The sequence below is a fragment of the Mesoplodon mirus genome (genome assembly GCF_964341445.2).
Source record: "Mesoplodon mirus genome assembly, chromosome: 5".
In the NCBI taxonomy this organism is placed as follows: domain Eukaryota; kingdom Metazoa; phylum Chordata; class Mammalia; order Artiodactyla; family Ziphiidae; genus Mesoplodon; species Mesoplodon mirus.
Window position 1 is genome coordinate 34,058,858 of NC_138980.1, and position 136,684 is coordinate 34,195,541.

Sequence of the window (136,684 nt, forward strand, 5' to 3'; positions counted from 1 at the left end):
CATGCCGCGGAGCGGCTGGGCCCGTGAGCCATGGCCGCTGAGCCTGCGCGTCCGAGCCTGTACTTCGCAACGGGAGAGGCCGCAACAGTGAGAGGCCCGCGTACCACCAAAAAAAAAAAAAAGAGAAATGTCCAAGGTGAAGAAAGTAAACAGTAATAAGAATGGGAAAATGAAACAGACCATAAGGGATGTGGGACACAAAGGGCCTGACGTCTGTCAGTGGAGTCCCAGAGGAGGGGAAGAGGAAGAATGAAGAAGACTCCATTCGGTGAAGACCCAATGCAGCCAAAAATAAATAAAAATTTCTTTAAAAAAATAATCATTTAAAAAAAAAGACTCCGCACTCCCAATGCAGTGGGCCCTTGCTCAATCCCCGGTCAGGGAACTAGATCCTGCATGCCACAACTAAAGATCCCATGTGCTGCAACTAAGACCCGGTGCAGCTAAATGAATGAATGAATGAATGAATGAATGAATGAATGAATGAATAAATAAATAAATATTTAAAAAAATATATTAAAAACAAGAACTGAGAGGACAAAATTGAAAAATAGGCAAATCTATATTCATAGTTGGAGATGGACACCATCGCACAGCTCTCTATAAATGACAGAAGAAATCAGGAAGGATCATTAAGATCGGAACAACATGAACAGCAGACTTGCCTAGTGGACATACACAGAACACTACTCCCAGCAACTGCAGAACACAGGTTCTTCTCAAGTGCACAGGAAACGATGACCACAGTAGGTAATACTATGTACCCTAATGCAGGTTTAAGAATAATTTATCTCCTGCAGAGCATGTTCTCTGGCTAAAGTGGAATCAAACTAGGATCAATCACAGGATAACAACAAGAAATCCCCCAATGTTTGGTAATTAACTCCTTGACATAAACATAGGCTAAAATAGAAACCATATGGAAATTAAGAACTACTTTGAACTGAATGATGGTGATTATAATACACCAAAATTTGAAGATCCTGCTAAAGCAGGATTGAGGGGAACACTTATGCTTTATGCATAGGTTGGAAAAGAAGAAAGGTTTATTTTACTTATTTATTATCATTAATTTTTTGGCTGCACCACACAGCTTGCAGGATCTTAGTTCCCTGACCAGGGATTTAACCCGGGCCCCGAAGTGAAAGTGCCATGTCCTAACCACTGCACCGCCAGGGTATTCCCAAGAAGAGAGGTTTAAAATCCATGGTCTCAGGTTTCATCTTAAGACACTAGAGAATTAACAGCAAGTTCAACCCAAAACAGGAGAAATAACAAAATAAGGAGGCCAAAAATGAAGCAGAACACGAATGAAATACAAACCAACCTTTGGTCCTTTGATAAAACAACAGCAAACGTTTCTGTCTGTTTGTTTTTAAAGAGAAAACACATGACTAACACCAAACGTGAGAAGCGGGGGCTTCCCTGGTGGCGCAGTGGTTAAGAATCCACCTGCCACTGCAGGGGACACGGGTTTGAGCCCTGGTCCGGGAAGATCCCACGTGCTGCAGAGCAACTAAGCCCGTGCGCCACAACTACTGAGCCCTCGTGCCACAACTACTGAAGCCTGCGCGCCCTACAGCCCGTGGTCCACAACGAGAAGCCACCGCATTGAGAATCCCACATACCACAATGAAGAGCAGCCCCCGCTCGCTGCAACTAAAGAAAGCCCGCACGCAGCAATGAAGACCCAACGCAGCCATAAATAAATAAATATATAAATAAATAAATATATAAATAAAAATAAAGTTCCCTTTAGAAAAAAAACGAGAAGGGGGACACCAGTATAGATCCTACAGACATGAAAGAGATAATAAAAGGGGTTCAAGGGCCTCCCTGGTGGCGCAGTGGTTGAGAGTCCGCCTGCCGATGCAGGGGATACGGGTTCGTGCCCCGGTCTGGGAGGATCCCATATGCCGCGGAGCGGCTGGGCCCGTGAGCCATGGCCGCTGGGCCTGTGCGTCCGGAGCCTGTGCTCCGCAACGGGAGAGGCCACGGCAGTGAGAGGCCCGCGTACAGCAAAAAAAAAATAAAAATAAAAAATAAAAGGGGTTCAATTTCTGGTTACGACATAGACTGTTGTGGAAGACCATAACTTTAGACAGTTAAAAATAAAACTAGAAAAAGACAGATTCACTACAGAAACCATATATAGATACAGCCACAATGGAAAACAGCATGACGGTTCCTCAAACAATTCAAAATAGAATTCCCATATGATTCAGCACTCCCACTTCTGGGTATATATCCAAAGGAAATGAAATCAGGTTATCTTGAAGAGATATATGCACCCCCCATGTTCACTGCAGCATTATTCACAATAGCCAAGACATGGAAACAACCTAAGTGTCCCTTGATGGATGAATAGACAAAGAAAATATGATATATACATTTTTTCTGGTATATTATAATCACATTATCATTCAGTTCAGGATTGTTCCTAATCTGCATACGGTACAAATACATATATATCTTTTTATATACATATACATATATATGTATAGATACATACATCGCAAATCAAAACTACAATGAGGAATCACCTCACACCAGTCAGAATGGCCATCATTAAAAAGTCTACAAATAATAAATGCTGGAGAGGGTGTGGAGAAAAGGGAACCCTCCTACACTGTTAGTGGGAATGGAAATTGGTGCAGCCACTATGGTGTACCATATGGAGGTTCCTCAGAAAACTAAAAATAGAACTACCATACGATCCAGCAATCCCACTACTGGGAATAAACTCAGACAAAACTCTAATGTGAAAAGACTCATGCACCCCAGTATTCACAGCAGTACTATTTACAATAGCCAAGACACGGAAGCAACCTAAATGTCCATCGACATAGGAATGGATAAAGAAGAGGTGGTACATCTATACATGGAATACTACTCAGCCATAAAAAAGAATGAAATAATGCCATTTGCAGCAACCTGGTTGGACGTAGAGATTATCATACTAAGTAAGTCAGACAAAGACAAATACCATGTGATATCACTTATATGTGGAATACAAAAAATAATACAAATGAACATATTTACAAAACAGAAACTGACTCACGGACACAGAAAACAAAGTTACAGTTACCAAAGAGGATGGGAGGAAGGGATAAATGAAGAGGATGGGAGGAAGGGATAAATGAGGAGTTTGGGATTAACAGAAACACACTACTATAAATATAATAAACAACAGGAACCTACTGTATAGCCCTGAAACCATATTCAATATCTTGTAACAAACTGTAATGGAAAACAACCTGAAAAAGGACACACACACATATATATATATACATATATATATATAATCTGATCACTTTGCTATATACCCGAAACTAACACAACACTGTATATCAACTGTACTTTAAACAAACAAACAAAAACACCCATCAGAGTCAAATGACTTCAAAATATAAAAAGCAGGGCTTCCCTGGTGGCACAGTGGTTAAGAATCCGCCTGCCAATGCAGGGAACACTGGTTTGAGCCCTGGTCCGGGAAGATCCCACATGACGCGGAGCAACTGAGCCTGTGAGCCACAACTACTGAGCCCACACACCACAACTATTGAAACCCGTGCATCTAGAGCCCGTGTTCCGCAACAAGAGAAGCCACTGCAACGAGAAGCCCGCACACCGCAACAGAGTAGCCCCCGCTCGCCACAAGTAGAGAAAACCCGCACACAGCAACAAAGACCCAACGCAGCCAAAAATAAATTTTTTTTAAAAAGCAGCCGGGGGCTTCTCTGGCGGCGCAGTGGTTCAGAGTCTGCCTGCCGATGCAGGGGACACGGGTTCGTGACCAGGACCAGACCAGGAGGATCCCACGTGCCGCGGAGCGGCTGGGTCCGTGGGCCATGGCCGCTGGGCCTGCGCGTCTGGAGCCTGTGCTCCGCGGCGGGAGAGGCCGCGACAGTGAGAGGCCTGTGTACCGCAAAAAGAAAAAAAAAAAAAGCAGCCGGACAAAAAAAGACACATTCCTTTGAAGGGGTTAACAGTGCCAGCTCACCTCTCATCCGGAACAACGGAATAGCATCTCTAAAATGCTGAGGCAAGAAAGCCAAACCCAAACCACCTGCCAACGCAGAATCCCATTCCCACTAAAAATACCTTCTGCTAGTGTAGGCGAAATAAAGATATTTTTAGGCCACTAAAAGCTGGGAGAATTTGTTGCCAGTAAACCCGCACCACAAGACGTATTAAAGGGAGCTCTTCAGGCCGAAAGGATAGGATCTCAGATGGAACCTCTGGTGGGTCAGCAGATGAAACAAAGAGCAGTGGGAAGCGTGACCACGTGGGTAAACATACAAAACTCTTTTTAAAAATGTATTTGAGGGGCTTCCCTGGTGGCGCAGTGGTTAAGAATCCACCTGCCAATGCAGGGGACACGGGTTCGAACCCTGGTTGGGGAAGACCCCACATGCCACGGAGCAACTAAGCCCGTGTGCCACAGCTACTGAGCCTGCGTGCCGCAACTACTGAGCCCACATGCCACAACTACTGAAGCCCAAGAGCCTAGAGCCCATGCTCCACAACAAGAGAAGCCACATCAATGAGAAGCCCGTGCACGGCAACGAAGAGTAGCCCCCGCTCATGGCAACTAGAGAAAGCCCGCGTGCAGCAACAAAGACCCAACGCAGCCAAAAATCAATAAATTAGTGGTTAAGAACCCGCCTGCCAACACAGGGGACACGGGTTCGAGCCCTGGTCCGGGAAGATCCCACATGCCACGGAGCAACTAAGCCCGTGCGCCACAACTACTGAGCCTGCGCTCTAGGGCTCGCGAGCCACAACTAGAGAAAGCCCGTGCACAGCAACGAAGACCCAACGCAGCCAAAAATAAAATAAATAAAAGAAATTTATTTTAAAATGTATTTGAAACGCTGACCGTATATAACGATGGAATTGCCGGCTTATAACATATGTCAGAAGTAAAATAAATGGCAAAAATAGCACAAGTGGGGGTAAGTGGGAATAGGCCAACATCACACAGGCGCCCCTCTCTTCTGCGTTCCTTCCCTGTTTATAACGAAAACCGCCGCATGAGCTGACGCCTCTGGTTCCGTCACTGCCAGAGGGCTGGCCTGGCCTCCTCTCCGCCTTCTCTCCCAGCTGCGCCATTTCCACTTCCCCACAACACAGAGGTGGCCTCTACCCCTCCATCCCGGGCTGGGCAGCACTGGCCTTCCGAGGCCTCGGTGCTGGAGGGATACCCTGGCAGCACGTGGAAGCCTCAGCTCAGGCTCGTTCCACCAGGTTCTGAAAAGGCTGAGCTGCCGAGTTCTCAGGCCTCGGTGCATGATTCTACCTCTCTGCCTGCAGGCCCCAATCATGGCCGTCCCCGTGCACGTCCTCGTAAGGTCGTCCCACATCCTTGCGAGGATGTGCCTTGTGGGTGATTGTCTCTAATTCATGGTGGAGATTCCGGGCTCTACCTGGAAAGTTCCCTTCAGCAGCAGCTTTATTTTTTATTTTTTGGCTGCACTGCATGGCTGGCAGGATCTCAGTTCCCCAGCCAGGGATTGAACTCTGGCCACAGCAGTGAAAGCATGGAGTCCTAACCACTAGACCACCAGGGAACTCCCAGCAACCGCTTTAAATACCCACTCTGATCTCCTTCAGACTCCGAGACCGACACTCACTCAGCCACCATCTCCTGCGTCAGCAACTGCGTCAACTCTTCACCGTCTTGTTCTGCTTCCCAGGCCTTTTCTCAGATCTTCCCTGGAGCCTCGGGCACCTTACAGTTTATCCTTCGTTTCTAAAATCATTTGTTCTTTCATTTCCTTCCAGAATTGGATCAGCCATTTCCAAGTCTGGTTTTTGTCCTCATCCGTCCCTTGTTTTTGAATTTCTGATCCAAGATGGTTTCGTATCTTCTGACGCTGTTGGGACAGTCTTGCCCTTCTCCGACCCTCATGCTCTCTCCTGGGGAAGCTGGGGTTCCTGGCTGAGGCAAGGGACATGTTCAGGTTGTGCTGTGAACCTCTGCCTTTTGGCTTCTGCCCACCTTGCTGGCTGCCCCCTGCCAATGCTCCCACAAGGCCCAGCAGAGAGGAAGGGGTGGGCGGGAGGCCAGGCTCCCACGGGGGACTTGGCAGTGTTACTTACTTTGGAAATGTGGGCAGGACGTTGCACACAGCAGGCATTCCTCCCAGTGGTTCTGTGTTGTTTGGGACAGATGGTGGGTTATCATCGTTTTCAACTACCTGGAATCCTTGTGAAACTGTTTCAAGAACTGCTGCTGTTGTGCTTTCTTAGCTGATACTGCCGTAACAGAACAACACAGGCTGAAACCACAGATGGTATCTCTCACTCTCCTGGAGTCCGAGATCGGTGTAGCCGGTTCCTGGTGAGGGCCCGCATCCCGGCCTGCAGACAGCTACCTTCCCGCTGTATCCTCACCCTGCACAGAGAACTCTGGTCTCTCTTCCTCTCCTTACAAGGACCCTAGTCCCATCATGAAGGCCCCATGCCTCCTAACACTGTCCCCCACTGTGGGTCTGGCAGCACCATCTGAATGTTGGGGGACATAAACAATCAGTCCACAGCCACCAAAGTCATTTCTCCTCAGCCGCATCCACAGTGACTGTGATGCCGTCACAAGGCTTCCCACTTTGTGCTGTTGGGTTCACTCAAGACCTAACCATTCACATACAGCTGGCACCTTTTTGCTCCTGGAAGGGAAGCCTTAGGGTTAGGGTTTTAGATGGATTTGTGCAGACAAGGGCAAGGAGCCCGTCCTTCAGCTCCCGTGTTTGCTGTTCTCACTGTGATTTACTTCAATGGCTCTTTTTTCCACCAGCCCCAAGTAGACCAAACCTAGTTCTTTTTTTTTTGGCTGCGTTGGGTCTTCGTTGCGGTGCGCGGGCTTCTCACTGCGGTGGCTTCTCTTGTTGCAGGGCACGGGCTCCAGATGCACAGGCTCAGTAGTTGTGGCACATGGGCTCAGTAGTTGTGGCTCGCAGCCTCTAGAGCGCAGGCTCAGTAGCTGTGACGCCCGGGCTTAGTTGCTCCGTGGCATGTGGGATCTTCCGGGACCAGGGCTCAAACCTGTGTCCCCCCTGCACTGACAAGTGGATTCTTAACCACTGCGCCACCAGGGAAGTCCTAAACCTGGTTCTTACATCCGCTTCAGTTCTGTTCCCTTGTTTCCGACTGTTCATTTCTCCTGAGCAAGGGGGCTGCCACTCCCCGGCTCCTTCCCCAAGTTGTCCTGCCTCCTAGCCTGTCCCTTCCCAGGGACTTGGCTATCTGAGCTGCTGCTCAGCCAAGACCCTTGGAAAGACTGGACACCACGCTCAGAATTGGTTTCATTTTCCTTTATTTTTTTAAAAAAGCCCCTAAGTTCTATGGCTTCCAGGAAGCATCAGAGAAACGGAAGTGCCATTTCTGTACACTTTTTGTAAAGCAAGACCTAGACGCACACGCGGGGCGCCCCCAGTTGCTCTGCCCTCAGCACGTGGGCCCCAGGGGGCCACGGGGGCCGCACCGACGGGCTGCCCGCTCCGCACACACCTGCGGAGCTCGGATGGGCTTTAAGGCGCTTGTCTCCAAGGCTCGGCCGGCAGCGCAGAGCGACACAAGGAGCCTGCGGGCACGCGCCACCCACGGGCCACGCGGTGGCCACCCCGAGTTCCAGGCCGACGGCTCCACGAGCAGGTATGCAGGACCCCCGTGGGCCGCGCCCACCGGCCCAGGCTTTGGTGCAGCATTTTAGTTGGGGGCCGGTCCCATCCCGCCTTCCCCTTTGGTCTGGGGAGGCCCAGGGCGGGCTCACCCCTGGCAGCAACGCCCCGCAGCGCCCCCTCGAGAAAACGGCCTTTGGATCGAGGGAGACAAGCTGCACTTTATGACACTAACGGGCGAGCGGCGGGCTGGACGGAGGCGGCCGCGCTACTCACTCAGCAGACGCGCGGGGGCACAAGGCAGGGCGGCCGCTGTGGTTTTCTCTCTTCCTTGTTTTAAATAGTTAATGCTCTCGGAGGGGAGGACTAGACACAGGTGTAGAAATCGCGGCCAAAGTCTTACGTGAACGAAGTCACCCCACGCGGGGGCTGGCAGCTCTGCCGGGCCTGCACTCTGCGTCCAGCGGTGGCCACGCGGCCGTGGACAAGCGGGCCCCGAGGGGCTGCAGCGGGAGGCTTCAGAGGCCACTGCCCCGGGGTCACTTGTGTCGCTGCAGAGATTTTCTCTTCCTCCTCTTGAAGAAACAGCAGCACCTGGAAGGGGCGGGCACAGGCTAGGAGGCGGCACAGACTGCAAAAGGGGGCGCAGGCTGGAGAAGAGGGGGATGAGGGAATGGGCACGAGGGGGTGGGCCCAGGGAGTCCCAGCCTCCAGCGACCGCAGGGGCCTTACTTGGTGTCGTCGGCCACCTCCACCTCTGCGGGGGCCGTGATGGGGGCGTTGGAGTGGCCAGCGGTGGGGTCATCGGCATTCAGCTCCCCATTGGTGGAGTTCAGTGCCTGTGAGGCAAGAGGGGCAGGGGAGTCCTGTAGGCCCTGCTTTGCCCCCCCCCACGCTGCTGGGGTCCTCGGCCGGCCCCTCACCTGGTTTTTGCTGTATAGCAGGGCTTTTTCCCGAACCTGAGGCTGCGAGGGCAGGTCGGTGTGGACCGTGCCGATGGGCGTGGGCTGCAAGGGGGCAGGATGCGGCTGAGGCCCGGCAGCCACCCCCCGCCCCACATCACGTGCCAGCCACCCCCGCCCCCGAGCACAGGGGCTTCAGGGTCCTTGCCAGCTGCCCCCACACGCCAGGGGCCCCTCCAGCACCAGCCTCCCCTCCCCACACATACCAGGGGCTTCCCGGCCCAGTCGTACTCGTAGTCGAACACGAAGCCACTGCGGTCAAAGAGGTCGGTGAAGAGCTTGCGCAGGTAGTCGTAGTCCGGCTTCTCGAAGAAGTCCAGGCGCCGCACGTAGCGCAGGTACGTGGCCATCTCCTCTGCGGACAGCGACAGGGCTGGGGGGCGTGGAGGAGCGGGGGCGGGCGGCACTGGGCAGGGGGTCTGCGGGGAGTGCGGGGGACAGGGGGCAGACCCTTACCTGGGAAGCTCTCACAGAGCACCTCGATGGGCGTGGCCCGCTTGGTGTCCCCGATCTTCTGGTAGCGCTCCTTGAGCGTGTCGGCCTGCGGGGAGAGCGTGGTTGGCACCGAGGCACTGCCCGCGGGAGACCCCCATCCCCACCCCGGCCCCGGCGCGCCCACCTTGAGTCCCTGCCAGGGCAGGCTGCCACGCAGGAAATACATGAACATGTGGCCCAGCGCCTCCAGGTCATCACGGCGGCTCTGCTCTGTGGGGGGGGACGGCAGGTCAGCGCAGCCCTCGCGCCCCCCCGCCCGCCCCACGCGCCGCTCACCCTTGCCCAGGTGCGTGTTGATGCTCATGTAGCGCGCTGTGCCCGTCAGGCTCTTGTGCTCGCGGTACGGGATGTGCTTCTTGGTCTCGGGGTCGATGTATTCCTTGGCCAGGCCGAAGTCGATGATGTGGATGGCGTGCTGCCGCTTGGTGCCCGGTCGCCCCACCAGGAAGTTCTCGGGCTTCACGTCACGGTAGATGAGGCTCTTGGTGTGCACGTACTCCATGCGCGTGATCTGCGGGCAGGCAGGCCTCAGCGGGCTCCCTCCGCCCCGCCCACCTTCCCTCTGCCGCCCCACAGCGTCCGGCCCCCTCGCCCTCCCGCGGCCCGCACCAGCTGGATGGCGATCATGAGCACTGTCTTGAGCGTGAACGTGCGGTCACACAAGTCGAACAGGTCCTCCAGGCTGGGTCCCAGCAGCTCCAGCACCATGGCGTTGTACTTCCCGCACGGGCCGAAGTAATAGACCTGAGGGACGCCCTCTGCAGGTGGAGGACACACAGGCTCACGCCGCGCCCGGGCGGGCTCCCCCTGCGCTCCCACACCCGGCCCCAGGGTACCTGCGGCACTGAGCTGCTTGTAGAAGCGGTACTCCAGGTGCAGCTGCGGCGCCCGGGACTTGATGGGCTCCTGGGAGGGACGAGGGGACACGTGGATGTCACGCAGGGCACTGTCCTGCCCTCCTCCCGGCCCGAGGGGACAGCCTCTGCTGGGGGGCCGGAGAGGGGCCAGCCCGGGCTGGGGACTGGGGGAAGGGGGCAGGGCCCGGACTCACCAATTTGATAGCTACGTATTCATTTGTATAGAGATTCTTTCCTGTGGGAGGAGAGGCACGTCAGGTCGGCTGGACTCCCAGCACACAGGAGACCGCTCACGACCCACCACTCCAAGGGGCACCTCCTGTTCTGCGGCAGCCCTCCTGAAGCGTGGCCCATCCCTCCCGGACCTGGAAGGGAAAAAGATGGGCCCATCCCTCCCGGGCCTGCAAGGTACTCCCACCGGCCGTGGGAACCCACATCTGCCCCCCACGCCCTCATCTCCTGGGCCCCCTCCCTGCCGTCCTGCCCTCTCCTCCAGCACCGCCCCCCAGGCCAACCCTGCCTCCGCCCACTCGGGGCTGCTCCCAAGTCCTCTGCGGGATCCTTCCCGCCAGCACGCCAACGCGCTCCAACTTCTCCCATCTAAAAAAGTGAAAACACAACAAAGAGTCCTGGTGACCCCAAGGCCTTTCTTCAGCTCCAGCCGCAGGGAACCTGGAGGAGACATCACACCCCTCCCACACACTCTCCCCGCACCGTCCCCAGATGCTCTGTGAGGCCCCCTTGCCGCCTGACCTGCGCTCACTGCTCCAGCCTCTAGGGACCCCCGAAGGCACCCCCCCATTCCGCAACGCCAGGAACTCCGGCCTTGAGCTGTACACGTCCAGTGGACAAGCCCCGCCCCCTCACTGTGGAGCAGGGGCCCCGGCCAGGAGCCCGTGAGGAGGGAGTGTAACCTGCGACCTCAGCTTAGACAGACGTGCCTGGGGCAGGATGTCTCCCGCGGCCCATCGCTGGCCCACCTGGACCTCCAGGTGCCCACGGAGAACAAGCCACGGCGCTCAACCTCACGAAACTGCAAAATCACGAGCTGTTCACCTGCTACAGTTCCTACCAGTGGTTGAGCCCCAGACGGTGTGGGCCAGCCCCCGGGTGGCTGTCTGCATGCACGGTGAGCGCTGCGCACACGCTCCACCCTCTGCCCCTCCCGGTGCTGCCGTCCCACCTTTCCAGGTCCTGAGCTCCGACTCAGCCCCACAGCGCGCTGCTCCTCCAGGCGACCTCACGCCCAAAGTGCCGTACTGCTGCGTCTTATTTCTGAGAGGATCCAGTGTGGGAAGAGGCCTCAGCTTCCTCTCCATCCCACTGCAGTGGGACAATCTGGGAGACAGCTGCACCAGGCCGTTCTGCCCCACCCATGGGTGGCCAAGACACTGGTGTGTGTGACCCCACAGGCCCAAGTCAGGGGCCCGCATGCCTGTCAGTCGGTCCCCCGGGTCCCTGCCCATCCCGGCTGTCTCATCACTGTGGCCTGGCCTGGAGTCTTCCGCTCAGCCTCAGCTTCTCCAGGGCCTTGGTGTCCATCCCTGTCTATAGAGTCAGCTGGTCCCCAGACACCTGCAGGGGTGGCCCCGAGTCTGCGGAGAACCATGCCGTCCACGTCTCCAGAGTTAACTTCTCTCAGCGATGTTTTTAGTGCTCAGCGTAGAGAGTGTGTGCGGCCTTTGTGAGATTTATTCTGGAGGCACCTGATGGGTTTTGGTGCTCTTACACGATCGGGACTATTCTTAAATATTTATTTTCCATTCGCTGCTCCAACAGAGAAATACAGTTGATCTGTGTTGGTATATGCAGCAGCCTTACTAAACTCATTCCTAATTGTTTACTGAAAGACTACTCTGGCCTCCGCACGTGGACAATCAGGCCATCCGAGACAGGTCACAGCTGTATTTCTTCCTCTCCCAGCTTTCTAGCTCTGCTCCGTTCACTGCCACCGTGCGAAGGGGATGCCCGCAGGGGCCCCTCCTGCAGATTGCACTTCCTCAGTTACTACGAGTAAAAGGCACCCAGTGGCAGAGAAAGAAAGCGCCCATCTAGTCCTCATTCTCATTTTCATTAAATAACAGGCATGCCTCTTGTGTTTCCCCTCAACATTTTATTATGAAAGTTTCACACATTCAGAAAAGCGGGAAGAGCTGTGCGCAGGGAGCTCCACACCCTGGCTGCCTGGGTCACACAATTCGTGACTGCTCTGTTCTGTTGCACGGCTGCACAGCTATCACCTGTTCATCTCATTTTCAGATGCATCTGGAAGTTGCAGACCTCAGTACCCTGCCCCCTAAACACTGCAGCCTGCAGATCAACTTCAATTTGTACTTAGTGCTTGTTTTTCCCTTGGGAGGAGGCATTTACCTGGGAAACGCACAGCATTTGATGAGCTTTGGCAAATGCGTGCTCCTGTGCCACCCCGATCCCATGAGGACAGACAGCGTCACCACCACCTCACCTCCTAAGAGGTGGAACACCACCCCACATGCTCCCTGCTCCTTGGGGTTCCCTGCACACGCATGACACGGCTCGCTCTGGCTTCCTGCCCGGGCGCGTCCGTCACATGACGGACACACCTGGCCTGTCTCCAGTGTCCGTTACTGAATGCTGCGCACGGGCCTTCCTGCAGGGGTCGGGTCACTTCTCGGGCAGGTTTGCTGGCTTGTGCTGCGCACGGAGCAGAAGTCCTGTCCGGGGCCAACAAGGTGAGGCGCCCTCCACACCCCCCAGCCGCTTGTCCATCTGCTTCTGGGTGGTGTCTGTTCAGATCTCTTGCCCAGTTTTAATCGCAGCACCTGTTTTTTTATTACTGACCAAGCTGTTGTCTTCTCCTGCGTCCTGGGTACCAGCGCTTTGTCCAATGGTGCTCAGCAAATAGCACCTCCCAGTCTGTGGCTCGCCTACTCGTGCTTTTTTTTAAATTTAATTTTACTTATTTTTGGCTGCTTTGGGTCTTTGTTGCTGTGCACGGGCTTTCTCTAGCTGTGGCGAGCGGGGGCTACTCTTCGTTGCGGTGCCCGGGCTTCTCATTGCAGTGGCTTCTCTTGTTGCGGAGCTCGGGTTCTAGACACACGGGCTTCAGTAGTTGTGGCTCACAGGCTCACTAGTTGTGGCGCACGGGCTTAGCTGCTCCGCGGCATGTGGGATCTTCCCAGACCAGGGATCGAACCGTGTGCCCTGCATTGGCAGGCAGATTCTTCACCACTGCGCCACCAGGGAAGTCCCCCTACTCGTGCTCTTAACAACATTTTTGGATATTTAAACTTTGATGATGCCTAACTGATCTTTTCTGGTAACTGGTCATCTTATTCTGTGTCTTGGTCAAGAAACCTCCTGTTTTGACCGTGCACGTGGGGAAGCCAAAGTCCTGGAGTCCAGCTGAGTTTAAGGCGAGAGTGTCTGTGCGCGCACGTGCATGCGGGCATCTGAAGTCTGGATTTACAGTTTCCCGGGGACCTCGGGTGCTCCAGGCTCTGAGTCTCACCAACAGCCAGCTCAGCTGTAGGTGTGAAAAGTGGGAGAGTCTGCAAGGCCTGACAGAGAATGCCTCCGGGAGGCCATGAGCAGAAGGGAGATGCTGGGGCTGCACAGGGCAGGAAGACGCTGGAGCCTCCACCATCCAGAGCACGGAGGCTGCCCTGAACTCCCCGGACATTTGGCTGAGAACCCGGAAAGCCCACACCCCGGGAGGGGGTGACTCCAGCCCTTGAGTAATGCCTGCTCGCCACCCACCCTATCAAAGCTGAAAAATAGTCCCTGATGGGGTCACGATGAGTCACCAGGATGAAGCACGATCCAGACCTCACGTGTGGCGCCCACATTGTCCAACATACAATAAAACATCACTAGACATGTGAAAAAGGAACAGCACTGCAAGAAGGAAAAACAGCGTCAGAGGCACCACAGACACTGCATTTAAAATAGCTACTGCAAAAGGGAACGCTCTTACACTGTTGGTGGGAATGTAAATTGGTGCAGCCACTGTGGAAAACAGTATGGAGGCTCCTCAGAAAACTAAAAAGAGAATTACCATATGATCCATCAATCCCACTCCTGGGCATATAGCCAGACAAATCTCTAATCCAAAAAGATACATGAACCCCTGTATTCATTAGCAGCGTTATTTACAACAGTCAAGACATGGAAACGACCTAAATGTCCATCAACAAAGGAATGGAGAAAAAAGATGTGGTGTACACGTACACACACACACACACACACACACACACAGTGGAATACTACTCAGTCATTAAAAAATAATAATACCATTTGTGGCAACATGGATTGACCTAGAGATTATCATATTAAGTGAAGCAAGTCAGAAAGACAAAGACAAACACCATATGATATCACTTATATGTGGAGTCTATGAAACAGAATCACAGACATACAGGACAGACTAGTGGTTGCCAAGGAGGAGGGGTTGGGGGAGGGATGGAGTGGGGAGTTGGGGTTAGCAGATGTTAGCTAAAATGTCAGCAGATACAACAAGGTCCTACTATATCACACAGAGAACTATATTCCGCATCCTATGATAAACCAATATGAAAAAGAATATTTAAAAAAGAATATATGTATAACTGAATCACTTTGCTGTACAGCAGAAATTAATACAACATTGTAAATCAACTATACCTCAATTTTAAAAAAGCTGGGACTTCCTTAGTGGTCTAGTGGTTAAGAATCTGCCTTCCAGTGCAGGGGATGCGGGTTTGATCCCTGGTCGGGGAACTAAGATCCCACACGCCGCGAGGCAACTAATCCCACACGCCTCAACTAGAGAGCCCATGCACCACAACTACAGAGCCCATGTGCTCTGGAGCCCGCACGCCCCAACTAGAGAGAAGCCCAGGTGCCACAACTAGAGAGAAGCTCGCGCACTGCGACAAAGATCCCGCGCACCGCAACTAAGACCCAACACAGTCAAAAATAAATAAGTAAAATAAATATATATTTTTAAAAAGCTATTGCAAGTATGTTCGAGGATTTTAAGGAAAAGATGGGCAAAATGAACAAGCAGATGGGAAATCTCAACAGAAAAATAAGGGAATCAGGGCTTTCCTGGTGGCGCAGTGGTTGAACGTCCGCCTGCCGACGCAGGGGACGTGGGTTCGTGCCCTGGTCCGGGAGGATCCCACATGCCGCAGAGCGGCTGGTCCCGTGGGCCATGGCCGCTGAGCCTGCGCGTCCGGAGCCTGTGCTCCGCAACGGGAGAGGCCACAACAGTGAGAGGCCCGCGTACCACAAAAAAAAAAAAATTAAAAAAAAAAAATAAGGGAATCAAATGGAAGTGAAAAATACCGTGTATCAAATGAAAAATTCAGTGGATGTATCAAATAATATATTGGACGCTGCAGAAAAAAAAGAAGGGTGAACTTACAATAAGGCAATAAAAACTATCCAGGTTGAAGAAAGAAAAAAGACGAAAAATAAACTGAGAGGAACCTGAGGGACCTGTGGGACAGCGTCAAACACTCCGAATGTGTGACTGGAGTATGAGAACGAGAGGAGACTAAACAGAGGCAGAAAGAACATTTGAGGTAATGATGGCCAAGTGTTTCCAAATTTAATAAAAGAGTGCTAACATACATATCCTAGAAGTGCAATGAACCCAAAACAGGATAAACAGAAAAAAAACCCACACCTAAATTAAGGCCGAATCAAAATCCGAACCCAGAGATGAAAAGAAAATCTCTGAAACAGGCACAAGACAAGACATACTATATACAGGAGAACAGTGGTCAACAGGAGTCATCAAGGAAATGCAAATAAAGTCCACAGTGAGGCACCACTTCACACCCGCTAGCACGCTCCAAATGGAAAAGCCTGACAACTCCAAGTGTTGATGAGGATGTGGGATACTGAGAACCTTCACACGCTGCCCGTGGGAGTTTAAAGTGGTACGACTGCTTTGGAAACCAGCCTGGCGGTTTCTCATAAGCACACGTGACCCAGCACTTTGATGAAAACACTCGTACACGAGACTTGAAGAAGGGTGCTCAGGGCAATTTTATTCACAACACCCCAAATCTGGGCACAGCCAAATGTCCCTCAGCAGGAGAACGCACGAACGAAATGGGGTGCAGTCATACAAATGGACAGAGTAACAAACAGCGACTAACTGCAGGCCCAGAAAACCAGAGGCACTGAGTCGGAGGAGCCTGGCAGGAAAGAACACAGTTGCCCCTCAGCCTCCAGGGGAATGCTTCCAGGAGCCCCAGAGGATACCGAAATCTGCAGCTGCTCCAGCCCCTGACACAAAACTGCACAGCACAACCAACAGAGTCAGCTCCCTGTACCGCGGGTTTCGCATACTGAGGTATGGAGCAACAACCAAACCTTGATTCTTAAAAAGCATTTTAAGCCAAAAGTTGCTACCCCCATAGTCCCCAACACACGCTCCACCATCTGTTTACCCAGACCTGTGCTGTTTAGGCTGCAGCTCCCAATGCCAAGGCCAGAACCCAGGACAGCCATCTGGGTCCCCAAAGCCACAAGGGGCACCCCCAGGCTGTAGGACAGGACTGGGCCGGGGGACATGAGTGTGCGTGTGCACACACATACGTGCACACGCCAACGGGGCAGCAGGGTTGGGTCACGGGAGCCCCGTCAGGGGAAGCTGAAGAGTCGGCTACCGTGCAGCGCAGGTCGGGCTGGGCACGCGGGGCCCCGCACTCGGGGGAGGGGGCCTGTCTCTCCCACGCCTCCACCCTTCCCATGAGCAGTTTGGGCCCCCACTGCTGACAGTCCACTGGCTCAGAAACCCAGAGCCCAGGGCAGTGAGGACCCGCTGCTGAGCCCCATCCCAGCACCTCTGGCATGGCCAAAGTTCAGGCTCAGGACGGGCCTCTCCTCCCGGCCTCGCAGGCCACTGGGCGTGTCAGACACCAGCAACACCAGCCGACAGACAGACACGGACCACTAGACGGGGGCTGGGGGTCACCCACCACTAAGCTCCAACCACTAAGTGCTGTGCAAGAGATGCCCCTGGACCCCCAGCTCTGCGTTGCCAGCCTCCTGAGCTCTGTGGGCCTGGGGCCCCGGCACAACCGCCCCACAGCTGTCGAGGTCCAGGCCTCTGCAGAGCCTCCTCCCGGGGCAGGGGACAGAAACCCACACGCGCTTACCTGCGTTCCCAGCCCTTATGACCACCCCCGCCCCCGCGTCCCCGGAATTGAACGAGTGGGGCTCACCTAGCCGGAGCTCCCCGAAGTTGCCACAGCCTATCTTCTTCCCGACCCGGAAGTTGGGGCCCACCATCAGGACCCCCGAGCTGGTCCCCGAGCTCCGGATGCCGTGGCTGCTCCGGCCGGCGGCCTTGGACATTCTCCGGCCCTCCTCCGACTCCCCTTTCCCTCCTTTCTTGTCAAAATCCATAAGTTTGTGGTACCCTGGCCTCTCCACGGTGACTCTGCTGCTGTGCAAATCCCGGCTCCACGGAGACCTGCGGTCGCGGTGGCTCTTCGGGGCTAGCACCCCATGGCGCCTGGCGGGCTCCTGCTAGTGAGACGCGGGCGCTCGCAAGGGCCCGGCCGCAGCGCTCATCTTGGTGGCCTCCGGGTCACGCATGGGGGGAGGACACATGCTGCTGACGGGTCCCGGGGGCTCAAATCTCGTGGCTCTCGGCTGCAGAAGAAACAGAGGCGCTGGTTAGAAGGCCGCGATGCGCGCGCCCGCCCGCCACGCACCCTGGGGCCCAGAGCACAGCCTGGCTGGGGACCCAGGACTGGGCGTTAAGTGGTGGCGGGACCACGTTCTGGAAAGATCTCTGACATGCAGGTGCGACCTGTGACCTTCTGGGGGCAGAGAGGAGGGAGGCTCGGGCCTGCGAGAATTCCACATGCCGCCTGCCGGTCCACCGCAGACTAGAGAATGGCTGTGCTGGGAGAGGAGACGCCTAGTTAGCAACAGAGGCCCCAGCACTGCTCCTCGGAAGAGGACAGGTGCAGAGCAGAAAGTGCCCGAGGCTAGGAGACAGGCCCCTGCCACAGACCTGGGGGGCCTCCGAGCTGCCTCTCCCCCACCCCAACCCTGCCCAATATCCAGGTGACATCAACGTCCCTGGGCCTCGTTACAGGAGCCCGTGACCCTGTGGTCAGGAGAGTGACCGGCTGCTGCTGTGGGAGAGTGAGAGGGCAGGAGGGGCTGCAAGGGCCCCGAGTGCAGGCAGATGGGCTGTGAGCCTGACGGCACTGGCTGGACACGTGCGCCCAAGGCGAGTCTGGCCTGGCCTCTCCAGCAGAAAGCTGGGGCTGTAGAGGGAACGGCGGGCACCCGGATAGCCCTCCAGGTTACAGGGAGGGGCTGGCCACCGAGCTGGGGGTGGGGATACACCCCTAAGGTCTGTCTGTGGTGCTGGCTTCTCCCTCCTCCCACCCCCATGTGGACCAGTCACCCTGCAGCTCAGACGGACGGGGCTCTCCCCTGCCAGCTGGCCTAGCCTCCCAAACCACCCCCTCCTCTCAGCGAGGGTCACAGGCCCTCGCCTCCTCCTGTCTCCTCTGGCCAATTCTCACGCCAAAGCCACAGGAATCGCTTTAGAAAGAAAACACTAACCTGCTCCTATAACGCCTCCCCATGCTCTCTGCCTGCCCACGCTCCCCTCGGGCCCAGAACGGCCACTGCGAGGCTCACACCTGTGCTCCCCTCCCCACCAAGCACTCAAGGGCTGACACCTGGTGGAGGCCACGCCCCCTGAACGTCTGCAGGGGTCAGGGGGAGGTGAGGCCAGGTGAAGGCCCTGCCCACGTCGGCGGCTCTTCACGCCAGGTAGGCGGCCCAGCTGCAGCTCATCCACAGCCCATGAAGGCACCCGGGGGGCCCCCGGCGGGCTGTTGCAGGACCAGCACTGAGGCCCGGTGCCGTGGGGGGGCGATGAGGGGGTCGCCTCCCACCCCCATGGGTGCCCGAGCCCCCAACTGGCTGCCCACATGGCCCCCAGCGCCCCCACCTACCACCGAGGGCCTGATGGACGGAAGGGCCAGCCAGCAACCGTGCGTCACCGACGGCACAGATGCCAAGATCGCAGGCCGAGGACAGGCCTGAATGAGGGGACCTCTGGCCATGCGCCCAGAGGCAGGCCCACAGCCGGCAGGACGGGGTTTGCGGACGCTCACACACGCCAGTCCGTGCTCGGCACCCATGCAGGTCATTGCTGCCCGGGGGGCGTGCAGGGCCGGAGTGGCCAGAGCCCGGGAGCCCAGGAGATGCCCAGACAGGCAGGGGCCCAGGCTTCAGGACAAACCTCACCGTTTAAGTCCGGCAGCTTCCCAACCACATGGACGGTGTGTGTGGACAATCCGACCCCAACAAGAAACGCACGCCCAGCTCCACCGCTGCCTGGGGTTCCCACCAGCCGACACCCCGGCACCACAGCCGCGCCACCCGAGCAAGGGGCCGGCCCGGGGCCGCGCGCGCACAGCTCCTACCGCCAGCAGCGCGCCCCCGCCCGAGACCAGCGCTGTCCGCGCCTGTGGACGACACACTGGTCGCTGGCCAAGCACTGCCCCTGCTCGGGCGGCCACCCGTCTGTCTCCACCTTCACCAGCTGCGCTCGCAGGAGAAGGACCTGAGCCGAGAGGACGCTACGGGAGCACTGCAGGCCCAAAGGTGGGCAGGGAGGGGCGTGGCCAAGAAGCCGGGCCTACACCCTCGGCGTCTCAGGGCTTCCAACGCCACAGGCCAGGCCGCTCCCCACCTGTAAGCAGTTAGTTCCCTGTTGGGGGGCGGGCGGGGGGGACAGCTGTTCACCATCAGGAATTTGGGAGTCGATGGGAACAGCTGTTACAAACTTACAAGGAAATTACTACATTAACAACAAAGGAAAGAGTGGGACCTCCCGGCTGGTCCAGTGGCTAAGACTCCACGCTCCCTAATGCAGCGGCTCCGGGTTCGATCCCTGGTCAGGGAACTAGATCCCACATGCCGCGCGTCAAGGCCAAAATAAATAAATAAAGTGGACAGTTCAACGGTTCTTACTGAACCACAGTTGCAGAGTTGTGCTACAATCACCTCAAATTCCAGCACATTCCATCACCCCAACAAGAAGCCCCGTCCCCATCAGCAGTCACCTCCTCCCCCTTTCCCCAGCCCCTGACAACCAGGAACCCACTCTCTGTGTCTGTGGATCTGCCTGTTCTGGACGTTTCCCATCAGTGGAATCACACACTGTGGGTCCTTCTGTGTCTGGCTTCTCTCACTGAGCATTGTGTTCTCAGGGTCCGTCCACGAGTGTCAGGGCTTCTGTCCTTCTCGTGGCGGAGTGATGCTGCTATGTGTGGGGGGCACGCTCATCCACGGGAGGACACCTGGGCTGTGCCCACCTTTGGGCTGCGGTGAACCGTGCGGCCAGGGCGTTTGTGTGCAGCCCCCAGGAGGCAAGTGCTGTCTCCTGGCTCGGACCTAGGCTGCAACTGCTGGGTCAGGTGGAGGCTCTATTTTAATTGCCGGAGGAGCTGCCCCCCTTCCCGTGCCCGCCCATGCCCTCTGCATCCCCCGGCATTGCTGCTGCCCAGCTTTGGGACAGCCGCCCGGGGTGTGGGGGTCCTGCTTCACCTCTGGGCACACGTTGCCCCCAGAGCCCAATCCAGCGCCGGACACACGCTCATCTCAGGGGTGCCTGTGGGAAAGGCACCCAGCAGTGGGGGAGGCGTGCACGGGGACCAGGTGGAGCCAGGCTCAGAGCGGCCGGACACCTGACCACATGGGAGTCTGTGCACACGACTCACTTTTGGAGCCACCGAGAGGCCAGATGGAGCAGGACCGGGCAGGAAGCAAACACTCCCTGAGATGGGAACCAGCCGGCGTGGGATTCCTGCAGAAAACTGAAGCCACCGCCCCTGGTGCCCAGCCCCCTGCGTCTGCTGTTTCGAGACCTGCACACACACAGCGAGCCCATGTTCTGTATGCCCTGGGCACCTTGTTCCCGGACCACACGCCTGGACACTCTACCCCCATTCCTCTGAAATCCTCCCGGAGTCCATAGAGAGGGAACACCAAAATCTACAGGCCACCCTGCTGATGGATACTTAAGGGTGGTTTCCAGCCGGATTTTCTTTCCTGTCAGAAAGAAATTAAAAACACATGCCTGGGGACTTCCCTCGTAGCGCAGTGGTTAAGAATCCGCTTGCCAATGCAGGGGACACGGGTTCGAGCCCTGGTCCGGGAAGATCCCACATGCCGTGGAACAACTAAGCCCGTGCACCACAACTACTGAGCCTGTGCTCTGGAGCCCGCCACGACTACTGAGCCTGCGTGCCACAACTACTGAAGCCTGTGCGCCTAGAGCCCGTGCTCCGCAACAAGAGAAGCCACCGCAGTGAGAAGCCTGCACACCGCAGTGAAGAGTAGCCCCCGCTTGCTGCAGCTAGAGAAAGCCCAATGCAGCCAAAAATGAATTTTTTTAAAACCCCAAAAAAACACCACACGCCTGTGCACACACACGCAGGCACACCAGAGGTGGATGCAAAACCCACGGGAATTTCAAAGATTCAAAGCTGAGCCCTGCGTTCTCCCAGCTCCTCGGCTCCACTCCCCGAGGATGCCCCAGGCACTCCTGCCAGGCACTCCCGCCTGCAAGCGGCAGGCCACCATGGGGCCGTGAGCTCAGGGGGACGCACACACAAGCGGGAGGGGACGAGCGCGGAGGTTCTTAAGGAGCCTCTGAGGGTGGTCTCCACGCAGACGAGGCCAGGAGGGCTGGGCGTGTCTGCGCCAGTGCAGGGCGGGCGCCTCGCCGTCCTGCGTCCCGCCGCCGTGACCCACGCACCGCTGCGGGCAGGGATTCAGGTCTGGGTCCCGCTTTGTGCAAGCAGCTTTTATGGGGCGGGGGACCCCGACACCGCCCAGCCCCACAGCACACACAAGGAACCCCTCCCAGGGCCCCACTCCTCTGTACTCCAAGCCCACCCGCCTGGGAGCCCCTGCCCGGCCGCCGGCACCTGGCTCCCTAGCAGGCCTCCTTTCCGGGCCGCAACCCCCGCTTCCAGGCCAGGCGGGACATGCTCTCAGCCCCAGCCCGAGATCCACAGAGGCACGGCCTTCACCTCCGCCTGGCCTCACGTCCCCGGGTGCAAACCCTTCCGAGCCCACGGAACCTCTGACGGCCACAAAGACACGAGACACGCCCCCTCGGGCTTGTTCAGAAGCACCCCTACCCCCAGGTGCTCACTCCCAGGCCCTGGCTCCCAGCCCCTGCAGGACGCAAGACTCGGGGTCCGGCGACACTCCCCTCGGCAGACCCTTCTCCTCTGCTGCCTCCCAGGATGGCTGGTGTTAGGTGAGCGCTTACTCCGCGCCCAGGGCTCCGGCAGCAGTGGGCTCCCGGCCACAACCCCCAGCAGCAGGCCTGTTCTCTCAGTTACACGGTTAAGCAGGGGGCCCTCCAGCCAGCGCGGAGAGGCACGTTCCCAAGCACACCTGCGGCAGCCGGTGGGCCGAGGGTCCAGGAGGCGCCGTGCAGAGACGGGCGTGACCAGGCACAGCAAGGAAGGAGCCCTGTGTGAGCCGAGAGCCAGGGCACAGCCCGCGTCGACAGGGGCTGCGGTGCTAGGTGCACCATGTTGGCCCCCACGCCCCGATGTCCACAGGGCTCCCGGCAGGCAGCCAGGGGCAAAACCAGAGACTTTGGCGTGTGTACTCCCCACCCTGGCCTGCAGCCCACACGCAACACCAGAGGCCCCACCGCAGCTCACCCGGCCAGGCCCACAGCAGCAGGGCAGGCCTACGCCCCCGCATCCGCCTCCTGACAACAGGCAGGCGTGTGGCCACCGCGGGGAGGCGGAGGAGGAGTCCTAGACCCTGAGCCTCCCAGGGACAGGACGCCAGCCCTGCTCACCCCGCGGACGAGAGCAGCCACTCCCAGCGTGCACGGAGGGGTCGCCCCACCATCCACAGGACGGTTATCCTGGGTCCCCTCCTGGGAGCTGAGGGGGGATGGCAAGAGCGAGTCCCCTGCTGACCCGGGGGGAGCAGGGGTAACAGAGAGTGGACACGGGGCTAAAACCAGAGCCAAATGTTGCCAGGAGCCTGGGAGTCTGCAGGTGCCCCCCGGCACACCTGGGGGACCGGGAGGCAGGTGTGTGTGATGCCAGCCCCGGTGCAAGCGCCGAAGCTAAAACTCATCATGGGTGGGGTACCCAGTCCTTGACCCGACCCTAAAACAAAGCCAGTCTCGATCCAACCAACATGGCCCTTAGGTCCTCCCAGGGGCACTTGGACTCTTCCCACACACAGGGAAGGCCCTCCAGGGGTGTGGGCTCTGCTCAGGCCCCCATGGCCAACTTAAATTCCACAGGCCCCGCTGAGCCCCGACGACCCCCCTCGCCGCCCCAGGCCAGTCCCCAGGCGGCCCCTGGCCTGCCTTCCAGCTCAGGTGAGTTACCTGCCGTGTTCTTTGGGGGGTCCTCCATCTCGTCAGGGCCCGGGCCAGGTCCCCCTTGCAGAGGCCCCAGGAGCCCCCTTGTCTGAGCGCCTCCACCCAGTGATGTCACAGTCCCTGGCCGACATCACAGGCACAGCCCTGGCCCAGAGGCAGGGCCAGTCTGGGGCAGAGGTGGGCAGCCTCCCTCCTGGGGGCGGCCCCTCGGAGGCTGCCTGGCTCCACCGCACACGGCAGGCCCTGGTGGGTGCTGCCTGGGAAGTGCCGGGACTCTGGTGGGATCACGGCTGTGGCCCCCTTGAGGCATCTCCGGACACGCGTGTCCCTCCATCAGGCTGAGCCCATTTCCGTCCCACAGGGCCCTGGTGACACATGTAGGGAGGGCCTCCTCCCCAGGGTCACCAGAGCCGGGGTTGGCACCCCAGCAGCCATGAGCACCCCGAGCGTCAGGTCTTGGTGCCTATGCACCGCTCCCCAAGAGGGACCTGGGCCCTGGAGACGTGCCAGCCCTGGGGCCGCAGCCTAGAAGCTTGAGGTCACTGCAACGTGGAGTTACAGCACAGAGCTAGGAAGTGGCCCTAGAACAGTGACCACCCCCGGGACGAGGTCGACACCTACAAATGAATTAGGCAGAAATGGGTCACAACACACTGATTTACAGACAATGGAACACAACCCTGAGTAGACGGGAGAGGAAGGGGCACCCCACCTGGCAGAGGCTGCAGGTAACCACCACCAGCAACGCTGGAGCACGCCGAGGCCGCGGCCCGGCGTCACCTTCTTAGCGACCAAGAGGAAAAGTCCGTGTGTGGCACAGGCCAGCCCGCGGCCCCGAGAGGATGCGCAGGGCTGCTGCCCAGACCCTGCGCCCCCTGGAGAAAGGTGTGGAAGGCGGCCAGACTTCACGCTCGGGGGCAGCCGCAGGCTCGGGGTCATGAAGAACAGGTGTGGGCAGAGATGCACAGGTGCAGCCAAGTTACAGGCGAGCCCAGGAGGACTGGGGAACTGACAGCGCTTTCCTTCAAACCTCTCCACAGACTTGAAACATTCTCACGAGACCCCACAGCCTCAGCCCAGAAGTCACCGGGCGCTTCTGCACAGGGGCGACTCAAGAACCTACCGGAGGAGTGCTCGGCAGTGACCCCCAGACACAGCACCTGGGACGAGCTGAGGTGCTGCGTCGTCCGCAATGCTGGGAACGGGTGGGCCCGGGCCACAGGGCCACGGGCTCACTGGACTGTTCTCCCTACACCTGGGCACGTTTAAAAGTCTCCCGACAGAGAGCTAAAAGGAGAACAGGAGGGGGTCCGGGGGGGCGGGGAGGGACACAGAAGGAGTCAGATCACGGGGACGGCGGGCGTCCAAACCCCACATGATGCCAGGTGGAACACAAGACAACTGGAGGCGCAGAGACAGGGCCGGACCGGCCGCACGGGCACAACTGACTGTACTGCCCCAGCACACGGGCCACCCATTAACAGAAGGCAAACACACAGAAGCGCGCTCAGTGGCACCGGGCACATGCCAGGAGCTCAGCATCGCCGGGGCTGCCACACACTGCCCTGGACGAGCAGGTCTGGAATCTTCCATCACCGCGGAGGCTGGCCTCTCCCTGGAGCCCCTCCGCCGAGGCCTTGTCCACACCTTCGCAGTAAGCTAGCCGCCCATGGAGGGGGCAGCAGCATCCCAGCCCACATGACGGGCCCTGCGTGACCCCTCGTCCTGGGCGCTCAGGTCAGTTGTGCCTGCACTGCAGCCCCGCATCGGTCCCAGGAGGGGGCTGAGCTGTGTCCCCGAAAGACACGTCCCACCCGTGGAGTCTGGGACTGTGACCTTATTTGCAAATGAGGGTGGGCCTGAAGCTGTGACAGGTGCCCTGTGAGGAGAGGAGATAGAGACAGGGAGACGGCCATGCCCCCCACCCCAGGAGAGCGGGCGACACGGGCACAGCCTGGGGGCCTGGGGCAGAGAGGACGTGGGGCAGAGAGGATGGGGGGCAGCATGGACTCTGGCTGAGGACGACGTACAAACACAGGCCCATCAGCTGGGACGCGGGCGGTGCCAAGGGGCTGGTCGTGGGCACACGGGGACCCTCTGAACTGATTCACAGCCTCTCTGTAAATCTAAAACTGTTCTAAAACAAAGTCTATCTAGGGACGTCCCTGGTGGTCCAGTGGGTAAGAGTCCGCCTTCCGATGCAGGGGACACGGGTTCGATCCCTGGTTGGGGAACTAAGATCCCACATGCCGCGGGGCAACTAAGCCTGCCCACCACAACTACTGAGCCCACACGCTCTGGAGCCCATGTGCCACAACTAAGAGAGAAGCCCGCGCCACAAGGAAAGATCCCGCATGCCACAACTAAGGCCCAACGCAGCCAAAATAAATAAATAAATAACTTTAAAAAAATAAAGTCTATTTAAAAAACAACCTCCACCTCCTCTAGCAGCTCCCCCAGTACCCACTCCAGTCCTCACTCCAATGTCACCGCCCCCCCGGCCCCTCGAAGAGCATCACGGCGCTCACCGCCATCGACAGCAGCCCGTCCACCCAACGTGCTCGCCAGGGACACAGCAGGTCCCAGGGGGGAACATGGCGGCTACTCGCTGAAAGGGGTCCGAGAGCACAAGGGGCAGAGCAGGGAGGAAACGCGAAGGCCTCTGCGGGCCAGAGCGTGGGGTGGGGACACATGCGCCGATGGAAACGATGGAAACCTGGGCGTCAGGGCCTGCAGAAGCGGCCTCCGCACTCCCACGGCAAGGAAGCCAGACTGCAGCCCAGGGGCTCCTCTGTGCCTTCCCTGCCCCAGCCAGCACGTGCAAACTTTCCTGAGCTCAGGAGCAGGGGGGCAAGGGGTGGGGAAGAGGGTTCTCAGCACAGAGCCTCACGCGGAGCCCCGGCTGGGAGCGGAAGCAGGGTTGCGGGGGGTGGGGGGGAACACGCAGACGCAGGGGCCGGAGAGACACACGAGGGAGGACATTAAGGGGCCCCCAGAGCACCTGCAAACTCGCCAGAAAACCACACCCACAAGCCCACCCGGCCAGCCCCCCACCGGGTGAGGCATCAGGGACAAAGACCCGGCCCCTCCCCTCAGGGCCGGGGGCATCACGAGGCAGCTGCCTCTGGGAAGGAGGCCCAGCGCCTGCCCAATGGGCCGGGCTCCTGCATCCAGGCTGGAGCCTCCGCGGTCCTCCCTCCCCACCGCCCCCACCCGGACCGGGTGCACCGGGAGCTTGCCTGAGGCCCACAGGGCTTCGTTTCTCGTGGCGCAGCCTGAGACGGTCTCTCTCCCCCACACGAAGGAAACCCGCAGCCAATCCCGAGGGGGGTCGTCCACAGCGTGTGGCTGGCCCCGCTTGCAAACACGCCCGTGTTGCTCAGCGGTCTGGAAGGATCTCACCGACGCGTGGCTGGTGCCCACCTCCTAGATCCTGAGCGAGTTCTCAAGACATCCCCACGCTTCGTCCCAACGGCCATTCTCCTCAACGTGCGTGTGGCTTTTGCTACTGAAAACACCAACGAGAGGACAGTGGTTTTGTGGTATCACAACTGGGGGGGCCACCTGGCCCTGTGGGGCCTGCCGGTCACTCCAGGCACCAGACAAGCCTGCTCAGAGGAGAGCAGCTGAGGGCGCCAGGACCGAGGTCCACGGGCCAGCCCGCTGTCTGTGATGTCAAAGGGCAGGACCAGCCACAGCGCCCACATGCTCCAAAGGGCTGGCATTCTGGAAAGTGCAGGGCAGTGGGAGCACGGTCTTCCAAAAACCGGCCAGGGTTCCCAGGCTCTGAGGAGACAGACACCACCACAAAGGACAGACCCCAACCCAGGACAGGAGAGATGCTGGGAGAGGCCAGGACACAGAACCTGGAGAGGAAGTTGGTGGGGACGTGGACAAACGGGACCCTCACCCACGGCGGGTGGGGCAGAAGGTGGTGCAGCCGCCATGGAAAACAAGCAGCGGTTTCTCAAAAGTTAAACATGCAGTCACCACTCAACCTACTCCGTGTCCACCTGGGGCAACTGAGAACACGTCCACGCAGACCTGTGTCCACACATCCACAGCAGCATGACTCATGATGGCCAAGAGGTACACACGACCCACATGTCCATCAACTGAGGAGTGAATAAATAATGTGGTCCCTCCACACACGGGAATGTCACTCAGCCATGAAAAGGGGTGAAGCCCTGACACTCGCTACCACGTGGATGGACCCTGAGAACACGATGCTCAGTGAGAGAAGCCAGACACAGAAGGCCACACAGGGTGTGATTCCACTGATGGGAAACGTCCAGAACAGGCAGATCCACAGACACAGAGAGTGGTGAGTGGTTGTCACGGGCTGGGGAGTGACTGCTCATGGGGACATGGTTCTTTTGGGGGTGATGGAATGTTCTGGAAATGATTTTAGTGACGGCTGCACAACTTGTGAATACACTAAAACCACCGAGGTGTACTCGCCAGCGAACTTCATGGTCTGGGGAGTCGTACCTCACCTAAAACCAGGGGCGTGTGTGGCATCTCCACAAAGCCGTCTGGAGGGGCACAGGGCGTGGGGCTTGGCAGGCAGCCCAGAGAACAGGGCTTGTCCAGTGCAGATCAAAGTCCGACGCACCTGCAGCTGCCAGAGCCACGCCTCCCACTCCCACCAGTTGAAGCAGCTTCTATGACAGACACGCAATAAATCCTTCAGAGGAATCAAGGGGTTCATGCCCACAGGAAGTAAGAGACGCAGACACCAGCGAGAAGGTGGGGAGAGGAGGACGGGCTGACTCACAGCCTCGGTGCTTCCCAGCAGCCCTGGACAAGGCCCCAGGGGCGCAGAGGTGTCCCCACGATGGCCCAGGACGGGCTCACGCTCACCCCGGCACCCTCGGGAGCTCCCTTCTCACCCCAGAACTGCCCCGCTGGCCTCTGGCCCCGCTCAGCGAGCAAGCAGCACCCTGACTTTGGTCCCCCAGATCGGCCGCGAGCTGGAGCAGCCTCCACTGCCCAGAGGCTGCATCAGAGTCACGAGATGCCCAGCCCACCCCCAGATGCGGAGGCCGGGGCGGGGCCTGCAGCCGCCTGGGAGCACCACCGCCTCATCGCGAAGGTTCCCCTCCACACCTCGCAGGCCAGCCACAGGCCCCAACCCACTGAGGCCAACACAGCCCTGAGCCCCAGATGGTAGGCTGCCACCAGCCCGGGGTGGCCAGACGTAGATAAAAACACAAGGCACCCAGCCGACACGGAAACTTAGATGAGCAACTAATAAGTCCTACTACAAGTATGTCCAACGCGCTATTTGAGGCCTATTTATACTAAGCAATTTTCGGTGGTTTGTCTGAAACTAAAATTTCACTGGGCGCCCCGCACTTTTATCAGCTACATGTGGCCATGCCGGACAGCAGCGCGGACAGCCTCCGGCAGGACTCACATTCCCAAAGGCACTGAGGTTTTCTACTCAAGTCCGTGTATTTGTTAAAATCAAGTGTTTCCGATGAAAACTTAGCTTCCAAATGGTGATGAGCCACGAGTATGGATATATACCCAAATAGGAAGGACATAAACCGCCTCAACGGGTAACTTCTCGTACCAATTAACGTTTCAATGATCATACCTCAGAAAACGAAATTAAACGACATAAACAGAGCGCCACCTGTTGCTTTCTACTTTTCAACCAGGTACCGGCACACTGTCCACCATCCACACGGCTTACATCCTGTCTGTGTTGCAGACCGGGGCTGGGGACCCTGATAGATACCTGGGCCTCCAAAATACTCCGCACCGCCTGCAAGCTGGGTACTGTCATGACCATTTCAGACGGCGAAGCCTAGGCTGGGGTGTGAGAGGCGCCGGGCACGCCCTGCAGCCTGCCTGGGCGAGGGGCACTACCCAGGGGTGCGCAGGGACTGGCCAGGCTGGAGCCCCAGCTTTGGAGGGAAGGCACCCCCTCCAGGGGAGACGGTCTCCTGATTGGCTCTGCCCCCTTCATCTGGCCACAGAGGAAGCCCCAACTCCCCGGGCAGCAGCCTGGAGGCAGGGGGTGAAACCAGGAGGGAGCATGAGGGTCACCCTCGGACGAGCAGCAGGGCGGCCCGAGGTGAGGGGGCAGACACTGCCCCATGGGGGGACCTTGGCCGGCCACCACATCCAGTCCGCATGAGCCGCATCCCTCCGGGCCTCCCCTCTGCTGGTCCCCTCCCCACCTGCTTCCACAGACTTCCAGCTCCTGGGGGCAACGGTGGGCCTGTGGAGGCCCAGAGACGCACTCAGGGAGCACCTGAAACGGGCACCCACCGGGCCCTCAGAGGCAGCTCACCGCAGGCTGCGGGGTGCAGGAAATACCCAGCTGGGGCGCTCGCCGGGCTGATCCTGCCGCCCTAACACCAGGCAGCGCCTGGGATGTTTGCAGCTGTCACGATGGGGCTGCCCTAGAGAATGACCCGGCCCCGACGCCCACAGTGCTGAGAGGAAAGACCTGGTTCTAGAAAGAGTCCCTCACGCAGGTTCCCACTAGACCCACGGCCGCAGCTTCAGGAAACAAGCAGCTCATGACTGAGGGCCGGCAGTCCGAGGGAGGGCCCAGGCCAGGGCGGGAGCTCCCCAAACTGCCCCCGTGCAGGCGTGAGAGCAAAGGTGAAGGTGGGGCTCTGGTGGGGCGACAAGCGCACAGGGTGGCACGGGGGGTCCTGGGAGCTATCGGCACTGACCTGGGCCCTCCCGGCCCGCTCGGGTTAAGCTACACGAGCGGCTGGCTTCAAGGCCAGCCCGTCCATGTGGGTGATCCCCGAGACGGTGCGGCCTGGCACACAGCACGGTCAAGTTTCTGTAAAGACACCAGTCTCCCAGCGTGGCCCCCTGAAATGACACCCAAGGCCTGTTCTAGAAGCAACGAGGAAGGGAGTCTGCACCTGTCCCCAGGCACCTCCCCCAACCTCAGCCCTCGTCACCCCACCGTCCCCCCACGAAAGTCCCTGGTCTTTCTGGAATTCTCTGCCTGGGATTCTTAATCTCAGCCTACTCCCCAGCCAGCTGCCCCACAGTCCTGGCTGGGTCACCCACTGGGCGCCCAGCAGAGCTCTGCCACGTGCCCACCAGCCAAGCCCGGGAACCACAGTGAGCAGAGCCCCCCATGACGGGCGCGGCCACGAGGGAGCACCGCAAACACTCACCAAGGCCCCACAGTGAGCGACGTTGCCCTACAACCCTACGTCCTGCAGGGGGCTGGCTGGGGAGCGGCCTGGCCCCAACACCAGGCAGGGCTGTCCCCTGATTCAAGAGGGCAGAGGGCCTTCCCTGGTAGCGCAGTGGTTGAGAGTCCGCCTGCTGATGTAGGGGACACGGGTTCGTGCCCGGGTCCGGGAGGATCCCACATGCCGCGGAGCAGCTGGGCCCGTGAGCCGTGGCCGCTGAGCCTGTGCGTCCAGAGCCTGTGCTCCGCAACGGGAGAGGCCACAGCAATGAGAGGCCCGCATACCGCAAAAAAAAAAAAAAAAGAGGGCGGAAGTTCCACTTTTGGCTGCCTTAGCTCTTCGTTGCAGTGCACGGGCTTCTCGCTGCGGTGGCTTCTCTTTGTTGCAGAGCACGGGCTCTAGGCTCGCGGGCTTCAGTAGTTGTGGTGCACGCGCTTCAGTAGTTGTGGCACGCAGGCTCTAGAGCGCGGGCTCAGTAGTTGTGGCACATGGGCTCAGTTGCTCTGCGGCATGTGGGATCTTCCCGGACCGGGGCTCGAACCCGTGTCCCCTGCATTGGCAGGTGGATTCTTAACCACTGCACCACCAGGGAAGTCCCCAAGAACAACTTTTTAAGACTGAGGTGCATCACGGACCGACGTAAAATTGTAACACATACCGTATATCTATTTCTACCTTTAAATAGCAATCCTACCATGAGCCAGGATGACCCAGGACCAGATCCAGCACCTGGGTGCCCCTGCCCGCCACCGGCAGGAGAGGCTCCGAGCAGCGGGAGGATGGTGGGCAGCTCTCCGTTCTCCAAAGGGCGAGCTGCTGGCGGGGGCACTGGGGGAGAGCAGTCCCGCACCAGGGGTGCTCAGGCACCGCGACACTTGCACTTGCTGGGACCTCCTGGCGCCCCGCACGCACTCTGCACAGGCTCTGCAGGCTGGGTCTCCACAGTGAGGGGAGGGGCTCGCCCTCTGGAATTTAAGCACAGTAGTCTGTCCCCAGCAACCTGGCTTCTGCCACTCACTGAAAGGGGCTTATAGGAAGGGCTGCGTGACAGCAGGGCGGGCCCACATCCGTGGACCGTGCCGGGTACCAGGGGATGCACGGGGTTCGGAGAAGGAGGTGCTGCTACCAGCCACTCTCCCGGAGAGTCCCACCAACCCTCTGCATGGAGCCCTGCACTACAAAGGTGGGCGTGGGCTCGGCCTGGACAGGAGGGAGGGGCTGAGGCCAGGAGAGGAGATGGGTACTCGCAGCCCCTGTGGGCCAGAGGAGCCCAGGGAGCCGGTCCTCCTGCCACCAGCCTCCTGCGCAGGCCACAGCCAGCGGGCACAGAGGTTCCCAAGGAGCACAGGTCTTCCTACTGGAGCTCACTCAGGCCTCACCTCCTCATCTGCAGGACGGGCACTTGGGCCATCGCCCAGCACAGGCCCCCCAAAGCTCCCAAATGGGGACGGGCAGACACGGAGCTGCCCGAGGTAGGGCCTTCCGCGACCCCAAGCAGCATGCACCACCCATGCTGACCCACCCAACGCCCCTGGCCATGACACCACGCTGCCAGCTCCCTCCCCAGCCTGCAGTCTGGTAAGGCCTCCCAGTAAGGCCTCTGCGGGGAGGTGGGAGGGCAGCAACCCAAACCCACAACAACCATGAGGAGAAACCCTGCTGCTCTGAGGTGGCCGGGGCAGCACTGGAACAAGGAGTTCCTGGTGCCCCAGGATGTCCAGGGGACGTGCTACTTCCCCAGGTACAACCTTGCGGGGACTGGGCCCACACTGAGTGCTCACTCAGACCCACCAGGACACAGGTTGCCCCTGCAGCTGTCCAGAACGCCTCTTGGCTGGCTGGCTTCCCCAGAGCTGGGACGAACAGATAGAAAGCTTTCAGTGTTTAAAAAAAAAAAAAAAAAAAAAAAAAAAAAACCTCACCTACTTCCTCTTGCAATCCAGAGGTAATTACTATGTAGCTTAAAGGAGGAGGTTAAGATGGAACCAGCAGCAGCAGTTCAGAGGAGTCTGTGTACACAGGGCTCTGCTGTCACATCTCTGAGCCAGGGAATGAGACGCCTGTCCCCAACCCGCTTCAGAAAAATTAGAGGAACCCGAAATCAGACCAGAAGACCCAACTGGCAACTGCACACAGAAAAACCAGAGCCAGGCTGGACGACCACTGCAGACCCCGGGGTTTGGCCCACCCCTAGGGTGGGGGTCCAGCCAGCTCCTTCCCGACCTCCCTCCCTCCACAGCCAAATGCAGCAGACACAACTGGCCCCCCAGCCTGGGAGCTGCCCCCCACCAGCTGGACCCCCGGCCCACACCCACCACCCCCAAGTGGCCCTCCCATTCCACTCCTCAGAGGCAGGGCCATAGACACCACCGCAGCAGGGGAACTGAACACCTGGGGCCCTGGAGACAGTGAGGCGGGCCTCACAGTCCAGGCCTGTGTGCGCTCCTGGGGGTGCTACAGTCAACCCCCCAACCCACCTGGCCACGTGCCTGTAGAGCCACAACTTGGTGAAGACGCAGCAGATAAAAACAAACTCCTGGCGAGGACCACAAACTTCCCCCTTTCAAACCAGCGGCCCAGCTCAGCCTGTTCTCAAGGGCAGCCTCCGCCCCCTCCAATCAGAGCCATCCCCCAGCCCCTGGTCTTGCCCCCAGATCAGAGCCTTTGTGCTCTCCCACTGATCTCTCACATCCCTGAGCCACAGGAACCCGTGGGGGCCCGGAAACGCCAACTGAGCCTGTCCGTGTCCCCTGGGGCAGGGACGGGGGCGGCCCCAGAAGCCCCTCGGGGATAGATGTGTGAACAAGCCTGGAGTCCCAGATGCTGGCCGGGCCAGGGTCCCCCTGTGGAAGGGGCTGGGGAGAGAATGCTAGGCTCCACCTACGTGCACAGAGCTCTCCAGGCCGTTTCCTGAAAACAATGCCATCCGGAGGCCAAGGGACTACCCCAGCTGCCCAAAGCCTGCCCAGGACGACGCCTCGGACGTCACAGCAGGGCTCTCAGGCCCCCAGCCCGATAGTGAACACTTCCCCTGAGAAAACTAGGGCAGAGAAAACAGGGGAAGCACAGGGCAGGGAGGGGATGAGTGTGGCTGCTGGGCACGCAGACACCGCACCCCCCTCCCTGATCTGAAGTGTTTCCGGAAAACAAAGCCGGTGGCGAGGGCGGAAGGGGGAGGCGCAGCCAGGCGAGAGCCGGGAGTTCCTGAGCAGCCCACAACAGGTCCCCCAGACCAGACCCCTACTGCTGCTCCCCTTCCCTGCTCCCAGCTCCCCGCTAAAACCTGCAGGGCCACAGAGGGGCGAGTGTATGCGCCAGCGTGGGGAGGAGCGATGGGCCCAGTAGAGAGAGCTGGAGGGGTGGGAGGACGCGGGGAGCGGACCGTGGGCTTGAGCGCTGGGGGGTGGTGAAGGGGGGAGGTGAGGTGGGGCTGAGGGACAGTGGGGGACACTGAGGTCTGGAGTCAGGGAACAGTAGGGTCTGGAGTGAGGAATCGGGAGGGACAATGAGGTCTGCAGTATGGGGATTAGTGGGGGTGAGAGGTGACAGGGCCTGAGTTCGGGGGTCGCTGGCAGCAGCAAGATCAGGGGTGCAGGGGAGAAGTGCTGAGCGGTTGGGGTCTAGAGTGTGGGGGTCAGTGAGCTGGAGAGGCAGGGGGGTCGCAGTGCAGGGGTCAGTGGGGAAGCAGAGTCGGGAGTGCAGCGGTCCACAAGAAAGGGTCAGGACTGTGGGGTCCGCGGGGTGCGGGACACGGGGTGCAGGGGTCTGCGGGAGTCCGAAGTGCGGGTGTAGGGGCTGCGGGGTGCCGGATCTGGGAGGTCCTCGGGATATAAGGGCGGCGGGGTCCGGGGGTCCGCGGGGGTGGGGCCGCAGGGCCGGGGCGCGTGGCCGCGGCCGCCGACAAGGGCGTCCGCGTCGTTACCTGACGGCCTCCGCCGTGGCCGTGGCCGTGGCCCCGCGGCCGGACGGCCGGGCTGGGCGGCTCGGGCTCCCTCAGCAGCGCGGCGCGGGCCCCCGCTCCGGACCCCGTTCGCGCTCTGGCTCCGGTTCCGGCGCCCGCTCGGGTCCCCGCTCCCGCGCCGCTGCCGCCGCCGGCCTCCGCATGTTGGGCGCGGGCTGTACCCGCCGCGCGGGCGCCCGGCTCGCCCCTGTCTTTCAGCGTCGCTCGCGGCCCGCGTTTACGCCGCCAGCGTCGCGGGGGAGGGCCCGGCGCCCACTGCGCAGCGGCCGGCGGCCATGGGCGCGCGCGTGACGTCACCGCGCGGGGCGGGGCCCGGCCGGCGCGCCCGCCGCTTCGCGGCAGCGGGTGGAGCCGCGCGACGACCGCCGCGCTTTGCGGCCGCTCCAGCGCGGCCGGGCCGCAGCCCGCGGGACCACTGGAGGCGCGCGGCCGCGAGGGCGCGCACGGGCGGGGGGAAGGAACCGGGCCCCACCCACCCTCCCGGGAGGTGGGGCTCCCGCCGCCGGCCCTGGCCCGCCCTGCCGTTGCCATGGCGACGCGTGGCCGGTCGCCCGGACACCGCCCAACCGCGCTTCTGTGACGTCAACGTCTCGCCACTTGGCGTCACGGCGGGGCGCTGCCGCGGGGCGTGGTCACCGCGGGGCAGGCCGACTTCCGGAGCGGGCGGCGGGAGTCGGCTAGGTGGGGCCGGGAGGGGCGAGGCCTTTAGGTCGACGGGCAAGCGGCTTGGCGGCACTTCTCCGCGTCTTAAGAAACAGTGACGTAAGCGAGGAGCCAAGGAGGGGGTCACCCAAGGCAGTGGTCCAGCTGGGCCTCCCGGCCGAGTACGGGCCCTGGCACGCAGCTGGCGCTCAACAAGTGTCGTCTGCAGAGTGCTGGCTCACGCACTGTCAGTCCACCCCGGACCGAGAGGAAGCTTGGGGAGGGGGCGACTGGCAAGGGCCCTGCAGTGAGGCTCTGCTCCCCCCGGGACAGGGCCTCCTCCGGCGGGGCATTTTTACCGTTGGAGGAGACTCACTCATTCTCGTCTTTATTAAGTGCCTGCCAGCGGCTCTGAAAATAGAATGGTGAGCTAGGCTCTTGGCATGGATTCCCAGCGAGTTCTAAGTCCTGAGCCGGGGGATGGACAGGACGGTGAATAAATGGACACGACGGTTTCAGTTGGTGTTACAAGGTGACTCGGGGCAGAGTGACCAAGGGCCAGGCCCTAAAGGCTAAGAGCTAGATGTAGCAGACGGGAAGAAGATTTCCATGGTCTCGGCAGCCAAAAACGGGGGAGAGAATTAAACTGGAGGGGGGCGGCGGAATGACAACGGTTTAGGGTTTGTCCTGCCCCAGTCCTCCTCCTTCAGCCCCACTTGCAGTGTCACCGCCTCCGGGAAGCCCAAGACACGTTCCCCTGTTGTCCTTTCTCACTGCATCCTCACTCTCCGACCTAAGCCTTAACTTTGTTTCAAATCAAAGGCTTCCACCAGCCGTACAAGAACAGGGACTGAATCTGTTTTGCTCAATGCTGTGCCTGTATTCAGTAGGCACTTACTCTTGACGTTCAAAAACAATCTGCTCCCAGGGGAGCAGGAGGCATGGTGGCCTCTCCTCCAGATGTATTTGAGCCTTAAACCCGAGCTCCAGCCTTGTCCCTGTAAAAGGCAGGGGGGCTTGTGCAAAGGAAAGAATGCAGAAAGGCCACGGGACTGGGGCTTGCCGGCCAAAGGCTCTGTGACTATGAGTAGGTCACTAACCCCCTCGGGTCCTCTGCATCTTCGTTTGTAAGTTGTAACTAACGATAGCCCCCTCGGGTACATCATGAGAATCCATGAATTAGTGAATAAAGAACTGCCAGCATAGGACCTTCTGCCTCAAATGGACATATTCCTCTCTAATCACTTGGGATCTTTGAAAAAGCAAACAGCCTTTCATGCTCCCTCTTTTTTAACCCACTTCAAAGGTGCTCCACATGTTCCTGCTTCCTTTTGGCTTTGATCATGGGGACACCATTTGGGGAAGCTGGGTTAGGAAACAGCCCATTTGGGGCTCGATAAAATAATAAGAACATTGCAAAGAGGATGAGCTAGTCTCCACATTGCCCCCTCCCCCCACCCCTACCCATCCACCAGGGAAAGTCAAACAACATCCCAGCCTCCCAATAAATCCCAAACAGCTGTAGATTTCAGGGAAGAGACAAGCAGGAAGCACCCCCTTCTGTTCCTTTACCCTTGTAAGAGGCAGGTGCATGGAGAGACCCCAGGACAGAATCAGGGCTGCGTCCTGGTGTCCAGCACCAGCCCACAGACACAAGCGGGTGCCCCAGTTAGCTTTTGTTGAATTGAACGGAATTAGCCCTCCGTGCAGCCAGGCCTCTGCCCCAGTGGGGCAGGAACTTGGACACCTACATCTCCATTTTCGAGCTGTGGAAACTGAGGATTACAGAGGCCAAGTGACATGCCCAGTGTCTACCAGCTTCAAACCTCCAACGCTGCTGCCTTCCACCAGTGGGTAGAAGGTGGGCCCAGCACACACACACACCCCGCCTCAATCCCAGTGGCTGCAGGCGAGGCCTGGCACCATGAGCTCACCAGTGATCGGGACAAGTCAAATTTCTCTTTGGTCATTGTGAGCTATGGAGGGAAAACAGGCCAGAAGACACATACAGGGCAGTGAGGGGCGGCCATGAAGAAACCAAGGCCTTGAGGATGCAGAAGCTCCCCAGGGCAAACTGTTCACCCCAGGGGCCTCCCCATCCTCTGAGAACAGCCCCCAGCAACCAGGTCTGTACCATGTGATTTCCCAGCCATCTCTGATTGGCCCAGCATGAGCCAATCAGATCCTCCTCTAGGACTGCTCAGCGGATGGAGGACAAGGTACATGACTTGTGTGAGATGTGACCCAGATGGTGGCCTGCCATTGTGTGGTTTCTCTAGCATCCACCACCCCCCATTGTTGAGACACAGTGTAGGGTGACCAAGCACCACAATATACCCAGGTCTCCTGGGACCCGGACCTTTCATTGCTAAAATCCCGAAAATCCCACCAAACCAGGAAGGCTTAGTCACCCGAGCATGGGGCATATAATGTCCTACCTGTCCCCAAGGAGCCTCCACGAGGAGCTCCTTCACCCCACTCCTGGGGGCCAAGGCCTGGGCAAGGTAGAGGGTTGGATAGCATCCGCCCAAATTCACATCCACCTGGAACCTCAGAATGTGACCCTTCTTGGAAATAGGGTGTTTGCTGATGTAATTAGTTAAGATGAGGTAGTGCTAAATTAGGGTGGCCCTAAATCCAATGCCTTGCGTCCTTATAAGAAGAGGGACACATAGAGAAAACAGCCACATGAAAATGGAGGCAGAGACTGGAGGGATATGTCCACAAACCAAGGATACCTGGAGCCCCCAGAAGCTGGAAGAGGCAGGAAGGACCCTCAGAGGATAAATAGCTGATTTGAGCCACCCAGTTTGTGGTACTTTGTTACGGCCACCCCAGGAAACGCATACAGATGTGCACCCAGATTTAGCCACTGTTATGAATTGTGGTCCCCAAAAGGTATGTTGAAGTCCTGAGCCCTGGGACCTGGGATGCAATCTTATTTGGAAATTGGGTCTTTGCAGTCGTGATCAAGTTAAGATGAGATCACACTGGATTAGGGCGGCCTTGATGCAATGGCTGGTGTCCTTGTAAGAAGAGGGACATTTGGACACAGACACACAGGGAGAGGCCACATAACCACAGAGGCAAAGATTGGAGTGATGTGTCTACAAGCCAAGGAATGACAAGGATTTCTGGAGCCACTAGAAGCCGAGAAAGACATGGAAAAGATTTTCCCTGGTGGCTTCAGAAGAAACCAGCCCAGCTGACACCCTGATTTCAGACTTCCAGCCTCTAGAAACAGGAGGGAATATATTTCTGCTCTTTTCTTTTTTCTTTTTTTTTTTTTAGGCCGCACCACATGACTTGCAGGATCTTAGTTCCCCAACCAGGGATCAAACCCAGGCCCCCAGCAGTGGAAGAACAGAGTCCTAACCACTGGACTGCCAGGGAATTCCCAAATTTCTGCTCTTTTAAAAAAAAAAGTTTATTTATGTGGTTGCACTGGGTCTTAGCTGTGGCAGGCAGGCTCCTTAGTTGCAGCACATGGGCTCCTTAGTTGCAGCACACGGGCTCAGTTGCTACATGGCACATGGGATCTTCGCGGACCAGGGATCAAACCCATGTCCCCTGCATTGTCAGGCAGATTCTTTATCCACTGTGCCACCAGGGAAGTCCAGATCTGCTCTTTTAAACCACGGTGTTTGTGTTAATTTGTTACAGCAGCCCCAGGAGACTAAAACAGCCACTGAACAGTCCTGTTCGGGATTTGGAGCCTGGAGCCAGCTCCCACCAGCTCACTCCAGGGGCAAGGCCGTGGTCCTATCCTCTCACCACGCAGGATGCTTTAAAAGATGATGTTCTATTAGCATCTCTTGGTCCTCACAGCCACCTTCGCTCCTGGTCCGGGGTCTGATTCAGGGTCCCCAGCCACCCAACAATTCCGTGGGCATCTGCTAAGTTCCTATAAATCAATTTATTCTGAAAAATCAATTCCAGTGAATTCCTGGGCCGTCTCGAGACAGCCGGAGTTGGTTTCTGATGCTTGAGGCGAGATGCCCGGCTTACCCGATGGGTGAACAGAAGCCACGAGGCAGTGGGGAGACATTCTGGGTTGTGGGTGAAGGACCTGGTTGGTGACAGCTGGGGTCACAGGAGCAGAGATGAAGACTGGCCAGGCGACAGGACAACCCATCTGTGTGTGTGTCTGGGGATGGCTGTAACAAAGCACCCAGACTGGGCGGCTTCAACAACAGAGATTTATTTTCTCCTGGTTCTGGAGACTGTAAGTCCAAGGTTGAGGTGTCCCTCCGAAGGGGAGAGGGGAGGCCCTTCTCTGAGCTTCTGGTGGTTCCTTGGCTGTGACAGCGTCACTTCAACCACCCCCGGTGTTCTCTCTGCCTGCGTGTCTTGTCTGTGTCCAAACTCCCCCTTGGATAAGGACACCAGCCATGCTGCGTTGGGACCACCCCATTCCACTATAGTCTCATTTTAACTAATCCCACATGCAATGACCCTATTTCCAAATATGCTCCCAGTGAGGTCCTAGGGTTTAGGACTTAAACATACAAATTTGGGGGGGGGGTGACGGAGAGAAACAATTCAACTCATAACAAGACACAAACACATTCCCCACAAACACACACGCACGTGCACACACACAGACGCAGGCACACAGACCAGCACTCTCCACCTAAGGGCAGAGTCAAGTCCCCCCGGTCCCCAGCCCAGGTGTGTGAGGTGGAGGATGAATGCCCCCAGCACCCCACCCCCATGGGCAGACAACCTGAGGCAGGGTCCTCGAGGGACTGAGCCCTCCTGACTGCCCACAGATGTGACCTGCTCATTTATGCCTTCCGCCTCCCGGGTAAACCTTTCACCCTCAATCTGTGTCTTGGGTCCAAAACATCCTGCTGCAAAGGAGCCCACGGGAGAATCCAGCTCCTCCTCTCTGAAGCCACAAGTCAGAGATTTGAAAAATGAAAGCAATGTCACTCATCCTTTTATTTTTATTTTTATTTTTGGAAAATGTGGTTTTTAAAAACGTTAAAATGCAGGCATAGAAAACAAACTTATGGTTACCAAAGGGGGAAGGGGGCTTAAATTAGGAATTTGGGATTAACATATACACACTACAGTATATAAAATAAACAAGGACTTACTGTATAGCACAGGAAACTATATTCAATACCTTTTAATAACTTATAATGGAACACACCACTGTAAAGCAATTATACTCCAATAAAGATGTTAAAAAAATCTATAATGGAAAAGAATCTGAAAAAGAACATATATATATGTATGTATACCTGAATCACTTTGCTGTACACCTGAAACTAACATAACATTGTAAATCAACTCTACTTCAAAAAAAAAGTTCAAATGTAACGAGTTTATTTTTTAAATGACATTAAAAATGTTTCAAAATTTTCTGTCTTCAATCCTAATATAGTAAATAACAGTACCGAGCTGGGAGAGGCAGGAAGGGCCCCCCCAAAGGTCTCAGAGGGAGCAGGGCCCTGTGACACCTCAGCCTTGCGCTCAGGCCTCCAGAACGTGGGCGTCAATTCCTGCCGTGTTAAGCCACCCAGTCTGTGGTCGTCTGTTATATGGACCTTTCCACCTGCCCCCTGGCCCCGGGGTCTTTGTTGATGAAGGCACAGCATCTAAGCCCAGATTCCCCGCCCCCAAACTGATGAGCTTTCTCTGAGAGGAGGTTCAGAGTAAACTCTACGAATCAAATGTAATCCTGATCAATCATTCATTTTCTCCATAGCAAAGTTAAATCGCTTCCAGTTACCGTTTTTTTGTTTTTTTTTTTTGGCCATGCCATGCAGCATGTGGGATCTAGTTCCCTGACCAGGGATCAAACCTGGGCCCCCCGCATTGGGAGTGCGGCGTCTCAACCACTGGACGCCCAGGCAAGTCCCCTTTTAAAAACTTTCTCGTTTTTTTTGTTTCATGTTCTTACTCCTGGAAGTGACTTCCATCATCATCGATGCTTTGTGATGAAACTGAGGGTACTTGATCCCTCAATCAGATTAAAAAAAAAAAAACTTCATCAAGTTTTCTTGTTCAGTTGCTGCTCTTGACCTCCACTGAGAACAGATTTGCCAGGTCAGATCTTGCAGCTAAAGCAGGGATCTCACCCGGGTGGTCCTGCCCCAGGGGCCATGGGGCCATGTCTGGGGACGTCTGTGGTCATCACGACTGGGGGACTACTGGCATCAAGGGGGTGGGGCCAGCAAGGCTGCTCCACACCCCGCAGCACCCCGGACGGTCCTCAGAAGATGCTCCAACCCCAGTGCTCACAGTGCCCAGGGGACCCCGAGCTGGAGGACAGCTGGTGAGAAGCTGTCAGCTATCAACTACTCACAATTTGCAGGACCTGCCTGGTCCGCCGGCCTCCGGCCTCCCATCACCAGAGATGACCTGTCCCTGCTTCTGACCAAGGTCAGCCCCTCCCCTCGGATCCCACTGAGGATGCTCTGAGCCCAGCCTCCCCTGCAGGAAGGCTCCCACAGGCGTCTGCAGGTGCCCTGCCCTCACCCTCACCTGCGCCCCTTCCCCCGTGAAAGATGCTCTCGTCCATCCCAGGGACCCATCCCCACAGCCAAGCCCCTCGGTGCAGCCTCGGTTCTCTTTCCCTGGACGGGCTGAGCGGTGGCCCGGAACCCGTGACCTTACTTGGAAACAGGGTCTTTTCAGATGTATTAAAGGTAAGTATCCAGCTGAGATCATGCCGGATGTGGGGTGGGCCCCAAATCCAAGGATGGTTTCCTCGTAAGAGACAGAAGAGAAGGCTGTGAGGACAGAGGCAGAGCCTGGAGCGCCCTGAGGGTGGGAGAGGCAGGAAGGACCCTCCCTTGGAGTCTGGAGGGAGTGCTGTCCAGCCACACCTGGATCCAGAACCGGGAGGGATAAATCCTTCGTTTAGGTCCCAGGTCAGTGGTCCCGTCACAGCCGCCCCAGCAGACGGTCCCCTTCTCGACCTGTCCTGGGTCGCCCACATCACCTCTGAGCCGAGGACGCAGATGCCCTTCCCCAGACCCGTGTCCCCCACACCGACAGGCGAGCCCTACACCGCCCGCGACCCAGCACCGCAGACTGCGCAGCTCACACACGTGTATCCCCTCAGCTCGGCAGGGCAGAGCCCAAGATCCGGGGTCCCAGGCTGGCTCCTGCCCAGGGACCACCTGCCACCCTCCGCCCCCACTCTCCCTTGGCTTCCGGGGGTCCCCACAACCCTGGGCTCGGAGCGGCCTCACCCCGTCTCTGCCTCTGCCTTCACACGGCCCCTCCCCGTGTGTGTCCAAATGGCCCCCTCTTAAGGACACCAGTCCTGCTGCGTTAGGACCACCTGCTTCTGTGTGACCTCCCCTTAACTAACTACTCCCGCAAAGACCCCGTTCCCACACAGGCCCCACTCTGAGGTGCTGGGTCAGGACTTCAAGTGAACTTGGGTGGACGCGAGGAAACCCACGCCACTTGCTCTGGGTTCTGTCTGCCTCCTCTCTGCGGACTTCGTTTCCTTCCCCTGGTGTCTGTGGGGTAACAGACCCGCCGCCGCTCTCCCGTGTCCACGCGGGGTGTCCACTCCACCACCAGGGCCCCCCGGCAGCCGGCCTGGGGCCTCTGCAGACCCACACTGCTCCTATCCCAGCCACTTCAGCCCCCGTGTCGCCTTCACGGCAAGGGGAGCTGGTGTCTCGCTTCCTGCAAATTTTCTTTTTCGGTTGAAAGCTGTTGAGCATGAAGAAAATGTGACTGAAAGCAAGAACACGAAGGGACATGGCTTGCGGGCGAGGCTCCGCGGTGGGTGGGGCAGGGTCCCTGGCAGGGGCGGCCGGCAGCGTGGACGGGACTTGGCCCAGCGCACAGCCTGGTCCTGGTTTATCCTGCCGGAGGCCGTGGACGCTGGGATCCAGGGGATGAAGGCCCCGGAGGTGATACCATGTGGCGCCAAAAACAGCCCCCGCGGAGGCTCCTCTGATGCAGAAAGGATGTCTTTATTTCTTGGATATTCTCACGTAACAAAAACCACAATGCACAGCGAGGAGTGGGGTGGGGGTGGGTTCCGTGGGCGATCCCGGGCTGGCTGATGCCTGCTCATCGCCCGTCACTGGTGGCACCCCGCTCACGCACGACTCGGCCCCACGGGGAGCGTGGCGCACGCCTCCGTCACGGGAGGTGGCCTTGGGGACGCGACGGGACCCGGGTTTCCCATCTCAGGGGCCCATTAGGGTCCCAGACCCAGGTGCTTTCTCGCGGCCGCCTTCGGGCACCGCGGGGTGGTCAGCACGAGTAGCCAAGCAAGCAGGCGGGGGCGTGGGGGGCGGCCCAGCTGGTGCGACAGGAAGGGCGTCCTGCCCCGAGGGCTGGGTGACTAGGAGCCGAGGGGCAGCGTCTGGGGCGCCCGGGAGCCTGGACGGGGGCCCATCCACTCACACAGGTGCACGCTGCTTGTCTGGGAAGGAGCTGGAAGGACCGGAGGGCAGAGCGAAGGGGCAGGTTCAGATTCCTAATAAGGCACAGACTTGTCACTCTCCTCTGTCCCCTCAGAGACTCCAACTCCTGGTCCCGCGGCCCCAGGAGGGTTGAGTGGATGGCAGCCCACGAGCCTCGGGCCCAGCGCTCGGCCTGGGGCGCGCGCTCTGCGGAGATGCGTCTGGTTTCCCGTCTGCTTCCATCTGGGACAGACCGCCGGCTCCCCTTCCCCGCAGAGCGAGTTGGTCCCAGGTTTCGGATCTGACGAGGTCCTACCTGACGGTCCCAGCTCTAAGACCCCTCCGGGGGGGATGAGAGCATCTCGGAATGAGCATGGCCACAGGCAGGGGGACTGGAGGCAAGCTGCCAATGGACAGATGGACTGCCAGCCAGCCAGCCAGACGGGGTGAAGCTCAGATCGTGGCAGTGAGGCGGCAAGTCCACAAGAGGGCAAACACATGGAAGATCCAGCTACCGTCAAGCCCCTCCGTCTCCCACCAGGGACCAGAACCTGGTGCTGGGAAGGCCTCCCTCTTTCCCTCTTACTGGAAGCTGGGCCGAGGGCAACCACCCAGATGGAAGCCGGGAAGGGTGCACGCAAGGCCGGGAAGGGTGGACGCGGGGCCGGGGCCCTTCTCTGCGTCAGCAGCTCTGGAAAGGGGGCAGTCGGTCCACCTCTGACCTGCAAGGCCCGGGTTAGCCCCCCGAGACCCCGAGGGGAGAGGGTGTGGCTGCAGCACAGTGGACGTCACGGTGACTAAACACATTCAGGACCACAGGGGGTGTCCTTCTGCTGGACAGCGGCGGCCGGACAGCTTCTGGGCAGAGCTTGCAGGGAGCCCTGCTCTCGGGAGTGAGGTGAATGCAGGGGCGGGTCCCCAAGAGCCCCCGGGTCTGCCGTCCCGGCTGGCGGAGGGGCCTCATCAAACCCAGGGCGGCGGGAGTGGATGGTGAGGGGCAGGTGGGCCGGTGGAGGACAGGCAGTGGGGCCGCCGGGCTCCTGCTAAGGCCACTGGCTGCCGCTGGCCGGGTAGCTGGGCACGGTGGGGTACTCTGGCAGGCTGTTCCCTGAGAAGTTGTTGTACTGGGCCTCCCGGGACGGCGGATTCCGCCAGGCGCCTGTGCTCCACTCCGTCTGCGCCTTCTGGAAGCTCCCGCCAGCCCCGCGGTAGATGCTGTGCACCTGCGGGGGTGGAAAAAAGGACAGTGCAGAGACCCACTTGGGTTCGAGGCGGGGCTTTTCTTAAATGGATGACAAACTGCAGGAACTTTAGAAAAAGTGCAGAAGCTGAGACGGGGGCTCTGAAGGCCACGCCTGCGCTGTGACCACTGCCTGCCCGTCCGAGGGTCTCCACCGCCCCAGCAGAAAGGGGCTCGTCCAGGACAGGTCTGCTGCCTGGCGACCACCCGGTGACTCACCCCCCGGGGCACATCAGGCCCCAGGCCCCCGTGTTGCCGAGGGCATCTCTGCAATGACTTCCTCAGCAGAGACCTCTGGGGACGGACCACTGCCTCCTCCCCACCGTCCAGGAAGGCTGGGCCCCTCAGACACGGGGCTGGGCTATTTCTGGAAATCCCAGCAAATCCACTAACTGAAAAGATGGCATTTGTTTTAACTTGAGGCTCTTGAGCAGTGAAGCTGACACTTTTGTCCTTTATCTTTCTCCTGTGCAATGGCCTCCCGGCGAACCCCCAAACCAGGGCGGTGCTGGGGACCCCGATGGGGCAGCTCTGCTCTGGAGGACTCGCTCAGCTCGGAACCCCTCCCGTCTGCTGCTGAGATGTTCCTGGTGGAACCACAGCTGTCCCTGTGTGGCCTTCGTCCCAGCATCTCCCCAAGCCTCCCGGGGTCTGCTTTCTGCTGGTTCCTCCTGCCCCTTTCGGGTCATCCATAGAGCCAGGGGACTTCAGGGGCAAACACAGAGGAGCAGGCACCCCTCTGTCCTTCCAGATGACCCAGGGCTCCGATGGAACAGTGCAGGCCTCAAAACCTGACAAAACAGCTGAGATCCCACGGCACGGAGGCTGGAAGGGACTCAAAACCCAGCTTTCAGGGACTTCCCCAGCAGTCCAGTGCTCAGGACTCTGCATTTTCACTGCCAAGGGTGCCGGTTCGATCCCTGGTCAGGGAGCTAAGATCCCACAAGCCCCACAGCATGGGGGAAAAAAAAAAAAAGTCGTGGGAAGGGCTGGCTTCCCTGAGCAGCGGTACTGGGCACACAGGAGGGGCACGGCCGAGAGGGTCACCTCCGGGAAGGCCAGGTGGACGCACCGTCAGCCTCGTCACCCGTCGGTTTCCACGTGGCCCCAGGACAACCCTCATGCAGCCGATGCCCCCAGACTATAGGGCTCATGTTCCAGCTGGAAGCCTCCAAACGCCTGGAGTGGGGCTGTCCAGGGAGAGCCCGTGACGGTGGAGCTGGTCGACGCCAGCCCCTCACGGCCTGAGCGCTCGGGAGGAGGTGGGTGCGATGGACACAAGGAATTTTTAGTTTTAGTTAACTTTACTCAATTTGGATTTAACTGTAAACAGTGATTAGTGGCCGGTGGTGGCTGAATTGGCAGTGTGGACCACCGTCTGGGATACGCGTGCTAGGGGCTCTGGCAGGCAGTGGTCACCATCAGCCACAGGGCGCTGTCTCCCTGAGTCCCTCCTCCTTGGAAGGCCATGTGGGCGGGAAAGCAGTGCCCTGGCCTGAGAGGTCGAGGGTCTGGACCACGGAGGGTGTGCCCTGCTGACAGCGCTCACTTCACTTCCTGATGCTCGGTCTCCTGCTACCGAAACAGGGTAAGACGAGCCCCCGGGGCTGCGAGGTCAGGACACAGGATGCGAGAGAGGAAGCGGGATGTCTCGGGACCTAGAGGAGTTACCTTCATGATCGTGATGGCCATCATGGCGGCCGACATGGAGAACATGATGGCCGGAAGCAGCATGACCACGGCGGCCCCGACACTGGTCTGGAAGAACCCAATCGCAGCCAGCCAACCACTGCAAGGGACGAGAGAGTGTGTGGGAGCCAGCATGACCACCAGACAAGGGCCCACCATCCCTCATGTGTAAAGAGCTCCAATAAATCAACAAGAAAAAGGTAAATGACCGGCAGAGAAAATGGGCAATTCACAAGGAGCAACGAACTTTGGAAGTGATGCTCGAACCCACCAACAAAGATGTGCAAGTTAGAAAAAGTCTCGTTCTGACACCATCGTCCCGGCAAACATAGTGAGGGAATGGAGAAACAAACACTACATTGTCAGTGTGGGGTGCACCCTTCCTGGAGGGCAATGGGGTGTGACCCAGAACAAGACTTAAGCGCTCATTCCATTTTTTTTTTTTTTTTGTGGTACACGGGCCTCTCACTGTTGTGGCCTCTCCTGTTGCGGAGCACAGGCTCTAGACACGCAGGCTCAGTGGCCATGGGTCACGGGCCCAGCCACTCCGCAGCATGTGGGATCTTCCCAGACCAGGGCACGAACCCGTGTCCCCTGCATTGGCAGGCGGACTCTCAACCACTGCGCCACCAGGGAAGCCCCAGTGCTCATTCCTTTTCCCCCAACTATTTCACTTGTAAAAATTTACGCCACGGCCATTGCTGTAAGAAGGAAAAGCTGAGGGTAACCTGTAAATGCCCACTGGCTGGGAATGACTGGAACATCAGTTTATTAAGGAGACAGCAAAACAAGAGAAAGCTGGTGGTCACTGGGTGCGTCCCTAGTCCACATGCGGAAGAACACCCATCTGGTCTCTGGGAGGGAGAGGCAGGAAATAGGGTGTTTTTGAGAATGTTTCTTCTTAGCAAGTAATGACACCGCACGGTTCAAGATTCAGGAAATTAAAAAAAAATACACAATAGACAGTCTCTCTCCTGCCGACCCCCTCCCCAGCCCAGAGGGAACTGGTGTAGCTCATCTACTATGTATCCTTCCTGAGAGAGTTTATAAGATGTATGCAACCTGCTGCAGGCACACACGAACAGGCCTCGCCCCTCTGTGAAACCAGGAGAGACGTCCTTGTGTACAAACAAGGACAACAGAACACACTGCTTTACACTTTGAGGGGTATGAGCACAGCTGGGCGGCTGGGGGGCTCAGGTGGGTAGACAGGCAGCTGGGGCTGGGCCAGTGGGGGGCTGGATGCTGTCCTGTGGGCTACTGGGAGGGGAAGAGGGACTGGCTCTGCTGGGGGAGGGGCCACTCTGGGGACCAATGATCTCGCATCGGATCTGGGGCCATGGATCCTGGCCACTGGGGAGGGTGGGGCTGTAGGATGGGGACCTGCTCCACTGCCCAGCCTCCCAGAGGGACCAGCAGCCGGAGCTTCCAGAGAACGATCTCACCAACAGCCCAGGGTGACCCACTCAGGACAGTGGGTGATAAACCGGCCTTGACCAGCTACGGACAGACGTGCAGAGCCTGCTGCACCCACCAGGCGGGTCAGCCAAGGCAAGTGGCAGTGGGGGGAGGGCAGGGAGGATGACAGGCCTGGAGACAAAGCGGCAGGGACACGAGGGTGCCAGGTGCTCCCCCAAGGCCACTCGGCCAGGAGCTTGAGGGGACAGAGCCAGGGATATGGGGACAGAAGGTGCAAAAGGACAGCACAGGGGTGCAGCCTGCAAAAGCTATGGGAGGGCATGGCAGCTCCTCAGACGGCTAAATAGTTACTGTGTCGCCCAGCAATTCCACAACCAGGTGGAAGAGAAACGAGAACACACGTTCACACGGATACCTGTAGAAACTGCACAACAGAACGACTCGCAATAACAGACAGGCACACACAACCCAAGCGTCCACCCATGTGTCTGTAAATGGATACACATACCGTGTCCCTCCACACACGGGAACATCACTCAGCCATGAAAAGGAGAGAAACCCCGACACTCGCTACCACGTGGATGGACCCTGAGAACACGACGCTCAGTGAGAGAAGCCAGACACAGAAGGACACACAGTGTGTGATTCCATTGATGGGAAACGTCCAGAACAAGCAAGTCCACAGACACAGAGAGGGGATGCGTGGTTGTCAGGGGCTGGGGAGGGGGTGGGGGTGACTGATGATGTGGACGGGCTTCTTTTTGGGGTGACGGAATGTTCTGGAATTGGATAGAGGTGATGAACCTCTATCCTTGTAAATACACTGAAAACCACTGAATCGTGCGCTTAAGAGGCTGCCTTCCTGGCTGTGAAGACACCTAGATAAAGCCCCTACCATGGAGACTACAGACGGTCGAGCTCCCGGATCAGAGAGGCGTGCACACCTCACCTGGAGTCTGATGTGAACCAACCACGAAGACCAGACGTTAACAACCCACAGGGATCCCCGAGGGGAAAGACTTGTCATGGAAACACTGTGGAAACCCAAGACACCTGCAGGTGGGTAAGAGCACTGCACCCACCATGTGTGGTCGAGGCGAGGACGTGGGCGGGGGAGTTGGCTGAGTGGTGAGCAGCGGGCTCTGCCCCGGGTCCGTGAACCTCTAAGGGGCCCCACGTGAGAAGGTCACGAGAGGGCGGGAAGGACACATGTGAGCATCTGAGGTGCTGGGGTCACTGTTGGCTTCCTGGTGCAAAGCAGCATCGCGGCCTTTTACGTATAAGACGTGTCAGAGGTTTTAAAAGTCCACCTCCTGCATGGACTCACAGGGAAGCGTCTGGGGTGAGCGGGGAGGGACAGACCTGCGGGCCCGGGACTGGCTGGGAGCCGGTGCCCCCGGAAGGTATCCCCGAGGCTCCACACGCTGACCCCAGGGTGGTCCACTCGCTCCCTGGAGGTGACCTGCAGGACTGCGGCCACCTGGGCAGGAGGGTGAGACCCTGGGAACAGGGAGACCCCAGCCAGCCAGGAGGAGACCCCCGGAGTGAGCAGACCCCGGGAGGGGAGGCTCAGCAGCGGGGCAGACCCCAGGCGGGGGAAGCCCAGGCTGGCCCGTCAGGGTGAACGCAGACGGGCAGAGCTGCAGCTCCTCAGCCCCAGCCCCAGCACTGAGCCCCAAGGCGGCCCCCGGGCCAGGCACCATCTACTCCCCCACGTCTGTGGAGCCTGGGGGTCCCCGTACGGGACCAGAGCCAGGACAGCTGCCCACACTGGCAGGAAGGGGAGGGCCTTGGGTACCAGGTACGGAGCCTAACCCTCACCCTAACCCCTGCCCCCATCCACGCCCATCCCCCTGTCTGCAGACTAGGAAGTCAGGAGACCCCTTCAAGGGGAGCAAATGAGCCAGCCCTCGGGAGGTGCCCAAGCCCCCCTGCACACCCAGGAGCACTGTCACCATCACTGTCACCGTTGTTATTACTATCCCCCTCCCCCTCCCCACGACTTCCCAGACAAGGGGAACATCTCGGGGCAGCCCCTGCGCGAGGTGAGGTCACCAGCTGGGGAGGCCCCCACGGGAGGTGGGAAGGTCGGCTCCGATGTTCCCTTTCTGCAGGCTGGGCCCCAAGGAAGGTGTGTGCACCCTGCCCGTCCGTGCAGAAACCACGGCAATGGGGGGCCAAGCAGAAGGCAGCTGGGTGCCGGCGTGAGGCTGGGTGCCGGCGTGAGGCTGCGTCTGGAACCAGACCTCGGGGGCTCCCCGTCCCAACACCATCTATGCAAACGTGGAGTCCACCCGGGCACCCACTCTCCCGCTGGATCTGGGGTCTCGGCCGTGCCTGGGGGTCGCCCAGTGAATCCCTGCACCTGGGGTGGTCCTGGGGATCCCAGACCCGCATCTGGGAAGGCATCGGCCAAGAGGAGGCCCAGCATTCAGGGTCTGCTCACCATGCAGGGAGGGAGTGATGTCAGGAACCCAGAGAGACGCACCCTGGAGATGACCCTGGGTGACCCTGGGTGACGATCCTGGGGAGGGGTGAAGGCCCGGCAGCAAACGGACACCGAGAGGCCGTGCAACCTCAGCGGGGCCTCAAGAACAAAAGGAGCGCGCACAGCTCACCACTGCCAAGGGCATGTGGCAGCCGTCCCCACGGACATGGCAGTGACGGGGACAGACACCTTGAAGGCAATGGCAACAGGCGCCCCCCACCTAGGAGCCAGAAGATGCACCACAGGGCGTGACCCAGAAGACTCCCCGCCGCTCACACGGCCAAGGTCCTGACATGCCGAGAAATTCTACCAAGAGACGTGGGGACACGCCTGGTGGCACACAAGGCAGGAAGAGCAACCGCCCAGCGCCACCTCTGGGCACTGCCTGCCGCAGGCGGACCCGCTGCCCCAACACTGCCACGTCCTGCTCCAGGGCCCCGCGGATGTGGCACCTTAGGTGGCAAAAGGGACTTTCCAGGTGGGCTTAAGTTAAAGCCCCTAAGACAGGGAGGACCCTGGATACCCCAGGGGGCCTAGCGTTATCCCAGGGTCCCTATAAGAGGGAAGCGGGAGGGTCAGAGGCAGAGAGAGACGGGAGATGCTGCGCTGCCGGCTGTGAGGATGCAGGAGGGGCCACAAGCCAGGGATGCGGCGCCTCTAGAAGCCGGAAAAGGCGGGAACCGATGCTCCCCTGGAGCCTCCGGAAGGACCGGCCCTGCCCACTCACAGGTTAAGTGAATTCTGATCTCCAGAACGTGACATAAGTTTCTTTCATTTCAAGTCACTAAATCTGGAGTAATTTGTTACAGTAGCCACAGAAACCTCATATGATACCCCAAAAGCAAACAAATGGAAAACGGCTCACCCCCTAGGTAGGCCTAGGCACAGGTGGCTGCTCAGGGCAGGCCCTCGAGCTGCTCTCCCACCCCCCAGACACATCATGGACCACGCTTCCCAGGTCCTCCTGGGGCCGGGTGACCACGCACGAGGCGGCAGAAGGCGGGCGGATCCGCCGCACCCGGCCCCCTGGGCCGGCACCTCCCTGGAGGGTAGACAAGAGCAAGGAACAAACGTCAGCCCTCTCCCAGCTGTCAGAGTTTTGGGGTCCTCGTCACAGAGCTCAGCCTGCACGAACAGTATGAGCAAGTGACTCGTGGCCCCAGAGCTGACCCCGCTCGTTGCGGGCTCTCGGGGGCCTTGCTTACCACGCGCCCCATCCCGAGAGGCCGACAGCCTGGATGATGGTCAGGACGAACTGGGCTCCGAAGATGAAGAAAAACGCCATGAAATTGAAGGAGCTGTCAGATCTGGAGGAAAGGAAAAGAGCCATTACTGAGGCCGAGGAGGAAGAGGCAGAGGCTGCGGGAGTAGGACGGCCCCTCCCGTGCAGTTCCCATCAGGAGGGGCCCAGGGCTGCCCTTCCCAGAGGATGTCACCCAGACACACTCCTCCTGGGGAGGTTAAGAGCCTCCTGCGTCCTAAGCACATGCCCGTACCCGCGTGGCCCGAGGGAGGCTCATCGTGGATTTCAGGTGCTCTGCATGCTGGACCCATGCCTGCTGCCCCGGACAAGGGAGGCTGCACGGGGCTCACCCAGGCCACTTCCGGCTCATGAAAGGAGGGCAGGCGCTGGGGGACCCACAGCAGAGGAAGGGTGGGGGAGGCAGGGATGCTCGCGTAGCTCAGGGCTGCTCCCAGGCAGTCCCTGAAGCCCTTGGGGGTCCCCGTTCCTGCACATAGTCGCACCAGCCAGCCTGGGGCCTCAAGCAACAGGCCCCTTTTGCTTCAGCACATGAGAGTGGGTTTCTGGTTCTTGCCTCCAAGAGGGCACCAGGGGCCCTGTTTGACTCCCACTGAGTCTTGGATTCAGGGACCTTCCAGGGGCAAACATGGCACACACCTGAGTAGCAGGGGGCTGGCTGGGGGTGAACATTCACAGAGCAAGATTCACAGCACCCAAAAGGTGGCAACAACTCAAACGCCCATCAATGGATGATGGATAAACAACTGTGGGGGGACTTCCCTGGTGGCGCAGTGGTTAAGAATCCGCCTGCCAATGCAGGGGACGCGGGTTTGAGCCCTGGTCCAGGAAGATCCCACATGCCGCAGAGCAACTAAGCCCACGCGCCACAACTACTGAGCCTGCGCTCTAGAGCCTGTGAGCCACAACTACTGAGCCCTCGTGCGGCAACTACTGAAGCCCGTGCGCCTAGAGCCCGTGCTCGGCGACAAGAGAAGCCAGCGCAATGAGAAGCCTGCGCACTGGAACAAAGAGTAGTCCCTGCTCTCTGCAACTAAGGAAAGCCTGCACACAGCAACGAAGACCCAACACAGCCAAAAAAAAACCCCACAGTACTATTTAAAAAAAAAAAACAAAACAACCTGCTGTCCCTCCACACACGGGCGCATCACTCGGCCATGAAAAGGAGTGAAGCCCTGACACTCGCTACAACGTGGATGGACCCTGAGAACACTATGCTCAGTGAGAGAAGCCAGACACAGGACAAATAGGCTGTGATTCCACTGACAGGAAACGTCCAGAACAGGCAGATCCACAGACACAGAGAGCAGGTTCATGGTTGTCAGGGGCTGGGGAGGGGGATGGGGGGATGCTAATAGGCACGAGGTTTCTCTTTGGGGTGATGGAATGTTCTGGAATTAGACAGTGGTGATGGTTGTCCAACCTTGTGAAGATACTAGAAACACTGAATGGTTAAGCAGGTGAGCTGCAGAATATGTAAAATATTATCTCAATAAAGTTATTAAAAGTGAACAAAACAGGCAGCAGCTGGTTTTGGCCCGTGGGCCGTTGTCTGCAGACCCGATATAAAGTGCCATCCAAACTGGACAAGAGGAAGGGGTGGAGCTCACACCTGGGCCCGGCGGCAGACGCAGACCAGGATGCAGCCCATGCGGGGCTGGGCACGGAGGGGAGCACACGCGGTGAGGTACCCTGTTCCCCTCAGTTTGGGGCTGTCGGCACCAGACACTCCCCGAGGGCCCTGGAGGGTGCGGGCCGCCCGCCCCACTCACCGAAAGGCCTTGTATGCGGGCCGGAACCAGCACACGTAGCCGCAGGGGGAGAAGAGCAGCAGCCAGAGCAGGGCCAGACCGAAGTTGGCTCCTGAGCCGCCAGCGATCCACCAGGCCAGGCAGGCGACGAGGTTGACGCCCAGGGTGGCGCAGTAGACTGTGGGGAGGGGGCGAGGGGGGAGAAAGGGGCTGAGCCGGGACACCCCCCACCCCTGGACGGCGGCTCCCATGAGTGCAGGGACCCCACGCCAGAGAAGGGTCCAGAGGGCCCAGTCCCCCCACCTGCTCCATCCACACCGGACAGAAGCTCATCAGAAAAGAGCTTTATTACCAAACCCTCAGGCTCTCACCGCCCGGGTGCAGGGCGGCCTCCTAGCCTGCCCCTGTCCCAGTCTTGGGTCTCTGGGTGGTGCAGGTGGCCCCCCATTCCTGCCCTGTCCACTCACAAAGCCACAGGCGGTAGATCCTCTTCACCAGGACCTGGTGCTCAATAGGGATCTCGTCAGAGAAGTTCTGGTAGAAGCAGGGCTTCAGGGGGATGAACTTGGGCAGCGGGGGGAAGTTGTTCTCCTTTCCTGCAGGGACAGAGGGGCCAGAACAAAACCCACACTGCAATCAGCTTGTAGCGGCCCCAAAGATGTGCCCCATCTGGTCCCAGGACCTGTGGACATGTCACCCCACAGGGCAGAGGGCACTTTGCAGGTGGGACTAAGGCCCCTGGGATGGGGAGGACTCTGGATTCCCCGAGAGGCCCAGCATCATCCCAGGGTCCTTAGAAGAGGGAGGCGGGAGGATCAGACGCAGAGAGAGACGGGAAATGCTGCACTGCTGGCTGTGAGGATGCAGGAGGGGCCACGAGCCAGGGATGCTGCACCTCTAGAAGCTGGAAAAGGCGGGAACCGATGCTGCCCTGGAGCTTCCGGAAGGACCAGCCCTGCCCACACCTGGATTTAGCCCCGTGAGACCCCAGTCGGACTCCTGACCTCAGGACTGTCAGAGAACAAATTTTATTTAAATCACTGAGTTGGTGGTGATTTCTCAGAAGTCACAGGAACACACACAGACTCGATGGTGGGGCCCACGTGCCATTCACACCTTTGACTCCAGGGAAGGTTCTGGCACTCGGGACATATGAACTTCCCAGGGCGGCTGTAACAAACGACCACAGACTGGGGGGCTTAACACAACAGAAGTTTATCCATCTCCATTCTGGACACCAGATGACTGAGATCCAGGTGTGACAGGGCCACACTCCAAGGGAGGGTCCTTCCTGCCCTATCCAGCTTCTGGGGGCTCCAGGCGTCCTGGGCTTGTGGACCCCTCCCTCCAGTGTCCGCCCCCATCTTCCCTGGCTTGTGTGTGTCTATGCCCACGTTTCCTCCTTCTTAGACGTCTGCCATGAGACATCAGGGCCACCCTATTCCATTGGGACCTCAAATTAAGTTACATCTGCAGTAGGGTCCTGTTCCAGGGTCCTGGGGTCCAGACTGCATGGTTTTCAACACGAAACTTCTCCGGTTTCGCGTGTCCCCCGGCCCAGGGGCTGTGCTCATCTCTGTGTGGCTCCATTTTAGCGCACGCGCTGCCATGGCAGGCACTGCACGGGCCTCAAGGGGGACATGATCCTGCCCGCAGCACAGTGTCCAGCGCCTGAGCGCTTCCCAGAGGGGTGGAGAAGCCGGAACCCTCGCTGCGCGATGCGGCCAGGACTCACCTGACATTTCCGCTGTGAAGACAGGGCAGGGGCGGAAGCCTGAAGCCACCTGGAGGGGAGACAGTCACAGTCAGGGGGTCCCCATGGCTGCTGGGCGACCCCAACGCCAGCTGCAGACCCAGAGGGCCACCGCGGGCACCGTCCTAACCACCAAACCGTCCACAGGGGTATCTGGGCTCTTGGCCCAAAGGCTGGCCCAGCCCTGAACGTGCGATCCCAGTCACCACCTCACCTCAGATCCCCCCCGGGCAGCCTGGCATGTTGCGAGGGGAGGCATCAGGCCAGAGGATCCCGGCAACCCACCCCCACTGCCCTCCTGCCTCATCTCCCCCACCCCCCCAAACTTCCCCTTTATCCACGGATGGCTCTGAGCACCTCCTATGGCCACAAAGAATCTCTGAATCACTGATAAATAGGTCCATGCTCATTGCTGTGTGACCTCAGGCAAACCACACAACCTCTCTGGTCTGCGGTTTTTGCCCTTGTGAGCCTTGCAAGGCCAAGGACCCCACTGCAATCCAGGTAAAACGCCAGGGGACAGGCCCGGCACCCAGCGGCCCTGCCCAGAAGGAACCCAGGAGCCCGTGTCACAGAGCAGCCCCTCACAGGAGACACCACCAAGGCGTGTAACTGAGCTGAATTCACCTGTTCCACGAGGGCCCTGCGGGCAGATGGTGCCATCTTCAGGAAACGGGCCAGGCAATGTGGCCATGCCTAGCACCCACTAGGCCCTCACGGTACAGCTGGCCCTGCACTGCCCCCTGTGCCTGGCACCAGAGTGGGTGGGGGAGCCCTGCCTGGAGGTGGTCCAGGTGGGAAGGATCCAGTGACAGAGACTTCTCTGGGTGCACCCCCAGCCCCCTGCTCAGTGAGGGCCCCACCGGGACCCTCAGCCCAGCCTGGCCCTGCCCTCCTGCCTGCAGGCCCCAGTGTCTGCCCACTGCTCCGGCTCTGGCTGAGCCCCCCTGCCCTGTCCCCACGGGCTGGGAGCATCCCCGGGTTGGGGGCTGGAGTGGGGGCTCAGAGCAGGGATGTCTCAGGGCCCTGTGGCACCGTGTGGTCAGTCAAAGTGTGTCTGCTGGATGGACAAACAGGCTGCTCCGAGCCCCACGCACACGGGTCCTAGTGCTAACCCGCCTTGGAAGAGCCCAAGAGCCCCTCTGGGGACCCCGTGGGCACCTGCAAAGGACGGGAAATTGATGTGGTCAGCTGAGTCCAGGCTGGCCGGGCTTCTCCCCAGAGTCCAGCCACAGCCTTCCAGACTCCGGGGGCCCCGCCCTGCCCATGCGTGGCCCACCCCCCCCCCCCCAGTACAAGCCCAGGTGTCGGCAGGAGCAGCCACCCCAACCCAGGGACCCTCGCTCCTCTGTCAACAGACAACGACCTGGTTTCTTTTTTCCTCTTGGCCGCACCGCGTGATACGTGGGATCTTATCGAACCCGCGCCCCCTGCACTGGAAGCACAGAGCCCTAACTACTGGACCGCCAGGGAAGTCCCAGACACCGACCTAGTTTTCAGTTGTTTATTTTCACACGTCAGAGCTGTTTCCTGACACCTGAGAAAAGGAGACACAATCCCGGTGGCCCCAGAGGCCCAGGTCTGAAGCTGCCCGGCTACTCAGCCTGGCTGGAGCTCCGTTACGCCCAAGCCCGGGGAAGAGCTCACCCAGACAGGCGTGCACCCCACGCGCCGGCAGCAACAGCACAAGTGTCCCCAAGCCGAGATGCGTCGACAGCCCCTGGCAACATGAGGGAGGCTGAGGAAGGTCCGGGCAGGGCCTATGCGTCGGGGTCCAGCCGGCGGCACTGGGCCTCCAGCACACCACAGAAGGCCTGGAAGCGGTGGTTGAGGTCCGGCTGGGTGTGGAGGCGGAAGCGGGTGCCCAGCGCGCCATCGGGCGAGGGCGCCCCGTAGAAGACGCGCCGCACGCGGGAGTGGACCAGGGCCATGGCGCACATGGCGCAGGGCTCACGGGTGACGTACAGGTCGTAGCCGGTGCACACGTAGGGCAGGCCATCGGCGTCCTCGTCCAGCTTGCGCACGGAGCCCGCGCGGACGCCTGGGGGGACGGCGGCTGGGGCGAAGGAGCAGGCGGGGTGGGGTGCGAGGTCATAAGCGCCGCGGCCCTGGCCCCGGGCCACCAGGTCGATGCACACCATGGTGGCGTGCAGCAGGGGTCCGGCCGCGCTGCTGCAGTCGTGGCCCGTGGCCAGCACGCGGCCCGAGGCCGGCTCCACCACCACTGCCCCCACGGCCCGCAGGCCCCGCGAGGCTGCCTGCTGCGCGGCCCACACGGCCCGCTCCATGTGGCCCTGCATCGCCACCCGCTCCTGCGCCGAGAAGAGCTGCCCGGCCAGGGCTCGGGTCACCTGCCGGTCCTCGTGGAAGGTGGTGGGCCAGTGGGCGCGCGCCTCCTCGAACTGGCCCCTGGTCAGGGGCGGCCGCGCGGGCACGGGCACCAAGAAGGGCTGCCCCAGGCCACGGGGGTCCACGGCCGGCGGTGGGAGGAGCTCGGCCAGCGATCTCATGCCCGCGGCCGGCCCCGCCAGGCACAACAGGATCTCCAGCGCGTGTGGGCAGCCGGGGCGGGGGCTGGGTCGCACCCTCTTGAGGTGAGGCTGTGCGGGCAGCGGGTGGACGGCTGACACCTCCTTGAGGAGGCGTGAGGTCTGGCGCTTATCCAGGACCGGCGCGGCGTAGGCCAGCACCAGCTCCACAGCACCCGACTGCTGCTCAGACAGGATGGGGAGGGCCTGCCACGCCGGCTCTCGCTCGGAGCTCCCGGCCTTCGCGTCTCTGTGTGGCTCCACGTCGCCCGGGGTGGGGTCCATCCTCTGCAGGGCTCCGACTGCGGGGACAGACACCGGAGCAGGGCATCATCCTCAGCTGCGGGAAGCCTGCTGGGCCGGACGAGGGGTCGGTCCCAGGAGCGTGCCGAATCTGGAGGCTCGTCCAACCGAGCGAGACGCATCAGCGGTCGTGCTCTCACTCATCGCCTACTAATACTTGCTTTGCACAGAGTTTAAACCGCCCTCGTTACGGTGTCTTTTTTCCCCCTTTTGCTCTGAGATGTCTCATGTTGGGAGAATGCACACCGGACCTCAGAGACTTAATACAAAAGAATGAACGTGAACTGTCTCAGTTTTTTCTGTATTCCACGGATACCGAGGACCGTCTGCACTACACCGTTTTATATAAGGGCTCTGAGCATCCTCGGATTTTGTTATTCTTGGGAGTCCTGGAACCAGTTCCCCATGGATACTGGGGAACGACTGTGTTGACTACGTGCTGAAGTGGGAACACTCTGCCTGTCTCAGGTTAAAGAAACGTATTACTAACGTTAAGGTCACCTGTTTCTTCGTACTTTTCAAAAACATGGCTTCTAAAGGCTTCATCTCACATAAATGCCCCGCATTATATTCCTACTGGTCAGGGCTGCCTTGGATGACATTAGAGATGCACTACAGATGACCTTCGCAGAACCCCAGAGGATCTTGGTGCCATGCCCGCAGCGCCCTGCACCCTGGCGGCGTCTTGGAGTGGGCCAGCCCCTTCCGCCTCTCCCCTGGGACGAGGCTTTTGCTCCTGTGATGTGCCCCAACTCACAGGCCCCCCAGAGGACACGGTAGGTCCTCGCCCACCACCGCCTGTCTGAAGCTCACGATACAAGCTCGGCAAACGCACAGGACCAGGGGTGCAGATGGCAGCTCTGAGAAGCGGCCAGCGTGGATGGGCCCCTCGGGCGCCCATGACGCCCGTGCCAGGCGGGGCCCTCAGGAGGGTCCGGGGCACTGGCTCTGAATCTGCTCCCGGCACACACTGTGCCCAGGATGCCAGGGCCTGCACAGCCTGCCCCAGGCCACAAAAGGTCCCATTGTCTCCCAGGCAAGAGAGAATTGTCTCCCAGGCAAGACAGACACAGTCCCGTTTGTGTCTCCAAGAATGCAAGCTCTGTCTGATCAAAATAAAACAAGTGACAAATACAGGGGGCTGCCATTGGGACACTGCTGGCCGGGCTGCCGGCTCCCAGGGAGGATGCCTAAAAACCACAGCAGGCCACCATCCGCTCCTAGGTGTGTGTCCAGAACTGAGACACACATCCACACAGGCACCTGCACACGCATGTTTGCAGCAGCAGGATTCATAGCAGCAAAAGGTGGACACAACCCAAATGTCCACAGAAAGATGGACAGATAAACACAACGTGGTCCCTCCACACACGGGAGCATCACTCAGCCATGAAAAGTGGTGAAGTCCTAACACTCGCTACAGCGTGGATGGACCCTGAGAACACGATGCTCAGTGAGAGAAGCCAGACACAGAAGGACACACAGTGTGTGCTTCCATTGATGGGAAACGTCCAGAACAGGCAAATCCACAGACACAGAGAGTGGGTTCGTGGCTGTCAGGGGCTGGTGGAGGGGATGGGGAATGACTGCTGGTGGGGACAGATTTCCTGTTGGGGGGATGGAATGTTCTGGAATTAGACGTGATGATCACACAACATAGTAAATACACTAAAAAACACTCAAACATACACTTTAAGTGGGTGAACCACACAGTGTGTGAATCATATCTCAGTAAAGCTGCTGCTTCTTGGGGGTGGTGGAGGACATCTGGTGGTCGCCAGGGCAGCCGGCCCCAAACGAGGCCCAGCACCTCGTGACCGCTGCTGGTGCTGGAACCACCGCACGTCCTCACACTGCCGTGAACAGGTCCCCGACTCCTTCCCATGACCCAGGACAGAGACTGTGGGGCTGTTCCCTTTCTAGAGGCCAAGGAACTTGCCTGGGGCCACGTGGCTGGGAGGACAGAGCAGGACCTGACGCTAAGGCCAGGTGGCCAGCAGCTCCCCAAATCTGCCTTCTGAGCCCCGGACAATGGGGGTCCTGAGCCCCTTCTACAGATGAGAAACAGGGTCTGCAGAGGGTGACCCGCCCAGCGACTTGCTTCATCATCCCCGGGGACCTAAGCGCACGCACTCAGAGGCTGACCTGGTCCTCTTTTCGTCCTTGAAGCCCCACATCCACCCCCCAGCTCTGGGCACCCCACTGCGCCCCCCCCCCGCTGTGCTCTTTGCTGCTCCCGCCAAGCTCAGGCCCTTCCCTTGGTGCATCCACTTCCTTCTGCCTACAGCGAGGGCACCTCCTAAAGGTGCCTGTGCTACAATGGGGGGGGGGGCAGCCCCTTTCACAACTGTTTACACTTATGGTTGTAGCCTCTGTGGCGGGCACCAGCTGCCAGGCTCAGGGAGGGCTCAACTGCGTGGGGCAGGCCCTGGAGGGTCTGCGGAACCAGGGAGTCAGGACACCTAACAGCCAGTCCCCTCACTGGGTGCCCTGGAACTCCTGGGCTGTGGGTCTGGGGTCCGAGGAGGCAACGGGGCTTATTCAGCAAGCTGAGTCAGGCTCTGAAGGTGACACCCAACTAGAGGAAGGGGCCTTATCTCACCCCTGGGTGTGTCTAGGCCCTGCCCGAAGCCCTCACCCAGCCCACAGTTTCCTGGCTGAGACCTGGTGTTACCTGTCCTAACCCCACCCCCAGCTTCCCCCACTGTGAAATGGGATCCACTGCCACTGCCATGCACGGCTGCCTGGGGCAGAAAGTGAGAAAATCCACAGGAGGCTCAGGGGCCCAGTGCCCTGCGACGGGCAGACTCCAGGAGGGCTCCTCGGAGGCGGTGACCCAGAGCTGGGCCTGGAGGGAGGGTGGGGAGCCCTGAACAGAAGAACAGCCAGGGCTGGAGTCTCCTGACTCACACTGTCTGGGTGTGCGCTGGTTTGAAATACTGTTTCCAGGACTCGGCCCCATAGGAGGGGGAGGGCCCCAAAATCTGCATTTCTGACAAGCTCCCCAACAGAGTGGGGTCTGCAGATAACATGCAGGACGTCTCGCTAAGTTCGAATTCCAGATGAGCAGATAAATTTTTAGTATAATTGTTGTCCCATGCAATCACTGGGATATACGTATTTTAAAATATATGTGTGTGTGTTTTTACACTAAATTCCAATTTAAGGGGGCAACCTGCATGTTTATTTGCAGAACCTGGCCACCCTATAAGTGGGCCTTCGTGCATGAAAATTTGAGAACCTCGCGCATGTGGGGTGTGGGAGAGACCAGAGGTCACAATTTTAAAAGGTCTTGAAAACTCACTTTCCTTAAGTATCAGGAAGGATTATCAATGTTTAGGACGTACAGAAAGATTGGGGCCTTTCCCCCAAAGCGGGCGGGAAGCTGGTAAGTGGACAGTCCAGTGGACATCCCGGCGGTAGAGAGCTGGCCGAGATGACCCCTGGGCAAAGCACGCCGGAAACAGCTGGGGCACGGGGTCTCCACCACGGACGGCAGGGGCGCGCGCACGCGCAGAAGGTTGATGGCGCGGAGGCCGGGGTCCCGCGGCCCGGCAGCCCCGCGCGCACGCGCACACGCACACGCACACGCGCCGCTCCCCGCGCCCGCGCGAGGCGCGCACGAGCCCGGCCCAGTTCGGTTACTAGCTCCCCGCGCGGCCGGCGTCCACCGCAGCCGCGACCCCCGCCCCAGCTCCCGCTCGCCCTCCGCGGGAGCCTGGGACGCAAGAGCCCGAGACCCCGGGGCCGTGCGCTTACCTGACGAGACGGGCGGAAGCGCCGCACCTCACCAAGTCTTAGCAACCAGCCCGCCTGCCCCGCCTCCGCCACCGCCTGGCGCCGCGGGGCACGATGGGAGCGTAGTTCCAGGGGCGGAGTCAGCGCGAGGCGGAGGCGGAGCCGGGACTACAATCCCCACAAGGGCTCGCGCGCGCGCGCGGCCCCTTTCTTGAACGCTGCTCCTGTGACTTGCAGGAGAGAGGAGCGAGCTCTGAGTTGAGGGTTCGAGACCCATCCGGGCGGCGGGAAAAGTCCGACTCTGGGGGCCCTTTGGGAAATCAGCAGAGTGAAGAGACTGAGGTGGAGGGGCACACGCCACCCGCTGCAGTCACTCCCCGAGTCCAGTTTGCTGCTGCCCCGTGGCACCGGAGAGCTTGTTCCCGGAGACCAGGATGCAGTCTGGTTCCAGTACTGCTCTGGGGCCCCAGCCGACTCCGGCCTCACTTTCCCATCTCTACAGTAGGCGAAAGGGACCTCTTGACTCTCCCAGGCAAAACATGCTAATTTTTAAAACATGCTAATGAGCAAATCCGGTTATTCATTCTGGTTAAAGAGGTTAAACCCAGAGGGTCTCAACCAGGGGCAATTTGTCCCCCCACTCCCAGGGGACACTGGGCGATGTCTGGGGACATTTGTGGTTGTTACACCTGGGGTTCCTCCTGGCATCAAAACCTGGGATGCTGCCAAACACCCCACAATGCGTAGGACGCCCCCAAAACAGCCTCCCAAATTGTCCACAGTGCAGGGGGGTGGGTTGGAAGACCGTGGTTTAACCCCACTGTTAAGCAAGGAGAAAGATTTAGGTCTAGAAGGACCCTGAAGGGGAAAAATTTCAATCTTTCCATTTTCTCCCTGCTCCCCTCCTGCAAGAACCAAGGAATCCCCTGCCAAGATCCGTTCAACGTCTACCCTTGGAAGGCGGTGGCTGGAGGGGAGAACCCACCTCCTGGAGTCCCCACCGCAGCCCAGCTCCTCAACCTTGCGGGACCCTGAGAGTCCAGCCCCCTGTGTTTCTCCTCTTAATTTGCAAAGCATCTCCTGGTTTCCCAATCTATTCCTACGTGAAACAGCACTCCGGGAAGCCATCCTGCTGGAAGCTAATCACTCTTTTCTTTTCTAAATACTCAGATTAATGTGTGCTTTAGTTTAACGTTTTTTTTTTTTTTTTTAGAGACATCTTTCCATCCCTGCATGTCCCACTCAAGCTAGCCAAGCTAGCCAAGGGTCCCTGTTTTGCTGATTTTTTTTTTTTTTAATTTTTGGCCCTGCCGCACTGGTTGTGGGATCTTGTTCCCCAACCAGGGATTGAACCTGGGCCCTTGGCAGTAGTGAAAGCACGGAGTCCTAACCACTGAACCGCCAGGGAATTCTCTGCTGTTTTTTTTTTTTTTTTTTTTTTTCAGTACGCGGGCCTTTCACTGTTGTGGCCTCTCCCGTTGCGGAGCACAGGCTCAGAATGTGCAGGCTCAGCGGCCATGGCTCACGGGCCCAGCCGCTCTGCGGCATGTGGGATCTTCCCAGACCGGGGCGCGAACCCGTGTCCCCTGCATCGGCAGGCGGACTCTCAACCACTGTGCCACCAGGGAAGCCCTGCTGATTTTTTTTTTTAATGCTCTTTAACTGGTATGTTATTAAAAGCAATGCCTAGATTATTTGCATCTAAAAAATGAATCTCTTCAATGTATCTTTCTGCTTAGTTTTAATTTCTCAAAATGCAAAAACACATACAGGTACGGATGTAAAATGGTGCAGCTGCTGTGCAAAACACTATGGTGATTCTTCAAAAAGTTAAACAAAAAGTTACCCAAAAATCCAGCAATTCCACTTCTGGGTATATACAGAAGAGAGTGGAAAGCACGGACTTGAATGGATACTTGTACACCCACATTCATAGCAGCATTATCCACAATGGACAAAGGGTGGAAACAACTCAAATATCCGTCATCAGATGAATGGATGAACACAATGTGGTCCATCCATACAGCGGAATATTACTCAGCCACGAAAAGGAAGGAGATTCTGACACCTGCTATGACATGGATGAAACTTGAGGACGTGACGCTCAGTGAGAGAAGCCAGACACAGAAGGACAAATACTATCTTATTCTGCTCAGAGGGCGTCCCTGGAGGAGTCACATCCACAGAGACAGGAAGTAGATGGTGGGGTCAGGGGCTGGGGGAGGGGATGGGGAGTGCCTGCTAATGGGCATGGAGTTTCCTTTGGGGTGATAAATATGTTCCACAGTTAGATAGGACTGATGGTTATACAACATCGTGGATGTACTCTCTATCCCACCAAATTGTCCTGTCAAAACAGTTAATTTTGTGTTGTGTGAAATTCTCCTGAAAACAGGAAAGACACAAAAGAGAGAAAAGAAGTGATCCCTGTCTCTCTGCCTCTTGTTTGCATGCTGCCTTCATTTCCTTACTGGACAGGGACAGACAGGATTTCTGCAATCCTCTGGCTGCAACCTGACAGCTGCTGGCTGGCCTCCAACCCACCTGTCTACCAGTGGGGTCCCCTTGTCCAGGGACCCTGCTGTCAGGCTGTCCATGCAGACAAATGTCCGCCTACAACATGCATCCTCTGTGTCAACACAAAGAACTCCACTTTGGGGAGAAAAACCAACAAAGGCCCACTGAATCTTTCTTTTTTCTTTCTTTTCTTTTTTCTTTTCTTTTGGTTGCACTGCACAGCAGCAGAATTTTGGGATCAAACCCGGGCCCGGCAGTGAAAATGTCGAGTCCTAACCACTGGACCACCAGGGAATTCCCCCCTCCCCAGACACCTGCCACTGAATCTTTCTAATGGAAGTCATGCACCAAGTCTGTGCATCCACAGGGCAGCGCTAAGGCGGAGAGGGAGAGGCAGTGTGGCGGGGTGGGCAGAACAGGGCGCACACACATAACAGCTTGGTCCAGGGGTGTCTCTTCCACTCAGGTACTGCCTGGTCATCGGCATGGATACAACAGAGGGGGTGAGAGAGGGGGTGAGACTGGAGTCAGGGCATTGACTCCCAGGTGCACACCCCAGAGAATTAAAAACAGGGGCTCAAATACTTGTACATGAGTGCTCCTAGCAGCTCTACTCGCAATAGCCCAGACCTGGAAGCAACCCAAGTGTCCATCAATGGACGCGAGTGGATAAACAGAACAGGGGCCTCCCATACACTAGCATATTATTCGACATTGGTCCTGGATCAGGAAGATGGGGGAGCTGCCTGTGCTTATGTTTCCAGGACTGGGATGGGGTGGCAATGGAAATGGGTTGGCATCTCCTTACTGGAAACCCCATCAAAGCCAGGCACTTGTAAGTGTTGTCTGTGTTCTATTCTCTTAGGATCCAGCATACCCTTCTGGACATGGCACTCCAGTGTTTGTGGGGGACTGTCCCTCTCACATGCTCATGTGGTTCTACAGATCCATTATCAAATTAGCCCCGTCAATCAGAGAATTTCCATCCACAGAGATTCCATCCACAGTGATTGGTTCGGGGAATGAACATGTGACTCAAGTGGGACCAATGAGAGTCAACCCAGGCACTTTGTCTGAAATAGAAGCAGTGTCACTCATGGTGCCATACAGTGGAAGCCTGGAGCTGCCGTGAGTCATTTTTTGCCACCCAACAGCTCTGAGATCTGGAGGGCGTGACCATGTCCCACATAGACTCTAACCCTAGATACCAGCCACTCTGCTGTTCCTCGTTTGTGCATTCACCCCCACCTATCAGCTGGACTTAAGCCTTCTGGGAGCATCATTGTGGTTGTTTTGTATTTGTATCTCTGGACCATGAGCCTCAGTTAAAAAAATTTTTTTTTAATGAGAATGAAGACAAAACAGAAGAGGGCAGATCTTAGAGAGAAAGAGAAGTTGAGGAGTCCATGCCTTCACAACATTGTTTAAGCATATATTTTTTTTTTTTTGCCTGTGCCACATGCCATGTGGGATCTTAGTTCCCAGAGCAGGGATCAAACACGTGCCCCCTGCATTGTAAGCATGGAGTCTTAACCTCTTGACCACCAGGAAAGTCCCTGTGTAGGCACCTAGATCCAGTCATACCTGAAGCAGGTGGCCCTTAGCCCTTCCTGTGTATTTTGTTTTGTTTTTTTGGTTTAAGCTAATTTGAGTCATGGCTTCAGTCTTTTGTAAACCAAGAGTTTCGACTGATAGTGTCCCTTTTGTTTTTGGGGTTTTTTAATTTTGCATTTATTTATTTATTTATTTATATTTTTTGGCTGCATCAGGTCTTAGTTGCAGCACTCATGTGGGCTCTCTAGTTGTGGCGTGCTGGCTCAGTAGTTGTGGCATGTGGGCTTAGTTGCCCTGTGGCATGTGGGATCTTAGTTCCCCGACCAGGGATCGAACCGGCGTCCCCTGCATTGCAAGACAGATTCTCAACCACTGGACCACTACAGAAGTCCCATGTTCCTTTTGTTTTCACGTGATTCATCATCTAGCACCTCTCACAAGTAACGTGACCCTCAAAACTCACGGTGGTAGGTTAGTGTCTGCCACCAAAATGTGGCAAAACCATGGAATCAGTTCCCCAATTGTAAGCTCAACAGCAGCAGAAAGCACCCTGGAGTCAGTCAGAAGCCTGTGTCAGCTGCATAGGTAAGACTTCCACCTCTGCAGGGCAGTCAGTCAACAAATGAGTCCAGGGGGAAAAGAGGCTTCCCCCCAAGCCACCCCTATCTCCATGAGGCTGGGGCCAAAGTCAACATTTCTTCAGCCAAGTTGTGTGGCTTGTGTTTATCTGGCTTTTCATCCTGTTGACTTTCTGAGGTTGCTATGGGCAGCTGTATAGGCCCCAGGTGTTTCCCGCCTCTCTGGGGATCTTCCTGGAAATGGGTTGCAGGGGGCTTCCTTCAACTGCCCAGGAAAGGCAGATTAAAGGCTGTGAGAGCCTGACAAGGAGGGGAAGGTTGCCATCTCCTGTTTCCCGGAGGTTACAGGACACTTTCAATAAATGAATCCCTGCCTACCTACTCAGACTCTAACACACACACACACACACACACACACACACACAGCTCATCTGGCCATTCCCCCAGGCCGGAAAACATTAGTTTCCAAAAAGCAAACTCAAGTGTTGTAAAATTCTAAAACACAACCTCTTTTCTCACAGCCCTTTAACGCTTAGCTTACACACAATTAAAACCTACAGCGTTCTCTGTGTTCCCAGGTCTCAGATGCTGAAAGTAATGATAATAATTAATAGAGGTTAGGGACTTCCCTGGTGGCGCAGTGGTTAAGAATCTGCCTGCCAATGCAGGGGACATGGGTTCGATCCCTGGTCCGGGAAGATCCCACATGCCACGGGGCAACAAAGCCCGTGTGCCACAACTACTGAGCCTGCATGCCGCAACTACTGAAGGCCGCATGCCACAACTACTGAGCCCATGTGCTGCAACTACTGAAGCCTGTGCGCCTAGAGGCTGTGCTCCGCAACAAGAGAAGCCACTGCAATGAGAAGCCCGTGCACCGCAACGAAGAGTAGCCCCCACCTGCCACAACTACAGAAAGCCCGTGTGCAGCAACAAAGACCCAATGCAGCCCAAAACTAAAAAAAAAAAAAAAAAAGAATAGTGGTTAATATTGAGACTTCCCTGGCGGTCCAGCAGTTAGGGCTCCATGCTTCTGCTGCAAGGGGCATGGGTTTGATCCCTGGTGGAGGAACCAAGATCCTGCAAACCATGTGATACGGAAAAAAAAAAAAAGTGGCTAATATTTACTACGTGCTTATTTGGAAACAGACACCTTTCTCAACACTTTATATCATCTCATTTAATCTTTTCAAGAACTCTGTAAGACAGCAGTGTAACCTGTTTTAAAGATGAGGAAACAGAGATGCAATCTCCTAACCACCCAGCTATCTTTCAGTGAATCTGTGTCCTTTTGATTATTTTACATTTATGCTTATATTTATGCGTGCACCTCCCCAACTAACATCCCAAGGTCTGCCTAGCTGTCCACTGTGCTTCTAGCTTAGACAAAAACAGGGCCTGGCACAGCTAGGAAGACCACAAACCTTCGTCTCTCAGTTTTGCGGCTGCGGAATGACCCCTTCTCACGTCAGGGGGCTGGAACGCACCCCACCAGGCACACATTCCAAATGATCCTCCCCAAACCCCTGGCCACGTGGGAGTGGGGTGTCAGAGAGGAACCCTCATCTCTAGTACTCCCTAATCTTTCCCGGCCAGCTCTTTATTGTATTGTCTTTTCAGCATTTATATTAGCTGGTGATATTTACCTAGAATGTCTGCTCCAGGATGACTGGACATGTCTACGGAGGTATCCTTATTTCCCAGGGTGGGAGCGCAATTCGTGCGAAGGGACCACGTTATTATTGTTATTATGTTGACAAGTCGGTCGCTCACGCATCCCGCCCCCCACCCCACCCCACCCCGCATCCCTGCACCCCTTCCCCGACCTCCAGGATCAAGCGGGCACTGTCGCCACCTAGTGACGAAAGGCACCATGGTCCGAATCCCTGGCTTCAGGCCAGATCTGGAGATGCAATCATTTGAGCACTTCCCCGCAAAACATCTACCCACCACCCCACCCCTAACCCCCCACCGCCTCTGGCTCCGAGTGGCTCTCAGTCTGGCAGGGGTGGCGTTACAGCAGTGGGTCTCCAAGAGAGATTCCCCACAACCAGCAACACCTGCATCACCTGAGGTCCTTTAGAAATGCAGATTCTTGGGCCCCACCTCAAACCTGCGGAATCAGAGACTTGGAGTGAGGCCAGGCCTTCTGTGCTTCAACGGGGCCCCCGGGGGATACCCCTCCAGCCCTGAGCAGCAGTCTTCAACCACGTTTGCTCCCCGACATTTTCCACAATTAGGGAGTCCTCCAGGCATCGTGCAGGTGGGGACCAGGGATGCTGCTCAAAACCCTACAGTGCCTAGAAGGGCCCCAACTCAGAGAACGATTTGGCCCCAAGTATCAGCAGTGCCGAGGTTAAAAAGCCTCGCACTATTTGAGGGAAAAAATGAAATTGGACTCAGTTGAGTCCCTGCTCACACTACGCACCAGGATAAACCCCCGATGGTCAGACAGGGTAAACCAGGGTGACCCCCGGTGTCTGTGTCTCCTCCTCTCCCTCCCTCTCAGGTGTGTATTTAAATGTGTGCAGCATCCCAGGACCTCAGAGATCAGATGGTCATGGAGTACATTGTCCTGAGGGGTCCATGAAATCCCCTAATCCAGTGAATCTCACCCATGGTGATCCTGCCAACCCCCCAGGGGACACTGGGAGATGTCTGGGGACATTTGTTATTGTCATGACCGGGGGGCGGTGGTCCTGGCATCCAGTGGGTGGGGGCCAAGGATGCTCTCCACACCCCGAAGAGCCCAGGATGCCCCCCCCAACAAGAATCATCCACCCAGTCTACTGTCTAGACTGAAATTCCTGCCCGAGAGCCAAGCAGATATGCTAATCATAGTGGGGGACCTTGGGCAAGGGTCTTGGGGCTCCGAGCCAAGTTGGGGCCTCCAAGCCCCAACTTTTGTAAGTTGGGAATGATGACAGGACCTATCCGCCTAACGATGTTGCAAAGACAACGACGAGCATGGACAAGGAAGGACCCAGTCCCTGGGTCTGGGAGGAAATCTATGGGGCGGCAGACCCCACCCCTTTAAAACTGAGGCCCCTATGGGACTTGGGGAGACCTACTTAGGGAAATGGGGGCCCTTCTGCAGAAGTCCGTTCCACTGTGCCAGGGACTGGCGGAGCCCCCTTGTCCTTCCGCCTCCTGCTGTATCCTGCAGGTACAAATGCCTGGGCGCGTCTCTTCCGCGAGAAACGAGGAGCCCTACTGGCTGCCCGTCCCGCCTCCGCCGGGAAAGGCCGCTTTCTATTGGTCTCGGGCAGCGGTGGCGAGGGCCGATTGGCTGAGAGGCGGGCCGTGGCGAGTGATGGACAGACAGGGGGCGGGGCCTCGGGGCCCTGAGAGCTTTCAGCGCGCGTAGGCTGGTCCTGGCCGCTGGAATGGGGGGCGAGGAGGGGGCGGACAGAGCGCCCCAGCCCCCGCGGAATTGCCCAGGGGGCAGATTCGTAGGGGTGGAACCACAGCCGCGGGGAGATTGCCTGTCTTGCTCCCACCCTCTCTTTTCCTTTCTCAGATAGGAAACTGAGTGTTTATTCAAAATTTTATTCCCTCCACCATGGCTTTTTTGTATTAATTTTTTTTAATTAAAAAAAAGTTTTTATTGAAGTATTTGATTTACAATGTTGTGTTAATTTCTGGTATACAGCAAAGTGATTCAGTTATACATATATATACATATCCTTTTTCATATTTGTTTCCATTATGATTTATTATAGGATATTGAATATAGTTCCTTGGGCTATACAGTAGGACCTTATTGTTTACTTATTTTATATAAAGTAGTTTTTATCTGCTAATCCCAAGCTCCTACTTTATCCCTCCCCCACCCCCTTTTCCCCTTTGGTAACCATAAGTTTGTTTTCTGCATTAATTATGATTTTTAAAATATATTTCAATAAAATGGTATTTACCTTTATGACTGAGTTTTTCTGGCGTGACCCAAGTCCACCTCTGCAGAGAAGGATCCAGGCAAGTGAGCCCAGGGGATCTGCTGCTGCTTCTTGGGCCTCCAGCTGCTGGGGTCAAATCATCACTCCCAGATCTGACCTTTGGCGGGGAGAGGGAGGGACCCTGGCTCCTTTGGCCTTACATTTTAAAATTGATTAATTAATTAGGTACAATGACTAAGTTTTGTAACATGTGTATTGAGACATGCCTTAGAGTTCACTCATTTAAATTGTACAGTTCAGTGGTTTTCACAATGTTGTGCAACCAGCACCATGATCTATTTTAGAGATTTTCATCACCCCAAAAGGAACTCTGCCCCCCTCATTAGCAGTCACTCCCCACTTCCTTCCCCAGCTCCTGGCAACCACTAATCCACTTTCTGTCTCCGTGGATTTACCTGTCCTGGAATGTTATATAAATGGATCATACAGCATTTGTCCTTTGGTAACTGGCTTCTTTCTCTGAGCATCATGTTTTCAAGGTTCATCCACATTCTAGTGTCAGTGCTTCATTACTTTTTACTGCTGAATAATAGTGTGTGGACAGACCACATTGGTTTATTCATTCGTCGAGTTATGGACATTTGGGTTGTGTCCACTTCTTGGTGATTATGAATTATGCTGCTGTGAGTATGTGCGCATACATTTTTATGGGGCATACATTTTCATTTCTTGTGGGCATGTACCAAGGAGCGGAATTGCCGGATCATATGGCAATTCTGTGTTTAACCTTTTGAGGAGCTGCCAGACCGTTGTCCACAGGGCTGCTCCATCTTACATTCCCACTTGCCACGTGTGAGGTTCTGATTTCTCCACACCCTCACCAACATTTGTTATCATCTACCTTTTTGAATGCAGCTGTCCTAGTGGGCATGTGGTACCATCTCACCATGGTTCGGATTTGCATTTCCCTGATGGCTTGTGATGTTGGAATGCCTGCTGTGTGCCAGGCTCTCTCCTGGGCTCTGGACATAGAGCGTGGACAGCAAACTTGGTCCCTGTTCCAGGAGTACTCACGAGCAGTGGAAGGAGACAGGTAATAACCAAGTAAGATAAAATTGGGACTTCACAAGCAGTTCAGTGGTTAGGACTCTGAGCTTCCACTTCAGGGGACCCAGGTTCAATCCCTGGTCAGGGGACTAAGATCCCGCATGCCACGTTGTGCAGCCAAAAAGAAAAAAAAAAAAGAAAGAAAGATGAGGTCACAGGAAGTACTCTACGGAGAATGGAAGGTAGTTGCTGCCTTCAGGATGACCATGTGGCCATGGTAAATGGAGTGGTCAAGAAGGCATCTCCGCAGAGTGACACTTTCCCTGAATCCTGAATGATGAGACGTTTTCTGTTGGAAAAGCATTCCAGGCAGGACCTGGCTCTGCACATTAAAACCAGGAAGATTCCCTGGGATTTGAGTTTGGGGAAAACAGGGGCAGGTGGAGGAGATGAAGCCAGGGAGCTAGAGAGCCCAGCTACTCTGAAAAACCATTTGGCATTTTGGACAAAATCTAAACTCATGGGTATTCCGTGACCCAGCAAATAAGCTCCTGAAGGCGTAGGTGTCTGTTAGGGACTAAATTTTGTCTCCCTAGATGCATACATTGAAGCCCGAATTGCCTGGACCTCAGAATGTGGCTGTATTTGCAGACAGGGTCTTTACAGAGTTAATTAGGGTAAAATGGGTCTAGACCCTAATCCCATCTGACTGGTGCCCTTGTAAGAAGAGGAGATTAGGACACAGGGTTGAACAGAGGGATGACCATGAGAGGAGATGGGGAGAAGATGGCTATCAAGAAGAGAGGCCTCAGAGGGGACCAGCCCTGCCCACACGTCAATCTTTGGAGCCTCCAGAACTGGGAGAGAACCAATGTCTGTTGTTTAAGCCCCCAGACTGTGGTACTGTGTTATGGCGGCCCAGGCAAACGAATGCAGTGCCCAGTAAAATATGATTGCGGGCTTCCCTCATGGCTCAGTGGTTAAGAATCCGCTTGCCAATGCAGGGGACATGGGTTCGAGCCCTGGTCGGGGAAGATCCCACATGCCACGGGGCAACTAAGCCTGTGCGCCACTACTGAGCCTGTGCTCTAGAGCCCGCGAGCCACAACTACTGAGCCCACGTGCCACAGCTACAGAAGCCTGCACACCTAGAGCCTGTGCTCCACAGCAAGAGAAGCCACTGCAACGAGAAACCCCCGCACTGCAACGAAGAGTAGGCCCTGCTCACTGCAACTAAAGAAAGCCCGTGCGCAGCAGCGAGGACCCAACTCAGCCAAAAGTAAAAAAAAAAAAAAAAAAAAAATATATATATATATATATATATAAACACACACACACACACACACACACACACAATCAGGAAAAGACTCATAGCAGCTGTGTTCATAATAGCCCCAAAGTGGAAACCACCCAAGTGTCTATTTGCAAGAGATGGGTCATGAAATGGTGGTGCGTAATAAACAATGATAAACCATAATGAAAAAGAATATATATTAAAAAAAAAAGAATGTAAGTACTTCCCTGGAAGTCCAGTGGTTAAGACTCCACGCTTCCACTGCAGGGGGCACAGGTTCGATCCCTGGTCAGGGAACTAAGATCCCGCATGCTACACAGTGTGGCCGAAAAAAAAAAGTATATATATGTATAACTGAATCACTTTGCTGTACAGCAGTAAGTAACACAATATTGTAAATCAAGTATACTTCAAAAAAAAAAAAGAGAAATCACAATTCTCAGGTCAGTGCATCAGAAGAACAAGAATGCTTCTGAGTTCTTGTAATCTGTATTTTGACTTAGGATCATGCAGTGCATTGTGAAAGATTTCATTTAGACTATTTGTGAATTTAATATATGTCAATTAATAACATTGAACGGTTTTTAAAATAAATTCATTTATTTATGTATTTATTTATTTTTGGCTGGGTTGGGTCTTCGTTGCTGGGCGTGGGCTTTCTCTAGTTGCGGCGAGCAGGGGCTACTCTTCGTTGCAGTGCAGGGGCTTCTCATTGCGGTGGCTTCTCTTGTTGCGGAGCATGGGCTGTAGGTGCACAGGCTTCTGTAGTTGTGGGACTCAGGCTCAGTAGTTGTGGCACGTGGGCTCTAGAGTGCAGGCTCAGTAGTTGTGGCGCGCGGGCTTAGCTGATCCGCGGCATGTGGGATCTTCCCAGACCAGGGCTCAAACTCGTGTCCCCTGCATTGGCGGGTGATTCTTAACCACTGTGCCACCAGGGAAGTCCCTCGTGTGCAGTTTTTTTTTTTAATTTATTTATTTTTGGCTGCTTTGGGTATTTGTTGCTGTGCGGGGGCTTTCTCTAGTTGCGGCGAGCGGGGGCTACTCTTCGTTGCGGTGCGTGGGCTTCTCATTGCGGTGGTTTCTCTTGTTGCAGAGCATGAGTTCTAGGTGCATGGGATTCAGTAGTTGTGGTTCGCGGGCTCAGTAGTTGTGGCACCCGGGCTTAGTTCCTCTGCAGCATGTGGGATCTTCCCGGACCAGGGCTCGAACCCATGTCCCCTGCATTGGCAGGCAGATTCTTAACCACTGCACCACCGAGGAAGTATCCCTTGTGTGCAGTTTTTAAAGACTATTTCTCAGAGCAGTTTTAGGTTCCCAGAAAAATTGAGCAGAAGGTACAGAAATTTCTCACTTCCCCTCCCCCCACATGCATAGCCTCCCCCGCTATCAACATCCTCCACCAGATGGGACGTTTGTGACAAGGATGAACCTACACTGACACGTCATTAACAGCCATTGTCTGCAGTTGACACTCGGATTCACCCTTCCTCATGAACGTTCTACAGGTTTGGACAAATGCATAATGAGAGGCATCTATCGTTATGGCATCACACAGAGTATTTTCACTGCCCTGAAAGCCCTCCATGCTCCACCTGTCATCCCCTCCACCCCCCGACCCCTGGCCACCATGGATCTTTTTACCATCGCAAGCAACATTTGCCTGTATGTGTGTAATTTCATTAAGTCATGCGACATTACGCTCTGTAAGATACATGTCTTTTTTTTTTTCTTTTTTGTCCTCGCCACCGTGGCTTGCAGAATCTTAGTTCCCCAACCAGCAATTGAACCCGCTCCCTCTGCAGTGGAAGCTTCGAGTCCTAACCACTGGACCGCCAGGGAATTCCCAATATATCTTCATTTTTTAAACTTGATTTCTGGGTGTGTCTGTGCAGGGCTTTCCGGATGAGGTGGTCCTTTGAATTGGTGGACCCCGTAAAGCAGATGGCCCTCGCCTAAGTGGGCATCAACCAGTCCATTGTGGACATGAATAAAAAGCAAGGCAAAAGAAGGGAGAATCTGTCCCTTCTGCCTGACAGCTGGCAGGACCATCCATCACCTCCTGCCTTTGGCCTTACAGCACCAGGTCTCCTGGGTGTCCAGCTTGTAGACGGTAGATCCAGATAGAGGGACTTCTCAGCCTCCATAATCCTGATTATACATCTCTTTCTGGGTAGCAATATATCTATATCTATATATTAATAAATTTTCTTTCTTTATTTTTTTGGCAGCGTGGCATGTGGGATCTTAGTTCCCTGACCAGGGATTGAACCCACCCCCTGCATTGGAAGCACAGAGTCTTAACGACTGGACTGCCAGGGAAGTCTCCACAATATATCTATATTTGTATCCTTATATATTCTATTGGTTCTGCTTCTCTTGAGAACCTTCATCCAAGCTCTTAGGGTGGTCCTCCGGCACATCTTTGCTTTGAAACCCAACTCCTGAGGCTGGGCTGGTAGGGCCGTGGTGCAAGGTCTGGCTGTGTCCAGGGAAGGAGCGGGGCTGGGTTCCGGGGAGGGGGCTTCCTCAGAAAAGTCCCATCCAAGCCCCTCTCCCCCTCTCCACCCACAATCAGCTGGGTGAGCAGTGCTATTTTCAGACCCTCCCCCCCCCCACTTCCTTCCGTGTCCTGTCAGAAGCCCACTTCCTGACTGGGTCTCATCCTCTCCCCTCAGGGTGGGGCAAAGACAAACTTGCATATTGTGGTGTTTCTCCACCGACTCCAGGGTCCCAGACCCCGACCTTGAGTCCTTTCCCTGAACCAGGACTGGCCACATAATGTACAGATCCCAGTGCAGAATGAAAATGAAGATGCCCTTGTTCAAATACTATGAGGAATTTCAAGACACAAGCCACAGAGCAGTAAATCATGGGTGGGTGCGGCCCTTCTGAGCGCGAGGTCCTGGGTGACTCCACAGGTCTCAGCCCAGGACGCTGGCACTGCCCCCAACCACCTGCAGCCCTCCCTCCACCTCCTGGTTTCATAAAGTTTTATTTATTTTACTGTGTTAAAATACACATACTATAAATTTTCCATCTTAACCATTTTTAAGCACACAGCTCAGTGGCATTAAGCACATTCACATTGTCGGGCAACCGTCCCCGCCATCATCTCCAGAACTTTCTTATCTTCCCAAACTGAAACTCTGTCCCCAAGAAACACTGACTCCCTGGCCCCTCCCCCAGCCCCTGGCCCCCACCATCTATACTTCCTGTCTCTGTGGATATGACTCCTCTTGGGACCTCACATGAGTGGAATCAGACAGTATTTGTCCTTCTGTGTCTGGTTTCTCTCACTGAGTATCGTGTCCTCAGGGTTCATTCATATGGTAGCAGGTGTCAGAATCTCCTTCCTTTATAAGGCTGAATAACATTCCACTGTGTGGATGGACCACGTTTTGTTCATACATAGATCCACGCATGTTGCTTCTACATTTGGCTGCTGAGAACCATGCTGCTGTGAACATTCCTGTACAGGTATCTGTTTGAATACCTGTTTTCAGTTCTTTTGGGTCTGAACCCAGAAGCACAAACATTAATTTTTAAAAATTAATCAATTAATTAATTTTTGGCTACGTTGGGTCTTCATTGTTGCACGCGGGCTTTTTTTTTTTTTTTTTTTTTTTTGCGGTACGCGGGCCTCTCACTGCCGTGGCCTCTCCCGTTGCGGAGCACAGGCTCCGGACACGCAGGCTCAGCAGCCATGGCTCACGGGCCCAGCCGCTCCGCGGTATGTGGGATCCTCCCGGACCGGTGCACGAACCTGTGTCCCCCACATCGGCAGGCGGACTCTCAACCACTGCGCCACCAGGGAAGCCCCGCGGGCTTTCTTTAGTTGCGGCGAGTGGGTGCTATCCTTAGTTGCGGTGCGCGGGCTTCTCACTGCAGTGGCTTCTCTTGTTGCAGAGCACAGGCTCTAAGCGCGCAGGCTTCAGTAGTTGCCGCACGCGGGCTTCAGTAGTTGTGGCTCGTGGGCTCTAGAGCGCAAGCTCAGTAGCTGTGACGCACCGGCTTAGTTGCTCTGTGGCATGTGGCATCTTCCCAGACCAGGGCTCGAACCCGTGTCCCCTGCATTGGCAGGTGGATTCTTAGCCACTGCACCACCAGGGAAGTGCCACAAACATTAATTTTTAATAGCCAGCCTTCCCTTAGGCATCTAGTTTTATCTCAGCTTCTAGCTGATCCTAACAGTGAAACACTCCCTTTGCCTGGCAAAACCAACAAAAACTCAGAAGACACATCAAAGAGTGAAGAAGAGAAAAAAAAAAAATCTCCTGTAACCTCATCCCCCAGCGTCCCCCTCCCGTTCCCACTGTGGCGTGTGTTTGGGGGCGGGGGTGTCGGCTGCGGTTGCCCTGGTTGCACTGTTTGCTGGATGTGGCGCGTGAATCTTCTCATTAGAATCCTTTGCTTCCAGGAATCTTCCCCGCAAGTCCCGCCCACAAGTGGGAAATGCCCCAAGTGCTGTTTTTGTCCCGCCCACAGCGGAAACAACCTAAGTGTCCAGCAAGAGCGGTCTGTGTACACAAACAGTGGGCCAGCCCTAGGGATTGCATGAGAGGATCGCAAGTGCAGTGTTGCTGAAAGCTACTATATGTGTCAAAAAATAATAATAATAATGGGGATTGTGTCTTTACACCTGCTCACAGGTGAACACAGATGCCTGGGTTTCTTGGCACTGAATCGGTTGCAACTGAGAATATTGGCCACCTTAAGATGGGGTCATCTGTTTCCTGCGCAGCAGGATTGGGGGAGAGATGTTTTCTGCACAGCCTTTTAAACCCTTTGAATTTTGAACCATGTAAACATATTTCCCATAAAAACATAAATCAAAGTAAAACCTTTTTTAAAAAATTATTTATTTTTGGCTGCGTTGGGTCTTCGTTGCTGCGTGCGGGCTTTCTCTACTTGTGGCGAGCAGGGGCTACTCTTCGTTATGGTGCGCGGGCTTCTCATTGCGGTGGCTTTTCTTGTTGCGGAGCACAGGCTCTAGGTGCGTGGGCTTCAGTAGTTGCAGCACGTGGGCTCAGTAGTTATGGCTCATGGGCTCTAGAGCACAGGCTCAGGAGTTGTGGCGCTTGGGCTTAGTTGCTCTGTGGCATGTGGGATCTTCCCGGACCAGGGCTCGAACCCATGTCCCCTGCATTGGCAGGCGGATTCTTAACCACTGCACCACCAGGGAAGTCCCCCAAAACTGTTTTTTTTTTAAAAAAAGACTGACAGCCTAGTATGGGTCCGCATACCTCAGGGCTGCAGTTTTTTTCATCGAGGGCTGACCATAATCTTTTTACTTAATTTCCTCTCTTCACTTTGAGGATGTTTTTCTGTTTTCTTTTATATTTTGTGTTATTTTTTTATTGGAGTATAGTTGCTTTACAATGTTGTGTTAGTTTCTGCTGCACAGCAAAGTGAATCAGTCATACATGTACATACATCCTCTCTTCTTTAGATTTCCTTCCCATTTAGGTCACCACAGAGCACTGAGTAGAGTTCCCTGTGCCAGCAGTCCCCAAACATTTTGGCACCAGAGACTGGTTTCATGGAAGAAAATTTTTCCACGGACCGGGGGCAGGGGGCGGGGGCTGAGGGTGAGGGTGTGGGGGGGATGATTCAGGTGGTAATGCGAGCAATGGGGAGAGGCAGATGAAGCTTCCCTCGCTTGCCCACCGCTAACTTCATGCTATGCAGCTGGTTCCTAACAGGCCAGGGATGGGTACCTGTCTGCGGCCCGGGGGTTGGGGAGCCCTGCCCTGTGCTATAAAGTAGGTTCTCATTAGTTATCTGTTTTATACATTGTAGTGTATATATGTCAATCCCAACCTCCCAGTTCATCCCACCCCCGCTTCCCTTCTTGGTAACCATAAGTTTGTTCGCTACATTTGTGACTCTATTTCTGCTTTGCCAATAAGTTCATCTGTACCATTTTTCTAGATTCCACATATAAGTGATATTATACGACACTTGTTTTTCTCTTTCTGACTTACTTCACTCTCTGTGACAATCTCTAGGTCCATCCACGTCTCAGCAAATGGCATTATTCTGTTCTTTTTTATGGCTGAGTAATATTCCATTGTATATATGTACCACATCTTCTTTATGCATTCCTCTGTCGATGGACACTTTTCACTATTGTAAATAATGCAGGGATGGACATCTATGGATAGAACTTGCTATCTTCATCAGATAATTTACTTTGATTCCTACAAGGAGTATTCCTTATTTCCTCCCTCCCTCCTTCAAACATTCACTGAGCACTGACTGAATGCTAAGCCCCAAGCTAGGCACCAGAGACGCAACAGGAAACCAAAAGGATACCGACGCAGATGCCTTTCATCTTGGAGCTCAGGGGCTAGACCGGTGCTTCTAGAACTTTCTGGGTGGGGGCTTCCCTGGTGGCGCAGTGGTTGAGAGTCCTCCTGCCGATGCAGGGGACAAGGGTTTGTGCCCCGGTCCAGGAAGATCCCACATGCCACGGAGCGGCTGGGCCCGTGAGCCATGGCCGCTGAGCCTGCGCGTCCGGAGCCTGTGCTCCGCAACGGGAGAGGCCACAGCAGTGAGAGGCCCGCGTACCGCAAAAAAAAAAAAAAAAAAAAAAAAGAACTTTCTGGGTGATGGACTTGTTCTCCATCTGTGCCATCCAAAGTGGGAGCCCCCCGCGCCAGGTGGCTCTTGAGCACTTGAAAATGAGCCCATAGCAACTGGAGAAGTGAAATTTAAATTTTATTTACTTCTAATCAAGTCATTTCAATTTAAACAGTGGCTTGGGGCTGATGGCCTCCATATTGGATAGTGCGGGGCTGGAACTTATGGCTCCAGGTGGGACTGATCTCAGAGAGAGACGGCAGTGAGTGGGGGCTTGAAGTGAGATCCTAGTTCCCCACCCAGGAATTGGACCTGGGTAGCCTGGATGAGAACCAGGAATCCTAGCCGCTAGTCCACCAAGGACTAGAGGCTAGAAGCAAGGTTCCCCTGGCTCTTGCCCCCATTGAAAAATGCATTTCTCAAGGAGGCAAAAACTGTAAAAAACAGGTACGAAGTCTGTTATTAGAGACACAGCACAACAAGAGGGAGAACACACAGAAAAACAATTTGTTTAGTTAAGACAGAAGCAAGGCAGAGATGCACCCCTGGACGGAAGGATATGGGCGTCCCCCCTAAAGAGGAGGAGCACAGTAAAGAGGCGGTTAAGTCATTCATATAGGGTAGTTCTTCCGGGTCTTTGTTTACCTTTGGCCAATTATCTGGCTTATTTTTCCACACATGAACTGCTCTAGGACTCTCCCCAGTACGTGTGTGCAACTTTTTTCCAAGATGGATTCCAGCCCAGAGGCCCATGGGGGGGCCTTGGCATCACCTATTATGGGTTGATGCCCCCTCCCTTTCGTCCCCGAAGGAGGCTTTCTGCGCATGTGCGGTGTCTCCCTTGCCCCAAGGATGGGAAATATGTGACCTCTTGATCTTTTCCTCAAACAGGATTGCTTTTTTTTTTTTTTGCGGGTACGCGGGCCTCTCACTGTTGTGGCCTCTCCCGTTGCGGAGCACAGGCTCTGGACGCGCAGGCTCAGCGGCCATGGCTCACGGGCCCAGCCGCTCCGCGGCATATGGGATCTTCCCAGACTGGGGCACGAACCCGTGTCCCCTGCATCGGCAGGCGGACTCTCAACCACCGCGTCACCAGGGAAGCCCAGGATTGCTTTTAAGACCATTGATTCCTGTGGTCACGTTATTTTGCCAATGGGTTGAGTGTCTCGGGAGAGAAGGAAAAGCACAGCATCCCGCCAGTCTGAGGTCTGTCCCGGTGGCACCCAAAAGCTCATGGAGCCTCCCTCCACCCTCCCGAAATCCTTCCTCTGGGCTGGGAACTACCCTCCTCCTGTGCGTCCATTGATTCATCAGACAGCATGGGAGACAGCTGGGGACCTGCTGGGTAAGAGCCTGGGTCCCTGCCCCAGGGAGCTCATGGAATGGGGGGAAGACAGATGACAAGCAAACAACTCAATAAAATGATGTCAAGTTCTATGATGGAAATGAATAGGGTGTGGTAGGGATTTTGACTGGGGGTGGTCAGGGAGGGCTTTCTGTGGAGGTTATATTTGAGCAGGTGCTTGAAGAGGAGGAGAAGCCGGCCATGTGTCTATCTGGGGGCACTCCAGGCAGTAGGCACCACTTGTGCAAAGGCCCTGAGGTAGGAACAAACTTGGCAAGGATGGTTTGGCTGGGGCAGAGAGAGCAGGGGCAAAAGAGGTGGGGAAGGGACATCCCTGGTGGTCCAGTGGTTAAGACTCTGCACTTCCAATGCAGGAGGCATGGGTTCGATTCCTGGTTGGGGAACTAGGATCCCACACACCTCGTGGTGCAAACAAACAAACAAAAAGAGGTGGGGAAAATGGGCCAGCAGCTGCATGGCGACATCAAGCAGGGGCTTTGGGGAGGGGAGGAGAGAGGAGTGACTGACCTTCTGAGACCTTGGGGCATTCACAGCAGCGCCTTCATCCTTGTGGAGTGCCCTCTGGTTGGTGGGGGAACTCAGTGGGAGTGGGGCAGGCCACATTTGGGTGGGGACTAAGCCTATCCCCACCTCCTGGCCACCCCCTTCACAAGTGTTCCCCTTGGGGCATTTCAGTCCTGGTGGAGCTGGGCTTTCTGGAGGCGCGACTGCTCTGGCCCTTTCTAGCCCAGGGGAAGAGGGCCTGGAGGGGAAGATGGGCAGGGGAAGGAGGCTGCAGACAGGCCTCTTCCTGTTCTGGCACAAGGAAACTGGAAGGAGCCTGGCCCAGGTGTGACCTTTGGACCTCAGGAGAACAGCTGACGCCAGGAGCCCTGAGGGGGGCAGCCGAGGCAGGGGGACTTCGGGGCACCCCTCAACAGCCCCCTGGCACATGGCTGTGGAAGGTGGCAGCTGATCCCGGGGCCGGGGGCCAGAGGAAACCAGCTGGAAACTACCTCTGGACAGTGTCCATTCCTGAGCCTAAGCCTCTCCGGGAATGGGGCCCTGGGGGAGGGCTGGCCAGGGAGGCTTATCTCTGCAAATGAAGCTGAAGGTTAGGCTCCCCGGGGAGGAGAGGGGCCTTGGGTTGCCTGCAGCTGGTGGGGCGGATTTTGAGCTGGAATAGGATTGCCGGCCCAGGGAAAGGCACACGCAAAGGGCGGAGGCCTGGAATGACGAGGCTGTCGCACTAACTCATCTCCCTGACTCAGGCTGGGCCCTGTTGGCCTCTGCAGCCTTCCTGCCCCGTCCCTGTCACTCCTCAGGAAGGCCTGCCCTGACTACCCTCGAAGAGTTTCCCTGGTCACCTTCAGCCACACCGCCACTTTGCTCTCAACTGACATCGTTTTTTCATCTCCCCTACCTTCAACTCTGTAACCATCAGCCTCCCTGCCCGCGGGGTGAGCTGAGTGGGAGGGGCTCGCGATCCATAATATTTTATTATATTATTTATTTATTTGGCTGCCCCGCGCGGCATGCGGGATCTTAGTTCCCTGACCAGGCATAGAACCTGTGCCCACTGCAGTGGAAGTGCAGAGTCTTAACCACTGGACCTACTGGACCGCCAGGGAAGTCCCCGATCCATAATATTTTAATTGCACTAGTAAAAAAGCCAAAACCAAGGCAAAAGAACCCATGATGAACAAAATATCAAGATTTTAAATAAAGGTAGGATCACTGCCTCATCCCAGTCAGGGGGCCTGGTTCCAACAAAACTTTGTGGGTTTTTTAGTAGTGCATTAAAATATTTTTTTTATGTTGACTACTGAGTTTTTTGGCACGCTGTAAGCTTATTTTCTAGGCGAGTGCCTCACTTGCCTCACCCGAGTCCTGGCCCTGGAATGAGTGAAGGATCGAATGAAAGATTGTGAGTCTGCACTGCTTGAAACCTAAGGGGAACCCAAAGCCCGGGCCCCGCCCACCCACTCTTGCCCCGCCCACCACGACGTGCCCCCGCCCCTCCAGGGAGTCAGCTCCACCCACAAACCCTGCCCAGCGCCCAGCGCCCGGCGCCTGGCCCCCGGCCCCTCCGGCCCTCGCGCACACCTGCGCGTCACTTCCGGGGCGGCGGTGGGAGTGAGGTTCACTTCCGCCAGCGGGGGAGCGGCGGCGGTGGCGGCGCAGGAGACCGGGCCGGGGCCCCGGGGGATTGACGGACGCACGGGCGGGCGGCCGGGAGCCATGGAGCGCGGCCCCGGGGCCGGGGGGCGCGGGCTGCGGCGGTGAGTGTCCTGCAGGGGCTGGCGCGGCTGCGCGGAGCGGTCTCAGTGCTTCCCGCGGCCGTTTGGAGAGCCGGGCCGGGCCGCGAGGCCGGGGCAGTCCGGCCGGACACCCCCGAGACCCCGCACTCCCGGGGCGGCCGCGGTCCCAGCCGGAGGACCCCCGGATCAGGGCCAGGGACCGCGGGACGGCGTCTCCGACTCCGGCAGAGCCCCGTCCGCCGTCCATTCAGCCCTCCGACTTGGGGTGTGTTCTCACCTTTCCGGGTACGCAGCCCCGCCTTCGGGGAATGCGCTGTCCGAGCCGCGGACTCTATCCCCGGCCCCGAACCAGTGCCCCAGCCTGACACCCGGACCCGCCGAAGCAGCCGGAGCCCTGCTTCCTAAACGTCTCCAAGACACCTCTGCCCTTTCGCGGGCGTCCTCTGGCGGGCTGGGACACCTGGACAGGCTTCCCAGCCTTTGCTCCAGTCCCATCTCCAGGCTACAGCTAGGGCATATCCACAGCTCCTAACCCACGGGCTCCATTCCCAGCCCGGGACTCCTCCAGGGCTCCTCCTTCTCCCCCAGGATGAAGTCCAAACTGCAGCAGGGCTCACGGGCGCGGCCCGACCCAGCTCTGGCTCTCTCCAGGATCCCTCTACTCTTCTCTTCCTCCCAGTGTCCCTCTAGCCTGGAACCCGCTGTCACTTCTGGGTTTTGCCTGTTTTCTCCCCTCCGCCCTGCTCCCTGTCACCCGGCACTTTGCCTGTGCCTTTCAGGCTGACTGGCTGAATGAGGTGCGGTCATAGTCGTCCGTATTTAGGTCGTCCTGGAGTATTATAATTGCCTGGTTCCATGTTGGCCCTCATGACACTGCCAGCCTGCACCGGGCCCGGCAGCGGGGTGTCCGATTATGTGCTTGTGGGTGAAATCGCTGGGCTCTTGGTGCCAGGGGTGCTTGCCCAGTGAGTGAGGCATCTGGATGTGCTCTGTCCAGTCCGAGGCCAGGCTCTCAGGTCACATTCAGTGACATCCATAAAAGACAGCGGGAGGTCCCAGGTCTGCGTGGCTTGAGAAGAGACTTTCCCCCCTCTGTCAGATGTCAGACCTGGCGGACTGTAGTGTCCCCCTTTCCCTTTTGCCCCTGGTACTTTGTCCATTTGTTCAGTCAGTGTTTACTGAGCAAGAACAGGTAGTAGTCTTGCCCTCATGGAGTTTCTCTTTGGTTTGAGGGGTATGGTTGAACATGCAACTACAAGCTGCAGAGACAGATCTGAACCATTAGAGTGTGGGGGGGGGCTGACCCTGTTTGGAAGGGTGCTGGAAGGGAGATGTGAAGGGTGGGTGGGACAAGGGTCACGGGCTGTCTGGTGAGATTAGGGGAACTTCTGGGGCTTCGGCTCTGAGTCAGGAGAAGGCAGTGGGGCTCATCAGGGGAGAGTGAGGTACAAGATGCGTGAGGCTGGAGAGGTCGGCCCCACGCCTGGTGCCAACCTGGCAGATCGTGGTGAAGGCTTTGATCTCTATCCTGAAAATAGTGGGGCTACTGGGGCACCCCAAAAGGGAGGTAGCGTGATCAGATTTGTGTTGTGAAAAGATCTTTTGGCAGCTGGGGTGAGAATGGCCCAGAGTGGGTGACGGTGGCCCAGCCGGGGGTGGGGGTAGGGACTGGCGAGGAAGGAGACTGTGCATGCCCCAGGCAGAGTCAGCAGGCCCTGGGACGGGCGGATCTGAGGGTGCAGGAAGGTGTCAAGGACGGCACCCCGGTTTCTGGCTTGCTCAGCGGGACCCTGTCCACCTTAGTATGCCTGTTCATCCTCGGGTCACCAGAGGCCTCCTACCTGCCCACCGGCTCTCAGCCAGGCCTTCCTCTCAAAACGAGCCTTCCCTGTGCCACCCAAACTCCAGACCCGCCAAGTCACCAAAGCACCAGTGCAGTGTCATCTGTTGGGGCCTGGGCCTCTTTGAGAATATGTTGGAACAACATCGGTTTGGTTGACACTCTGGAGGGGGAGGGAGGGTGTCCTGGGCACTGTGGGGTATTGAGCAGCACCCCTGGCCCCACCCACTCAGTGCCAGTAGTAACCCCCCCGCCCCCAAGTCATGACAACCAAAGATGTCTCCAGACCTTGGCAAGTGTCCCCGGGGGGCAAACTTGCCTTCGTCTGAGAACAATGTGATGGACTTGTAAAGCGAGCATCCCACCTGGGAGTCTGGGGGCTCCTGGAGGTGGTCTGTGTCCCCGCCTTGGCTCTTGCCACCCTCTCCCACACCCCTCCGTGTGCCCCCATCCGAGTGACTGTGATGCGGCTCTCTGCAGCCCCCGGTCTCAGATCACAGGTCTGGAGGGAGCAGGTGTATTTCTGGGCCTCAGACTGCGCCGACCTGCTCTGCATCCGCGTATCCCTGGCCCAGTGGTTTACAAATGCTGTGGCCCCGAAACAGAACGGGCTCAGGTGCTCTGCTGCTGACACTTGAGTTGTGAGTGTGTGTCCCTCCCTCACTCCAGGCTGTAGGGAAAATGTAGTAAGTGAGTAAGTACTCTGTATTTTCTTCCAGTCTCCCTGTTGGCAGCTCCATGTACGATTGCAGTTGCTCGAGCAATTTCGCTGTAGTCTGTTCAAGGCCACGTTTCACACGACATTCTGCGTTTCTTCTCTGAGCCTGACCCATTCCACCACTTTGCCCTCATCTTATTCACGGTCTCTGTGACCTGAGTGGTGTCTGATTGATAGATGAGGAAACTGAGGCCCAGGGAGGCTAAGCAACTTGCCCAAGGCCACAGACACCTAAGCTGGCAGAGCTGGGGAAGGAACCCCAGGCTCCCATGACCCTGCCCTGCCTCCCCCCACCCCAGCAGGCTGACCCCTGGGCCTGGCCCCAAGCACTGGAGAGAGCCATTGTCTCAGCCCAGTAGGCCTTCCCAGCCTCGAGATGTATCCTGCTTTTGTTTCCAGAGCCTTTGTTTGTTGTATTTCCTCTGCCTGGGCTCCTGTCTCTGGACTTCGCAGGCCCTGGGAGCTGGGAGCGTGCTCCTGGGTCCCTGTGGTCAGCAGTCGGTCCTCGCCCGGCTGAGCTGTGGCACCTGGGGGTGGCAGTTGGGGACGGGCCCCAGGGCAGAGTCTGGGCCAGCCGTGTGGACAGAGGCACGGGGTGGGAGTGGGCTGGGGTGATGTTTCGCGGGGCCTGGAGCAGGAGCTGTGCCAGGGAGAGCTGGGGGGGCCAGGGCTCTGATCACCCCGCACAGCCTGCAGGCCGAGGCTGGGCTGATGAATGGGCTTAAATGGCAAGAGTTGGTGTCTGCCAGCGGAGGAAGGGTGCTGGCAGGCGGGGTCCTGGTCAGGTTTAGGTCCCACCAAGGTCACTTGGGAGCCCCGGGGGAACTCCACATCTTGCTGTCCCCCTGCAGGGTTTCCCTCTGTGCGACATGGACACACGAGGCTGCGAGGCTCCCAAGGGCTCAGCTTGGACCGCGATGGGGCTGGGCTGCGGCCTCCTAACAGGGCTCTCGTCTGGGGCGGTGGCTGGGGGTCGCCCTGCCCCCTGCCCGTGTCTCCGAGCACCCCCATCCCTCCCCTGCCGGGCGAGGCCCGCCCCGGGGCCCGGCGCCCGCCATGAACGGCCTGTCGGTGACTGAGCTCTGCTGCCTCTTCTGCTGCCCGCCCTGCCCTGGCCGCATCGCTGCCAAGCTCGCCTTCCTGCCTCCAGAGCCCACCTACTCGCTGGTGCCTGAGCCCGAGCCCGGGCCCGGTGGGGCCGGGGCCGCTCCCTCGGGGACCCTGCGGGCCTCAGCCGGCACCCCCGGGCGCTGGAAGCTCCACCTGATGGATCGCGCCGACTTCCAGTACAGCCAGCGCGAGCTGGACACCATCGAGGTCTTCCTGACCAAGAGCAGCCGGGGCAACCGCATCTCCTGCATGTACGTGCGCTGCGTGCCCGGCGCCAGGTGAGCCACGTGGACTCGACCCCCCGGGGTGGAGGGACCGGATGGGGGGTAGGAGCCCAGGATGTGCTCCATCCTCAGGGCTCTCGTTTCGGCCTGTGGTGGCCCCTGGAGGGCCAGAGACCGGCGAAAGCCCATCTGGAGGTGCGGGTGCCCGGGGATTCTTCTCGCCAAAGGGGTAGCAGATGAGATCTGCCCATGGCCACCAAGGAACTGCGGGGGGCCCTTCCACGCGCAGCCCTCTGGGGGGCCCTCTCGGCACCCTGTCTTGTGGACGAGGACCCTGAGGCTCGGGGGTGGCTCTGAGTGGCTGCGTCACGTCACCTGCTCGATGTGGAGCCGTCTCCTTCCGGGTCTCAGTGTTCACCTGCCCAGGGCTGGTCTCCTGGGCCCTGGGTGCCTGGTGAGGCCCGGCACCCGCTTTGGGCCGGTGGCCCCTGAGGCCTGGCTGGCGGCTTGGGCCAGCTCTGACTGCCGGAGCCCTACGGCGGTGCAGAGGGGGGCCTTCCAGCTGCTTCTGCCTCAGAGCAGGCTAGGTCCAAAGGGCAAGCTTTTACCTTTCAGCTGGGCTGGGCTAGGGCCACAGTGGGGCTGGAGGAAGAAGGCTCTGCAAGGCCGTCAGCCAGGATCCAGCCTGGTCACCTGCCCTTGGCATGACCGCCTGGCAGGGCCGCCATGGGGCAGAGGGCAGAGGTGGCAGCCCGGGTCATTCCCTGGAGGAGCGGGAAGAGCTGCACCGCGGTGAACGGGGCTTGGCTCTCTTCGCCTGTGGTCGGAGGGCCGCGTCTCGTCCTCCAGGATGGTTCCGAGCAGTGGGCAGACGCCCCTCCCATCCTGGGGCCATCACAGTCCCTCCAGCAGGAACAATTCCAGGGGAGAGGTGGCTGCTGCCCAGGGCGTCAATGTGATGGTCACTGCGGCTTCCTGGGCTCACGCTGGGGGTCCACCTGTGCCAAGAAGGTGACCGGTGGGCCCAGCGGCCCCCTTTGATGAGCGGAAGCCCGAGGCTCCACTGTGTGTCATGGCCTAAGTCACGCCAGGCAGAATCAGGCACTGTTCCCCTCGGCGGGGCTCCTGCCCCCTCCGCCCTTCGCCCTCTGACCTGTGCTTCCCCACTGCCCACCCCAAGGTACACGGTTCTCTTCTCGCACGGCAACGCGGTGGACCTGGGCCAGATGAGCAGCTTCTACATCGGGCTGGGCACGCGCCTCAACTGCAACATCTTCTCCTACGACTACTCGGGCTACGGCGTGAGCTCGGGCAAGCCTTCCGAGAAGAACCTCTACGCCGACATCGATGCCGCCTGGCAGGCCCTGCGCACCAGGTGAGCTCACGCGGCAGGGAGGGGCTGGCGGGTGCGTCTCCTTACAGGTGGCCGGACCTGGTGAGACCAGGTGGGAGGAAGCCCAGGTGGGTAGCCCCGCAGGAGAGGGAGCTGGTCTGCAGCCACACTGGCCACAGGAAGAGGCCCGACCCCTGTTCCCTCTGCAGGGTGACAGGCGTGCTTGGTGTGCAGGGGGAAGGCAGTCCTCCAGCCTCCCTGGGGGGGGGGCCCTCCTGGGAGCCGCTGGCCTGGGACTGTCCCCATGGGAATGGAAGTTCCGCCTGGAGGGAGGGGGCGGGCAGAGGACGAGGCCCCTCCTGAGCCCAAGAGGTGGCGTGTGAGGGCGGTGTGAAAGGACTCTGGGAGCCCCGAGGCTGAGGGAGCACTTGGGGTGCGGGGAGGGGCTGGGCCTCTGTATCAGGGTTCTGGTCGTGGAGCTTGGCTTCATCCTGAGGAGGGTCTCCTCTGGGCCTGGAAGGTTCTGTTGGGCAGCTTCGTACCCAGCACAGTCCTGGTGGCTGGAGGGAGGTCAGCTCCCAGAGGCTGGGTCCTCCCCAGGCATGGTGCCCAGCACACAGCTGCTTGCTTGACTCAAGCAGGGCCCCCACTGTCTGGTCTACATCTCCGTCCCCAGACCCCGCCACCCCGGTCATCCAGGTCCTGGCAGCCCCCTTCCACCCCGTGCTCACTCACTGAAGCACAATAGCTCAGTGTCTGTGCAGAGATGGCCCGGCGCCCTGTGCTGCTCTAGAGGGAGACCCACCCAACCCCACCCTCCCGAAGGCGGTGCCCTCTGCCTGCCCAGGGCCGCTCCATCTTGGCCCTGCCTGGCCGACTGGCGCAACCAGCTCCTTCAGGGACCACAGCCAGCCTGCCCTGGGGAGGCGGGGCCCTGGTTGCTGGAGTGATGCACCAGGCAGTCCCTGATGCAGGCCCTGGGAGCAGGATTCCCTGGCACCACCTTGGCGCTGGGGACCCGTGCTGGGTGGCGTGGTGCAGGTGTGTGTCCACACTCGGCTACCGCAGCCTGTCCCCACTGGCTGGGGGTCGCTGGCAGAATCATACCCCGCCGAAGGGTCAGGGGTCTGAGCTCTGTCATCCATCCGTCTGTCCTGCTGCCAGCCTTGATCTCCAGAGACCTGGTCCCTCAGACCCAACAGCTGAGAATCAGCAGGAGGGTGGGCGGCTGGGGCCCAAGTGGTGGCCCGGGGCGGGGCAGGCCTGGAAAGAAGAGCTGTGTCATCCGGCACCTGTCACGTTTGTCCAGGTGGAGACAGCCAGGTGGCAGCTGGGGGTCCCTGCCTGGAGCTGGGTGATAGGACGAGGCTGGTGCTCAGCACAGCAGTGCTCATGGTGAACCAGGGAGCAGGTCGGGAGGAGCTTGCAGGGTGGTAGGCACAAGGCCAGATGGCATCCCCGAGGCCTGGGGGTTGGGGCCGGAGGACAGGGACGGGTGCAGATGGCGCCTGGGTGCCCAGGTGGGTTGCCCAGGTGAGACAAAGACCTTCCCTGGCTACTCGGAGGAGGGGCATCCCCTTTGAGATCAGGATGTGGGTGTGGGGAGGAAGGCCGTGGAGGCCCCCTGCAGTGGGAGGGTGGTGAGTGGGTCCTTGTGGGGTCAGGAGAGGACTGTGCTGGGGTGGCGCTGGGGGAGGCCCGTGTGGAGGGGGCGTGGGGGGGTCAGGACCTGTCCACTGTGTAGGAAAGGTGCCCAGGGAGGGAGGTGGTGGCCACCCACCTCCTCCCCTCAGGAGCCGCTATGCCTGCTCACCCACGTTGTACTAAGCAGCTGAGGGGCCGCAAACTGGCTGAGATGAGAGAGGAGAGGACGAGGCTGCCTCCGTTCCCCGAGGCCAAGGGGGTGGGTGAGGGTGACGAGTGCTGGGAGGAAGACACGCCCCCGCCCAGGTGTGACCAAGTAGATGCTGTCGAAACTGAGGGTAGAGCTGGGGGCCTGGGGCTTCGGGCAGCCAGCTCCCCTCACACCTGTGGATCCTGCCTCCCCTGCTGAGCGGACCGCCTCGGGGCTGGGAGGCCGGGGAGCCTGCGCGGAGAATGGGGGACTGCACTAGGAGGGCAGGCAGTGGGAGGGGTGTGCGTGTTGCGTCGCGGCTGATCTGCCCCTACCGCCGCCAGGTACGGCATCAGCCCAGACAGCATCGTCTTGTACGGGCAGAGCATCGGCACGGTGCCCACCGTGGACCTGGCCTCGCGCTACGAGTGCGCCGCGGTGGTGCTGCACTCCCCGCTCACCTCGGGCATGCGCGTCGCCTTCCCCGACACCAAGAAGACCTACTGCTTTGACGCGTTCCCCAAGTGAGCGCGGAGGGGGGCGGGTCCGCGGGCGGGGGCGGGGACCCAGGGGGCGGGGCCTCGGCGGGGTTGGGGCGTGGAGGCCTAATGTGCCCCGACCCGCAGCATCGAGAAGGTGTCCAAGATCACGTCGCCGGTGCTCATCATCCACGGCACGGAGGACGAGGTGATCGACTTCTCGCACGGGCTGGCGCTCTACGAGCGCTGTCCCAAGGCCGTGGAGCCTCTGTGGGTGGAGGGCGCCGGGCACAACGACATCGAGCTCTACAGCCAGTACCTGGAGCGCCTGCGCCGCTTCATCTCCCAGGAGCTGCCCAGCCAGCGCGCCTAGCCTAGCAGCAGGCCCGAGCCGCGCCGGGACCTCAGCAATAAGGCGGCGCCCGGACCCCGCCCCGGCCCCGGGGGCTGCATGTGAACCCCTGGGCGCCCCACGTCCTCGAAGCAGCTGGCCGGTAGGGGTCGGGACCTGACCCGGCCCCTGGGCCGTGGACAATGTACAGGCGACAGAGCTATGCTCTCCTTTCCTTTTGGAAGCAAAACGAAGGAAAAACGTGAGAACAGAAATTAAAGATTTAAAATTTTAAGGTTCCTCTCCCTTTCTTGGCTCATGCGTGCTCTCCCTGGGGCTCAGCAAGCACGAAGAGGGGGCCGGGCTTTGTCCCCAACCCCCCAGGGAAAGTTCACAACTGCGGATGTCAGGTCACTCCCTACAGAAGAGGGGTCCAGTTCGGGTCCTTGGGGCTGCCGGTTGCCTGGGTGGTGACAGAGGGGCGGCAGCATTCGAACCCAGGACGCTGCGTGCTCGGAGGGCGCGCCTGGGGAGGGTGGTGGGCTTCCTGTCTCCGAGACAACCCTGGGGGTGGAAGTGGCCGCCGCCGGTTTAGGCTGGGCCTGCTCCGGTCCCCCAGAGAGGCAGACAGCCCTTCCGTGCCCGTGTGGTAGACATCGCAGGGCTGCTCTTCCCATCCCACCCGTCCTCGGCTCCCGCTGCACAGAGAGCTAAGAGAGTCTTGCAAACGGGGACGCTTGGGTCCAGTGGAGGGCAGTGACAGGTCCGAGGCCCCGTGGGGCCTCCCCAGGAATGAGGTCACGATGAGCACCCCGCAGCACACCTCCGGACCTTGGTCTGAGCTGTATCCTCCGCCCGGAGTGCCCTTGAAGACAGGGTCGGTCTGCGTCACCCTGGACCCTGGCCAGACGCCTGGCTCATCAACGGCCTCCGGAGTACCCCTTGCGACCTCCAAGGGCGGCACTCTAGAGTGGGTAAGGCCTCAGAGGCCTGTCATCCACCCCGAGGTCGGGCGGCGGCTTGGCGTGTGTGGCGACGCTAGGCAGTGGCGAGGCCGGGAGCCGGCGATGCTTCCGCCTCGGCCCCTCGGGGTCCGCGGCCCCTTTAAGAGGGGGCGGTGCTTCGGTCTGTGGGCGGGGAAGACGGCAAGGGGCGCGGCCGGGCGAAGCGGAAGTGGGGTGGCGCGCGCACGGCGGAGGCAGTGGGTGGCGGAGCGCGAGGAGGCCGCGGCTTGCGCGGTAAGTGGCAGGGGCTCGGGCTCCGGCTGGCCGGCCCTGCCCTTGCCGCCGTCCAGGTCGTGGGGGCGCGCGCAGCGGGTCGGCCGACGCCGGCGGGTGTGTGTCAGCGCTGTCTGTGGCTCACAGCTGGGCCTCGGGCCTGGGGCGCTGGAAGAGCCAGGAGTGGCCCCGGCCACGCCGTCCCTGACCCAGGACGGTGCCCGGCCTTGACCCTCCCGAGCCCCACGGGCACTCCCGCTGGGAATCTAGGCTCGCGTTTGATAATCCAGGACGTCTGGGAGCAAAACTGAACGTGGGGTGTGTTCTCTCGGGAGCAGAGAGCATCGGGTCCTTTCCGCCGCGAGGCGTTTGCACGGGCTGGTCCTCGTGACCGACGTGCCGCCACTACGGCTCGGCCTTTGCCGATCCCCCTCAGCACGTCCGGCTCCTCAGCCTCCCGCTGCAGTATTTCTTTCCCGAAGCTGCCCCCCAGCCCTGTGCTCCCACTGACCCCACTGCTGCCCGTGTCACAAGAGTCCGCCGACTTTTCACCCCATCAGAATGTAAGTTCCCTGAGTGCCGGGGCTCCGCAGTGCAGCAAGTCCAAAGCGACGGCTCGCGATCGAACAAAAATGTTTCCAGACACACAGAGTAATTCAGAGTATAGAAGAGTGTTGGGTGAAAACTAAGTGTTCTTCCCACCCCTGACCTCAAGTGCTCCCCTCCACTGGGGCAGAGAGGAAGCAGTTTCTTATGTGTCAACAAAGAAAGTGCATGTTTAGCTAATGAGTTTATACAAAAGTGTGATCCTCTTAGCGTGCCTTGGAGAGTGTTGAGTTTCCCCTACATAGATAGATTGGATCCAGTCCTCCTGGTGGCCACGCCACAGTTTATTAGCACTATAATTTATTCATCCTGTTTCTTGTTGGTTGACATGTAGGTTTTTTCCAGTCTTCCGTAGCAGGCAATGCTAGGTCCAGTATCCTCGTACAAATAATCTTCCTACCCAAGTACGAGTACTTCTGGAGGCTGAATTCCTTAATACAGAAGGGTTAGGTCCAAGGGCTTTCCATAGAACTCTAAATGGGTATGTGATCCCTTAAAATAGTATTTCATTGTAGCTTCATTTGTGTTTCCTAGAAGTATAATCAAACATCTCAGTGCTTCTGTCAGATTTGTTTTTATGTTGATCATTTCTACCACTAATATAATCATTTTGAAACTAGAAGTCTATTATGAACATGTATATACTTAAAAAGCCGTTTGTATTTCACGTTCTTTGTCCATTGGGTTCTTGATGTTACTGTTGGGTTCTTGGGTTGGGTTCTTGGTGTTACTGTTTTATAGGAACACTTTACAGATTAAGAAAATTAGCCCACTGTCTTAAAAAAAGATACATTTTTTTCCAACTTGTCATTCGTGTTTGACTTGGATTGTGTGGGGGTTTTTTTGGTTTTGTTTGTTTGTTTGTTTGTTAATTTTATTTATTTATTTTTGCCAGGCACCTAAAATCGTTATCAGTCATTACCTTATCAATATGGCTTCTGCATTTTGTATCGTGCTGAGAGATATCTTCCCTACTACACGATTGTAAAACTTTTGATGTTTTCTTATGTAAATATAATGGTTTGTTTTTTAAATATGTATTTAAATTTTTGGTCTAACTCTAGAAAGGACTTCTGAGAAGGAGTAAGGTAGGAACCCAAACTGCTTTTTCCCAAATCGTTCGCCCCCAAAGCCATTTCCCATTAAAGCCATTCTTTCCCCGACTGAAGCACCGCTTTTACCGCACGCACGAGGGCCTCTCCGTGTCCGGGGCTCTGTTTCTAGACCCTATCACCCCAGTCATCCTGAACTCTGCTGACTTCTTTACTGTCTGGAGGCCCCAACTCCCCTCATGAAAATCAAGAGAAGTTCTGTCACAATAAATAGCTGATGGCTTGAACATGTTCCCTGTAATGCTAGTTCTGACAGATAGGATTCTGAAAACTTGAGCCTTTGGGGCCTCCCCCCTGGCCCCCGTGTACAGTCACAGTGCGAGGTGCTGACCTTGCTTGAGGTCAGCTTTACTCGCCGGTGCCTGCCCATTGCAAGGAAGGGATAAGCTAAGGCCAGGGGCTCCGCCGTTCTGCGGGGGACTCGCCTCTCCCACAGGGGGTGCCTCTGAGGGGCTCTGCCTCTGAACCGCAGGGGCTGTGATGGGGGGTGGTACCTTCCGGGATGCACCCCCCCTTCCTTTCCACTTGGTACGGCCCATGAGCCAGGCCGCCTGGGACAAGGGCCAACTTTCGGTTCTCCATTTTGTGAATTTCCCAGGACACACGTGTTCACACCGAGCAGCGTTCTTGCGCTGCTCAGCAGACGCCCCCCGGCTCCTCGGCGCCTCGGGTCCTCCGCTCGACACCTGGCCTGGCGCACCTCACCTGACACCTGGCCCCTGGGTCCCGGAACCAGGGTCCAGGCTCTCTGTTCCGCGGCCTAGGCACGCCTGACACCCAGAGACCCCGGGGGACACAGCCCGCCCAGGGGGTGGGGCTGCCTCAGCCAGGCACAGGCCCCTCCCCGAGGGTGGGGTCCGGGTTGTGCGCGTGCCCCTCGCCCTGAGGAGCCCCGACTGGACTTCCTGCGGGGCCCAGCCCCCGAGGGCCCTCCGTCCATCCTCCCTCCCTTCCTCTGGCGACCCTGCTTCACTGCCCCCGCCATCAGGCTGAACTGGTGGGACCCACCCCTCTGGTTCTGCCGTCTCTGTGTGAACTGGGGGACCCCAGGGGTCCCAGAAGAGGGCGGGGAGTTCAGTGTCCTCCCTGACGCGTAGTGGCTAAGGTTATGTGAGGAGCTGTGGCCCCCCCAGGGCCCAGATCTGAGATGGGGCCTCGCGGTGGTTGCCACCCCTCAGGGCCCACGGCACCCCGACCCAGGGCCTGGGCGCTCCCCCAGGGCAGGCACTTTGTCTGCTTCACCGTCAGGGTGCAGGGCCAACGTGTTAACTGTGCGATTCCATCAGGTGGGAGTGCCAGCCCAGCGTCAGGGTCCCACTTAAGTTTCGAAGCTCCTGCCGTGTGCCAAGTGGATCTTCACGACGACAACCTTGGGCTACTGGGGTCGCTGTCCCCACTGTCCCCACTTCAGGGGAGATGGCTCTGGCCAAGCTGCCCAGAGAAGGAGGCCTGGGACCCTGACTGGACTCAGGCCTGGACTCTCTGGTGCTCAAGTGGTCTTGGGACACAGGTGTGCCCCTGCTGGACAGTGAGCTCTGTGCTGCCAGACCCCAGGGCCAGGGGGCACAGATCAGAGCCCCGTGTGTGTCCACAGCACATCCAGGTGAGGTGGAAGGGATGGGCCTGTTTGTGGTCACCGTCATCGCTGGGAGGAGCCGAGCCAGGTGCTCTCTGAAGCCCAGCAGAGCGCCGCGCAACCCACGTTACAGGAGAGGGCCTTGAAGTGGGCTTGTCATCTCCCCCAGCAGGGCACGGGGAGGCCAGGCCCACGGGTGGCCCCCACTGCAGCTGGCCATCTGAAACTTGCCTCTGGAAGCCCCTGCTTTCCAGGGGTCAGTCCCAGGCCAGCAAGGAATGGAGGATGAGCAGGGGCCCTGGGGAGGGAGTTCACGCGGCTCAGGCCAGACCTGCACCCTCCCGCTCCTAGAGAAGGGAAGGGTTGGGGGGGGGGGCGGGCGGGCTGGCTGGGTCTCTCCCCAGCAGCTGGGAGCAGGGACCTGGCACCTCCTGTGGGGGAAGATAGCCACATGCCCACTGCCCGGCTAGGCCTGGGCTGGGGCCTTCTGCACCTCCTACGTGTGACCAACCCCTAGGACCATGGTGAGTAATCTGACACACGTTAGAAATAAACACGGATGGGGACTTCCCTGGTGGTCCAGTGGTTAAGACTCCACGCTCCCAATGTAGGGGGCACGGGTTCGATCCCTGGTCGGGGAACTAAGATCCCACACGGTGCACGGCTTTAAAACAGAAAAAGAATATTTTTTGTGTACCTTTGCAGGAGTGGAATTGCTGGGTCACAAGGTACCACATTTACGGCTGTGACAGCTCTGTACACAGCTGTGAGAATGTAGAACTCCTGGTGCCTCCGATGTGGGCTGCTAGCATCCACCCCTCGTGTTTAATTTCAAATGTTCACCTCAGACTAGTTTGGGCTTTACAGAAAAGCTGTCATATCTAGCCTCCCCCCAGCGCCCCTCGTCAGAGGGTTTTGTGAAAACCAAGGACTAACTTGTGTACCTGCCCATTCGCACGCTCCAGACTTTTTTCCCATCTCCGCAGTTTTCCCACTAACGTCCTGTTCTGTTCCAGGGTCCGACCTGGCAGCCCACATGGCCTTCAGTCATCATGTCTGCTTACCCTCTTAAAACATGTGACGCTCCTGCAGTCTTTCCTGGTTTTTCATGACCTTGACAGTTTGGGGACCAGTCGGGAATTTCTGTAAAATGTCCCCTAATCTGAGCCTTTCTGAGGTTTTCTCGTGATCAGACCAGGGCTATGGGTATAGGGAAGAACACCCAGAAGTGAGGTGCCCTTCTCATCACATCCCACTGGGGATTGCTGACACCCTGAAGACGACCTTGACCTCCTGGCTAAGGTGGGGTCCCCAGGTTTCCCCACAAGCAGGTTACTGTCCTCAGCCCAGCCGACACCAAAGCGGGGGAGTTATTTAGAAGATAACTTTTCAGGGACTTTCCCGGCAGTCCAGTGGTTAGGACTCTGTGCTTTCACCGCCAGGGGCCCAGTTTTGATCCCTGCTCGGGGAACCAAGATCCTGCAAGCCGCATGGCATGTCCAAAACAAAAAGAAAAACAAAAACTTTTCATACAGAAAAGTATGAGAGGAAAGGGCCCATGGCCCATAATTGCACTGCCTAGATATCTACTGACATTTAAAGAAAATAAAAGTAATAAATACACATGGATTAAAAAAAAGGTTGAACTATACAGAAAGTACTATTAAAACAAAAAGTAAAGGATTCACTCTTTAGAAGAAAAAAAAAGCTATGGTCCTTCCAGAATGTCTGTACATACAGACACACAGACGTACACGCAGGTACATGAGCCTGGATTCCCACCCTGACCTGTCGGGGCGCCAGGGCATCCATGTTTCCGATGCGCTCCACTTTATGTTGCCTTCCCCTCACTGGCAGCTGGGAGGCTCGCGCTCTGAGCCCCCTTCCCTTCCACACCTCCCTGTGTCTGCTCCTGCCCAGCTTGGCTCCATGGGCCTTGTGGTCTGGCGAGAGCCCCCCTGAACCCCTTGGTGACAGAAGGGAAGGCTAGAGATGGGCCCCCATCTACAGGTGAGGAAACTGAGGTCTGGAGAAAGAACGGACTGACCTCTGTGTGGGTGCCCCGGCCAGGACAGAAGCTCAGGCCCCCAAACCCTCTGCTGCCTCCTAGCTCTTCCACGTGGGCCAGTCACTTCAGGCCACTTCTGGGGCCTCTCCCAGCCTTGATGTCTTCATCTATGAAATGGGGTGAAAACTCCTGAAGGGCTGTAGTGAGGATAGGGTGACAAAACATAAGGCAGAGGTGGGCATGGGGTCAGGGTGGGGCAGGGGGTGTGATCAGGGGTCACCCAGGCATCCCCCGGGGCCTGGGGTGTGAACAGAAACACTGTGGGTGGAGTGTGGTCCCCTGCCTGGGGTCTCCTGCCTGCACAAGTGGTCCGTGGAAGAAAGCCACAGGTCCAAGACCCTGATTATCCGTGGGAGCGAGTGCACACCTGGGGTTCTGAGAAAATGGTCTGTCTGGGGCCGTGTGATCTGCCAGGCACAGCCAGGACGGCAGTCCTAAGCTCTGCTTTGCCACGGTCCACCCCCCTCTTGCCTGTGGGAAGAAGGGCCCCCTTCAGTTATCGCTCCATTTTCCCGTGGCTGCCCCCTTGAACTGCAGGCCTCAGGTGGAGCCATCTCTGGGATGCTACCCCCACTTCTTCCACTTGTCAGGCCTGTATCCATCCCCTTTGCCACTGTCTTGAGTCCCAGCTGCCTTGCCCTAGACTCTGAGCCCCTGGAGGGCAAAGCCACTGGGGAGATCTTGCTCTGGGCCCTATAAACATCAGTGGAAGGGAAGAACAAAGGGTCCCGGCATCTTTCTTGTCCTGCTTCTTCCTCACATGCTAGGGTGAGCTGGGGCCTATGGGGGCAGCCTGCAAAGCACTTCCTGCCTTGTCTGGACTTGGGAGAGGGCAGGCACAGGGACTTGGGGAAGACCTGAGGGTGAGTGTGCTGAGATAGTGGAGGGTGGGGGCCTGCCCAGGTGGGCCACCCTCCTAGACTTTCAAAGGCACAGGAAGCCCAGGCCAGCAGGAATGCTGACAGCCGGCGCCCACCAAGTGCCCACCTGGAGTGGGAGTGGGCTCATCTGTTAAAGGAAGAAGCGGCGTCTCCTCTCTGAAGCCTGAAGTCATTGCTCCAGTGCCCCTCTCCTCTCCCTCCGTCCACCCTTGTGCAAGGGCGGGCCCCCAGAGGGGGCTGGCACAAGCTGGCATCACCAAGGATGGTCGGGCCTAGACCAGGGGGACGCATGGGGCGGAGCCAGGCCTTGTCAGCCAGCGCGCGGAGTGGGTATGTGTTGCAGGTGGCCAGGGTGAGTATTCAGTCCCGGGATGGGGTCTGGGCCAGAGCCCCCCGGCCTCTGTCCACACCCAGCTCAGGGCGGGTCACCGAGACGACTAGAACCCGTGCAGGAAGGCCCCCTGGAGGCTGCTCCTGCCAGTGCACGGTCCCCGTGGCCTGCCTAGGAAGGGGCGGGGGCGTGGTCGCAATGGAGGGGACCACCCCATCGCCCCACTTCCCCGCGCCCGCTGCTTCAGAGCTGAGGGTTGGGCGGACCCCGGGCATCTGCGTTCCTGGCGTCATCGACGACATTAAACAACTTGGCCAGGACGTCCTCGGGGGCTTGCCGAGGCCCCACTTTCCCCGTCTGCGCCCCAAAGATCCCTGAGTGGCGCCGGTAGCGATGTTCCCGACCCCCTTGTCCTGGCGGGGCCGGCCCACTCTTCCTCACCAAAGTAACCCGCGCCCTGCCCTTTGTGACCCCAGCCCTCCTCACTCCCGAATGGGGCAAAAAAAGAGGAACGAGCGCACGTTAGCTCGACGCTACCAGGCGGGGAGTCCTCCCCTCCCCTACCTAGCTGCGGGTCTCCGGGAGCGGCAAGGGGGACCCCCCCATGAAAGCAAGCGGGCGAGAGAAGGCAGGGGGCGCGCGGGCGAGCAGGGCCACAAACGGGGGAGAAGAGGGGGAAGGGTCGCGCACGTGGCCGGGGGGCGGGGCTAGCCGCTTCCGCACCCCCACCGGGCCACGTGGGGAACGGACCCCTCCCCCATCTTGACCTGGGGCGCGCCCGGGCCAGGGTGGAAGCGTCCGAGGAAGGGGCGGGCCCCCGCCGGCCGCGCGCCCCAGCGTGGGGTGGGCGAGCCCGCGGGGAGGCGGGGCGCGCGCCGAGCAGGGAGGGGCGCGCCCTAGGGGGCGGGGCCCTCCGAGGAGGGAGGGGCGTGACGGGGCGGGGCGCGCTCCGGAGGCGGGACCGTAGCGGGGACCGGGCGGAGCTTCCTGGTGTGAGGATAGGGTGCTCGGGGAAGCGGACCAGGGGTGGCCGCAGGGGGAGGGGAGGGCCAGAGGGGGCTGGATCCCCGGCCTGGCGCCCCGCGTGGGGAAGGAGTGCTCGGAGAAGGAGGAGAGGCGTACTCCGCTGCCAGAGTAGGCGCGCCAGGGGGCGGCCCCTTCGGCCAGGCCCCGCCCCCAGCGGCCGCGCGCAGCGGGCAGGGTGGTGGAGGGCGCGCCAGGCGGGGGGCGTGGCCGCGCGCCCCGAGGGGGCGTCCTCCGGGCGGGGCGGGCCGCGGCCGCCCCCGCGGGCTCCGGTGCGTCAGGGCGCGTCAGGCGGGGCGGGGCAGGCCGAGCGCGGGCGGCGGCGGCGGCGGCGCGCGCCGGCCTCCTCCTCCTCCTCCTCCTCCTCCTCCGCCTCCCGCACTCGATCAGCCGCCGCCGGCCGGACGGGCGCCGCTCCCGCCGCCTCCGCTCCGCCCGCTCGGCCGCGCCGCCCGCCCCTGCCTGGCATGTCGGCAGCCGTGGCGTGCGTGGATTACTTCGCCGCCGACGTGCTCATGGCCATCTCCTCAGGCGCCGTGGTGCACCGCGGGAGACCGGGCCCCGAGGGCGCGGGCCCGGCCGCTGGCCTGGATGTGCGCGCGCCGCGCCGCGAGGCCGCCCCGCCCGGGCCCCCGGGGCCGCCGCCGCCGGCCCCCGCCGTCCCGGGCCCAGGCCCGGGCGCAGCCGCCGCCGCACCCCACCTGCTGGCCGCCAGCATCCTGGCCGACCTGCGCGGCGGGCCCGGCGCCGCTCCGGGGGGCGCCTCGCCCGCCTCCTCTTCTTCGGCCGCCTCGTCCCCGTCCTCCGGCCGCGCCCCCGGCGCCGCGCCCGCCGCCGCCAAGAGCCACCGCTGTCCCTTCCCGGGCTGCGCCAAGGCGTACTATAAGTCCTCCCACCTCAAGTCGCACCTGCGGACGCACACAGGTGAGTCTGGCCGCGCGCCCGGCCCGCGCGAGGGCGGCCTCCCGCGCTCCCCCCCCACGTCGGGACCCCGAAACTGCGTGGCGCGTCGGGGGCGGGGAGGGGGGCGCGCCCGGGCCGCCGCCGCGCCGGCCGGGAGGGCGGGGCCTTGGTGGGTGGGGCGCGCGCGGGGGGCGTGGCGGCCACGCGGTCGGGCGGCGAGCGGATGGCGGGCGCCGAGGCAGCGGCAGGGGCTCGCGGGGCGCGCGTCGCGGCGGGGTCCGCGGGCGGGATCGGGGCTCCCGGGCAGTTTCCTTCGCTCTCGGCCTCGTTTCTCTTTTATTTTCCGTTGGTTTCGGATCTGGTTGGTGGGCATCGTGGTCGGAGCGTCCAATTCTGAGGTTCTCGTTCTCTCTGCTGCCTTGGTTTCCTTCTCTGTAGAAAGGCAGGAGGAACCGCGCGCTGCCTCCGAGGTGGCCGCGAGGATTCACCCCAGAGAGCGGCAGAGCGCCTGGTGCGGAGCCAGGTTGGGGGGTGCCCGGCACATTTTCTCTTCCTTTATATGTATTTTAATAAGGCGGAAGGCAGGGTTGGGAGTGCGGGTTAGGGCTTGAGTCTGGGGAGGAGGGGGACCCCTGAGGGTGTCACGTCTTCAGTGCGTTTCGCAGCTTCCTGGGTCCCCCCCACGCCCCCGCCTGCAGCGGGAGTCGGGAAGGCTTGGGGGCGGGGGACGGTTCCGCGCGACACTGTCACGTCTCACAGCCCAGCCGGGGGTGGGGAAGGGCCGCTAGGGAGCCGGAGGTAGGGGGGCTTTGGCTACCCTTTCACTCTGTCACCCCCTCTTTTTCCTCCTGTGGGTCCCCCCAGTCCTCCCCACGGAGTCCCACCCTCAACCCTGAGGATTTTCTCTTGGGCTGGGGGTCTGGGGATGGTGGGCCTCGGTCACCAGCCTGAGTTTGAACATTGGAGGTGTTCCTTCTGTTGGGAAGGGCAGGGGAGCTGGGTGGGCGTGCGCTTGGACTTGGTGGTTCTGTCCGTTTCTAGCGCATTACCTACCGCCTCCGGGCTGCCTTCTCCTGAGGGCCGTTATGGGGGTCACGTCGGGCAATAGGGTGCATCAGCTTGGCTCAGTGGACACGCTCTCACTGTAGAAACAAGTGCAGTGGGTGCATGGAAGCGAGGTTGGATCTAGCGTTGTGGCAGAGACATGGATGGTGTGACCCCTGAGAGTGGCTCAGACCCCCGAGAGTGGCTCAGGCCCCCTAGTGCTCTAGTTTGGTTTGGTTTTTTCCACATTCTGTTTGAGTCTCTGGGTCTGGTGAAGGGGGTGGCCACCCCCCTTCCCACTGTGGCTCTGTAGGGACACTTCCCCAGGGTATACTGGGATTCTTGAGAACCTCCGTGGGCCCCCAGGCAGTACTGGCCCCCCCCGTAAGCCTTTGGGGGAGAAAGGGCTCCTTGTCGAGGGCCTGGATGTCAGTATTGCCATTCTGGTTTTAAAGAGAAAGTGAGGCCCAGGGGACTGAGTTGGGGTGTCCCAGTGATGGGTGGGGAAGGGCAGGGTGCCATCCCCCCATGCCTTGCCCCCTGGATAATAATGATGCTGGGCCCTGGGGTAGGGGGTGCTGCTCCTGAGAGTCAAAGTCGTGCACCCAGGCACCTTTGATGCCGGTTTTGGAGGGTTTGGGGCACCTTCGTGCTCAGTGATTGCTAATTCAGCATCTGTCTAGTGCTCAGGACCACCAAACCCTACCCAGGGTCTGTGTCAAGGCCTTCGGGTTTTTCCAGCCCCAGGGGAGGGGGCAGCTGTTTTTATGCCTGTTTTGGGGTGGGGAAGCCATGCTTGTCTTGGACCTCTTGTTGCCCACTGCTGGGGGCAGGCCTGGGGAGTGATCTGATGAGGAGCTTTAATTAGATGATGGCTGTCTGCTGCGCCGTTGTCCCCCGAGGGCCTTTGGGAGGGAGTCCCATTCCACCCGCCTCTGCCTGATGAGGGCTCTCCTCTCTGTAAAGCAAAGAGAGCTCCCATCCTGGCCTGGCCCCATTTTACAGATGAGCAAGCAGGCCCAGCAGGAGGAGCCAGGCGAGTTGAACATGGCGCCTCATCATCCCTGCTCCATTTGGCACAGAGGCTGGGGTGGGGAGACCAGGAGGGGCGATGGGGTCTTTCACAGGGCCACCCAGCTGTGGGGGAGCGGGGACGGCTGTCCTCTGGTCCCCTGTGTCTGGCCTGCAGCCCCTGGCCCAGAAGGAGCTCTCCTGCCTCCGGTGTGGGGTACGGAAGGACTGGGAAGCTGCAGGAGATGTTGACGCGGTTGCCGTGGATACCGAGAGGGAGAGGGAGGGAGGTGGGGCGGGGGCGGAGAGGCTGGCAATCTACTCCTCGCTCTCCCAACCTCCCTCGTCTCCGGACTGCTCCCCTACCCCAGAGCCCCCGGTGTCCAGCACCTTCTGGGGGACTCACCCCCTCCCCGCAAGGAGCTGACATCTGGAAGTGGGGCTGTTAGTCTAGGGTCTCCCCTTCGGCCTTGCTGACTTCAGGGCCGGCTCATTGTCTGTGTGGGGCGTCCTGGCTAATGTAGGGTGTTGAGCAGCCTCCCTGGCCCCCACCTGGAGCACCCCCCGTTGTGACAATGACAAATGTTCTCAGACATCATCCAGTGTCCCCTGGGCATTGCGGCAATACCTCCAGCTGAGACCCCCTGTAAAACCCTGTCTGCTTCAGCCTGAGCAAGAGTAGCTGAGCCTTTACAGTGTGTGAGAGGCACCGTGGGGATGACCCAGTCCCCGTCCCCCGGGGCTCCTGGAACACTGGGGGGACAGTGACAGCAGCGGTGATGGAGGAAAAGGCTTCCTGGAGGAAGAGGCCTCTGAGCGACACCAGTGGGGTCAGATACAGCAGGGAAGGGTGTGTCCCAGGAGAGGGGACGGCACCCTGGCTGCAGGGGGTGGGGGCAGGGGCCCTGGGGCGTGGATTTGGAGGGCTGCGGCTGTGGTCGGTGGGAGGTGGGGAGGGGGCAGAGTAGGTAGGTGTGCCCTTTAATCCCAAGGGCGGGGGGGGGGGGCAGAAAGGCCCGGCTTTGCAGATGAAAATCCGTTTATGGGGAAGGGATTAGGATCCAGCAGAGGGATCGAGGAGGGGGGCCGCTGCGTGGGAGGGAGAGCGGTGGGGCACCGCATGAATTGGGTGGGAGGGACAAGGCCCAGGACTTGGAGGACAAGAGGCGGCTAGGGCGACCTCTGTTTGCCGAGCGGCTAAGGGTGGTGGTGGTGGTATTCTTTGCTGAACAGGCCCCCAGGAGGAGAGGCAGACAGGGAAACTGAGGCCCAGAGGGGAAGTAGCCACCGCACCCCCCAGGGCTGTCTGAGTCAACAGACCCCACCTCCACCCCTCGCAGAGCTGTGAGCGCCCCTAGCGCGCCAGGTGGGGCGCAGGAGACTGGTGGCTTATCTGGGGGGCCAGAATGGGGCAGTGCCAGGGCGCGGGGTGGGGTGCAAGTGCCAAGGACTGCCCGCCCCCCAGCCCCCACCTCCCGCAGCAGGGTGCAGCGAGCAGCTGGGACTGCTCACGGTGCCGGTGCCCCAGCTGGGGGGCGGGGGAGGGTGCCCCCAACCTTGCAAGGGGCGATAACCACCCCCCACCCAGGCTCCCTGATAAAGGTGGCCCAGATGGCCCGGGAGTTGGCACACGATACCAGCCTGAGGAGCTGGCCTCCCGGGGAGGGAGGGCGGCCACCCTCACCCAGTCCCGCTTCCAGAACAGCGGGGCTCCGGAACACACATGCTCTGGGGGGCCTGAACACACAGGCACTGAGTGGGACATCACCCCCGATGCTGAAGATGCCAGTCCGGGTGGGGAAGCAAAGCCAGAGCAACCTGGGTTCCCCGGGAGGGAGGAGAGGTGTGGGGTGGCAGGTGGCCCGCTTTTTATGTAAACGGGGTAGTGGTGGCTCCTACCTGGGGGGTGGGGAGGTACAACAGATGACGCACCAGCAAGCTAGCTGGTTAGCTGCTGCTGGAGCTGTAGCAACCTGAGTGCCATTCTCGGGGCTTGTAGACGCTTTCCACGCATGTGTTAAGCACCCACGGTGTGCCAGGCCTGTGCCGTCAGCTTTATGGTCAGGTGGGGGGCACATATCATACCCAGGAGAGACAGCATAAGCATAAGAAAGCCGAGGACGGGGACGGTGGGTGGGTACCCCAGCGGGATAAGGAGAGTCTGCTCTGAAGGGTGACGTTAGCGCAGAGAAGGGACGGAGTGATGGAGCAGCTACCGGGGCTGCAGAGGAGCGAGGCCACAGTAAAGACTTCAGCTTCGACTCTGAGCCAGGGAGCAGAGCACAGGCTGGACGGCCCAGGCGCCGCCGATGGGCTGCCGCCCCACTCCCGGCCTGAGGGGGGGCGGGGCTGGAGCCACGAAGAGCCGGTGGTGGTGGGGGGGGGTTGGACATATTTTGAAAGGGGCTCTGATGGGATTTGCTGCCAGGTACCACGTGGGGAGGTGAGGGCCTGCAAGACCTCTGCCTACGGTTTTTGGTGGCAACCGCAGAGCAATTGAAATGGAAAACCTACAGGAGGGGCGGGGACAGGGAGAGAGATGGGGGTGGCTAATGTCTAGGAAGTATTTAAGATCACAGAGCAGATGAACTTCGCACGGGTTGGTCTTTGTTAAAGCCATCGGGATGGCCAGCCGCACGGGGACCCTGTGCTCTGACCCCCGGACCTCAGCATCAGTTTTCAGTCCTTTTGGTTGTATGTCCGTACTGTCCTTCGCGGCCTGCTCAGGCCTATCTCCTTTGGGAAGCCCCCTGCCCCCCCACCTGCTGCAGTCCCAGCCTTCTCCAGCTCTCCTGGGATGCTACCTTACCTGGGCCCCTCCCCCGCTGCAGTCCACCTGGTAGGTGGGCATTTGCGCAAGGGTTGGCTGTGGGCCACACCCCCCCCCTTAGGTTAGTGATGACCTCAGGAGGTCACAGTGAAGGTCAGCTGTCAGACCCTTGGCCCCCAGCCCCAGCCCAGGGAGGTGGGGCGCTGTCCCCCGTGAAGGCCGAGCACACTGAGCCAGGCCTGGCGCACGGTCGCCAGGACCTCCTTTACGGCCGTCCTGAGCTCACCCCTAGTCCCAGCCCAAGTCAGAGGGTCAAGTCCACCGCAGCCCCGCCCACTGCATCTTCCTCCGGCACCCAGGTGGACTCAGCAGACTGGCGGCTGCACCCGGCATGCCGGCTCTGAGCCTCTGAATGTTACGGCCCTTCCCGGCCAGAGGACTGAGAGGGTGGCAGGTCCTGGCATCCTGCAGGCATCCGCCCGACGTTGTGGGGAGGGAAGCCTGCGAGCCCCAGGCCGCGCCACCCACGTGTGCACGTGCGCTGCGCTACCCAGCAACCGGGCATGGGGCGGGGTTGGCAGGCGGCCAGCCGGCGAGGCGACCCCCGGCCCCGGCGGGAGCGGGACCACGTGAGCGGGGCCGGCTGGGGCTGCGGATGTCCCTGCCGCGGCCGAGCTACGTGCGGCAGCTGTGTTCCCGGCGGCTGCAGGCGTCCGGCCCCTGCGGGCAGTGGCACCGCTCTTGCAACCTGCTGGTGGCAAAGTAGAGCTGCGGGACGGAGGGAGGGGAGGGCAGGGCGGGAGGCGGGCCCCGCTGCCCTAAATGGGGAAGTGAGCCAACTGCGGGGCGCACCCGTGGCGGACTGACCCCCCTCTCCCCCCCCTTCTCCCCGCCTGCGTCCTGCAAGATGGCGACAGGGCCGCATGCCCCTCGGAGGGGCGTCGCTCCCCTAGGCCCCCGTTTGCTCGGAAGCCAGCAGCCCCGCCCCCAGACTTCGGCCCTCGGGACCTGTCGGTTCAAAGTGGGGTGGGGTGGGGTGTCCCTTCTGGGACTGTTTTGAGCCCCGTGATTCTATGGAGGACGTCCCCGCTGGGGCCCCTCCCCCAGCGGCTGCGGACTCTGCCTGCTGGATTGTTCCAGGGGAAGCATGGGGTGTGTGTGGTGGGGGCAGTCCCAGGGATTTGGGGCCACCTGTGGTCTTGGACAGTTGCTCTCCCCCCAGCACCATGATTGTGGCCTGTGACCGCTGGGGGAGGTGGCACCAGCGCGTCTGGGTCCCCAGCCTCCTGGGGCCTGCCCTCCCCCAGCCGTGAGTATAACCGACAGGTATCCCACAAGAAACTTTCTGGGGGAGACTTTGACCCACCCTTTTCTGCCTCGCTGGTGGTGTCCGAGTGCGACCAGGAGGAAGGGGTGGGGGAGGGGAGGTTTTAGTCCCGCTCTCTCCTGGGCAGCCCCTCTGAAGTCCACTGGTGCCCCTCAGTGGTTCACGATCCCATCCCCCTCCCAGCCCTCTCCCCAGGGCGGGCCTTGAGCTTCCAGAGCAGAGATGTCACTGGGTCACTCTGAGAATGCAGGTTCCCCCCACCTCACGGCTGCGGGTCTGTCCCATGGCCCCCACCTCCGGCTCCTGGTCAGCTGTGCACCTCCCCACTAGGGTGCTGCTTTGGGGGTGCTTCTCTGATCCTCGGCTGAGGACACCCTTCAGTCTGTCTCCCTCAGCACCTCCCCCACCGGTGGGCGTGTTTCCTGAGGCAGGGTCAGCCTGGGTCACCGCAGTCCCCAGTGCTCGGTGTGGGCCTCCCAGTGTGTAACCTACCCTCACCCCACTGTGGCTCCCCCTCCTGCCCCCCAGCTGGCCTCCCCCTCTTCCGGGTTCCATCCAGTGCCACGAGGGGCGACCCTGCCCACGTGTCCACACTCTATCCACCCCCAACATACCCTGCAAACCCCCTGGGCATTGGGCAACACAACGCCTGGGGATTCCAGGGTCCCAGGTACCCGGCGCTGGGTCCAGAAGGGTGCAAACTCTTAGGTGCTTCACGGCCCTCGGGCCTGGGGTGTGGCGGGGGTCCCCCCGGGTCGGCTGGGGACACGCTGACAACACACACGTTGATGTGTTGATGAGGGGGGTCGGGCGACCCCCCGGGTTGATGAGGGGGGTTGGACGACCCTGATCCGGGGCGGAGACCCCCCAAGGGATGGGCGGGTGGGGACTGGCAGGCGGGGGATGGCGGTGGCCCGCAGGGGCAGGATGGGCGAGGCCGCCCTGGCGGTGGGAGGGGTCTGCGGAGGAAGTTGCCGGTGACGGCCCGCCCCTCCCCTCGCCTTTGCTCCGGGGCGGGGCGAGTCCTGGGCTGCCTCACCCAGGGGCTGTCCCCTTCTCGCCTTGCGTCCCTCCGCGCCCTGCGAGTGCGGCCCCGGGGTTGGCTGGGTGTGGGGGTCCCTTCACATGTCCCTCTGCTCGTAGAGGGGCCACGAGGGTCAACAGTGGCGTCAGGCACGGGGAGCTGCCCAGACGGTGCCCCCCACGGGGTGGTCATTTCCAAAAGGAAGGGGCTTGACTGGGATCCCGAGCACCTGGGAGCCCCCGGAATGCCCCCACAGGAAGGGCAGAAGGGAGTTTCGCGGGAGTGGGGACGGCAGGACCCGTTTGCATAAGAAGCCTCTCCGAAAACTCGACGTGCGTTCGGAGCGGACACGTGTGTGCGAAGTACACGTGCCACCGAGGTGGCACCTTCCTGGGGGTGGGGGCGCGCGGGCGCGCGGTCGTGGGAGAACGCGGTCTCTGTAGATTCTCCTTTCAACCCATGGCAGCTGCTCCCAGTCTGATTACCATTAGTCGTAGGAAATAGAGGAGAGTGTTCACGGGGGTTCGCGAAATGAGTTGGGGCCGTTTTCTTTAAACATCTAAACGTTTTAAATTCACGCGCAGAATTCAGCCTCTAGAACGAGGTGGGGAGGGATGAGGCAGATGACGAGGACCCTTGGGGATCTGATGGGGCTTCTTCCTCTCCCTCTCTCCCCCGATATTGACCGCTGTCTGTCTGTCCTCCGCCTCCTCCGCGCAGGTGAGCGCCCCTTCGCTTGCGACTGGCCGGGCTGCGACAAGAAGTTCGCGCGCTCCGACGAGCTGGCCCGCCACCATCGGACGCACACGGGCGAGAAGCGCTTCCCCTGCCCACTCTGCTCCAAGCGCTTCACCCGCAGCGACCACCTGACCAAGCACGCGCGCCGCCACCCCGGCTTCCGCCCGGAACTGCTCCGGCGCCCGGGCGCCCGCAGCACCTCGCCCAGCGACTCGCTGCCCTGCAGCCTGGCAGGCAGCCCCGCGCCCAGCCCGGTGCCCAGCCCGGCCCCCGCCGGCCTGTAGAGCCCCAGTCCAGCCGCCCTGAGCGCGCCCCCGCTGGGCCTGGGCATGGAGCACCAGCAACACGCCTGCTGTCCCGGCCCGGGGCGGGGAACGGACTGACCGCCAGCCCGGCCCCTTCCAGTGTCCCCCTGAGGGCCCCCAAGATGCCCTTGCCCCCTCGAGAGAACAAGGAGGGGTCTGAGACTGGACCGGGGTCATCCGGGCCTTGGAGTTTGCTCTCGGGAGGGGTAGTGGCCCCGTGTCTGTATATAGCCATGATCGTTAACTCTCTTCCCAGCTGTTAAACAGGGACCCCGGGTGGGTGGCCAGGAGGCGTCCCCCTTCCCCCTTCGCCACCTCCCTGCTTTGAGGGACGTGTGGGCCTTGGGGGGAGGTGGCCCAGGAAAGGCACCCCCTAACCGGTGTTCACACTTGGTCCCCAGGCCCCTCTGTCCAGGTTGGGATGAAGTATGCAAAGAGCCATAGGTGAACCAGGGGTTACCGCGGGCTGCCTCGTGTCCCCCCATCCCCCGCCCCGGGAGCCCCTCACCCCGCCGAAAGCCATTGGAGACGTTCAGGGAAACGGGGTGTGGCCCAGCCGCCCCCATTCGGGTACTCAATCTCAGGTGTCCACAGGTTCTGCCCCACTGCTCACGGGAGGGGCCCCTCAGCTCCCCAGCCTCGAGGGCTGGGTGGGTGGGGACGGGGGAGGTCGTAGGGTTTCCATAGGGGTACCAGTTTTGCTTCTGAGACTTGGGGTAGGGAGGGAGAGAAAGGGGGGGTCTTCCAAAGAGCAATTTGATTCACGGTGGGGGCAGGGTGCGGGGTGCAAATATCACGGGATGGGAATTACTGCAGGCTTATTTATTTTCCTCTGCTGGCTTGGGGGGCTTCCCTGCCCCTCTGGGTGGGTGTGTGAGTGTGTCAGTGAGAGAGACTGGGGGGAAGCTGGCCCCCCAGTTTGGATGGCCGGCTCCCCTCTGCTGAAGGGGAAGAGTCCCCGACTTTGGCCTTGTGCAGCATCACGTGACAATCAATCCCTCCTATTTGGGACCAGGCCAGCCTTCAGGCGAAATGCACCCCTTCCCCGCCCTGCGGATGGGGGTGAGAAGGCCCCGGGCCCTTGCACCATCCTGCCCCGGGCATGGCCAGTGGACCAGCGGTTGAGGTCCTGCCACGCGGGCAGGCGGGAAGTGGGAGGGCTGACCCCCGAACCCCCTGGGATAGCTCGATTTTTTTGGACCGGGTAGAATATTTTTTCAGGCGCCAATCTCTTCCTTGATCTGGGCCCCGGTGGGTGGTCTGTTGTCCTCAGGCTTTGTGGGTGTGGGGGGGAGGGCCTGTGTGGTCTGAACTTAGGATGGGGAGGGACAGATGTCACGTCCCTTCCTGGTGTCTTCCCACTGTGGCTGCGGTTGAATTTCATTTTGGACAGAGGGACTGAAGACCCCGGCCCTGGAATGGGAAGGGACCCAGGCTCCCTGTCCCATACCCTGAAAAGGCCTATCCCGCCTTTGGCTGCACGAGGTCTGTGGCACCCCTCTGTGTTCCAGAACCTTCCTGCCTCCCAGTTGGCGGCTGGGGCGTTTGGATGGCACTAGCGTGGACCGGAACCGACCCTGGCAGGATCCAGGGACAGGTGCCTGGGGTCCTGGGGAGGGGGGCGGGGCTGCAGAGGATCTTCCCGCGGTGGTGAGATGCCTTAGTCCAGGGGGCAGAGGGTGGGCCCGGGTCTTGTTTCCCTTTGTGTCTGTCTGGACGCCCCCTCATTGTCCCAGCCCTGGCCGGTGCATGTCCGCAGGGGTTGGACTGTGGTCTGAGGACCCAGGGAGCTGAGAACTTGTCCCTGCCCCCCGCCACCCCGTGTCCAGGGGTCTGAAGGGACCGATGGTCATTGGGATCTGGCTCCAGCCATTTTAGCTGTGGCCTCTTGAAGTGTGTGGGGGGGTAGGGTCCCAAGGGATTTGCGCTTTCGGGTGACCCCCACCCTCCCCTTGCCCTGCCTGGCCTCATCCTGGTATTTAATTAATTAAACATGTCTTTTTTAAACCCGATTTCCAGAGCCTTGTAGTTTTTCCTATCGCTGGTCCGAGCCGGTGGGCCCTCTTGAGTCCCTCGCCAATGAGGTCCCCAGCCTCCTCTTGGGGAAACTGAGGCAGTGGGCTAGTGAATCCGGGGACCTGGTGGCGGTCTTGGCAACGCCCCTCCAGCCCTAAGGTGCGGGGAGGGGGCTGCCCTCTGCGGCGCGTGCTGCAGTCCAGCGGCACCCACGCCTCGCGCAGCTGCGCCCCCAGCCCGCCTTCCGGCTCCGTTACCCGGCAACCGAGGCGCTGTGACACGGCGCCCGGGGGCGTCCGCTGCCCGCCCCCTTCCGGAACCGGGGGCGGGGGTAGCCCGCGCTTCTCTAGACTCAAGGACTCGCGGGCTCGACAGGGCTCCTCCCCGGAGGTTCCCCTCGACCCCTGCCCGGCTCCTGTGCCCATCGTCTGGCTGCTCCTGTATCATATGCCGGCTTCCAATTGAGAGGGCAAGGGGCCTCGGGAGCGTTGAGAAACTGGTGAGGGTTCTGAACCCCTTCTTAGGAAAAGTGCATCCCAGGTTCCAGCGGTCTCCAGAGCCCGGAAGGCGTGTGGGACTGCGGTGGGGGGAGCGCGGACCCTCCCCACGGGTTTCCCCGCTTCCCGCCCCCGGGAAGGCGGCAGACCCGCCATCTGGTGGCCTCCCCTGGTACTGCACCACCGGCTCCGGCCCACCCCTCCCCAGGGTCCTGTCCTTGGGGCCGCCAAGGTCGCCCCAACCTGGGCACGGGGCCCTCGCCTTTACTCGAGGGTGGTCTCCTTCTGGCACTCCCCTTGCTCCCTTTCTCCTGGAATCTGGCCCGAAAGCCCGCAGATCTCGCTCCCTGGACCCCTGTCCCCCTCCAGCTCTGGCAGGCTTCTCTGCTCCTTTGTGGCAGGGTTCCTGGAATGCTGGGTCCACGCGGGCAGCACCCCCCTTTAGTCTCTCTTGGTCGCACTCCCACGTGCCCCAGAAACAGCTTGAAGATGCCCCCTCTGCCTCCTGGACGCTTCATTGGCAGGTCGCCTCGGGGACCCCTGGTCCTTCTCCCCAGGTGTGCTGAGGACACCCCCTGGTCCATGCCAGCTGGACCTCACCCTCAACTCCAGGCCCGGGATGTTCTTACCCCTGCCCCCAGTCTGCCTTGGTCGGCTCCCCTTTATCACTGCAGCTTCATCTTTCCAGGTGTACAGGCCAAAATCTTTGGGGTCACCCTTGACTCCCCTCTGTCTCACCACCCACATCCAGTCCACCCGGAAATCTCCCTAGAGCTCTACCTTCAATACATATCCAGAATCCACCCACTTCTCCCCCCTCCTCGGCCTCCACCTGGTCCCACCTCATCATGGCCCACCAGGACCAGCGTGGCCTCCCCTGTGGTCCTTGACTCCCACCCTCACTCCTGACAGTCTGTCCACCCTGTAGTGGCCACAGGGCGCCAGTGAGCACCTGTACCAGGTCCAGTCCCTCCTCTGCCCAGGAGCCTGCAAGGCTCCCACCTCCCTGGGGGTAAAAGCCAATGCTCTCTCCATGGCCCACAGGGACCTGCACGACCTGCCCCGTCCCCTCCCTGCCCTCCCCTCCTCCCTCTCTCACCCTTGCTCAGTCTGCTCCAGGCACATGGACCTTCTAGCTGTTCCTCCAACATGCCAGGCCCGGCCCTGCCCCAAGGTCTTTGCACGGGCTATGCCCTCTTCCTGGAAAGCCCCTCCCCCAGATGCCTGCTTAGCTTCCTCATTCGCTTCCTTAGAACTGCTCAAATCCCACCTTTCCCATAGGACTATGTGAACCACCCCTTGTCCCAGCCCCCTACCCTGTTCTACTTCCCTGCCATAGCACTTTTTACCTTGTATCAAGATATTTACTGATTTCCTGTTGTCTGTCTGTCTGCATCTATAATGCTACAGCCACCAGGGTGGGGATCTTTGCTTTGTTCAGGAGCCCACCCTCCTGTTGGCAGTGGAGGAGAGGCACTGAGAGACCCTTGAGGTGAGGGGTCTCAAGCCCATATGTCTGCAGGGCCAGGTGGCTGAGGTAGGGAGAGAGGTGGGTTGGGAGAGGGGGGAGGTGACCTGCGCAGACTACTGCCTGCTCACAGGAGGATCCTTGGTAATTGCCAGCTGGTGCACAGGCTGAGAATTGTAGTTGTATGTGACATCTCCCTACATTTTAAAAATGGGCAACAGGGCTTCCCTGGTGGCGCAGTGGTTGAGTCCGCCTGCCGATGCAGGGGACATGGGTTCGTGCCCTGGTCCGGGAAGATCCCACATGCCGCGGAGTGGCTGGGCCCGTGAGCCATAGCCGCTGAGTCTGCGCGTCCGGAGCCTGTGTTCCGCAACGGGAGGGGCCACAACAGTGAGAGGCCCGCGTACCGCAAAAAAAAAAAAAAAAAAAATGGACAACACAAATTTACATCATTTGAAAAACTAGTACTGAAACAAAACTGGTACTCAGATACACATACACACATGTTCACAACAGCACAATTCACAATAGACAAAAGGCGGAAACAATCTGAATGTCCATCTGATGAATGGATAAAATACGACTTAGGGCGGGGCCTTGGTATAGAGTAGGTGCTCAATATTTGATGGACAAATGAGTGAATTGGAACAGGTCTCCTCTGGTAGACCTGGGGATTAGACTGCTGACAAGAGTCCAGGTGGGAGAAATGAAGCACTTATTGCCAGTCAACCAGGGCGGAGTTGAGTTTCAGAGCCTGAACTGGGTAACTCAGGTGAGGGTTCCCAGGTGCAGGTGAGGATGCGCCCGCAGGACTCGAGTCGACCAGCAGAGGGCGCTTTAGGGAGACAAGCTAATAGAACGCAAATTGAATGCAAATGAGCCACAGCCGGGCTGTGTGGGGCGTTTTTTTTTTTTTTTTTTATCAGGCGCGCCTTGGACAGCCCAGGTGCCGCAGGGGCCTGGGGCTGAAGATGGTGCTTCTGCCGCCACAGAGGCCCGGGCGGCGGCGGCGGCAAGACACACGGAGGCCGCAGGCAGGGCAGCCCGCGCCCCCCATCACCCCCCCCGCAGCCGCCTGTCCCAGGCCAGGGGTCCGCGACCCACCTCGGTCCCGCGGGAGCAGGCGTTTCTGATCAGGCGCACTTCGGGCAGCCGCTCCCGGGGTCCCTTGCGGCGGCGTCCCGGGGGCCTCCGGGGACCTCGGAGCAAGATGGCGGCGGCGGTGGGGTCCATGAGCCGCGGGCGGCGGCGACCGCGGCGCCAGTGAGGGGGCCCGGGGGCCCGGGCGGCTCCGGGCCGGGGCCCCGCCGCGGGACGGACCATGCTACGCTCCACCGGCTTCTTCCGGGCCATCGACTGCCCCTATTGGGCCGGGGCGCCTGGGGGACCCTGCCGGCGGCCCTACTGCCACTTCCGGCACCGCGGGGCCCGGGGCCCGGGCGCACCTGGCGAAGGCGGAGCGGCGCCCCCCGCAGCAGGTAATGTCTACACGCCCGCCCCGGACTCCGTTCCCTGGCGCGGGCCTGGACCCCAGCGCCCAGGTTTCCATGGTTTCCTGTTCCCCGCTCAGCCCTCTCTCTGCATGGTCGTGGGCTTCGTCCCCCCAAGCCAGGACCACCCACCCCGGGGCCCAGTGCCAGTCGCGGGACCTCTGTGAACCACAGTTTCCATGAGTGTAAAACGTAAACAGTGGGAGGACTTGCTCTCCTAGAGGTGTCGCGAGGGTGGAGCGCGCGGGGGTCGGGAAATGAGCGCGGCCGACACTGGTCTGCAGGCCCGGGACTCCTGCCCGGGGAACCGTTCCCGCCGCCTCCCCGGCCCGGGGTGTTGGTTGCAGCTGTTGTTTATTTCCGCGCTTCCTCCCCCGCCGCACCTCTGCTCGTGGCCGCTCCTGTTTACTACAGCGGAGTCGAGAGAGTCTTGTTTAGCGGCCGCCGACTGTGTGTCGAGCCTTGTGTGTCATGCCAGGGTTAGGGAGTGAGTCAGACCCGGTTGACTGTGTGTTGTGTGTGTTTTGGGGTCGGGGACAGGCTTCCGAGAGAACGCTCAGAGACTGCGCATCCCGTCAGCGTGGTGACTATCAATGTCATGGCAGAGTTCGGTGCGAGCTGTCAGGGGGCAGGCAGTGCTTCTCGTAGGAAGTGTGGGCCTTGAGCCGAGACGTGAAGAACGGGGGCAAAAAGAGGGATATCACAAGGAAAGGCCCGCCGGGAGAATCGAGTGTGGTGTCATTCTTTCCGAGGGGAATTCAGGCTCCCGCTGTGGCCCCTGTCCTCCGGGACTGGCTCCCCAGATTTCCCCCATAAGGCACTGGTCCTCATCTCAGAGCCTTCTTACCTGAAGAGAGGAGCGTCATTGCTAGGATGAAACCATAGGGCTGTTTTCCCAGTTTGCCAGAAAAAAAAAAAAGTAGAATTTTTTCAAGTTTCCACTGTGAATTTGCTCAGACCACTGGCCCCTGTAGCCCAGTGTTTGTAGCCGGGCAGATGTGAGCGTTCAAGGTCGGGCTCCACACCTGCGTTGGGCTCCGGCCTGCCTCTCAGGAACCTTCCCTCGAGGAGGGAGGACAGCCGTGCACACAGGTGCCTGAGCTTCAGGTCTGGGAGAGGGGAAGGGGGTGAGTGGGATGCCTCTCGGTGGTCACCCTGTCACAGGGCAGTTTCTCACTCCATCTGTTGAGTTATTGGCGCGGTGTGTGGCGTTCTGTAAAGAGCTCCTGGTGTTTGGGTTCCTCACCGTCGGGACAGACCGGGCGGGCCGGCTCCCTCAGACCCCGGGACTGACTCTTCTGCAGGCCCACAGGTGGCCTTCCAGCCATCTGCGCTCTGGGGTGCTGACTTCTCTTCCCGTGCATTCCTCTCGTGCCAAGTCAGTCTCTTGATTGCTTCCTACACCACAAATGGTCAGTTTCCCAAAGAATCGTTTTTTGAGAATCCATTCGGTGATGTAGCCCTGTCTGCTTCACTTTCCCGCAGGAAAAAGTGCAGCTGCCTACCCTTGACCCCAGTGTGTCTGCATTTTCCTTTTGCAGGTGAGAATAAGCAGCCCTCTTCCCATCACAGAGGGCGGGGCCTGGGGGTGGGGTCTCTGGTTACCTTTTGGTCGAGGGCTGCCTTGCTCTGCAGAGAGGCAGGGGCAGATCCCAGCTTGGCCTCTTTCTCGCTGCGGGGCCTCTCTGACACTCTCTTTCCTCCTCTGTGGCGTGCTCGTGGGCCAGGGGGAGTGTGTGCCTAGACCTCCCCCACCCCTTCAGCTCCCCTTGCTCCAGATTTTGACAAACCCACTTCCCATCGGGCTTGGAGAGACTGCAAAAATCCAGGCTTTGGCTGGATCCACTTTTGACCAGATAGGCACGGCCCAAGCACAAGTGCTTTGGTAAGGATGCTGAGGTGCTGGGTGATGGCCACCTGCAGGCAGGATGTGGGGGTCCCTGTGTAGCCCAGCACCTCTGGCCTTGGGTCGATGGCCTCCTGAGGGCTGGGCGGGCATCCCGTTCTTCCCGGCCCTCAAATCTGCCCTCCTGTGCTCCAGGGTCCCCACCTTGGCACTCAGCTGGGGGATGCCCAGTTACCGCCACGCACCCTCAGGCGTGCTCTTTAACCAGTGGTAGGGACGATTGTCCCCATTTTACGGACAAGGAGACAGACCCAGAGAGGGGAAGCCACGCACCTGTGTACACATGGCTGGTAAGTGGGGGACACGGGGTTGATCTGGACTGTCAGGCCCTTGCCCCTCACCACCGACAGCCAATTCCTGCTGCCTGGCACATGTGGGGCCTGGGCACCTGGGTGCCTATTACATGTGGGCTCAGTGCTGTGCCCTGAGGCTGGGAGGTAACAGTGAGATGTGGGAAAGACGATATAGCAGGGCCTGAGCACTGAAACCTTCCAAGGATGGGCCGGAAGGAGGCTGGAAGGCGGGGGTGGCCCCAGCTGGGTGGCAGTGGCAGCTCCCTGGGCAACCCCCTCCCCCGGGTCTCAGATTTGGGCCTCGGCAGCGGCCCCTTGTGGTCTGGAATCCTGAGAGCAAGCCCTGCTTCTCCAGGGAAGGTGGCAGCCAGGAGTCAGGCAGGGAAGGGAGGGTGCAGCCAGAGAAACGAGTGCTTCCAGCAGAGGGTGGGTTTTGTTTGATTTTCTCCGCGAGCTGACTTGGAACAGGAGGGGGTAGTAGCCCCTGCAGTATCACTGCCCCGGGCCACTGGCCACACTGCCCCTTAGCTGCCTTCCCCGTGGGCTGGGTGCCAGCAGCTTTCCCACTGCCCTGATGACAGTGCTTTCCCTGGTTTGACAACTTTCTCTTCCAGAGTGAACTGCTGTGTGCACTTCCCTCCCTCCCCTTCCTGGGAGAGAACTGATACTGAGAAAACCTCTGCAGAGAGCAGAATCGCCTTTGTGTCTGGAGGCCCAGCCAGGGTACTTGAGGACCTGGGAGGGATTTTCCTAGCTGGTTGTCAGGTGTGGTCTTTGGTCAGGCCAGCCAGGGCCTCTCGAGAACTTTGTCGGGGGGTCGGGGGGAGCTATGAAGAACAGCAGAAACTGGGGACATAGGGGGTTATCCTCTGGGCCTGTCCTGGGCACTTTGGGGTGTGGAGCCGCCTCCCTGGCCACAGCCCCTCGATGCCAGCAGCCCCCCAATCACGACATGCACAGATGTCAGATGTCCCCAGACGTGGCCCAGTGTCCCCTGGGGGGGCGGGATCACCCTGGGTGAGACCCCCTGGTCGTAGGCTGCTTCTTGCTGAGGCCACTTTTTTTTTTTTTTTAAGTCTCCTCCCTGCCCCTCCCAGGGAGCTGTGTGCCCAGGTGCAGCTCCAGCCCCAGGGAGCCCGGGCCACCAGGCTCAGAGGACAGAAGCTTGTGGCCTCCCAGAGGAGGGGCCTTCACTGCCATCCCTTGGGTGGTTCTCTTGTTCTATTGTTCTTGACTTTTTTGTAAAGAGGGAGTGGAGGAGAGGTGCTGTTGGATTTGCAGAGCAGAGTTCGTCTCTTACACCAGGATGGGAAGAGTCTAGGTTGTGTTGGTGGTTCAGCCCCACCCAGATGCAGCCCTTGTCTTCGGGGGCAGTGTCCCAGCCAGCGGCAGCTTGGACACGTTGTCTCTCCATTTAGAGCACTTTTTTTTCCTGGACTCGGAGAAACGTTCGTTTTAAAACCACTGGAGAATACCGCAAAGTCAAAGGAAAGATGTTTCGTATGTTGTCGCAAGTCCTGCATCTGCCGGCTTGTTGTGCGTCCTCCCAGCCTCAGAAACAAAAGGCTCTGTGTCTCTTTCCTGTACTTGGGACCCTGCCTCACTGGTGAAGTTGCATTCTTTTGCAGAGGCTCCAGAGACTCCAGTGAAGTGAGAGGCCGTCCCCAGGCCTGCGGCCCCTCTTCAAGCACTTGGGGAACTTTAAAAACCTGCCTTCTTGCCCAGATCCAGGCTTGGGACATTTGAATAAGGGTACATCTGCCCTTAAAGCTGTTCTTGGTATTTTAGGATTCTTTGCTTCGTGTCAGTAAAGCAGTGTCTCACCGTGGACAATCCTGATCCCCTGGGGGACACAGGGTGATACAGGGACATCTGCGGTTGTCATGACTTGGGGGCGCTCCTGGCAACGAGGGGCGAGGGCCAGGGATGCTGCTCAGTGCCCTCCGGTGCCCAGGATGGCCCCCTTCCCCTACACACACAGACTTTTCCAGCCCCAAACGTCAGTGGTGCCAGGTGACATGGAGGAGCCTGATCAGTATCCCAGCACCTGGCCCCTTTCGTATTTGAGAATAGGACGGGAGAGCTGGCCACGCCTGCAGGGAGCCAAGAACCCCGAGAATCGTCACCGCCCCAGCTCCTCCGGCTCTGGAGGTGAGGCAGGGCGGCCCAGGCGCCCAGGTTGGGGTGGACAGGGACAGCACCCAGCTGGGAGAGCTCAGAGGACTACGTGGATGCCCGAGTGTACCCCCCACCCCCAGAGCATCCTCCAGAGAACAGGTGCAGGCGTCACGGCTGGCTTTCAGCCCTGCAGGTGGAGTAGGGCCTCAGATGAAGGCCTCTTGGCTCTACCTTCCATTGTGCGAAGAGCCTGGCGTCAGTTACCTCTTCTGCAAAACGAGGTCACGACGCAGACCCTCTACACACAGTGCGCCTCTCTCCTCTCAGCTGTGCTGCGCAACGCTCCTGCTTTGCCGTCCTCCTCCACTCCCATTCTGCCCTCAGAATCCCCCACACAGCATCATTTCCAGTGACGAGCGAGTGCTGGGTGCGTAGGAATTTGGTTTATTATTATTTAAGCTGTCCAAGTGGGGAAGGTAGACTTCTGCTGGTCTGACCTGACTCAAAGCAAAACCTGGAACGCTAAAGAGGAAAAGCGCGGAAGGAGGGTCACAGGAGCTGGGAGGTGGTCAGGACAGATCCGGCTGGAGCCCCACAGGGTTGTCTCCTGGTCCCCTGTCCTCCTTGGTGGTGGCAGGTCCTCAGGCTCCTGTGGTAGCCAGTCTGCCCTTTGAAGAAGCAGGCACATGTGAGTTTTAGGGCGCTGGGTCCGTGGCTTCCTTTGAGCACTGAGGCTTTCTGTAAAGGGCCATTTGGAGCACCCTGCCCCTGAGGGCTGCACGGGTGGCAGGCAGTGTTGAAAGCCCAGGAACGTTGCTGGGGGAACTGCTCTCCTGCCTGCTGTAGTTGCTGGGGGGAGCAGGACGTGTGGCTGACGGACCTGGGTGCGCTCGGGGCTGGGACTTGGCCATCTCACAAGCTGTGGCCTCAGCCTGGGCATGCACGTGGGCACGGCACAGCCTCTGTGTCGTCCATAAAATCAGGAGCTGGCTCTGGGTCCCTCCAAGGGCTCTTCTGGGTCTGTCTAAATTCAGTACTTATCTGGGGACCAGGCTGTGGGGACTCTGCAAGGGAAGGAGGGGTGTCCAGCAGCACAGATAACGGACCAGAGTCCAGGAGAGCGAGCCGTTGGCACCTGAGGTTGCAGGGAGTCGGGCGAGTGTCCCCAAGCAAGCAGTTACCGAGCTGGGCTTTGAAGGATGAATAGAAGTTTGCCTAGTGGCTGGGAGTGGAATGTCCTCCGTTCTTTGGCTGCCGTTGAGGCCTCTGCCACTTGGGTAGCTTCCTGGGTCGGGGTGTCTCGTTGCCCTTCTTTGACTCATCCCTGTGTCGTGCTTACCTCTTGTGTGGCAGGACGGTGTTTGTCTTCTCCTGGCCCCCCTGCCCACCCCCTTGTGTTGTGACCGTCCCCTGGGTGGAGGAGTCCCCGCTGATGTCTAATCAGGGCACAAGTGGGCAGGGGTGGGGGGGTGGGACCACTGTGTGCTTATCGTCTTTGGAGGTGCAGGGGGGAGGAGGGGTAGGGTGATGGGGAGTCTTTCGGGACCAGAAAGGATCGCACGACGCTGGGTCTTCTGGTCTGTGGGCAGGGAGCCAGGATTTGGAGTTAGGCAGATCCCTCACCCGCTGCCCTAGACCCAGCCTCCTCTTTGCTCTGTGAGGGGGGCTGATGCGGGGGGCTGATGCGGGCAGGGCGAACGTCGGGATTAAAGGGGAAGGCCTCGGAGCCGGCTGGGTGGGGGTCACGTGCCTCCCAATGGGGTCTTCACACTCGCGTGTCTGCTCATTTTCTCTTGTCGTTAATTTTACTTGCAGCTAGAGCTTGTGGGCCGGGCGTCTGCGCAGTTATGGAAGGGTGCGGAGTGTTTTCTGGAATGGAGGGGCGTGGTGGGAGCAGAGAGGAGCAGGGGGAAGGCTTGGAGGGGTTGGAGGTGGCCACCACCCCGTGTTGTCCTTCGACCCCCCGTGGGCTCCGCATGATCCATTCCCTGAGCGCTGTGGCCCCGAGTGTTTGCTTTTCCCGGCGTGGAGGTGGGGCAGCTGGCCTGGGCCCCGCCGTGCCGGATGCCTGTTCAGAGCTGATGATCAGAGCCGGTCGGGACTGGGTCACTGGGAGAGTGCCCAGCAGCACCAGAGCCAGGAGGGGGAGCTGGTGCACACAGAACTGGGCACAGGGACGGCTGAAGAAGGCTCGGCCCCATGAGCTGGCCGGGAGCCTTCCCAAGGGGCGTCCTTCAAGCGGTGGCCCACCTGGGCAGGCCCTTGGCCTTGTGGGTGTCCTTGGAGCGACAGTAGCTGACCCCTTCCTTGCCCTGGGCCGGGGGCAGGAACTTCTCCTGAGAGTGTAACCCCAGCAGCCAGGCCTTCAAGGTGCTTTTCCAGTCATCCTGAGGTTCACCCCCTTTCCGAAAAACAGCCCAATTAAACTTGTTTACCAAAGGCATGCTTCCCTGGTGCCAGCCCCAAAGGAACTCCCATTGGCTCCCAGCCAGGTTAACTCCCCAGTAACGGGGAGGTGCTTCTGAGGTGCTCCCATGGCCATTACGGCCATTCCTGACCTCTCGAGGGTCACCTGTCGAGTCACTTGTAAAACATTTTCTCAGGGAGCTTCTCCGGTTCCTACCGGTCCCTGAGGCGGGGTAGGGCGGGGGCGCTAGGTAGCATCACAGATATCTTCTCCATTTGCCCGCCTCCCCCCACGAGCCTCCAGTAGCCTTGGCAGGGGCTTGGAGTTGCTGCTCCAGGGGCCAAGCTCTGGGCCCCATGCACTAGCTTCTGAGCCACAGGGGGCTGCAGCCGAGCCCCTGGCAGCTGTGTCCTTGACGCGTCTAGACCTGTTTGGAGCTCCTCGGGCTGGTGATTTGGCCTTATGGTACCTTGGGGACACTGAGGCCCTGGAGGGGAGGGTGTTGGCCTAGACCGGCTCACGCCCACCTCGAGCTGTTTCTTTTGCTTTTTGGTGTAGCCTGATGGGGTGTGAGGAGGCAGCCTCTCCTGGGACTGAAAACACCCCACGCTGACAGAGCTCCTGGACGCTCAGATCTAAGGGGCTGGGGGCTGGGTCCCAGGGCACCTCCTTCCTCTCCTTGCTTCCAAAGCACAGACTTGTTTGTGGGGGGATCTCTTTCAAAATGCGAAGTGCAGGGGTTTGAACTCTGCCCTTACTTGGGAAGGGCTAGAGGCACTCCTGGGTGATTTGCATGTTGTCTGTGGCCCGTTGTGACCTGTTCCAGAGCAGGTCACGGGTGGGGAAGGACCCCCATCCATTTGATCCCCACCCTGCCCTGCCCACCTCTCTTGGGGGAGGGCATTCCCACCAGCTGGGCCCTTGCTCCCGTCCCCCACCTAGGGGATCTGGCTGGGCTGGGAGCCATCTTGGCCTCAGGAGGGAGGTTGGGAGTGAGGTGGGTTGGGCTGGAGGCCCCCTGAGACCGGCAAGACCCGACCCACCCCTCACTTGACATGCCCTGTAAGTGCCCCCTGGCTTGTGTCCTGGGCCCTCCACTCCAAGGGGACGGCGTGTGGGGGCGCTGGCTCTTCTGTTCATCCGGGCGTGTGGTGGGCTAGGGGTGGGTCTGCTTTAGTGCCTTCTGACCCGTTGAGAGTTAGGGTGGGCTGGGAAGAGGGCCGTGGATCTCGCTGTTGGGGTTTCTAGCCTTCCCTCTCTATGGTGCCTTCATCTTGAACCTTGTTGGGGGCAGAGGGCCCAGTGGCTGTGTGTCCTGACCTGTCCCCCACTCCGCCCTTCACCCTGGTGTCCTCAGCTGGGAGGTGGGGGCATGAAGTGACTGCTCCCCAGCACCCCAGTCCCGCTGCCCCCTGCAGCCCCTGCAGCTTGGCTTTACCTCCCCATCTATAACCCGCAGCCTGGGCGTGTCATCGGTGTTCTGAAGCACAGGTGTACGCGCGTCCTTTCTCTTTTCTAAGTGTTGTTTGAGAAATAGGTTCCAAGGTACAAGCCAGGCAACAGGCCTGCAATGGGCCTTGCCTCACCTTGGGCCCCCAGGCGGCCCAGGCCCAGCCACTGGCCCCGGCAGTGCCGGGTTCTCTGGTGCTTTGTCAGTCAGTGATGTGTGCATTTCCCGGGGCTTCAGCAAGACCCCACTCACCGGTGCCTTAAAACAACACAGGGTTTTTTTTTCTGGTGGTTCTGGGGCTCAGAGGTCCAAAGTGGGTCTCCCTGGGCTACAGTCCAGGTGTGGGCACGGCTGATCCCATCTGGAGGTTCTGGGAGAATCGGCTGTTACTCTGTTAACCAGAAGGCACCAAATCGATCCACTTTTTTGTCAGAGGTTTTACATTATGTTTGGCAGACGCTCTAACAATGAACTGTCTTTACGTTCTGGAATATTTGAACGCGTTATTCCTTTCTTTGAACGTTGGGCTTTATTTGCTTACATCTTACCGAGAATTTCCGCACCTCTGTCCTAAGTGAGTCTCCCGTGAGCTTCATGTCAACGTGGGTGGTATTGGGGTTGGACTGGTCTCGTGGAATACACCCTGGAGGCAGGTAGCCCGCCAGCCGCTCCACCACCCCTGTTCAGACTGATACAAACCTAAGTGTGTCCTGTGCCCGCCTTGCCGTCCACCCCACTTCGTGCTTCCCCAACATTGCCCATTGCCGGAACGTCTTTCACGCCATGGCGCTGTTCCCTGGACGTTGTCGTGCCTCGCTTACCCCGTGAGATGTGCTGTGCTGTCCTTTGTCCACCCCACCCACTGCCCCTTCCCAGTGGACGCTTCGGGGCTTTCTGTGTCCTCACTGGTACACATGCAGCCGGTGGAGTTATCTGGGCGAGAGCGCGTGTGGGGGACAGAACCCTAAAGGCGCTGTCGCCAGGCAGGGCCGTGTACATCTGCCTGTCCACCCGCTGCTGTGGGCAGGCTGTGTCGGCCCCGCCTCCCACCCCCTCTCGCACCCCTGTTGCCCCCAGGTGCGCCCTGCGCTTTCTGCCCTAGCTGGGTGTCCAGCCTCCCCGACTGCAGGGAGCAGGGTGGTGTGGCTTCAGTGTGGGCTGGGCCCTGGGGGGAAGCCACCCTCTCGCCCAGCTCCCCAGGCCTCACCATCCCCTGTCCCAGGCGGTGAAGTCCCCGGGCTCTTGTGGCCTCCTCTGGGGCCTGGGCTATGTGCTTTCACCCCACCTGGCAGCCTCTTCGGGGCAGGACCTGCAGGGAGGGGCCCTCTGGAAACCCTGACTTGCTGCTGGAGCCTTGGTGGGGGTCGGCCGGAGGCCTGGCCCCCGGTAGGTTCTGGAGGCTGGTACTCTGCTCTTCCTTGCTGGCCCCTGGGGTCGAGGCCCGGGATGAGGCAGTGACCGGTCACCGGCTCATCTGGCCTGCTGCTGTAGCCGCCTGCTCACTGCTGTTTTCTCCCTCTCTGTTTCAGGGCTTGGTTATGACCCGTACAACCCCGAGCTGCCCAAGCCCCCCACCCAGAGGGAGAATGGCGCCCTGGGCAGAGGTGCCGAGCCCCGCTCAGACATCCTAGAGCTGGAGCTGGTCAACCAGGCCATCGAGGCCGTGCGCTCTGAGGTGGAGCTGGAGCAGAGGCGCTACCGGGAGCTCCTGGAGACGGCCCGAGAGCACGGCTCGGCCGAGGCCCCTGCCCTGGCGCCCCACGGCCCCACTGCCGGCCTGGATGGGGACACCTTCCCTCTATCCTTCGAATACAACCCCAGTGGCCGTGGCCTGTTAAGCCCCGATGCCAGCTACCAGCCCACGCCTCTGGCCAGCCCCACCGAGCCTGGCACCAAGTACTCGCTGGCCTCTCTGGACCGGGGTCAGGGCCATGGTGGAGGGGCTGGTGGCACCCTGGAGTATGTCCCCAAGGCCGTGGGCCAGCCCCGGCGGTATGGCCGCCCCGTCTCCAGCGGCAAGTACGTGGTGGACAACTCCAAGCCATCTACAGACCTGGAATACGACCCCCTGTCCAACTTCTCCGCCCGCCTGCTCAGCAGGGCCAGCACCAAGGACGACAGGGCCCCCAAGCGGCCCCGGGGCTCCCGCGGCAGTGAGCCCTACACACCTGCACCCAAGAAGCCCTGTGACCCCTTCAGCGGCTGCGACGCCAGGTTCTCAGACTCGGACGATGACACCGCTGCCACTCCGGGCGACAGGCCCGCCACCGCCAGCCCCCCGAGAGCCCGAGCGGGCCCTGAGAGCAAGGCCCCGGGGAAGCCGGGCTCTAGGGAGGGCCCAGAGCCTGAGGAGGGCAGCCTTCGGGAGACCAAGGAGATGGCTGTGCAGTACGACGTGGGGGACCTCGGTCAGCCTACCAAGGGCCCAGACGGGCTGCCTCCTGCCAAGCCCAGCTCCCCGGGCAGGGCCTCGCAGGAGCGCAGCAGCCCCAAGGAGGGGAGACCCAAGAAGAAGAAAAGCGGGGGGCTGCCGGCCGCCGGCCGCAAGGATGGTGTCGGGAAGACAGGCAGGGGTCAGGATGGAGAGCATGGGAGGCCAGCCGAGAAGCCCTGTGTGGACAGGAGGGGCCCGCGGGCCGGCAGCCCCCGGCACAGGGCGGAGCGGCCCCAAGGGACCAAGAAGAAGCCATCTTTAGCCACTCCGGTGGCCAGCTCAGGGAAAGGCCGGCCCGAGGGGCCGGGACCGCGGCCCAGCCCTGCACAAGGGGCTGCCCACCAGCTGCCAGACAGAACAGGCAGGAAGACCCCGTCAGGGAAGCTGGCACAGCGGAAGGCCCGCTCGCTGGATGAGGGTGCCCCCCGGGGTGCCCCCAAGCTGCCGAGGCGGGCCCTGAGCCACGCCGAGCTCTTCGGGGATGAGAGTGAGGACGAGGACCCGGGGCCCGAGGCGCCCGCCCCACGGCCACCCGCCCTCCCCAGCCTCAGCTCCAGCTCCGATTCGGACTCGGACTCCAGCCTGGGCCTCTGCGGCGCGCGGGGGCCGCCCAAACGCCTCAAGGCCTCCCCGCCCTTCTCGGCCAGCAGGTCCTCCCCTCCCCCCCCCTCCTCCTCCTCCTCCTCGGGGGCAGGCTCCGACGTGGACTACTCGGCCCTGGAGAAGGAGGTTGACTTTGACTCCGACCCCATGGAGGAGTGCCTGCGCATTTTCAACGAGTCCACCGCTGTCAAGACGGAGGACAAGGGCCGCCTGGCCCGGCAGGTGAGGGCGGGCTGGGCTCGGGCAGCCGGGCCCTTCCCGGCTTCCCCCGTGACTGGAGTCCCAGCGCCCGGTGGAGACGGCTCGCTCAGCGTCGGCCTCTCAACTCGTTCAGAATTCAGGACCCCTCGCTGGCTGCCTGCTGCCCCCCTGCACCCCGTCCAGAAAGAGGACGCTGGCTTATGGCCCACCCGGCGGGGTTCCCACAGCAGCCTCCTGAGAGCATCCCGGCTAAGGGGTATCAGGCACCACCATCCCGCCTTCCCCGGCCCTCTCCCCTGAAGCGTTGCTTCTCCCCTGCCTCTCTTGCCTCTCCCCTCTTCTCTCCTTCCCCGGCTTCCCCACCCCCCACCCCGTCCCCGACCCCCCAAACTCAGCCAGCCTCCACCTTTCTGGTCTCCTCCTGCAGTGTCCCCACCTCGCCACCAGAGGGAGCTTGCTCTAAACAAAGCAGTCTGAGCCAGTCCCTGCAGAGAACCTGCCGCTTCTGAGGGATCCCAGGGTGGGACCCTGGCCCCGCCCCTTGCTCCCTCCCTTAGTGCCCCACCCTGTTCTCGGCCCTTTGCTTTTCTGATTTCTTCCCCTTCATTCCCGCGATTCTGATCTCGTCCCTGTGCTGGCTGGGTGGGAGGGGAGCAAGAGGCAGGCGTGAGCGTGGGCTGGGCCAAGTGTGCAGAACTCACCATCCGCAGGGCCTGGGAGGGGGGCCCGGGGCTCAGGCAGCACTGGGGGCCTTGGCTCCGGGGCGCTAAGTCTGTTTGCTCACCTGGGAGGCAGGGCAGGGCCTGCGCACCTCCCGGGGTGGAGGTGAGAACCCCAGATCGCATCTCTAGACGCGGCAGCCCTCCCTCAGCACGGTACTGTCTTCCACCCGCTCCTCGGGCCTGGGAGTCAGATCCTCCGCGTGCTGCAGGCCAGGGTGAGAGGAGCCGCAGCATCGGTGTTGGGGGGGGGGGCCTCGCTGAGGGCCGGATGTGTGTCTCAGCCCCCCAAGGAGGAGAAGACCGAGGAACAGGGGCACTCGGGGCTGACCACTCTGTTTCCTGGGCAGAAGAGGAGGATCTCTCACCTCTCCAAGCAAGGCAAGGAGGTAAGGGAGGGCCTGCTTCTGGGTCCTGGGTAGAGGCTGGTGGGGGGGAGATGGGCCTCGCTCTCCCTTGCCCATGGGCGCCTTTGGCAGCCGTGGATCCAGCACTGCCCGTGTCCTGCAGAAAAATTCCTGGGACCCATGTCCAGTCATCAAGTTGCGCTTAGTGCGCAGAGTGGGGCACAGAGCAGGGACAGCGAGATGAGGGGCAGCCCTCCAGCAGGGTCACACTGCCCCATCCCAGTCCCAGTTCAGAGGTATGCTGTGTGATCTTGGGCAAGTGGTGTGACCTCTCTGAGCCTAGATTTCCTCCCCTGTGGTCCAGAGACAGGATCAGTTGTCATTCACTATGGGGCTGCTCAGTGAGTTAGCACAGGGAAGGCTGGAGCAGAAGACAGGGCTCTTGGCTGAAGAACTGCAGGTGATCCAATCACCAGACCCCTGCCCCACCCGGATGGGGATTTTGGAAGTACAGTTCAGAGAAGATTGGATCAAGCAGGATCTAATCTAGGTGCTGGGGGTTCCCACCCACTCTGTGTCTATATAAGGGCTGAGAGCACAGTCTGGGCACTTAGAAGTCAGGACAGCAGGGCTGGGAAGGGACCTGGGATAGTGAAGCATCATGGTGAGTCTAAGAGCCGAAGCACCAAGCTGGTTCCCTCCCAGGTATCTGCAAACTTGGGGGGAAGCTAGTCGGTTCCTTCCAGGGTATCAGCAAACTCAGAAGACCAGCTGGTTCCCTCTGGGACCCCTGCACACTCCGGAGGAGGAGAGCTGGCTCCCTCCGGGGCCCCTGCACGCTCAGGAGGAAGCTTCTGAGGTGGCCTGCTCCATCCCAGCCCTGGAGCACCTGCCGCCTGCCCCACAGTACTACCCCTCTCCTGACGCCCCGGGAGGCCTGCTCTGGGTACCTCTGATGTGCAGTCTGGACTTGAAATTTGTCACCCAGGCGGAGCCCACGAGCAGAGGCCCAGCGCCTCCTACCCGTCCCCCGACGGCCCAGGAGGTGTGCTACCGCCGGGCCCAGCAGGCACAGAGGGAGTCAGCCAGCCGGCTCCAGGCTGCCCAGCTGCTGGCCGAGAAGCAGTCCTCCGTGCACATCTCAGCCCCTGGAGAGAAGAGGAGGATTGCCCACGTCCCCAACCCCCTCCTGGCTGCAGGTGGGTCCCAGGGTTCTGGTCTCGGGAGTGCTTCTTGTCCCACAGGAGGACCCCAAGGCTGGGCTCCTTTTATGCCAGTAGTGGTGGCCTTGAGCAGGGCCTGGCTGCGTCTTGGTGATTATCTGTCAGACGGGGATAAAAGTCTCCCAGCTGCTAGTGGGAGGCTGAGGCAGGCCTGGTGTGGTGCCTGGCGGCTCTGGGCCTCTGTGGGCTTTGGTATTAGCAGTGGGGCGGGCCGTAGGGAGTCTGAGGGGTATCTTCCTCCCTTCCCTGTCTGTCCACCAGCGCCAGAGGTCTGCCTGTGACTCCGCTCTGCCCCTGCTGCCTGCTCTGTGGGGGGCTCCCACCCAGGTGTGGCTTGCACCTGGTAAGGTGTTAATGGGGGGGTGGCCCTGGAGGCCTTCACCCTTGAGTCAAGCCAGCTGATCTGGGGTGGGAGTTGGGGGCTGGTTTTCCTCCCCCTCCCACCCTGAGGGCCACTTTCCCCCCACTTGGGCTTGTCTGAAAGCTGGGTTGCCCTTCAGCAGTCCAGTGCATCGGGTGCTCAGTGGTGTGTCTGGGGCTGAGGACGTGGGACAGGAGCCGGGGCTCTGCAGCCACCTGGAGGCTCGTTCAGATGCAGTCGTTTGCCCCCTTGGGCCGGGGGGACCCCTACTGTCTGACCAGCTGCCTGCGATGTCTTTCCTGCTGGTTCCAAGACCCCTTTGAGGAGCCAGCCCCGAGGAGACGGCTCCACACACTGGTCCTGCGGATACAGGCTTCCGCAGGCCTCCCTGGTTTCCCTGGGTGCTAGAGCCTCCTTTAGGAGAAGCTGGCCAGATCCCCATCCTTCCCCCTGCCCCAGGATGCTGGAGGGAGCGCTTGCAGCCAGGGGGCTTGTCAGCCAGGGTCTCTGTCTCCGGCATGGGCTTTAGCAGTTGTTTGGCCCTGGGGGTGTGAACAGAGATCGCCCTGAGCTACGGACCTGAGATGCACACTCTCAAAAGCCTGCACCTGCTCTCAGGTTGTCTGGTCATCACCGATGGCTTGGGACAGTCCTGCCACCGTTGTCACTGCACGCGCTCGGGTGGGGTGGCAGCTCTCCCGAGCCCCACCTGTCATCCGATGCCTCGTGCTCCAGATGACCGTAAAAGCGTTCCTTCTTCCATCACTGAAAAGTGTGCATTCTTAGAGTCGTGGCCTCCTTTGTGGCCTGAGAGGCTGGGCCTGGTGTGGGCCCCGCCGCTCTGCGTCTGTGCCTCGGTCTCCTCGCTGCTCCTGTCCTTCCTCGGGGCTGAGCCCTCCCGCCACCACCCACCCCACCCCCACCCCGGGCCCTTGGAAACAGCCCTACTGGTGGTCACAGGAGACTGCCTGGTTTGTGACCTCATCAAAGGGAGAGACAGAACACAGAGGCCTCACACTTGAGCGCCTCGGGGTTGGGGCCGCAGCATGTGGCAGAGGCTCCCCACACCCCCCGCCAATTGTGGGGCCACCCCAGTGGTGACCTTGCCCGAGCCGGCCTCCGAAGCCCCATTTTCGTCCTGTCCCCTCTCGATGGACTTGCCCGAAAGCCGAAAGAGCCTAATGGCGTTCCACAGCCCGCAGGCCAGACCCCGGCCCTTCCGCCTGTGCCCCGAGATGCACATCGTGCTGACGCTGAAAGGCCGCAGCTGCCTGGTGCTCTGCAGCTCAGTGATGGGCGTGCTCTCCTCCCGTACTCATGGCCCCTGTCCCCCTCCAGCCCCCACAGGTGCCAAGAGGACCCTCTCGGCCAGCAGCAGCCAGCCCCCCAACGGCCCCGAGCCGGGCAGCCAGCCTCTGAAGATGCGCACGTTGTCGGGCATGGCGTCCAAGACTACCGCCACCGTGGCCCCCAAGCGTGTGGCGCACAGTCCATCCTTACAGGTGAGCCCTCTGCTCAGCTTGCCTCTTCCTGCTCCCCCGTTGTTTCCATTTAACCCGTAGCCTTACTGCTTTGAGCAGTTTCAGTTTGCAGACCCTGAGTGGGGTGCAGGCGGGAGCGTGCCACACTCTGCTGGTCTCTGTTCCCCTAGAGTTTAAAGAAGCCCGTTATCCCAAAAGAGTTCGGGGGCAAAGTCCCCACTGTCATCCGCCAGCGCTATCTCAACCTGTTCATTGAAGAGTGCCTCAAGTTTTGCTCTTCTAACCAGGAAGCCGTAGAGAAGGTGCGTGGGGCGGGGCTGGCAGGAGGCGGGGCTGGGCGGGGCTGAGCCGAGTGTCCTCCTTCAGGCGCTCAACGAGGAGAAGGTGGCCTATGACCGGAGCCCCAGCAAGAACATCTACCTGAACGTGGCCGTGAACACCCTCAAGAAGCTGCGCGGCCTGGGCCCTGGCACCGGGCCTGGTCTCAACAGTAAGTCGCCTCCGGAGGACCGGGGCCCAGCTCTCCCCGCCCCCATGCCCGGGCCACCGGCAGGTTGTCAGACAAAGGCTCTGCGCGCCGGCCACCCGGTTGCCAGGCTCCTGTCAGGATGGCGCTGGCCCCGTGCCCTCAGGACAGCCTCCTTTCGCTGTTAACCGCCCTCCTCAGCGAACCGAGGGGCCGCCACTAATGGGGGCCTCTTCAAAGCGCAAGGCAGGGGGGCATTTCCTGACCCCTCTCGAGGGATGCATTAGCGCCTGTCCGCTCCGCCTGCTCTCCCGCTCGGCCCGCTTCCCCGGCAGGCAGCTGCGCACAGCGCCCGAGGTGGCCATCAGAGCCTGTGTAGAGTCCTTTCCCTTCTCCTCCAAGGGGGTGAAGACCCCCGGGGCGTCCAGGGGAGGTGGAGGGGCTGCCGGGCAGCCTGCTGCTCCCCAAAGAGGTCAGGCCATCCCCTTCTGGAGGAGGGTGGAGGAGCACTTGTGAGGGCTGAGGGCTGAACCTCCTTTACCCTCCCCTCACCTTCCAGAACCCAGCGGCCGGAGGGTGGTGTCCCATGAAGTGGTGCTGGGGGGCAAGTTGGCTGCCAAGACCAGCTTTTCGCTCAGCCGTCCCAGCAGCCCCCGTGTGGAGGATCTGAAAGGTGAGCCTGGCTCCTCCGGGTGCGGCCCCTGGAGGCTCTCCCACCTTCCCCAGCTCCTGGGTCCAGCCCCAGCCCTGCTGGGGGCTGACCCCCTCTCCCCTGTCCCCAGGGGCCGCCCTGTACAGCCGCCTCAAGGAGTACCTGCTCACCGAGGCCCAGCTCAAGGAGAACGGCTACCCCTTCCCGCACCCCGAGAAGCCAGGGGGTGCCGTCATCTTCACGGCCGAGGAGAAGAAGCCCAAGGACTGTGAGTACCTCCTGTGCCACCGCCCTGGGGGCAGAGGGGGCAGGGAGGGGGACATCTGGGGACAGGGAACGGCCCGGCCCAGGCTGGCCTGACGCCTCGCCCTTCCTCCTGCCCCGTCCCCCACCGCAGCCGCTTGCAGGGTCTGCTGCCGCTGCGGCGCCGAGTACCTCGTGTCCTCCTCCGGCCGCTGCGTGCGCGACGAGGAGTGTTACTACCACTGGGGGCGGCTCCGCCGGAACCGAGGTGAGACCCCCGCCGGGCCGCTGGGCTGGGCTGGGCTGGCGCCAGCTCTGACCATTTGTAACTTTTTCCATTGGTTGTTCTTCATGGGAAAAGTAATACAAAGGTCTTCCTGTGACAGTGTCCCCGAGCAGATAAAAGGAAGGCCTCCCACCCCATGGGGCCCCCACGCACCCTTTCCACGCCTGTCCCTGTGGAACTACGTGGGCGGTTCTGCCCCAGCGGGAACAAAGCGTTCATCCTGTCCTGCGGCTGCTTGTTTCATTTTGTCGCCGATGTGGCCAAATTTCCTCTCCTGGGAACACACGGGGTGAAGCTGCCGGCTGGCCGCCCGCAGACCCGTCTCTGGGTGGGCAGGCCTCCCTGGGGGCTGCGCCAGGCATGTCCTCACTACCAAATGCGAAGGGCTCCCGCTAAGCCTGGGCGGGGGGGGGCGGGTCTGCGAGCTGTCCCGGCCCCTCACTGCCTGGTTGGGAATGGCGCCCCTCCAGGGAAGGGCACTGGGAAGCCCCTGCCCCGTGCAGGCAAACTAGCCGACGTTTGTAGTTCCCTGCGGGAGGCTTGGGCCCAGGGCCTCAAGGAGGTCTGATGACCGTGTCTCCCTTGCAGTGGCCGGGGGCTGGGAGACTCAGTACACGTGCTGCTCGGCCGCCATCGGCTCCGCCGGCTGTCAGGTCGCCAAGGTAGGTGTCCTGGGCCCTTCCTCGTCCTGGGAAGCCCCTCCCCCATTCTGGCCAGAGCCCTGACCTCAGAGCTGCCCTTTTCCCATCCTTGATCTACCTGCCTGGTCTGGGGGCTTTGGGAAGAGGAGGACAGTCTGTGAAAGCCACCAGCACAGCACAGCCCCCTGAGCCCGGCCTTGTCTTTCCGAGCCTGCCGCCCTGACCTTCCTTCCTTCCCACCCTCAGCAACACGTGCAGGACGGCCGGAAGGAAAACCTCGAAGGGTTTGTGAAGACCTTTGAGAAAGAACTTTCAGGAGATGCACACCCAGGAGTCTACGCCCTCGACTGTGAAATGGTGAGGCAGCCCGGCTGCCCAGCAGGGCTGCCCCAGTACCTCTACCCAGAGCCTCGGGCCAGCGCAGGTGCCATGATAAGAGGGTGAACAGCAGCCAGGCCTACGTGCCCGCTGAGCACACATCACAGCCTTGCCTGCGTCCGAGGGCCTGGCACACACGGGCCACCTTGGCACTCGGAGGGTGCGTGGGCCTCGTGAGCACAGCTCTGGCTTCGGGAGGGTGCCCGGGCTCATGCCCCCTTCAACCCGCAGAGAGGCCCCGGAAGGCCTCTGGCCCGGTTTCCGTATCTGAGAGTGGGAGCTGTGCCTCCGCCCGCAGGGTTCAGGGACAGGGGTGGCCTAGGAGGGAGGGCTGGTGTGCGGGGCCGGGGTGGGCCTTGGTGCTGCGTCTAAGGCCCATCCTGTGGCCCCGCAGTCTTACACCACGTATGGCCTGGAGCTGACGCGCGTCACGGTGGTGGACACGGAGCTCCGGGTTGTGTACGACACCTTCGTCAGGCCGGACAACGAGATCGTCGACTATAACACTAGGTGTGCCCCTCCCACCCTGACCCTGGACCCCTTGACCAAGGAGCTGGGAGCCCTGGCAGGACCATTTCCCACCACAGCCCAGCCTTCCTGCCTGCAGCCCAGCCCCCGGGTTGGGGTCCCCGTGCCCTCCCCAGCTTCCTAAGGCCTCCATCCTCCCGCCCCAGGTTTTCAGGGGTGACCGAGGCCGACCTCACGGACACGAGCATCTCGCTGCGGGACGTCCAGGCCGTCTTGCTGAGCATGTTCAGTTCAGACACCATCCTCGTCGGCCACAGCCTGGAGAGCGACCTGCTGGCCTTGAAGGTACCCGCCCGCCTCGGCTTCAGCTCCGGCTCCCTGAGGGTCCTCAGAGGGGGGGCGGGGGCGTCTGGGGCCTGCTGCCCTCAGCCCAGGGCGGGAGCTGTGGGGTCAGGGACCAGGCACTCGGCGTCCCCCTCCCCCCTTTGCCACCCCAGCCCTCCTGGGGTCCCTGACCGCCCACCCGCCCGCCTGCCCGCCCGCAGGTCATCCATAGCACCGTGGTGGACACGTCCGTGTTATTCCCGCATCGCCTGGGCCTCCCCTACAAGCGCTCCCTGCGGAATCTCATGGCCGACTACCTCAGACAGATCATCCAGGACAATGGTGAGTGCCGGGCCGTGGGGCCGCGGGGGCTGCGGGGGCCGCGGACTCCCTGCCCTGACGCATCTGTCTGCCCCGCAGTGGACGGGCACAGCTCCAGTGAGGACGCCAGCGCCTGCATGCACCTGGTGATCTGGAAGATCCGCGAAGACGCCAAGACCAAGCGGTGACCGCCGCCTGCCCGCCCGCCCGCCCCCCTCTCCTGCCGCCCCAGCCCATTCTCGACCCCAGGCCTCTTCCAAAACAGTGCAATAAATCTCGAGATCTAACCCTGTCCATGTCGCCAAGACACAGAAAACCGAGAGAACGGGATGAGCCGGAGGCCACGAGAGCCTAACGCCGAGACTGACCCCGGAGCCCCGAGCCCCCGCCGCACCCCTTTGCCCGTCCCTGCCTCTCTGCCCCAGACCTCTGTCCTCTGGAGACTGCTGCTGACTCGACGGGCGAGGCCGGGGCCCTCCCGCCTGGCACTCCCAGTGGGCCCTGCTCGTGCCCCAGGCAGTGAGACCACCTGCCCCTGCTCCTTCTCGTGGGCGGGGGGCGGCCGGGCAGGCTTGTCGAGGGTTTGTTTATGACAGGAGTTGTCTTTTTATTTTGTATTGTTATTTTTATTATTTGTAATTTAAACCTGATGACTTGCACAGTTGTCTTCCCCCATCCGGAGGAGCAAGACCCTGGTGCTGCCTTCCCTCCCGGGGGACGGGGGTAGGGCTGGGAGTGGAGCACCAGCACCCCAGCAGCCGCCAGGACCTGGGAGTTCTGGGAACCAAGCCAGTCCCTCCATCAGCCCCCAGGGCCTTGCCTTCTGGACGCCCCAGGGCCCGTCGGCCTCTGGACGCTGTCTTCCCGCCAGAGCCCCGCCTTCCTCCGGGGGCTGTCTGTAAAGGCCCACAGCGCCCCAGTTCCTGCATCCCCTCTCCCCCACCCCCAGGCAGGGGCAGAATAAACGTTTGTATGGATTTTAGAGCTCATGGCGTCTGGAGGTGTTCTTGGTGCCAGATGTGGCTCTACACACACAGTGGAGGTCACTGTCACCCGTAACGGGGGGAATCAGGAATGGGATCCTGCTGTCCTTCACAAAAACCAGCCCAGTGCCCGGGTTGCCCCCAGGACCAGTGTCCAGAGCAGACCAGGGCCCCATGCTTCCGGCCCCTCAGGGTGCCGTGACAGTGGGGCCAGCGGCCAGGCCCTGGGACTGGAGTTGCCTTGCCCACTCATGAGGTGGGGCCTGCGTACAGGGCTGGGAGTAGGGAGACCCCGACCACTGCTGCTTGTTCCCTGTCTGAGCAGCTAACTTGGGAAGGGAAAGGCAGCCACTGGGTAAAGCAAAAAGTGAAGCCCAAAGAGCCTCGTGGGTCGGGGAGATGCTGGGGGGCCCCAGGTCCCAGTGCAGGAGCACAAAGGTGCTGGAAGGAGGGCTGCCTGGAGGAGGCCCCCTTGCTACTCCATTTCCGCATAAGTTCCTCTGGCTTCTGCTAAAGGCCAAGAGGGCAGGCTCCCATATGAGGACACAGCAGCCAGGGCTGCAGAGTTCCCAGGGGGTGTCGACTGAAAAATACAAGACCTGAAAGCTGTGAGTTATGTTTTATTCCAGGAACTTACTGAGGACTGTAGTCCAAGACATTGCCTCTCATAAAGCTCTGAGGAACTGTTCCTCGGAGTTTTTGCTGAAAAAAAAAACATAAGAGTCAAACATCGAAAGGTTCCTGCTAATCACAAAAAGCTGACATCTCTAGTTAATGATTGCAGTGCTTTTTCTGTGTGTGGGAAGATGCTAGATGCTGTCTGGGCTCACTGAAATCATTCCTTTGATATGCACTTCAGCTATCCAGGGCCAGTATCTGGTTTTTCTCCATCCTGAATCCCCTCACGGCGCACCACTGTGGGGAAGGGGGGTGGCGCTGCAGTGGCAGAAGGCTTGATGGTGAGCAACATTCTCTGTCCACAGGGGCCCTGAGGGGAGGGTTCTTGGTGAAGTCAGGCCCCTGCCACCATCGTGTCCCTCCGGGGCTGTTCTTGTGACCTGTTGACTTTCCCCCACCCTCTGTGAACAAGGAGTGTTCTTCTAAAGAAAGGATGCAGGCAGCATCCCAGGAGCCCCGTTTCTGTGTGGTCTGTCCCCCTCCCCAGAGCATGAGTGCCCCAGGGAGGCCTTGGGCAGTTGGGAGAGGAGCTCCCGGGTGTGGGGGTGGTTGGGGGTGGGGTGCAAGCTTTCAGCTTGCCGAAACTGCTGCCTCTTGGAGGCCAAAGAGCCTTTGCAAACTCGCTGCTTGGGAAACTCCTCTCCCTTCTGTCACCGTCCCAGGGGGGGAGAACCGATCCCGACGCCCTCCTCACAGGTGCATACCGGGTGAGGTGTCTCCTAAAGGCTGTTAGAGCAGTTTGTCCAAGCCCCTCCCCGCAGTGTCTTTCTCAGTAACCGCTGGGTAGGGCTGGACGAACGTTTCCCCGGTGAATGAAGGAAAGGAGAGGTTTACTTGGCATCCCCCAGAGGCCGCTGGGTGTGCAGGTCTTCCCAAGAAATGGGAGTGGGAGGCTGCTGCTCTGATGGGGGCGGTCAGCTCCTGGGTGCTGTCACCATCCCCATCATTCATTCCTTCACCCAACATCAGCTCAGAGGGGATGCCCGTGCCCCAGGCAGGGCACAGTCAGACAGGCACCCTCGGTCTGTTGCGTGGCGGCTGAGCCAGAGGGAGAGAGCAACCCCGAGGCTGGGGAGAAAGGGTGGTGGAGGTGTCCAGTACCTTCCTACTTTCTGCGCTTCAAAGGGTTCCTAAAAGAATATGAAAAACCGAGCTTAATCACCTCCCCTGAACCCCCAAGTTTGCCCCTCCTAGGAGGATCCTACCTTCAGTAGCGCCTCCCACACACCCTCCCCACCCTGGCTCAAGTCCCCCATCTCCGGCCTGGACGCTGCCCCAGCCTCATCGTTGTCTCCCACCCCTGTCACCACCTCCAGGAAGGCCCCCGGAGTCCCGGCCGCGCGCTGGGTAGACACACACCGGGCTAGAACCCTGTGGGCTTCTTCCTGGAGGGATGATCTCGGTGGTTCTAACAGCCTCTCCCAGCCCGGCGCCCAACACTGTACCTGCGCGTACGACATGCTCGCAGAACTGGAACGCGCACACAGCTCAGACTCACGCCCCGCATACCTGCGATTTCCTCTGCGTCCTTTCTCCGCCCCTAGCGTCTCCCCCCAACACATCCGGCCCCGCCCAGCTTCAGCCGGGTCCAGCCCACCCCCGCCAGCAACTGGCCCCTTAATACCCAGGCCCAGATTAAGACTCCTCCATCCCGCCCCAGCTCCTCGAGGTCCCGCTCGATCCCAGCTCGGCCCCG

General features: G+C 59.5%; 6 protein-coding genes across 12 annotated transcripts; 3 read left to right on the forward strand and 3 right to left on the reverse strand.

The window, feature by feature from the left end:
• Positions 1 to 7,301: 7,301 nt before the first annotated feature.
• CSNK1G2 (casein kinase 1 gamma 2) lies at positions 7,302 to 34,704 on the reverse strand. 6 transcript variants are annotated; one of them, XM_082621534.1, is made up of 11 exons: positions 34,418 to 34,703; positions 26,557 to 26,825; positions 17,136 to 17,568; positions 10,131 to 10,171; positions 9,689 to 9,985; positions 9,356 to 9,590; positions 9,204 to 9,289; positions 9,041 to 9,125; positions 8,791 to 8,939; positions 8,355 to 8,629; positions 7,302 to 8,216 (listed from the first exon to the last, which is right to left on the reverse strand). In XM_082621534.1, the coding sequence occupies exons 3-11, from the start codon at positions 17,317 to 17,319 to the stop codon at positions 8,162 to 8,164; spliced, it is 1,407 nt and encodes a 468-aa protein (XP_082477660.1). In that variant the 5' UTR covers positions 17,320 to 17,568; positions 26,557 to 26,825; positions 34,418 to 34,703; the 3' UTR covers positions 7,302 to 8,161. The 6 variants fall into 6 exon arrangements, with proteins under 6 accessions (XP_082477660.1, XP_082477664.1, XP_082477662.1 ...); XM_082621538.1 differs by lacking the exon at positions 26,557 to 26,825 and having other exon boundaries at positions 8,355 to 8,461; positions 8,546 to 8,629; positions 9,204 to 9,590; ... (1 more) ...; positions 9,916 to 9,985; positions 34,418 to 34,701; XM_082621536.1 differs by lacking the exon at positions 26,557 to 26,825 and having other exon boundaries at positions 8,355 to 8,461; positions 8,546 to 8,629; positions 34,418 to 34,701.
• An 8,324-nt stretch (positions 34,705 to 43,028) lies between these two features.
• Positions 43,029 to 61,738, reverse strand: SCAMP4 (secretory carrier membrane protein 4). Its single transcript, XM_082623565.1, has 7 exons — positions 61,677 to 61,738; positions 55,069 to 55,117; positions 53,801 to 53,929; positions 53,355 to 53,511; positions 51,527 to 51,628; positions 46,397 to 46,514; positions 43,029 to 44,708 (listed from the first exon to the last, which is right to left on the reverse strand). Exons 2-7 carry the CDS (start codon positions 55,073 to 55,075, stop codon positions 44,529 to 44,531), a joined length of 693 nt encoding a protein of 230 aa, XP_082479691.1. The 5' UTR covers positions 55,076 to 55,117; positions 61,677 to 61,738; the 3' UTR covers positions 43,029 to 44,528.
• Positions 56,581 to 60,030, reverse strand: ADAT3 (adenosine deaminase tRNA specific 3). The gene has a single exon (XM_082621714.1). The coding sequence runs from the start codon at positions 57,897 to 57,899 to the stop codon at positions 56,847 to 56,849; it is 1,053 nt and encodes a 350-aa protein (XP_082477840.1). The 5' UTR covers positions 57,900 to 60,030; the 3' UTR covers positions 56,581 to 56,846.
• Positions 61,739 to 82,604: 20,866 nt separating the features above from the next.
• Positions 82,605 to 90,893, forward strand: ABHD17A (abhydrolase domain containing 17A, depalmitoylase). Its single transcript, XM_082620236.1, has 5 exons — positions 82,605 to 82,750; positions 86,139 to 86,675; positions 87,802 to 87,996; positions 90,133 to 90,312; positions 90,415 to 90,893. The coding sequence occupies exons 2-5, from the start codon at positions 86,344 to 86,346 to the stop codon at positions 90,638 to 90,640; spliced, it is 933 nt and encodes a 310-aa protein (XP_082476362.1). The 5' UTR covers positions 82,605 to 82,750; positions 86,139 to 86,343; the 3' UTR covers positions 90,641 to 90,893.
• An 8,825-nt stretch (positions 90,894 to 99,718) lies between these two features.
• On the forward strand, positions 99,719 to 110,546 carry KLF16 (KLF transcription factor 16). The gene is made up of 2 exons (XM_082622106.1): positions 99,719 to 100,336; positions 108,212 to 110,546. Exons 1-2 carry the CDS (start codon positions 99,880 to 99,882, stop codon positions 108,511 to 108,513), a joined length of 759 nt encoding a protein of 252 aa, XP_082478232.1. The 5' UTR covers positions 99,719 to 99,879; the 3' UTR covers positions 108,514 to 110,546.
• A 3,197-nt stretch (positions 110,547 to 113,743) lies between these two features.
• On the forward strand, positions 113,744 to 134,311 carry REXO1 (RNA exonuclease 1 homolog). 2 transcript variants are annotated; one of them, XM_082623020.1, is made up of 16 exons: positions 113,744 to 113,993; positions 123,709 to 125,438; positions 126,421 to 126,525; positions 127,472 to 127,682; positions 129,406 to 129,569; positions 129,719 to 129,850; positions 129,915 to 130,038; positions 130,574 to 130,687; positions 130,797 to 130,934; positions 131,064 to 131,177; positions 131,784 to 131,857; positions 132,083 to 132,193; positions 132,609 to 132,724; positions 132,889 to 133,027; positions 133,228 to 133,348; positions 133,427 to 134,311. In XM_082623020.1, exons 1-16 carry the CDS (start codon positions 113,837 to 113,839, stop codon positions 133,513 to 133,515), a joined length of 3,639 nt encoding a protein of 1,212 aa, XP_082479146.1. In that variant the 5' UTR covers positions 113,744 to 113,836; the 3' UTR covers positions 133,516 to 134,311. The 2 variants fall into 2 exon arrangements, with proteins under 2 accessions (XP_082479146.1, XP_082479145.1); XM_082623019.1 differs by lacking the exon at positions 113,744 to 113,993 and adding an exon at positions 117,800 to 118,355.
• The last annotated feature ends 2,373 nt before the right edge of the window (positions 134,312 to 136,684 follow it).

Bases quoted from the DNA above. Each gene is read 5' to 3' on its own strand.
- CSNK1G2 (XM_082621533.1), bottom strand. From the start codon at position 17,319: ATGGATTTTGACAAGAAAGGAGGGAAAGGGGAGTCGGAGGAGGGCCGG. The intron at 9,290-9,355 runs GTGAGCGGCGCG...CCCCCCCCACAG, and splicing joins CAACACGCACCTGGGCAAGG to AGCAGAGCCGCCGTGATGAC. The intron at 9,126-9,203 runs GTGGGCGCGCCG...CTCTCCCCGCAG, and splicing joins TGCCCTGGCAGGGACTCAAG to GCCGACACGCTCAAGGAGCG.
- SCAMP4 (XM_082623565.1), bottom strand. The intron at 51,629-53,354 runs GTGAGTGGGGCG...CCTTTCCTCCAG, and splicing joins CCCGCATACAAGGCCTTTCG to ATCTGACAGCTCCTTCAATT. The intron at 46,515-51,526 runs GTAAGCAAGGCC...CGTCCCTTGCAG, and splicing joins CTCTCGGGATGGGGCGCGTG to TGGTTGGCTGGCTGCGATTG.
- ADAT3 (XM_082621714.1), bottom strand. From the start codon at position 57,899: ATGGACCCCACCCCGGGCGACGTGGAGCCACACAGAGACGCGAAGGCC.
- ABHD17A (XM_082620236.1), top strand. From the start codon at position 86,344: ATGAACGGCCTGTCGGTGACTGAGCTCTGCTGCCTCTTCTGCTGCCCG. The intron at 87,997-90,132 runs GTGAGCTCACGC...TACCGCCGCCAG, and splicing joins TGGCAGGCCCTGCGCACCAG to GTACGGCATCAGCCCAGACA. The intron at 90,313-90,414 runs GTGAGCGCGGAG...CCCGACCCGCAG, and splicing joins TGCTTTGACGCGTTCCCCAA to CATCGAGAAGGTGTCCAAGA.
- KLF16 (XM_082622106.1), top strand. From the start codon at position 99,880: ATGTCGGCAGCCGTGGCGTGCGTGGATTACTTCGCCGCCGACGTGCTC. The intron at 100,337-108,211 runs GTGAGTCTGGCC...TCCTCCGCGCAG, and splicing joins GCACCTGCGGACGCACACAG to GTGAGCGCCCCTTCGCTTGC.
- REXO1 (XM_082623019.1), top strand. From the start codon at position 118,088: ATGACTTGGGGGCGCTCCTGGCAACGAGGGGCGAGGGCCAGGGATGCT. The intron at 129,851-129,914 runs GTGCGTGGGGCG...GTCCTCCTTCAG, and splicing joins ACCAGGAAGCCGTAGAGAAG to GCGCTCAACGAGGAGAAGGT. The intron at 131,858-132,082 runs GTAGGTGTCCTG...TCCCACCCTCAG, and splicing joins CCGGCTGTCAGGTCGCCAAG to CAACACGTGCAGGACGGCCG.